This window comes from Nelumbo nucifera, chromosome 1 (assembly GCF_055504915.1).
Source record: "Nelumbo nucifera cultivar China Antique chromosome 1, China Antique-T2T, whole genome shotgun sequence".
NCBI lineage: Eukaryota > Viridiplantae > Streptophyta > Magnoliopsida > Proteales > Nelumbonaceae > Nelumbo > Nelumbo nucifera.
The window spans coordinates 177,005,406-177,149,584 of NC_142649.1; the positions used below are offsets into that span (position 1 = coordinate 177,005,406).

The window sequence follows — 144,179 nt, forward strand, 5'->3', positions numbered from 1 at the left end:
GAAAATCTGATCCATTTATTAATTGGATGAAATTCAGATATTACTACATCCCATCCGTTGGGATATGATGATATACATACATCACTTTTTAGTATTAAAATTCTTTAGAGTTAAGTAGGATTTGGGATTTAGATAAATTATTTTTTATTTATAGTATACATTTTTTGCTTTGGTTAATGTTATAAATTTATCGTATTTTTATATAGATTTCTTGATACTTCAATAGAATCAGATTTGGATTGGATATATCATATATGTAAATGAATTGAATTCGAATATATGTTTGACATATCCATTGGCATCTCAGATCAGATTCATAAATACCCCTGTCCGAATTTGATCTGATCTGTTTGCAGCTCCTCACTTTCTGCGAGCCCTTTTCATTGGACATCATCTCATAGAGCAGTGTGATCTAAGACTTTGCACAACCACCGAAATGAAAAAAAAATCCAAGGAATAAAAATAATTGCATTATACAGCGCAAACTGTATTGAAAACCAAGGCCCAGTTTCTCATTATACAGAGCAAACTTTCAATTTGTTTTGAAAACAATGGTTAGCAGACAATGAGGGAGTATTCATTAGAACCTGGAAAGAGATGAATCCAATATCCAAGGACGAGAAAACAATGAAACCTCTATGGAAACCTACTAAAACCAAGTACATTGCATTTGTAACTGTCCTGACAATTTATTTTAGTTGCACTGTCGAAGAAACCATGGATCTTCAAGATCCGACTGGGATGGTGGAAGGAAAAGGGTAGAAGCTCCAAAGAGCCACATACCATGTCCAATGGAATATGTTCATCTACCAATATACATAGGGCAAAATGCCCATCTGTCTAACAAATGATGGGCTTCTAATCTTATTCACTCAAACCCAGATTCTAATCCAACCAAAATACCTGGCCTGAAAAGGTACCCACACTTAAGCTAGATCAACAAAAGTAATATTATTCTAATAATCACTTTTACTGTCAAGTTTCCAACCCCATAAAGCAATGCTAAAATGAAAGTTCTGTTTTCCATGTCAATGAATGACCAGTTTTAATTTCCTTTGGCATTAGTAGATAGGGACTACCTCCTAAACATCCCTGAATTCTGAAGTGTTCTAGTATACTCAGCAATGACTTGCGAATTCTTCACTATTTCCCATATCTTAGAAGAGTTCCTTAACCACTCACGTTCAGAGACATTCTTTGCAAAGGGCTGACATTTCATGGACAACACCTGAAGGTGAAAGAGAAATTCTTTATCTGCCATATCCTTCATTGATGTAGACACAGTTTTCTAGAACATCATGCAATAACCTCAACTTGGCAAGTGACAAAGAGGGATACCTGGTCACGGAGTTTCCCCAACATGGAAGTATAACTTTCATATTGAGATCTCTGATGTTCATCTTGAAACTTTGATGGGATCAGAATTAAATCCATCCCGGTAGAACCCGAGTCATCAATCATATCAGGACACCCAAAAGAATGAGCTTGCTTGTTGTTCTGGTATCCATATTTCGTTCCCATGAATGATGATTGATTAAAATATCGTGAGAGTGCCTTCCTCAACCGCACAATATTAGGAGGAGAAAGGTGTTGATCTTGCACTCTGTACACAAAGGAAATATCAATTGTCAGTTGACATGGATGACTTGCTCTTCAATTTCTCAAACTTGATTACTTCGGGAGTTGATCACCCCTTCAGTCAATTCTGAGTGGAGACAGGGAAAACTATATATTAAGTCTAAAGAAAACGACACTTCTATATGACTGAAGGTTATGAATTATTTGATCAATATAAAATTTGCATTTCTAAAGTTTATGTATATAATGTGGTTTTGATATCCATGCAGATTCATCATACTCACTTTGTATGTACAAAAACAGGAAAGGCCAAATACTCTTCACCAGCCTCCTGCCAGGTCTCTTTGTTTTCCTTTTCAGGGCCCAGATTGGAGCCCTGGGAGTACGAAGATGCCAAGGAAGACGGATCTGGTATTCCATGTTTCAACAAGTCAACCTTCAAAGGCACATAAATGGGCATGAGTCAACTTGTTCATGTTAAACTGACACTCTGGATAATCAAAATAATTTCTCATATTGCAGAAAACATTTTTAATTTTTTATCCAAACTTGAATAAAACAACTCAAATGAGGCATGCTATACGTAAATAAATAGAAAATCCGATAACTCATTTGAGATTTTTTTTGGGTGCATTGCTTTTCCGGTTTAAGATTGTAGATTGTATGAAATCTATTTTGCTTCATGTCCAAACTTTATCAATAAAATAATAATCCTTGACATGCCACAAAGTAGCAACATCAGAATATCTGAATATGTTTGCTTTGATGAACTTGTAGCACATAAGTAATCATCAAGAAGGGATGTATACCGTCAACATCAGATGCCACATATTAATATCATGAACTCCCTCTGATATCACCAGCAGAACATGACAAATTGATGTGAGAAAAACACCAAGCTAGAATGATTCCTTGCAGAAATCCAAAATAGGGTAGTTCCATCAGATGTGTTAGCTGAATTCATGAAATATCAATGTGCCTACTATGTAGGATGTGTTCTTATATTTAGCAGGTTGAATCAGAAGATTCTTCTCCATTTTTGCAGTTACCTGAATACTCATGATTTCATGAGCTAGGTCAGCTGACAGGACCTCGCCACTTACTACAGAAATTGTGGATGAACCATCAGGCCTTGTCATTTCAGCTAAAACAGAAGGACTGAAAATGGGCTGCATGATGAAGAATACTGTTGTTAATGAAAACAATGATTTGTGCAAGTCAACACCAGCATCTTTACTTTTATTTTTTTGAAATACACCAAAAACCATAAAAACTGAACAATTATATGATGGGAAGAAAGGAAAGCAGAACAAAGTTCTAAAAAATGGTTTCAAGACATATATGCATGCAGGTGGAAAACAAATGTCAAAGAATTTCTAGTTATTACGAAACAAGAGGAAGAAGTTATTCAACTTTAGGAACTCAGGGGCACTCAAGTTGGAGTGATCAAATCATTAAAGTGCTCCTTTATCAGCCTAATAAGTCAATGATCAATAGGGAGAAACATTGTCATGGCCAGAAGTGTTATAACCTCCAGGGTGATAGTGATGTGGCCAGAGCTACATGTTGGAGGGAAATAACATGCATCTGGAAAGCGTGGGATTGGAAGAACCAAAATGAATACTGCACCTTGAATCTTTGATGCATTAAGCACTATGCATAAAGGTGGTGCAGGGTAACTATTAGAAAACCCATGTCAAAATATATAAAACTTCCAGATTCAGGTTACCTTAAAAAACATTCAATTGAATTACATACACATGGTAGATGATTCTTACCTGAGAGGCTGAGTGAGACCTTTTTTGTGTATGGTATATATTATATAATAGAATTTCATGTTATTTGTTAAAATAAAAAAAAAAATATATCATCATCTAGATTCTTTTTTTTTGTTAACAAAATGATGGGGCCAGCATCATCAAAGTCGACTATTGATATTTACCTACATGAAACATCCTGACCCAAAATTCACTATTTAATCTGCAAGGAATCGAATTCTCTTGATATCCATCTCATCATCATCATCATCATCATCGCTGTCCTCCTCATCTAAGCCTTTCCCCAACTATTTTTCAGGCCGGCTACATGAATCCTGTTTTGCCATTCTGTTCTGTTCAGTGACATATCCATTGTTAAATTATGAATACTTAAATCATTTCCTACTACTTCAACCCATGCCCTTTTGGATCTGCTCCTAGCCCTTCTAGCCCCTGCAACTTGCAACAGATCACTTCTTCTTACAAGTGCTGTTGTAGATGGTATTCTATGCCTGTGACCAACTCTCTTGATATCCATCTAATCTGAACAAATATGATTGGCACTAAATACTTTATTTCATTAGCATATAGTGAAAAGCATCCATGGTCCTCTTTTCCATCTAATAATGTTAGCTGACTTCACTTCAATTAGCAAGGATCCAGATGAAAATTATTAGACACTCATAAGCTTGTTAGCAATGCCATGACTAAACTGTTGGGTGCATCCATTTTCCCCTATTGAGCCACTGTAGACACATAAAGTGATTTGAATCCTCCCATCTAAGCTAGTCTGACATAACAATTTCAACTAGATAATATTTTGCAAGTACTCAATAGTGAAAGTTGACAAGGAACACTTATCAAAAAAGGGAGAAACAGACATCAGTGAACTGTAACAGCATACAATTCCAAAACAGTAATTAACCAAGCACATATTTAATCAAAAGCAGAGATCTTCCTCATGGCTATTTGCTTAGGTTATTTCACTCTTTAAGTATAAGTACCAGAAGTCAATAACAACACTCATGTATATTTGTTGATCCATATTCACCTGTTGAGCTGCATAGCTTTGATCAACAGATTAATATTAGATAATCCATGATTTGGTTCTTTGTTATTTTTTCATTTTTTAGTTTCTTTCGCTTTTCCTCCTCAACATGGCTTTTATGATTACCTTTTTATTTTAAAATATAATAACATCATTGAAAAACAATACTAGATAATTATTATATAGTCTCTTGATGTGAAGAGTCCCTTTGATGTATAATTCTCTGTAGTTCCTGTTGTATTGCATTTTCCCTTTTGTTATTTTCTTATTTAGTCATGTGAGGGCTTTTATATAAATATTTATTTTTCTCTTTAGTCCTCCAAGGACCTCTCTGTTCGAATAGAATCAGGCTTGATTCGAATTCAAAATCGATTAAAAAAAATAAACATTCGAATTCGATTTGATATCTGATGGTTTTTGAAAACACTAAATCAAATTCAAATTCGTTTAAATAATCAAATATTTGATTTCGATTAGAATTCGGATTTTTTTTAATGCCAATCTCTCCAACTTCACCAGACGAGGAAGAAGAAATCCTGTTCGAAGTTTTTTTCTCATTCTCTATTGATCCAACCTCCAAGAAACAAAAGGAAAATACAAATAAAAAAAAAGTTTTTGAATAATAACCATCTATTTGGTATTGCTTTGCTGGCGTGTTCTGCAATAGGCATAGAGAGATCACTATTCGTGTGTTCTGCAATGGAGAGATTGTCAATCTCCATATTTAGCTCTACAACATGCATAGAGAGAGAGAGAGAATGCAATTCAAAAATAAAGAATAAAAAAGATTTAAACTTGTAAAGCTGTAAGCCTGTAACAAACAAAAAAAGGCAGAGAAGAAATGCAACCATGAACCGAAGAACTGAGAAGAAATACAGGCTTGAATCGGAGAAGAAGAAAGTGAATAGTAAAGCTGAAATGATTCAAATGCAAATAGTGGGAGATAATAAATGAGACAAGCGCCTTTTGATAAAAAAGTATTAAAATAATATTTAAAAAGTGGGAGATAATTAATGCGGCATGCCTCTTATTCGAGAAATCATCATAAAAAGTATTAAAATAATACTAACAATGTGGGAGATTATTAATGAGATATGCATCTTATTCGAGAAATCAGCAATAAAAGGTATTAAAATAATACTAAAAAATGAGAGATAATTAATGAGACATGCCTATTATTCGAAAAATCATCATAGCCTCTGCAATAGCTTGTCTTCATTCAACTCTCCTGTTTTAAAATAATATTAAAAAGAAACTTTCAAAAGCCACCATTCATTGTACTTTACAAAATAATAAAATAATATGTTTACTTAATATAAATATAATTACAGTCATCATTTATTATAAGTATAATTTATATAGTTACAATTATTATAATCAAATCGAATATTTATCGAATCAAATCAAGTGTTATTCAAATTCGATTCGATAAATTAATCGGCAAAGATGTCTTATTCGAATTCAACTGGTAACAGCATTCGAATAATCCGAATTCGATTTGATTATGTTGAATCACGAATCCGAACTCGGATTTTTGAATACCATTTAGCTGGCTCTTGGGGGGTCGATTGATTCAGTTTTGGCACCCCAGAATAGTCTTCCTTTCTCTTGCACAAACTAGCTGTATGACATGGTATCAGAGCATGCTGGTCTCTGGACTTATCAATTGAAGCTAGGGTTGCTTTGATCAACCCTAAACCTGGGTTACCCTGTTCTGTGATTTCAGCAAGAGAAGACACACCAGAACTCTCTGGAAAAGCTGCTGATTGGAGGGAAACTTTACTGGCTGTGTCGCCCAGATCAAGTCTACCCACTCAGAAAGTTTCAGTGAAAGAGGACTTGTATTTGGGGAGTTCTGTTCTCCTCTCTAGGGTAGCAGTTTCTGAAAACTGCACACATCAGGTTGGTGAATCCCATCTGTTTTTCTTGGACCCCAGATTGTTGTCGCCCTAGGGCTTTCCCACTTCTTAACTGTTTTTTCTTTTGAAGTGCTAAATCAGTTCTGGGGTGATTCCATCCCTCTCCTCAGTCTGACAGTCCTGAAACACTATTGAGTTGAACTGTCAACACTAGAAATCTGTTCTGGCTTTTTCTTTAGAGGATTTCGATTCCTCTATAGGAACAAATATTTCTGTGGACTGTACTATTGAAGTTGGGTGATTTTACATATCCTCTGAATTGGTTTTCTGTTGTTTCTCTGTATTGCTTGCTGTTGCCTTGCTGCTGAAAGTTTTTTTCTTCCAAAGAAAATCACTTGTTTGGATGCTGGGATATTGGTTTCAGCATTTGCATCATTTCTGGAATCAAGTGTAGTGCTTTACAAACTTGGGAGTTTAATATCAGTACTGTTATTTGTTTCTCTGGACCCTCCATTTTCTTGGACTGAAATGGCTGAGAAGGTGGAAGTAATTCCAGTGAAGTTTGATGGAACCAACTACAGTATGTGGAAGTTCCATTTTGACTTCTTTGTTGAAGGAAAGGGTCTTGAAGGTTATTTGAATGGAACTGATAGTAAACCTGATGAAAAAGACACTAAGGCATTTATACAATGGAAACTTGATAATGGGAAATTTGTCTCCTGGATTCTGAGTTCCATTGTTCCTCATATTTCTATTCCCATGAGAAGACTGCGAACAGCCTATGAGATGTATTCGTACTTGGAGAAGGTTTATCATCACTCCAACATGTCAAGACAATATCAGATTGAGTATAAGATCTTTGCCTATTGTTAGGGGGATAGGAAGATACAAGAGTACTATGCAAGCTTCATTGATTTATGGGCAGAATATGAACTGGTAAACACTGATCCCTCTGATCCCCCAGAGTGTGTTAAGTATCTACAGAAGCATTTTGAGAACAGAAAGGTGAACCAGTTCCTGATGAGATTGAGACCTGAATATGAAATAATCAAGTATAATATCTTAAGTAGAGGTAGCCTTCCGGATTTAGACTCTGTGATTGGAGAGTTTTTGAGGGAAGAAACTAGACTAATGATGGCTGCAAACATAGAGGAGAGGCATCATGATTCAGGTGCTGAAACTGCTTTCATTGCACATGGAAGTAAGAAATCTGGTGGAAAGGATCTTTCTAAGACCCAGTGTTATGAATGTAAGGGGTTTAGACATATAACCTCATATTGCAAGAAAAAGAACGCATGCATTTACTGCAAGCAGCATGGTCATATCATTCCAGACTGCCCAGTTCGTCCCTCTAAGGGTATTGTGAAGAAGAATCAACCACGAACTTATCAAATGTTTGAAGGTCAAACAACCGATGCCTCTACTATCAAAGGTGAATCTTCTGCTTCCATGAATAAGGAAGAAATACAGCAACTGGTATCCTTTGCTATCTCATCTGCCTTTTTCTGCTATTGGCTTGCCTGGTGAGTTTTATGGTTACTGTTCATCTCCCTCTCATGTTTGGATAATTGATTCTGGTGCAACGAATCATATGACTAGAGACCACCCTGAACCATCAAACGATTTTTTCTGAGACCCATCATAAACAAATTGTTACCGCCAATGGTGAGAAACGGGATATCATTGAGAGTAATGATTTGTGTCTCAAACTCTCAGCCTCAAACTCACTTTCCCTTACCAGGACCTTCTTTGTTCCTAAACTTACTGCTAACCTTATTTCAGTTGGTTAATTGGTTGAAGATAACATTCTAACTTTTTCTTTTGATGGTTTTTTGATTCAAGACCAGTGCACTGGGAAGGTGAAAGGGAAGGGGCGTAGGTTGGGCCGCTTGTTTGCATTGGAGTTCGAGAAATCTCAATCAACATCATCCTCTGCTTACTTGAGCACTTCTTCATTGACTCCTGTTTTGTGTCAAAGAAATAATGTATGGGATTTATGGCATAAATGTTTGAGTCACCCAAACTCTAAAAAACTTAAGCTTTTGTTTGATTCTGGCTTCATTAGAACTAAAATTCCCTCTATGAAAACTTTTGATACTTCTTGTGTTACTTGTTGTTTGAGTAAGAATCATATTTTTCCATTTTCACATAGATCTGAACATGCTACTTCACCTTTTGAAATTATACATAGTGATGTATGGACTTCATCTGTTGTTTCATATTTGGGATACAAAATTTGTATTGTTCATTGATGATTGTACTAGGTACACTTGGATATATTTTCTCAAACACAAGTCAAAAGTCTTTCCTACCTTTCGGTTGTTTCATGCTATGGTTCGAGTTTGGTTTCGGTCAAGTGTAAGGATCTTATGTTCTAACTCACGGGGAGAATACAATGATGGAGAATTTCTGGTTTATTTGAAACATCATGGCATAAAAGTTCAAAGGTACTGTCCTAACAATCTCAGCAAATGGTGTGGCAGAACAAAAAAATGGCCATGTTCTCAGTGTTGTGAGAACTCTTTTGCAAGAGTCACATGCACCTCCATCATTTGGGGTGTGGAGGCTGCTAGTGTTGTTGTGCATCTAATTAATTGTATTCCCTCATCTGTTCTTACTAACATGTCTCCTCATCAGAAATGTTTGGTTGCCCTCCAGATCTTTCCTGTCTTCATGTTTTTTTATGCCTATGTTTTGTGTACCTTCCCTCCCGTGAACGTTCTAAGCTTTCAGCCCAATTTGTTATATGTGCTTTTGTGGGTAATAATCCTAACCACAAGGGATTCCTTTGCTATGATCCCTCTGCACGTCGTATTCGAATTTCTAGGAATGTGGTTTTTCTTGAACACATCTCTTTCTTTTCAAGAGTAGCCAAGTTATCTGCACCTTCTGTTTTTGTTTTGTATGACTTTGATTCACAGGATGCTCCATCTTTAACTGCTATGAAGGATCTTCCCATTCTCGTCTTCTCTCACAAGCGAGTTCATGGTCCAACGCCACCGCCTATGACCCCCCTTCCTCCCGGTCCAACTCCTTTACCTGTCCTAAACAACTTTGTAAGTGACACTCCTGTTTCAGATCCCTCTGTTGTTCCTTCTATTCCTTTGCATCGTTGTTCTCGCATCTCTAGACCACCTGATCGGTATGGTTTTCCTTCAAACCATAGTTCCTTTTTTGTTGTTTTGTCTTCTACAGATATTCCCAGTTATCTCTAGACCACTCCTGTTTCTGCCATGGATGCAGAAATTCAAGCTTTGCATGAGAATGACACTTGGGAGTTGGGACAACTCCTTCTGATGGCTCTATTATTGGGAGCAAGTGGGTCTACTCCATCAAGTTGAAATCTGATGGCTCTCTAAGCCGATACAAAGCCTAACTTGTGGCTCATGGCTATACATAGGAGTATGGCATTGACTATGAGGAGACATTTGCTCTCGTGGCCAAGATCACTACGATTTGTGTTCTTCTAGCCCTTTCTATAGCACGCTCTTGGACTATCTATCAATTGGATGTGAAAAATGCTTTTCTACATGGGCATCTCAAGGAAATAGTATATATGAAACCCACTCCAAGGTACTTAGTGATCCTTCCCTCATTTGTTGGTTAAAGAAATCTCTCTATGGGTTGAAGCAAGCTCCTCGAGCATGGTTTGAAAATTTTCGAGATATTGTTGTGAAAGCTGGGTATAGCCAATGTGCCTCTGATTACTCTCTCTTTGTTCGGAAAAGATCCCAGGGTATTACGATTCTTCTATTGTATGTGGATGACATGTTGATAGGAGATGATATAGAGGGAGTTCAGGAGCTCAAATCTGTCCTTCACAGTTCCTTTCACATGAAGGATTTGGGTCCTCTCACCTATTTCTTAGGACTTGAAGTTCAAAGAAGTCATCGGGGATATTTCATTTACCAACATAATGTTGCCTACGATCTTGTTAAGTTGGTCGGTCATATTGATGACAAACAAGTTGATACTCCCTTGGAGCTGAATGTAAAATTGTCTAAGTCAGAAGGTCCCTTACTTCTTGATGCCTCCCTATATCGACAACTTGTTATCTATCTCACTATGACTCATCCTGACATCTCACATGCGGTTCAGGTTGTAAGCCAATTTGTCTCTACTCCCCATCAACCCCATTCGACTGATGTGCATCAGATTACTCACTATGTTTGGGGCACTTTATCATAGGGCATATTCTTTTCTTCGTCCTCTCCTATCCAATTGAGGGCCTATGTTGATACATATTGGGCAGGCTGCCCCGACACACACCGTTCCACTACTGGGTGGTGTGTCTTCATGGGTGATTCTCTTATCTCATGGAAATGCAAGAAACAACAAACTGTCTCTAAGTCATCTACGGAAGCAGAGTACAGGGCAATGTCATCTGCATGCAGTGAAATTGTTTGGCTTCAATCTCTATTTAGGGCCCTGGGTCACTTCTTCTCTACTCCTATCCCTCTATATGCAGATAACACTAGTGCTATAAAGATTGCTTCTAACCCTGTCTTTCATGAAAAGACGAAGCACATTGAGGTGGATTGTCACTTTATCAAAGACTTGTATCTTCCTAGCTCTATCTCCCTTCCTCATGTTGTCTCTGATGTGCAAGTTGTTAATATCTTCACGAAGGCAATGACGAGATCCAGACATTTATTCCTTGTAGCAAACTGATGCTAATCCCTTTGCATCAATTTAAGGGGGAGTGTGAAGAGTCCCTTTGATGTATAATTCTTTGTAGTTCCTGTGTATTGTATTTTCCCTTTTGTTATTTTCTTATTTAGTCCTGTGAGGGATTTTATGTAAATAGCTATTTTTCTCTTTAGTCTTCTAAGGACCTCTCTGTAAATATCTAATGTTTTAAATATATATTTGCTGGCTCTTGGGGGGTTGATTGATTCACTTTCGGCACCCCAGAATAGTCTTCTTTTTTCTTGCACGAACTAGCTGTATGACACTTGATTCTTTTCTGCATCACATATGTGATAAAAGGAATCAGTCATGTGGTAAAATTTTCTGCCAATGTTTGAAATCTGCCTCAAGAAAGAAAAACATTAACTTTGAATGTTAAGTCAATGACAACACTAAAAGAAAATGTTGTTTGTTACCAAACATGGAACCTACTAGTGTATTATAGTTATCAGAGCATTACAGGACCAACATATCCAGTAGCAGATATATTACAGAAACTTCTGTCACAAATTAGCAGATTAAATGAAACATATGAACCATAATTAAACAGATGCATTAGTGCTATCAGAAAGTCCTTTATTGGCACAATGCCACAGAAACTGAATTCAACAATATTAAAGGGAAGGGAGGTGAAGATATCAAGAGGAAACCTGGGTATCAAGAAGTATAAGCCGTTCAGCAGAAATCCTTAGTTCAATTCCTGTAGTACAGTGCCTTGCCATTGCTCTGATTTCTTCTGACTCTGTTACAAAAGGTGGAAGCATACCTGCAAGGTGGCACGGATGAAGTAATAATTGGAGCATAATGTCATAAAAACCAACAGTGGAACAAAATACACGGGCTGCATTGGGTTTCATGTAAAATGAAGGAAAACAAATGATTTCCTTGGAAAATGATACTCAATAAGAAAAGAAATCATCTTCCTGATCCTAATTTTCCTGGTGTTTCACTTAATTTAGAAAACAAACTTGAACAGTTGAGAATTATACGAATGTTGTATGAGTCAAGAAAATCATTCTGTCTGGAAAATGGCTTACAGATAATTAGAAGGAATGTTATTTTGCTACAGTTAGTGCTTACTTTTTTTGGAGAAAGTTTTCCACTTCCATTTTATGTGTAACCAAAACCATAAAATAGAAATTTTCAGGAAATCATCCATTATCTTTCATTTTATGTGCAACTAAATGGAACCTAGAAGTAATATTGCTTGTTCATACAAGCCATCATGATCATGGAGGACTTTTTACCAACCATGGGGAGAGAAAAGGATGATCTTCTCCAACAAGAGACAGCCCATTGAGGTTGTGATTGTTTGTGTAACTGTCACAGTGGCATATTGACTGTTTACCACAGAGGAATTCAGACACTTCTCATAGATAGGTCATTTTGCAATGGTTTACACATGACACTGCATCTCTAACTATTTAAGTCTATATCTATATTCTATATGTACAATAGGCATGTGCATGCAGAGATGTACACAAATATTGTTTAGGGTGAAATGGCAAATAAAACTAAATCAAGTAGAATTTACAACCAAATGAGATCCCCAGGCAGAGCTTCCAAAAAATTTAGTCTGCAAAGAACAGCTAGATAGCATGAAGTGCAACATAATTGAGTTTGAGTAAGCTAATCAAGTGACTAACAGATTAGGAAAGTCAGACATAGATAATCCTCTACCTTGCTGCTTAGGAATAAATGTTTAAAGGGGAGAGAGCGGTGGATTAAGTGCTTCTACAGAAGCAAGAGGATTTTCAGTTATACTCCTCTTGTTGTTTTTGGGCCACATGGACTGAAAGAAATGTTTAGATATTTGGAGGAGTCTTCAGAGATGAGGAAGAAAGAGCGCTGGCCCTCTACTCGGGTCCAATAGGGGTAGGAGACTCTTTAGGGGCAGAAATAAAGGCCCTACTTCAGGGTCTCAGATTGGTAAAACAATGGGAAATGCAACAGTTAGAAGTGGAAGGTGACTCCAAACTTGTATTAGGATGGCTGCAAGCAGGAAATCTGGGCACATGGTACTTCAGGCAACTGATAAGGGAAATTTTGATTTTAGCAAGGGATTTAAGGGTGCAGTTCAAGTGGGCAAGAAGATCAGCAAATTGAATGGCTGATACTTTAGCTAAGCTAAGAGTAAATAGGGAGACTTTGTTCTGGGCCTGTTTGTAGTTTTGTTTTTATTGTAATTGGTTTGCCTAGCCACCATTTGGGTGGTGACAGATGTACCTTTTAATCTCTCTTAAATGAAAGTTACTGTTTCCTATAAAAAAATGCTTAGATTTGAAGACAAAATTGAACCAGAAGAAATGGGTTGCTAGGAAATTTCAAGGCATGTTGTATTCATGATTAGGAATCAATAAACTGTTTAGAGGAACACCTTCTTTTTTAGGCACATCTTTTTGGGTAATTGACAGTTGGGGTGTAAATTGTATCTTATATATTCCAGTGTACAGTCCACTGGTGTAGATGGGTTTGATGTATCTTTAATACAATTATTGAAGCAAATTTAAATCTGTACTTTATCATTTAAAAAAATAAAAAAAAAAGAACATTTCCAGTTATTGTATTTTGGTAGCTGAGCCAAATTAACAAGATATTGTTTGTGGAGTGGAAAGTGAACATTGCATAGTAGTATTGGGTAGACACAAAGAAACCCTGGGATTTCATAAGAGCCAAAATGAGTTCAAGGTTCATTTTTGCACCTCCTCAGTCCCGTCAGTGAGGCTATTGCGTTTGAGTCGTGACTTAACTTTTGCCATTTACCAAAAACAGAAGAAAGGGATTCTTGCTCTTTCTATCTCCCATCCCACTCAAAATGGGTTTCTTTTATCTTATTCTACACTCTTATTGCCGTGATTAGTCATGGAAGAGACTTCCAGAAACGAAATTGGAAACTGATACAAAAAAAAAGGTTCGAAATTTTAAGACTCAAATAAACCATTGATTATACGAGCCCTACCAGGAGACGTTCCATCAAACCCATAGAGCTCATTCAAGATCGTCGACTTCCCCACGCCGGGAGGACCGATCACTCCAATGACCGTGAAATCAGTGTTCTCAGTCATGAACTGCAAAACATAGAAAAGCATGCTTACAGTGTACTGTGCATAAACAACAGAACAAGTCAGTCGGGAAACGGGAAACAAGCAGAAAACATACAGGAAGAATTCGATCGATGTGGAATTCCCAGGAATCGGAAAGGAGATTAAGAGAACCGGGAGGCGGAAGACGAGAACGGAGGGCAAGTGATTCATCATCGCCTCCGGTGCCGCCACGGATGAATTTAGCGACGGTGGAGCCAGCGGGGACGGATCCGGGCTTGGCTAAGAGGATTTTTGGAGCTGCAGGAGAAGGATTAGAAGAGCCGCTCCCACTAGGTGCAGCCATTTTTGATGGCTGCTTTTCCGATGGTTTGAAGATCTTCTTTCTGATAACGTTGTTCCTTCCCTTCTTCCCTGACAAAGAAATCTCCCGCCAAATCACTGGAGCTGCCTTGGCCCTTGGGCAGTGCCAGAGAATTGAAGCAGAGGTTGGCCTGTCAAGCCTTTGTTTTAGGGCTTGTTTGGGAGGGCTGAATCTTGATTGAGGTTGTCTCGTTCGTTTGTTGATAATTCATTTACTTAGATAAATACATTTAACAAAGTAATTATTTGTTGAGAAATATATACGTGGATAAATCTATTTATCAATATTTTTTTTATTTATTAAGTAAAATTATATAATGACCATTTTATTCATAAAATACCGAACATGAGTTCCTTTCTTCTCCATAAAACCCACCAACTTAGAACTTATCTGCCCTCATTACCATAAAACAAATGCCCCCTCCATTTTTTCACCAAACATAATTAATAGGTTATTGGTGTGACTGACGCCCACCTCATGAAGCTAGAAGTCACTCCGTGAAAGCCCCCAAACAGGCACTTATGGGGCTGTAAGTAGTAACTAATTATCTCAATGCAAATTCAAATTCAAATCCTATTAAGGTTGATATAATTGGATCAAATCCTATCCAATATGTGTGTTAGTGTTTTAATCAAATTGTTTACGTTTAAATTTCTTGCAAGTAATTTTAAACATGGTGTTCAAAATCGGACCGGATCGGACGCGGAAAAACCAGGAATCGATTACTTGATCGGTTCCATTTTTCCCCCAAAACTGTTGATTTTGGTCAGCAAATCGCTGAACCGGCCAGTTAATTATTCAAACTATTTTAACTGTTTTTCAAATTTTTTTATTTTTTTAGAATGGACAGACTGTTCAGATCAAACGGTCAGACTACTCGAACCGCTAACCGGACCCCTAACGGGTTTGGCCACTAGGTCAGTTTTAAAAACCATGATTTTAAATTCATTTGGTTTATAACTTACAAGAACAAACTCAAACTCAGGCTAGGCTTATGCCATCTATCTGACCAATGAGCCCTAGTACTTCAAATCATTTACTACAATTTCTCAATTTTATTTATAAATGGGCCAAATCCATTCAAACTTTGGTGAAAATTAAGCGTAAGTCGCCAATATCCAATTTGATATTTATACGTGGCTTGAATCCCTCTAGGGGCCATTACTTTTTCTATAAACAATACAACATTACATCAATATCCAATTTGATATTTATACAACTCTTTTTTTCTTTCAAAGACGATAATAGCTAGACTCGAAGCCACATCTTCGTTGAGACAAATCATCCAGCCTACAAACTAGGCTGCCCCTCATTTGGTTGAACAGGTCTAGTTCGGAACAATAAAAAAGTAACGTAGTTTTAGTTTATTTTTTAGAAAATACAAGATAAACACCTGTAGAAAAAGGAAAAAAAAATACAGAATAATTTAATAACCCGGATCTGCTAAGTTAAAAGTGTGTTAATATGCTGACAGCATAGTGTCCAATGGCACACTAGGAACATCTCCTCCACATGTATGTTAAATTTGAGCCATGATCTACTGCAATCACAAATTTTGTATGCATACCATCTATTTACACATTAGGAATATCTTCTATATATGTATGTTAACTTCGCGGAGAGATGCTTAAAATGCACAATTAGTAGTAGACTTGGCAATTGGATTGGGTGGGTTGGGTCAAGATATTGTAGGTTCATTTCGGATCAGGATGACTTTCGGGTTGGGTCAGCAAATGCTAGACCCTAACCCTAAATGTTTGGGTTAGGGTTGACCCACAGGTCAATTCGGGTCATCCCTAAAATAACAGATAATTTATAAAATAAAGAAAAAAAGACATGAAAAGTGTCAAAATTAAAAAAAAAATTAACCTTAAAATTCCAAACACATAAAAAAAAAAGAAAAAACTTGAAGATTCAACAATTTAAAGAGTAAATACTAAATAGTAAAGATGAGAGATAAAAAGCTTTTAAGAGTACATAAATAGTCCTAATTAAACCTAACAATCGGGTTAGCAGGTTGACCCATGACCCAACCCAGGTTTTTTCTAGGTTGATTCAGTTCGGGTCATTCTCAAATTTAGGTGGTTAAATATGAGACCCTATCCCTATTTTTTCAGATTGGATTGGGTCGGATTCAAGGGTTGGATCAACTTTTTGCGAGGTGTAACAATTAGATTCGCATGCTTACAGAGTATTTGCAATGTCTGTAGGAAATCCTGTCAACGTTAAATTCATAGAAAGCAGTTGACTGCCATGCTGCACATGTTTTTAGCTAGTAACAGACTGCCATTTAAAACACCTTCTAATTTTCTTATCCAGCAACTGAACCACGATCAGTTGGTCATCTGACCAATTAAATAGGTCCCTTTTTATGATACTTTGAATTTAGGGGTAAAACTTGGGTGGGCTTGCGTTGAGATTTTGTTAAAATTTGAATGGATCCAATTTAAAAGCCTGGGCCCAACACAGTATACACCACTCCATGTGCCAAAAATTGGTGGATTTGTATACAAAACATGGATGGCAAATGCTAGCATGTGGAACACTTACCCTTCAATATGATATGAAGTAAGCTTGTGACCACACAATCCCCCTGTATTGGCATTATCACACTGGGTCCCATTGGGTCCCACGGAGTTAGAGGCTGATGTTTATTTATCCCTTGGCATATGAAACACAGTTAACTTCACAGGTTAGTAGGAGTGTAGGACTCAACATAGACAAATCTTTTAAAAATATTTGTTAATGTCAATATTGCAAATAATGGGTCCGTTTGGTTCGTAATCAGATTTAGAATTAGAATCAGAATCAAAATCCTCCGAAATTAAAATCGAAATGATCTATTCCCATAGTTTGTTTGGTTTAAATAAGAATGGGAATATAAATTAAAATCAGCAGGAATGGAATTTCATTCCCAAGGGAGAGGTAGGGAATTGCCATTTCCTCAAATTAAAGAATGTCATTCCAGTAGGAATGGGAATGGGATTCTAATTCCACGCAACAAAATAGTTGGAATTGGAATAACCCATTCCGATTCCAATTCCAGACCCCTATTCCCACGAACCAAATGGAGCCAATGAATTAAAAAGTATGATGGGTTCAACCCTGGTCATTCAGGTCCATGAGATGGGGAAAGCTCAACGCCCAACGCCCCAAACCCAATTTTGGGCCTCCATTGGCCATGGCCCGTCCAGGACAAATTTACAACCCATCTAGAATCTGGGCTTGGGCAATTAAAACCGTAGGTTGCATTTAGGTTCTGATACTCTTCATACCAACCAATGAGATGATTCCATATCAAAGGGTGGTCCATATCAGATTAAGAAGAAAACATAGCCCCGAGCCTGAAGAAGAAAAATGTAAAGGAAATGTGAAGGTTATGTCTGCAATTTGGGTTGGGGTTCAACTGAAACTTGACTGGCTGAACCTTAACTCTAGGTTTGATTTGGTCAATTCGGAGTCCTTCACTGTCTGATAACAACTGAAATAGCTGAACTGAATGACTTACTACTGTATTTTCTTGAATAAATTGTTAGAAAGGTTGTGAAATCCTTAAAATGGATGAAGCCGAAATTGTGTGGATTAATATATCCTCAAATAGTTTATTATTTAATTGTTTTATCCATTAAAAGACAACAATAATCCATTCAGTTCAACCACTTCAGCTGTTATAAGACGGCCCCCGGCGATTTAAGCCAAACCAACGGGTACAAATCTGTCAGTTGAGGTTTCCCAAGCCCAACGTGATTGACTGAACCATGACTTGCGTTGATTTTTAAGTCCTTTGGTATGACTTGGACCGGAAAAGGCTGAACCAATATTAGGGTCTGGTTAATTAGGCCACCCCAAGTCGGGTCAGAATTAGTACAATAGACTTTAATGGCGTCGATCGAGTTGAGGACCGAGGATTCACCATTGATTCTTGTGTTTGGCTAAAGTGGGTTAGTGGTTAGGGGGAAGTGATATCTTGGCCCAGTCAAATTTGGACTGGGTCAATTGGGCCCAGAAAATCTGATATAGGGTCTAGTATATACTAATTATGTTAATTACAATTGGGGAACTTAATAGTGTTTGCCCATGACTCCATGTGACTAGCGTTCCAAATAATTATTGGGCCTACTGTGCTTATGGCCCAATAAGCACAGTAGGCCCACTTCAGCATCCCTGGTCTGGCCAGGCAGATTTCCAGCCCCAACCAAGAGACAGGAAGGGAGATGGTTTGGGCTTAGGGTTAGGGTTAGGGTTATTCCTCTGGGGTACTTGATCAATCCAACTGCAAGTTTCAGCAATTTGCTTCAGAGGCGATAAACAGATTGAAGTTAGAAATTTAGAATGACCCATGTTCAAGAAGAGCTTGAAAACCCTAATTATCTCTATTTAAAACCCATGTTCAATAAGTGATCTGTTATAATTTGAAGGGGCTGGAAGAGGTGGTGCATATGACTTTGGTGAAAGTAGTAAGAAATGATTTAAGCGTTGATGGCGGAGATAACTTTGAACAGAATGGAATGATAAAACAAGATTCGTGTAACCAACCCCATATAATTGGGACAAGACTTTGATGGTAAAGATAATGATGATGATCTCAATTATCAAACAACAAAGATAATGCTGAAGAAATGCATCAAAATAAGGTGATCAAGCTCTCATTTCTCCAAACAAGATATTAATTGGGAATTGATACTTTTAAATTTTGAGACCTTGTAGTTAGTGGAGATCATGATTCAAAGTATCGATACGATATGCCCTGATATCATATCTTTTGAAAAAGATACGATCCAAAACACCTGTTTCCAGGTGTTTTGGACCCCTAATTTTTTAATAATAAAAAACATATTAAAAACTTTTCAAAAAAATAAAATGTAAAAAAAAAAATTAAAAAATAAAGTTTCAACCATTTCTAAGTACCGATATGATACTTCGAACCTTGGTGGAGACTATAATACTAAATAGAACTTCTCAACATGTCCCAACCTTCAAATTATTTGATTTCTAAGTCATGTCAGACTCGCATCACATTAAAACCATTACTTGACGCAACGAAAATGTATTTTATAAAATTTCATGTATAGCCAAACAGTCTGTATCACCTGATCACGTGGAGTTGTGTGATTACTTATTTTACATTCTTCTGCACTGGTCTTTATCCCTTCATCACATGGAGCTCACATTGATTTTATTGTTTTTTGGTTTTATTCTCTCTCTCTCACGGAATGAATGAATGAGTTCTTCCACGGAAAGCAACCTCTCTCTATATGTTGGGTCTGTTTGTGCTCTAGAATATATCATGGGCTGGAACATTAAATTATTAAATTGTTAGTCACGGGCGATTCAAACAGAAACCCTAGCAGATGGGCTGTATTTGTTGGCTATGTCTCATTTAAACCAGCCATTGTCAATCTAGTTATAAACGTTGAACCAGATCAATGGTCTGTCCAGGAAGAACCAAAAACCTAGCTAGTCACCCTGCTGGCTGCTGCCATAACTGTTCAATTGGATGAAAAAGGGTAGATGTTGGGTACTTATTTAGGGGCATGGTTTAAAAAACCGATTCAGAAATGGAACCACTTTGACCACTGGTTCCCGGGTCAAATGGTTGGATTGTCCATTTCGAACCTTGGTCAAGTGATTTTTGATTTCATAATCAGATTCAAAGTCATGACTACTTTCTGGGTCAAGCAGTTTAACCATCTAATTTGGTCTATTTTTAAAAGCCATGCTTAAGGCGGTGGAAATTCAAATATGGATAACTATTAGGTCGTGGATTAGGGCAGAATTGGATTTGCCAATTTTGTCAATCTCCTATTTTGTGACATGAAAACTATGGCCATGTTTGGTTCACTGTTCTGGGCCTCATTCTTTTAATTCTTATTCATTCTAAGCAGAAAAAATAACATTAGATTGTTTGGTTACAAAATTCTTGTCATAGGCCACATTCTTTTTAGAATGAAAAACCAGCCGTATAGTACAAAAATTGAGTAGCCTGCAACATGAAAAATAATCATGCCCCATCTTGCTCATTTTCAATCTTTGAGGAAACTTTGCCTACAAAACTATTGCAATAGATGCTTACTTTTGTGAAAGCAATTTTACGAAAGCATTTTTATAAAAGTACTTTTGCAAATGCATTTTTATAAAAACACTTTTACGAATACACTTTTATGAAAGCACTTTTATAAAAGTACTTTTACATTAAAGTCCTTTTATGAGTGCACTTTTATAAAAGTACTTTTACATGAAAGCACTTTTACGAATGCACTTTTATAAAAACACTTTTATGAAATTACTTTTATTACAAAACATCTATGCCAACTAGTAAACATTGACTGTTGGCCATCCACTAGTAAAACAGTTTTGGAGACCTAGGCTGGTGGTTTATGAATACCGGCAAAGTTTTTTTTTTTATTATTATTTGAAGAATGAAATTGAGCAACACAGGACACTTGACAGTCTTAAAAAATTCATTTTTAGAAAAAAGGTAATTGATTCATAGCAGTATTTTTTCATTCTGCTTATTTTTATTCATTATTGTCCATTTTAGAATTTCATCTTGGATAAGAATGAAAAAGAATGAGAATTGACTCAAACATGGCCTAGATAGACCATATTTTCTCTCCGGGTGGCTAAAGTCAAGGTTCAAAATATCGTTACATATCAACTTGTATCGGGCGATACGATATGTATCGTATCGGGGCCTTCCCGATATGCCCCTACAAGTGATGTATCGGGTTAGGCTATGGTTCAGAGGGTAGCTGGGACTTAAACCGGTAAGACATATAGGCCTATATCGATATTTAGAACCTTGGCTGAAGTTTTGCTCATGTGACAGTTGTTTTTGTTTTGCTCATGTGACAGTTGTTTTTGTTTTGCCATATGGCTGAACACCCCCTTAAATGATCTAATGACATTGTGTTCTTTGCTACATGTGTTTGGAATTGGAGAAAAGTTCTATTAAAATTCTCAAAGATCTCTTTTAACATATATAAATCGGATTGTTGACAACAGTATTTATGCTGGGCTCTCAATCCACTTAAGGCTGTGTTTGGTTACAGTACAAATTTATTTGTATTGACACAAAATTATGGTAGTACAAATGTTTTAGGTGTAAAATTTGATTTATTTTTGTTTCAAATTTTACTTTTATTTGGTCACAATACAAATGAAGCAAAATAAGACCTAAAGCAGAATAAATAAAATCCAAAACAAAATTAAATCAAAATTTATAACTCTCATATATTTGTATTAGTACAAATAAAACTGCACTAAAACCAAACACAGCCTAAAAATTGATTTGGGAGGGATTTCATGCAACAACTTTTGAATTTGCATAGTAGACTTCGCTTGGACAGTCTAAGCCCAAATTAGTTATATTTCAAAAAAAAAAAAAAAAAAAAAGGCTTTTCATGAGGTTGCTTTTAGTGGCTTCTTCAAAGCAGCTCAACAAAAGTGATTCAAGACTTGTTGGAGAGGGTTGAAAAACTTCACCAGAAAGCACGTCTTTTGGATGAATGACAACAAAAATGGGCTTTGCAGAATTTTCATCAAACATTGCTTATAGGCTGTTTGGATGCAGCCTACCTCACAAAACCAAAAGCTGCCACTTGAAAGCACTCCCAAACGGCCCTAATCATACAACATGTGGCAAGTTGCATATAGCCCAACATAGCAAGTAGCAAGTAGGACCACGGACCCAAGAGCTCATACTCCAAATCCAAAATAGTCCCTTATTAATTAGACAATTTACTCAAGCTCACTGTTTGGTCAAATCAATCCCTTAAATGTGACGTATTATTGGGCTGTCAATGGTTGGTTCTTGCTTGGATCGAGGTAGAACCGGTCATTATTAATTGGGACAAAATCACGCATCCAGAACTGTTCTAGATCCGATAGACATGATTATACTGAACCTATAGTTATTTATTTCAATAATAATTTAAAATTTAAAATTTAATAATATAACCCTTAATAAAAATGATAGAAAAATATTAAATTATTTATATATTAATAAATGAAACATTTTTAACTAATATTATCTATCAAATTTATCATTTCAAATATAAAATATGATGAAATTATAAAAAAATGTTTTATATATTTAATAAAATAATCAATTTTAGGTCTAAATTGGTTCAAGACAAAATTATGGAACCAGAACCGTTATAATTAATTTAGGTCCATTGGGTAAACCCAACCCATCAACAACCCCATTCATTAAGGCTCCGTTTGGAAAAAGTACAAATGCAAATATATACAACATAAATACATACAAAATAATACAAAATATAAGTTTTTGTACTCTACGTATCTGCATTTGTACTCCCTCCAAACTCAGCCTAAGTGGTTCACCCCTACCCTAATGTTGCAGCATTTGGTGAGAAACACTAATTAAGGGAGTCCAGATTTCTTACTCACTTTTTCTACCCACTCTAAATTGCAGTCATACATCTCTCAATTCATTATAGAGATGTATGGATACAATTCACAGCTGGTAGAGGGTGGATAGGAAAAGTGAGTAAGAAATCCCAACTGTAATTAAGGAATTATATAGAATATTGCTATTGGAGGTAGGCTTCCATTTTCTATTTGTTTGTGTTTAGGGCTTAATATGACAAATCATTTACTTTTTGAGGGTATTACATGATGTATCAAGATTCAAGAACAACTCTTCATTGGATGCAAAGTTTCACATGATTTTCACGAGCTTCTGATGCAAATTTTGATTTACAATAACTTGATGTACATCAAGTTTAGATTCATGAGCTTCTTCTTTTATTGTTTTTGTAATTATGATATTTGATGGTGCGCAATCCGGTTGGTCCTAGCTGTCAATGACCTTGCCTCTGAACGGAATTGCGGGGAACCTGAAACGGAGAAGATGTGGAAGCTCCGGGGGGAAACCCGGTGTGGAGGCTTCGAAGCTCAAGTTAGAATCCTTCAAAGGCAAGATGAAACCAGATAGCGCAAAGTTTGCATACCTTGTTCTTGGGGGGTCGGGAGCCTTTTATAACCACCTCGCGCACTCACTTCCAAACTTCTGTCAAATCGGGCATGATTATTTCTGAGCTCCTGCCAGTTCGGATGTCATCCCCTCTAGCTGGGCAGAACCGCCATTGCTCCCTTTGTCGGAGCCATCTCTGCGACTGGTGACGATGGTGGCAGGTGGCGGTGGCAGGAGGCCATTTGAAGTGCAGCTGTCAAGCGTCAGATCCCAAATCAGTCAGGTGCGCCGCCCTTGGATACAGACATCCTCGGTGTCAGGTATGGTACGTTTGGTCAGTCTGGCGTTTGGGAGGCGAAGTGCTGGAGTGGCGAGCGAGATGAAGTCTTGAGTTCGGATAGGGGAGCGTCCCGAACTGCCATGAGGTGGGCCAGTTCGGGTCACTACCTTGCGAGGCTCGGGCTCTTTGTAGGGAGCTCGGGCTCCTAGTAGGGAGTTTGGACTTCTAGTAGGGAATTCGGACCGCTGGTTTCTCCCTTTAATGCCCGTGCCTTGGACGCGCGGTCTGTCCCGAGCTGTTTGCTTTTGCCACGTGGAGTGATTGCGAGGTCGGCCCAAATCTTCCTTCATCAATTGCCCCCCACTCCTTGCACTAAGGGTCCTGCCCTAGCGCGGGGAGTTAGCAATGTGGCAGGTGGATTTGCCCCGTACTTTGAATTTTGGTTGACTGATGGCGCGAGGTGCGTTGTTAGGGTTCCTTGGGTTTCTTCGAGCGCCAAAAAGGCGGGAAACGTGCCGACCTGCCTGAACGCTGATAGACGTGACGGCGCGTGCTTTATTTCAAAATTTCAAAAAACGCGCCGCTTGGTAGACGTGACAGCAGGCGTCTTTTCAAATTTGAAAACGTGCCGCTGCCACCTTTATTGTGAGGAGACGTGCGCTGACGTTCTGTCAGTTTTGAAAAGACGTGCGCCGGTGCTTTGTCAGTTTCAGAAAAAACGTGCGCCAATCACTTTTCGGTCTCAGGGGACATGCGGTTAGTGCGACTGTAGGCTGTCGGATTGACTTTGATCTGAGCCGTCGCTTTTCAGTCACTGTGGGTATAAATAGCGGGGGGGGGGGGGGGGAACCCAATCGCGGTTACTTCTGTATTCCTTTCGAGCTCGCGTCCAGACTTTTTCAGTTCGCGTCCAGGCTTTTTTAGTTCGCGTCCGAGCCCTTATAGTTCGTCCGAGCTTCCGTGGTCTACTACAGCCTTTTTCCGGGTGAGTACCTTCCTGGAATCCATTTTATTCCCCGATGTCTAGCTTGGATAGCTCAGACAGTCCTTCAAGTGGGTCCGATGCAGGTTCTACGAACCGAGTTGCATCTCCTGATAGTTCTAGCGAGCCGGAGATAGGGCTCGAGGAAGAGTTCGAACCCGTGGGCCGTGGTGCCTCGGGTGGTTTGGCGTCCACCTCCCATCGGGGTCGGATGCTAGACAAGTTTGGCCCTTTGACCATGACGCCTGAGGGGCTCCAGTCCCTTATTACTTACTATAACTTGCCCGGGGAGTACGCTTATTTCATACCTTCGGGTAGCTTTCCTTGGGAATATGGTCCTGATGAGATCGTGATATTCCAGGAGCAGCTCGCCGCGGAGCCAACTGCTCTTCCATGCCCTCCTTTTTGAAGTCTTGAACCACTTCAGTGTGACGGTCGGTTAGCTTCACCCGAACTTCATTCGAAATTTGGTGGGGACAATCTCTTTATTTTGCGAAGAGAGCTTTCCTTTGGACTTGGAGGTTTTCTCTTCTATCTTAATGCTTAAGAAGCAGGCGGGTCCCCTCCCCGGGTGTAGGCGGGCATATTACCTGTCTCCTCGCCCGAGCTTTAAGCTTTTACATGAACTCCCCAACAAGGTCCCAGCATGGAAGCGGGACTATTTCAGGGTGCGAAGTGCGCTAGGGTGGCCGTTTCAGACTGGGTGGGGGATGGCCGCTCCTGACTCCGGTGTCACGCTTGACAAAGAAACGGTGAAGGGCCTCCGGCAATGGGCGCGGCTTGGGCTGAAGTGTCAACAGTATCTGATGGAGGCCTAGCTCATTGCGGCCGGCCTGAGTTCGGGTAGGTTCTTCACTTAGAGATTCTGTCTTGCTATCTCTCTTGCTTTTTACGGATGCCGAACTTCCTTTCGCAGGTGTAATGGACTCTCGAGGGACCCGTGGTGGGCACTTGTTCCAAGGCATGAAGAGGAGGAAGCGGGTTGCCAAGCGAACTCGCGCCAAGCTACCCCCGGATGCGGAGCCCGAGGTGCCGGACTATCCGTCGGAAGATCTGCCCAGGGAGCCCGAGATGGTTCCTCCAATGCAGGAGCCGGCAGGGGTCCCTTATTCTGAGACTACTTACATAGGGGCTCCTTCCTACTCCGGTGCTCCTGCTTACTCTGGGTCTACTCATACGCGAGCTGGGCCCTCAGGCTCGGGGCCCCCGGGGGATTTCAGGAGTGAGTTGTCACCGACCCATGCTCTTCAAAAGAGTAAGGAGGCCATTTTCCCCGAGGAGATCGCGGTGTGGACTGATCTCCCTCTGCATCAAGTGGCCTGTCGTGCCGTTACCCATGCCATGGTGGTAAGTGATCTCCCTTTTTTAGAGCTCTTTGGCTTTCGTTTTGTCAGTTCTTTTGATCACTCGGTTCTTTTTGGTAGGTGAACTCTTCTATTCACGCCTTGGCAGCCCAGGTGGAGAGAAGCTCGAGGCAGGCGCGAGCTGCCAAAGAGGCTCTTCGCATGGCTGAGACGACTTTGCAAGCTGCTGAAGCGGCTGCTCGTGCTGCCGAGGAGGCTGCTCGTTTTGCACGGATCAGGCAGGCGAGGTCTCAGAGAGATGCCGAGGTTATGGGAGTGGTGGTGAAGCATATAGCGGACTTAAGGCTGGATCTGCAGCATCAGGTTGAGTACCTTCAGGAGGACATCAGGGAGAGGACGCAGATCTTTTCTCAAGGTATCGAAGATGCCAAGAAGAAGGCTGTCGATGAGTATATTGCTTCACCGGGCTTCGATGATCTGATGGTGGATTCGTACAGGAGGGGTTTTAAACTAAGCCGGTGGATGATTCGGAATACGTACCCTGAGCTCGATATCAGTGCTATATCCACTTCACGCATAACTCGGGAGATGGCCAATGCTGCGGATGGTGAGCTAGATTCCGAGGGCGAGGCAGGGCCTTCGGGTATCGTTGAAGTGCCTTCCGATAATGAAGAAGTAGCTCCGGGCCTGTAAACATATATATATATATATATATATTGAAGTGTACACTCCATCAATTGAAATGAAATGGATTTTCTTTTGGTTAAGTGTTGGTTGTTCTTTCTCCCAGGTTACCGCATTCGCGCGGCCTGTTTCGGTGTTAATACTCTGAGATGCCACTGTCCCTACTAGCTCGTTTGTCTCTGCTTCGCCTTTGGCTCTTCTTTGCTTGCTTATGCCGTGCTCCCTTTGTTAACTCGGCATCCTAGCCCTTGGACTTTGGTGGCGATTTTATCCACCTGGTTAGGTGGTCTATAGGTAGTATCGCCTTAAGTTGACGATGTTCCATGCTCGGGGTACTCGCTTACCCTCTAAGGTTTCGAGCTCGTACGCCCCCCCAAGCGCTCTCTTTACTTTGTAGGGCCCTTCCCAATTTGGTCCAAGTTTGCCCACGCCGGGTTCGGGTACCATGATTTTATGGAGAACCAGGTCGCCAATGCGGAAGCTCCGATTCTTCACTCTGACGTTGTAGTACCGAGCTAATTTTTGCTGGTAGGCCGCTGTCTGGATGTGCACGAGGTCTCTTACCTCATCCAGTAGGTTGAGGTTGGTGCGTAATTTGTCTCCGTTTGTCTTATCGTCATATGCTTCTAGTCGAAGTGTAGGTATTTCGATTTCCGCTGGGATTACCACTTCGGTGCCGTAGGTGAGGTTGAAGGGGGTCTCTCCCGTGGCGGTTTTTTCCGTAGTTCGATGAGCCCATAAAACACTTGGTAACTCGTCCGCCCACAACCCTTTAGCTCGGTCCAGTCGTGCCTTCAATCCGCGGAGGATGGCTCTGTTCATTACTTCTGTTTGACCGTTTGTTTGCGGGTGTGCGACCGATGTGAAGTTCTGACGAATTCCCATATCTTGGCACCATTCTTGGAACTTGATATCCTCGAACTGCTTGCCGTTGTTGGAGATCAGTACCCGAGGTAGCCCAAAGCGACATACTATGTTCCTCCAAAAGAAGTTTTGTATGTTTCGGGCTGTGACCGTTGTCAGAGGTTCGACCTCTATCCACTTTGTGAAGTAATCTACTGCCACCACTAGAAACTCTCCCTCCTGTTGCTGGTGGGAAAGGCCCTAAGAGGTCGATGCCCCACTGCGCAAAGGGCCATGGACTAGTGAGGTACTTGAGGTCGGCAATAGGCTGATGGTGGATATTGGCGTGCTTCTAACACTTGTCGCATTTCCTGACGAGCTCGATCGCCTTTGCCTTCATCGTTGGCCAGTAGTATCTTTGTCGAAGTGTCTTTTGGGCGAGGGATCTGCCCCCCAGGTCTCCGCCGCACAGACCTTCATGGGTGTCGCGTAGCACAAGTTCGGCTTTGGTAGGTCGCAAGCAACGCAGGTAGGGGAGCGTGTAAGACCGCCGGTACAATCGTTCGTCTATTATGATGTATTTGGCTGCCTGGCGCTGCACCCTCTTGGCTGCATTGCGATCCGCAGGGAGGGATCCATCTAGCAAGAAGCTCTTAAGTGGGTCGATCCAGCTCGGCTCTGCTTCAAGGACGGGAGCGACCTCCTCTGCCCCGCCGAGAATGCTAGGCCGAGGTAAATCTTCTATGTACACGGTTCTCATGGTGTTGTGACTCGTGCTGGCTAGCTAAGACAAGGCATCGACTTCAGTGTTCTCTGACCTCGGGATTTGCCTGATGAAGTGTGACTGGAAGTTGAGCAGAGCCTCCTTTACTTTGGTCAAGTATGCGATCATAGTGAGTTTGCGTGCTTCGTATTCGCCCGTAACCTGGTTGACCACGAGCTAAGAATCACTGCCGATAACTATGTGCTTTGCTCTTACCTTTTGCGCTAGGTTCAACCCGGCTATCAGTGCTTCGTACTCTGCCTCGTTGTTGGATGCCGCGAACTCAAAGCGTAGTGCGTATTCCAACTTCGTGCCACCTGGGCCGCGTAAGACTATTCCGTTCCTGCTGCCCTGCTGATTCGAGGAGCCATCTACATGAAGGATTCAGGGTTTCTCATCCCAGTTCGCGTTTGGTCTAACTAGGAGAGATACCACACTGGTTGCTACTTCACGGGGTTCAAACTCTATTGGCTTGGGAGCTCCGGGCTCGCCCGAACTGGGGATCCCGGGCTCAACCCGCCTAGGGGCTTCGAGGCTGAAAGTGCACTTGGCGATAAAATCTGCTAAGGCTTGGGCCATAATAACAGTTCGTGGCTTGTACTGGAGGTCGTACTCGCTGAGCTTAATGGCCCACTTTGTTAGCCGACCGGAAACTTCGGGCTTAAGTAAAACTTTCCTCAGAGGTTTGTCGGTCAAGACCACGATAGTGTGAGCTTGAAAATACGGGCGGAGTTTCCGAGCTGCAATTACCAGTGCATATGCTAACTTTTCTATCTGCGGGTATCTCGCCTCTGCTCCCTGCAGAATTTTACTAACATAGTAGACGGGCCGCTGGACCCGATCTGCCTCTTTTATTAGTACCGAACTGACCACCTCGTCACTTGCCGAGAGGTACAGTTCTAAGACATCGCCTTCCTCGGGCCTGGATAAGGTTGGCACGGTAATGAGGTAGCTTTTTAGCTCGTCGAACGCGAGCTGGCAATCTCGGGTCCATTCGAACCCTTTGCCTTTGATTGCCTTAAAGAAAGGCAGACAACGGTCTACCGATTTGGACATGAAGCGGCTCAGAGCGGCTATGCGGCCGTTTAGCCTTTGAATTTCTTTCACTTTCCGAGGTGGTCTCATATCTAGAATGGCCTTTATCTTGTCCGGGTTAGCCTCAATACCGCACCAGTTGACAATGTTCCCTAGGAACTTACCCAAGGTGACACCGAAGACACATTTGTTGGGGTTTAGTTTCATGCTAAATCGACGCAGAATTTGGAAAACATAATCTAAGTCTTGTATTACCTCCTGTGAGAACTGCATTTTGACGACCATGTCGTCTACATAACACTCTACTTTCGTGCCAATTAAGGGCCGAAATAGCTTATTTACAAGTCTTTGGAAGGTCGCCCCAGCATTCTTCAGTCCGAAGGGCATGACTTTGTAACAGTACAAGCCGAATTCGGTTATGAAGCTAGGTTTTTCTTCATCGGACTAGTCCATCCTGATTTGGTTGTAACCTGAGTAGGCGTCCAAGAAGCTTAGCAGCTCATGTCTCGAGGTCGCGTCCACTAGGCGGTCAATCCTGAGGAGGGGGAAGCAGTCTTTTGGGCAAGCTCGGTTCAGGTCGGTGTAGTCGACACACATGCGCCACTTGCCGTTTGCCATTTTCACCAGCACTGGGTTGGCCACCCAGCTCGGGTAATGAACTTCCCTTATGAAGTCTGCTGCGAGGAGCTTTTCGACCTCCTCGTCGACCGCCCTCCAGCGTTTTGGGGCTAAGTTGCGTTTCTTCTGTTTAACGGGTCTGACTATAGGGTCAGTGTTAAGTTTGTGAGTTATAAGGCCAGGGTCAATACCGGGCATGTCAGCTGCGGACCATGCAAAAATATCTAAATTTTGGAGTAAGAAACTCACCAACTTGGTTCGTAGAGGTTCCTGGACGGAAGCACCGATCTATATTGTTTGAGCTGGATCTGTAGCCGAGGTTGAAATTGCGACAGTCTCCTCTGTGGGCGAAACTCGTTCCTCGCCCTACTCTGTAGGCCGCTCCAGCTCGAGGTCGTCGGCCACCTTGGTCTTTCCCTTCAGGGCGGCAACATAACACTTGTGGGACTCAAGCTGGTCGCCCTGCGCTACCCCCACACCGAAGTCTGTAGGGAACTTCATTGCCAGATAGTAGGTGGAGACCACTGCCCGCAGAATATGCGTAAATGGCCGTCCTATTATGGCATTGTATGGGGAGGGGGTCACGACCACCAGGAAATCGTGGTCGAGTCTGACCGCACAGGGCCATGTGTCAACTTCCACAGGTACTGTTATATTCCCGAGGGGCCTGACTTCCTCTCCGCTGAAGCCTACCAGAGGAGTGTTTGAGGGCTTCAGTTCGCGTCTCTGCAACTGTAGCTGGTCAAGTGCTGACTCGAAGAGGATGTCTGCCGAGCTTCCTGAATCCACAAGCACGCGCTTGACTTCAAAGTTGCTGATCCTTAGTTTTATGACAAGCGCGTCATCGTGAGGGTAGTGGACACCTCGCGCATCGTCTTCCGTGAAGAAGATCGGTTCTTCTGTCTTCGGTTTCTTTGGAGGGTTCTGTTCTTCTCGGGCTGCCTCGCGAACTAACGTCTGGGCTGCTGCCAAAGTACACCTTGCTACCACCGAACCTCCCACTATCACATGGATGGTTCCTCGAACTGGCCTCTCTTCCGGAGGCTGTTGTTGCGACGCTTCGGCTGGTTTACTGCTGGACTCGGGGACATCCTTTCCGTGCTCCCCTTGCCGACCTGCCTTATTGTTATTATTATTATCATACTGTATAAAATTTCTCAAGTATCCGCAACGGTTGAGTCCCTCTATCTCGTCCCGGAGATTATTACACTGTTCGGTACTATGACCGTGATCTTTATGAAAGCTACAATATAGATTTTTATTCCTCTCATTTGGATTCCCCTTCAGGCGAGGCGGCCACTTCACGTATGGGGCGTCTTTGATCGTCATCAAGATCTTTGTCCGCCTCGTGTTTAACGGCGTGTAATCCGTCCGAACTGCAGAGGGAGCTCGGGACGGCTGGCTCGGTTTTGCCTCTCGGGCCGGGTTTCTTCTGTCACCTAGGTTGGTGGGCTCACTTTCTCTTTTCCTTTTCTCGACCCCGACTTCGGTCCTTTGGTTGATCTCTTCCTCTATTCTCATAAACTTGTCCGCGAGTTTGAGGAATTCGGCCACGGTCGCGGGTTGGCTGGCTACCATGTGCCATTTGAACTCCTTGTGCGTTACTCCTCTCTTGGCCACGGCGAGCTGTACCGCGGGGTCTAATCGCGGTATTTGTAGGCACGCTTCATTGAACCGCTTGATGTAGCCCCGGATGGATTCTCCTTCTCTTTGGACTACCCCGAAGATGCTTTCCTCAGTTCTGGGGCACCGCTTGCTGGTAACGAAGTGTGCTGTGAAGACCTACACGAACTGGGTCCAGCTTCTTATTGACCCTGGGGGTAGGTTCCTGTACCAGGTGCGGGCCACCCCCCTGAAGGTGGTGGTGAAGGCCACGCACATGCATGATTCACTGGCCCTAGCGAGGTGCATTTGGGATTGGAAAGCATCGACGTGGTCGTTAGGGTCAAAGGACCTATCATACTTGTCCAAAGGTGGGAGCTTGAAGTCCCTGGGCATGGGGACTGCCCGGAGTTCTGATGCCAGGGGGGAAGGAACTAAGAGAATCGGGGCAGCTCTTACCTCGTCCGAGCTCGTCTCTTCCTTACCTCTGAGCTCGGGCAGGACGCGGGTGGCAGTTTGGCGATTTCGCCGGCGCCTTCGTTGAGTGGGCCTGGTACTGGCGCTGCTGGCATCTGTGTTGCCGAGCTCGATGGGCTCGGAATGCCGGTAGTCTGCTACTAGGGCACTGAATCGGTTCTCTGTGAGCGGGAACTTGGGTCTGGAGCGCCGAGGTGCTGACCTCATGGGTGAGGTTCCTGACCCACATGCGAGTTGCGAGGCGGGGGTGGTTTTCTTTTCCCTTCGGCCAGGGGATGAGGCTTGATTGTTAGGGGGGTTCTGGGGCTAGGAGGTTTCTCCCCGGTGAGGGCGTCCGCCCTGAGGGGAGGCCTTAACCGGCTTCGGGGCAGGGTGCCGAGGTGGAAGCGGTTATTGATTCAAAGGTAGTTGGGGGAACTGCTGCTGATAATGATGTTGGGAGAGGTGGTGTAGTACTTGGTGTTGTTGGAGTTGATGTTGCTAGAATTGCTGCATTTGGGCCTGCATCGCCCGCATGCATTGCATTAGGTCGTCCAACTGGTTCTGGCGGGTCGCCAGGGGGACAACAGTTGGTTCAGCAAAAGTTGTTTCGATAGGGAATGGAAGAGGGACGTCCATGGTAGGAAGGTTTACGGGCGCCATTGTTTGAGGCGCATCCAAGCTGGGGACCCCATCCACAGGAAGGGGGATGGTTAACTGTTCGATGCACACCATAGGGGCTTGGAGTCGTTCCCCGGTGGTGTTTGTCTCTGTGCCACGTCCGACGTTGCTGGAGGAAGCCATGAGCGTTGGGGTTTTTGGAAGAAGAGGGGGGTTATGAGAGTTTTAGAGGGAGGCTTTTAGAAGCGTTTCCCACAGACGGCGCCAATTGATGGTGCGCAATTCGGCTGGTCCTAGCTGTTAATGGCCTTGCCTCTGAATGGAATTGCGAGGAACCTGAAACGGAGAAGATGTGGAAGCTCCTGGTGGAAACCCGGTGTGGAGGCTCCGAAGCTCAAGTTAGAATCCTTCAAAGGCAAGATGAAACTAGATAGCGCAGAGTTTGCATACCTTGTTCTTGGGGGGTCGGGAGCCTTTTATAACCACCTCGCGCACTCACTTCCAAGCTTCTGTCAGATTGGGCATGATTATTTCTGAGCTCCTGCCAGTTCGGATGTCATCCCCTCTGGCTGGGCAGAACCACCACTACTCCCTTTGTCGGAGCCGTCTCTGCGACTGGTGACGATGGTGGTAGGTGGCGGTGGCAGGAGGCCGTTTGAAGTGTGGCTGTCAAGCGTCAGATCCCAAATCAGTCAGGTGCGCCGCCCTTGGATACGGACATCCTTGGTGTCAGGTATGGTACGTTTGGTCAGTCTGGCGTTTGGGTGGTGAAGTGCTGGAGTGGCGAGCGAGATGAAGTTTTGAGTTCGGATAGGGGAGCGTCCCAAACTGCCATGAGGTGGGCCAGTTCGGGTCACTACCTTGCGAGGTTCGGGCTCTTTGTAGGGAGCTCGGACTCCTAGTAGGGAGTTCGGACTCCTAGTAGGAAGTTCGAACCGCTGGTTTCTCCCTTTAATGCCCATGCCTTGGGCGCATGGTCTGTCCCGAGCTTTTTGCTTTTACCACGTGGAGTAATTACAAGATCGGGCCAAATCTTCCTTCATCAATATTCATCCCTGTTTGATGCAAAATTTACACTTGTGTCTCATTTTCATTTGAGAGATTAGATAAAAAAGGAGATAGATTGGAGCAGTAACGATTTAAGCACTCGTATAGTTTAACAACGGATATAGCATTAGTTAAACATGATGGAGACCTTATATAGTTAGAATAAGGCTTGAGTGATGGATGATGTTTCTCATTTGCACTCATTGGAATCTCGCATCCCCAAAACTGATGCAATTCTTCCACCTCCTTTCTCTTACCTTCCTTTTCTCTCATATAAAGTTGGGACCACATTATTATATTTCGTATTTAGTCTTCCCAAACAATCAACCTTTCTTCCACTTATAGGGATTTATTTATTTATTTATTTTTTCTGCTCCATGGGCTACACAACTGGGGTAGCGGGTAGCCCATATCCTGTATTCATAAAACCCCTCCCAAGGTAGTGACAATGGGATTTGATACCAAGCATCTCCAGTACTACAACCAACTAAAGAAGTTACGATATTAGTAAAAGTTGAAAGAGATGTGGGGACCATGTGATCATTTTACTCCCAATTTTACTTCTTCCAAAGAAACAAAACAAAGTAAAACTTGAAACAAAATTACACCATAGTTTGCACTCAACCCATTTACACTTAACGCAATACCTTAGCTGTTTGCAGCAGTGAAAATAGAATTCAATTCAAAAAAGAAGCTAGAGCAAATAAATGGAAGGGTTATTTGTTAAGAGCACCATTTTTATCATAATTCCTTTTTAGTAAGTTTTCAAAATTCATATATTGATCTGCATTGATTTGATTCAACTCAGACATTACCTAGATTCAAGTTAAAGCCAATAAATAAAAACTTATACCCAAACAAATAATTTGTACACCATAATTTTGCATCGGTGCAAATAAATTTGCACTGCAACCAAACACCGCCTAAAAGTAATACTTACCAAATGCTGAAAACACTTTTTGGTTAATTTTTGTTTCCCCCAGCTATCCAGGAGATTTAAGCTCGTTATGATTGAAGTTGAAATTGGGTTAATTACCATATTCATTATTTAATTATTTTATTCACTAAAAAATAAACAATAAACCATTCAATTCAGCCTGGCCCTTATCTATATGCATAAGTATGATGTCATGGAGCAAACCCAAAAACCAAACATCTCAATTGTCTCTTCTCAACATCTCATTAACTATCTCTGTAACTGTTTGTCAACTACTTAGCACACTCCAAAGTACAGCCAGAAGGAGAAACCAAATGACCATCCTGCTTCACTTTTATTGATATGTTTTTTTAGCGTGTGGCCCACCCATACTGGTCAAATCATGGTTTTCAAAACTGAAATGGACCGGAAAAATCAGGAATCGGTTCCATTTTACCTCAAAACTGTTATTTCGCTAAAAACTATTGATTTAGTTAGTAAATTATTGATTTGAGCAGTCAAACCGTTCAATAGTTTAGTCATTTTTAATTTTTTTACTAAAACAGACCATCCATTTAATTCAAACAGTCAAACCTTTTGACTCAGAAACCAAACCCTAACCGATTCGTCCAGTTCAATTTTAAAAACCTTGAGTCAAATTTAGCTGTCAACCCTAAAAGGCAATACTTCATAGTGCTAGAAAACTATTTGATTATTCCTTTTCTTAATGGAAAGGGCTTTTGCATATTCTAGGAAGGGCAGTTCTTCCACCACGAAAAGTTTGGTTTCTGACAAACTAACAAGGATGGATAAAGCAAAAGGGTCCATGGGCAGGCCCACAAAGCACATGTTAGTAAATTGAATCAATTGATAGTTCAAAATAACAATATTTTCCACTGTCTTAGGCCTCCCAAAGTTAAGGTTTATATGGTTTTTAATTGTTGGCACTTGGTGATAAGTCTGATGTGTTGACACTCTAGAGCTCCAAATTTGCACCGATTGCGGCACAATAGGCTCTTTGGGGATAACAAATCACACCACAAATGTCATCATCAAGAGAAGAAAAAGACTTTCTGCAGTTGGTCTTTATTCTTTGTCTTGTGCACCCTTGCCCACTTTCCAAAGTCCAACCCCTCCACCCACTTTGTCACAGCGGACATATTTGCAGAGGAGGGGAAAATGGGATTATGTGCCAAGGCTTGTGGGGACCTCTCTCAGCCCGAGATCACATTTCCTGTGACCATGGTCGTAGGGCAATCCCGAAACCTTTCATTCAATAAAATGCAAACATGTATGTTTGAAAGAAAAAACAAAACATCACAATCAATTAGTGTTTGGTTTAAAACACCGGCGTGGTCTCTTCACATTCCATTGGGGTTGAATGCAATTGTGGTTGCAGGAATCTTATTTATTTATTTATTTTTTCATTCAGCCACTAGCTGGATTAGAGAGGGTGAATTGAGGCAGTTTCCTTTGTGACCAATTAGCAAAAATTTAAGGGAAAATCTATGATTTGGAAAAGAAATGGTATCGGAAGAGTTTTGACCAATCAAAATTCATGGAATAACACTTGACTGATTATCATATTTATGATATTAGTTGATTGGTGAAAAAATTTTCAGATATCATATCTTTCCGGCTATATTATAGTTGAACCCAAAATTTAGATATGTGAAGAGGGTTTGTCATGTCAGTGAGTTGAATTGACTCTGGGGCAAGGTTCATCTGTGTCAGTGCTTTTTTTTTGTTTTATTTATTGTTTTTTTTTTTGAATCGGTTTGGAGGGGTCAGTTTAAGACCCGACTACCCTTTGAATCAGTGGCTTATCCAATACAACTCTTATAAGGGCGTATTGAAAAATCACCGGTATGATACATATCGATACTTTGAACTTTGCTCTGGAGCCGGGCTTAACTCAATATTTTTTTTTTTTGTTTTTGTTTTTTTGATTCTCAGTCCTTTAAGAGGAATTTGCATGGACTCCCACAGTAAATCTCAATAACTGTGTATTGAATGCATCTCTAAATAACAAATACGAGAGATATTCTTAATGCATGTTTAGATGTGCATATAGGTGCCAATGTAAACTCGTTTGAGAGGGCTTTCAGTGGCAGCTTTTGGATTTGCAAGGTGGGTTCTTTCTGAAAAGCCTAGGTTAGCTGTCTTATTATAGGAAGGCTTTTCCATTGAGATTCTTTTGATGGATTCTCTTAACAAAAACAACTCAAGCAAAGCTTAAAAGTTGATTATTTGGATACTATATTAATTATCTGATTCTTGTGTAAGTCATACCGGAAAGTAGAGTTTGGATTGTGCGCAAATTACAAAAGTCTGAGACTCTGAGCATGAATGACCCTATAAAGCGAAATTGGACTTATAACCCATTTGGGAAAGCTTGTGCGTTAATTAAGCTGCATTGACCGAGCCTTTTTGGAGAAGCTACCTGAGATCCTATTCTTGGTTTTCCAAAATTTTATCAATCACGGTATCTCGGTTGATCTAGTGCCATAAACTGCTGTGTAAAAACTCTTCCAAACAGCCAAACGGGCACTTAATTAAGCTGAGCTTAGTTTAGAATTTAAACTCTCAGCTCAAACATGAAACGAGTTGATCACCAATCCAATCCAAGCTTGGCAAACCTTGACTTAATAGTTTAATTCATGGTTTTTAAATTGTTGTTGACTCGTATGGTCGGATCATTTGGCTTAGAAATCGTTCAAACAATTGGTTCAGTTTCACCTTTAACTCGTTCTTTGGCAAAAAAACCATTAACTTGACCTAGACAACGATTTTAGCCTGATTTTATTTTAATTACTTTTATTTTTAAAACTAGAATGAATCGTTCATTCAAACTAAACTGTCGAACTGCTGACCAAAGATCGGTGGCCAAAAGGTTCCGGGACAATTTTTAAAACATTGGTTTAATTAGCTAATAATCAATCTCTTTCATATGTTTTAACCTATCAATTCCCACATGCTGCGACAATTAAATCAGGGTTAGTGGTGTGAGTGAGGATCTGAAAGGGAACCATGACCATGGAAGTGCACGACAATTGCAGCGCAAAAAGGTGCAGAAGATCAGGACTCTGCTGGGGAGGGGGTTGGCCAAAAATGTCTCTTTTCCAATGTACAACCAAAGTACTCCAACCTGTATAGTCAGATCATTTTTCCATATCGATTTGGAATTCTGAAGAGAATGGATAGACCCAATATAAATTTCTGATTTTCACTAAATATCATTATTCCACATTTTGTACATCAATACCTATCCGTGGACATCAATTCCGAATTGATTCCTGACCCCCGTCATCCTTCCTTCCTTTGAAATTTAGATCTACTCCTAGTCCCAACAATCATCTAACAAACCCACTGCAATCGTACATTAGAGACATCTTGTCGCGATCAGTCCGGCCGGTCAAATCCACCTCAAAACACCTATCATCCTGTAGCACTCATGATGAATATTGTCAACGAAGTCGGATACTGTGCAAACAATGTACCGAAAAACTGCCAGCCTGTTAAAAGCAAGGTGTCTACCTACAGAGATGAACATTAAGTACAATGTTGAGGAACAATAAGAAAGTACAATAAATGGCCATAATTATTTATTAACTAGGATAATCGGGTCTCATCTGATAAGCCTGGCATTCATAATTATTTATGTTAATAACAAATTAAAAATTCATTTTTGATGATGTAACTTTAACAAGAATGAATAATAAAATAGTATATTATTTATATATTAATAAATTAAGGACCTGTTCGTTTTTCAGTAAGTTATTTATTCGGGTAAATAAGGTAATGACCATTTTATCCATAAAAATCCATTATTATAAAGGACATTTTTGTTCTATTCAAGTATTGAAAACTTTCACCAAAGGTGGAAAAATAGTTATTTATCCATGTAGGAGATGGGATTAAGTGAAAACTTTCCTTGGTCCCACATAAATCTAGAAAAGGAACATGAGATTCTTAGTCAATGAGAATCAAAATCCCATTAACCAATTTTTCCCCTTTCAAAATGCAGAAAAAGAACGCCTCTAACTGTTTTCAACCAAAATTATCTATCAAATATACCCTTTTAAACATAAAATATAATAAAAATAACTAGAAAACCTTTATATTTTATTAACTCAATAATTGATTCAAAACAATGATAACCGATCCTAACCCAATTACTGGTCGAAACAAAATCACAGAACCAAAACTGATATGACCAGTTCGATCAGTTTAGTTTTATTGGGTAGAACTGACCCATTAACGCCAAGTGGCAGTTTCAACTAATGGGTCATTATTAGTGGATGTTTTTTTTATTTTCTTTATAGTGGAGAAAAATATTAAGAAGAAAAACAAACTAAAGAGAAACAACAAAACATTTATTTTTGGGTTCACAACCTTGATCTTATGCCCTTGTCGATTATACTTAAGACCAAACCAGACAGGAAAAAATTGAATTGATTAGGTGATCGATTCCATTTTACCCTATAATTATTATTTTGTCAAAAACTATTAATTTGGTCAACAAACCACTAATTCAGACGGTTGCATCTTTTAAACTATCTAACTGTTTTGATTGTTTTTATTTTATTTTATTTTTTTGTCAGAATAAACCCTCTGTTCAGTTCGAACGATCAGATCATTCAACCCGAAAACTGGACTGGCCGATTTGGTTTTTAAAAACCTTGCTCAAAACAAAACATTTTACCTGGATCCTTGAAACATATTAAATAAATGTTTCCAGGGATAAATTCACGAGGCATCCACTCGCCCTTGGTCCCGGTCCCATATGTAATAAAGTGATCTTAACTCTGTCTAGTCGTATAAACACCATCCAACTGTAAACTTGTCCAAGGATTGATGCAATAGTTGATTCTCAATTAATTTCCAGGATTATAAATTACAAGAAAATCTTTTTGCTCAAACTTATTACTTGCAGGTTGCAAAGTCAATGTTCTTAACTTGTCGAAATTTCAAAATTTTCATTAGGGGTTGGATGAAATTGTTCAAGTAAATCTGTAAATGGCTTTCAATTTTGTTCACCTTGACTGAAAACTGGAACTTTCTGAAACTATGGTGAAATTTAAAACCACAGATGTTATACTAGATAACCTAAATTTGTTATGTGAATGATGATTCTTCTTCTTCTTCTTTTTTTTTTGTCTTTTTCTTATTTTTTTTGTCCTATTTGGTATGAAGGGGATGAATTCACAATTCAAACATTGGTTCATTTGATAATAACTTGACCAATCCAAAGCAATCAGATAAGAGGCTACATGCCTATTCCTTGTTAACACCAGTATATTCACTTTGAATTGGTCCATCTCTTGATCAATGTTTATCATTAGAGTTTTGCATTTCTACTTTCTAAAAAGAAATCCTTTACTTTTATCTTTTTTTTTTTTCTTTTATTCTTTCTCTATTTTCTTCTTTTTCCATTTTCTTTACAACCATCAATATGACAAAACAGAATTCATGTAAGCAACTTCATATAAGAGCCTGAATACAAGTAAAAATTCTATTCACATAATATTCAGTCATACATTAAGAATATCTCCTATATATATGTATTGTTAAATTCATAGGTAGATATTCTCAATATACAACCAGATTTCTATGCTTTCAGAGTGTATATAAAGATTTTACTCGGAAAGAACCCCATCAACAATTATATTCTTTTTGTTTCATATAAGTCAGAGACATAACAAACAGAGTAATCATATAAACAAAAGTATTGGGATTATATTTCACATTAATAAAGCATCACCTTTTCATTCTCTTAAATTTTTATGTACATGTGGGGCACATTAACTTATTCTTTCTATCCATTTTTGGGTGCCATCACATGCTCCTTAGTTGGGCATGTAATTATTGACACACATGTCCCTAGCTAGTAGAGTTAGGGTTCTACATATTAGTGGGGTTAGTGGGTTAATAGTAGGCAAGGTTCAAATTATCAAAGTGGGTTTCACCCGTTTTTAATCTATGACATACTTTCTTTTTAATACATTTTTCATGATACAGGAGTTTTAAATATTAAATAGGAAAATCTATGATACCGGAAATATATGGTACTGGAAAAGTTTTGACCAATCAAAGCATCCCCTTGAATTTTGATTAATACTATCTCATTGGTCATCTCTTTTTATGATACCATTTGATTGACTGTGATGGATATGATAGTCTAACCCATATTAAATATAGGACCCATATTTATGAGGAGTGGCTTAGTTGGTATGATAGGTGATTCTTTCCAATAGAGATGGAGATTCGAATTCCGCTATCACCAAATCTGGGGAGGGGACTTCAAGTGTGATTTGGTACTCAAACTGCCCCTATGTAGGGGTGGTGAGTAAGAAAAATCGAAAAATTAAATCGAACTGAAAATTTTGGTTAATCAAATTAGTCAATTTAGTTTTGGTTCGCTATTTAAAAAAAACCAAAGGTATTAATTCGGTTATGGTTAACCAATATAGAAAACCGGCAATTAACCGAACCGACCGGTATACATATATTTTTATATATTTTATGTATATTATATATTATAAATTAATAAATTTACATTATATATACAAATATATATTTATAATATATTATTTTTTATTTAAAATATAATATTATATATATATTTTAGTTTTTTATTATATTTATATACATTTTTATAATATATTATAAATATAAAAGACTGAAAAACTGATCTAATCAACCGATTAATCGATCAACTTTATTTTGATTTCAATTACCAATTTTCCAAAAACTGATAATACTGGTTCAGTTTGAAAAATAGAATCGAACCATCAACCCCCGTAGCCATATAAGGGGGGTGTATCACCAAATACCAAAAAAGCCTATATTTTCTTCGTGACATGAACAACTACCGGACCTCCGGTATCTAACGAGCGAAGAAGAGATAAAAGGACGAAAACTTCATCAATTTTGAAGTTGAGGGTCCCCCCACCCCACGTCCTTGGCTCTTTACTTTGATTGAGGCTGCACTATTTCCTGCATCACCCTTCAACTAAATTAATTGGGATTCACCAATCAACTTCAACGATGGAAATTTCGGGATTACGTATCTTTTGTCTTCACATTCCATGGAGTTTTATTTTTGTAGCCAAACAGCTAAATCTGAAAAATAACGGATTCAGTTTTCCTTTTCCCTCAGTCCAAGCACACTGAAAGCTGCACTTTTCTTGATTGGACAAGATAAAAGGAGCTGACATCAACATCTTTGACATCTACCATTAGATTGGAATAATTTGACCCCCCAGTGTTTCCACCATTAATAAAATAATCAAGAGGTTCCAAGCCAAAGGCCACCAACGTCTGGTGCCGGGCTACAGATCCAAGATGTACTCCATCAAATCCCAATAAGTTTCTTTCATCATGGTTGCAGAAAGCTTTTCAGCCGAGCGGAATAGCTGAAAGGCTGAAGCTGAGACATGAGAGATGAGAATGGCTACTCTGGCAGCTCAACAAAGATGGCAAGCAGAGAGCCACCATTCTTTCGCCCTCTTACTTATTCTAAGCAAATTCAGTAAAGGCAACCCAAAAAGCCAAACGCCTTGTCACACCACCAACTTAACAATAATATTCTTGTTTCCACTTATTCCATTCTTGCTTTTTTTATCTTCTTCTCTGTAATTCTGTAACTCTGTTCACATCTGCACCGACCCATCTCTTCTTCTCAACCCATTTCTTCTCTGTTGCGTATCTCGGTGTTCCCCTGAGTTTCCATGGCGTCCCTTTCAGATATTGGAGTATCCGCATTCATTAACATAGTCGGTGCTTTTGCTTTCTTGCTGGCTTTTGCTCTTCTGAGGATTCAGCCTGTGAACGATAGAGTTTATTTCCCAAAATGGTATATGACTGGCGGCAGGAGAAGCCCGAGGCATGCTGGGAATGTGGTTGGCAGGTTTGTCAACCTCAATTTCAAGACTTACCTCACTTTCCTCAATTGGATGCCCGAGGCTCTGAAGATGAGCGAGTCGGAGCTTATTAACCACGCTGGCCTCGACTCTGCTGTTTTTCTTCGAATTTACCTTCTTGGGTATGCAAAATTTTCTGAGTTTCTTTTGTTTTTCCTTGAATTATATTCTTGGTTTTGGATTTCACTTTTATTGGTTCTCTCTGTTGGTATGGAGGTTTTCAGCTTTAAACATGGAAAATTGTAGTTAAATTTTGAAAACTCACACTCACTTCACTGGAAGACTTACTAGGACAGGCTGATTTTCAAGTTCATTTCCTAGAATATGCACAAGGATTTAATCATGTCGATTCTGTTGCAGAATTGGGCTATTTTATTCTTTTTTCATCTTCTTTTCCTGGGAAGTAATTATTCTAAGTGGCTCTGGTTTTCTTGACTTCAAACAAGCATAGAGAAATGTAGTCGATTTTGACTACCTTACCCGGCGTTTGGCAACATTTCGACAGAAACATTTCTGGTGCTTCCTGGAAGAGAAAAACAACTAATTTTTGCTCCTGGGAACACCAGAAACGTTCCCCTGGAACATTACCAAATGGCGCCTTACTCTTTCTGTATTTCCTACTGAAATAGATTGCTTTGACTTTAATCTGTAACGTGCAGAGAATTTTCCGTAGATGTTGCTTTTATTAGAGTAATACAGAAATGCCTGGTCTCTTCTTATTCTTTATTTCTTTCTTCTCCCCATTCGTTCCTTTGAGTTACACAGCAATTGCTGGTGCCCAAAGCCTCCATTAGTTGAATTTGTGATTTATGATTCTCAAAATTCAGTACTAAAAAATGATATGGAACTGTAAGGTGAATAAGATTTATTATTTGGTTCTACTAATAAATGTATTAGCACAGTCACACAACAGAGTCCTATCAATGTTATGTGGACATTCCTCTTTATATGATACTGAGAAGATTCAAAATGGGTTGCTAGAGAATGTTATATAGGTCTTTATAAAGGCCCACCAGTCATTAGGTTTCTACATTGTTCAGCCCATCTTGTCAGGGTTACATCAACTCATCAAGTTAAACACTGATGGGAATTCAGTCTTCAAAGCATTTATGGGTATATAAATATTGAAGTGAAACTATAATCAAACATTCAAACTCTTCCTGGTAACATACACAAGACTGTACTCAAAGTTTTACTTAGAATCTCTTACAGATGCCTTAGATGATCTCAGTAATCTTCCGGAAAGAGTTTCTTACTCCAAACACCATGTGGTATATAGAAATTGAAGCAAATCACCAGGTCTTCCTATCTAGACTAGACCATGCAAAAAATAGGTAGATAGAGCGGGGGGGGGGGGGGACTCAATTCTTTACAGAATCCAATAAGACTTGAATCATTGGACCTATAAACTTTTAAGAAGTTCAAACATCTGAAGTGCCATGTTAGATTAAAACAGTCAAGTAAAAATCATGATGTTTGATTTTTATAGATTTTCAGCCAGAAATCTCTAGGATATTTTTCTAGGCATCAAAAACTACTTGAAAATTTTTCCAAGAATCCTTAAAACCAAGAGATTCAAGAATGACAGTCACATAGCCAATAACATTATAACACATAGGTACTATTTTTAACAAAACGAACCGTTTTCAGTAATTATCATATTTACTACTTATAGAAAATCATGACTTACTATTTTTAGTAATTATTATGTATAGTAAAATCAGATTTAGCAATAGGAACCAGGAGAGTATAGAGTGAGATTAAGAGTTGATCAAACTAACAAGATTATTGATAGAAATCCCAAAATGCTAAACAATAAATACAAGCTGAATGAAAGATAAAAAGAGCAATAAGTAAGAACTATAGAAGAAGAAAAATAGATGATTAAGATATTTAATTTATGGATCTGAAGTTGACTAATAAATCTGAAGACACCATCATCAACATCCTTTGTTTTTTGGTAAACATCATTAACATCTTTATGAGGTAATAAATTGGATCTGCATCCTACATTATATCTATTGTTTCTTTTTTCTTTATGAATTAATGAAACCCTTGGAGCTGATTACCAATCCCAAAAAAAAAAAAAAAGAAATAGCAACTGGATGGAAGAACAAAGGGTCCTGCAACAACTTCCATAAGTAGTTGCCAGATACAAAATCTGATGTGGTGAAACTTGGAGCTGATTACCAATCCCAAAAAAAAAAAAAAAAGAAATAGCAACTGGATGGAAGAACAAAGGGTCCTGCAACAACTTCCATAAGTAGTTGCCAGATACAAAATCTGATGTGGTGAAAGAAAATGGTCCAAACTGAAAGTCCAATACAAGCAGACATTTGTCCAAGCAATAATAAAACCAATATTTTTTCAAATCTTTCATACTTAAAAGCTAAATGCAGCCAAAATTTGAATCTTCACTGAGATTTACTCAACCACCAAATTAATAGAACAGTCTACCACTTCATATAGATTATACACCAACATAAGATGAAGAGCTTCAAGAATATTATTGCCAGAGAAAGCAAGAACTCCTAGTCATTAACCAAAGAGCACGTGAAGCATTAGGTATTCTTTGCCAAGGTAAAAATGCTCAGTGCTTCATTGTTCTAAGAAACTATCTTTCCTGCTGCATCTTAGCAATACCCCAGTGCATAAAGTTCCTTACTGTGGGGCTAGATCTTCTTGACCAATACCAAATTCCTAGAACCAGATGTACATGATGGGTCACTTGAACCTGAATTGGTGGAGTCATAAGAATTCAGATCTAATGCCCAGTCAACCCCATTTCCACAACATCTTCTTCGTGCAACAGTAAGCCTAGTGGAAATATCAGTATCATCATTTTCATGGTTTATCCTCAGAAACTTTTCTTGTGACTTATTATCTGAGATAAAGGAGTTTCTGATTGTTTTTTCATGGTTCCCTTTGACATAGTGTTTTCTGGAAGCACTTCAGTTGTGTGAAGGCTCAAGTGGTATCCTAATGCAGTTTTCTCAGTATATTAGTACATATATTAAACTAACTTTTATAAAGTATCAGAAAGTAATCATAAAGGAAAAAACATAAAAGCAATGTCACTTTGTAAAATGCATTGCTATCTTTAAGGGTAAATGGGATCTAAAATGTAATTTGATATTGGGGTTATCAAAGAAGTAGGAATAAGTGGACAATTATTACTTTGGTAAATTACTTACACCTTCCCTGGGTTTTTGGTCAAATACCAAGACTTCCTTTGGGTTTACCTATCAAATTACCCCTTGCAGCTTGGGGTTAAGTTACTTATTCCACCCTTCTGTTAACATGATGTTGGTTTTAGTGAATGAAAGTACTAATGCAATGTGATGTTTAAAACTTTTCAGAAGTTCATTTTACCCTTTCAGGTGACTTCTTTATATTATATGGATGAAAATACCCGTCTTTATACTTTTTGAAGGGACGGACTTTTCTCACCAAAGGCTGTAGCATTAAGGTGGGATGGGAAAAAGTTGAAAAACAGGATCAGAAAAAAGGAAGAAACACTGAGATGATAAAATTGTATTTTGTGTTTATAAATGAGGGTATTTTTGGAAACAGCCTCTCTGTATGTACAGGGGTAAAGCTGTGTACATCTGTCCCTCCCCAGACCCAGCGTTGGTGGGAGCCTCGTGCACTGGGCTGCCCTTTAAATGAGGGTATTTTTGTTAATTTCAAAAAAATATATATTCTTGGAGGCAGAACTAATACTTTTATTGTTAAGGGAACTTTGTAAAATACCTATTTCCATCTTAATTTCACCTCTTTCATTAGAAAACCCCTGCAGTTTGTGGTCAAAGGGGTATAAGTTATTTGGTAAACCCAAGGGGTGGTATAAGTATTTAAATGCATTTTTCCATAATATAATCCGGTTAGTATCAGTTCATTTCTTTCTTAAGTTTTCCTTTTGACTCTGAAACATATCAATGCAGACCGGTGTACTTGGTTTCAAGGTTAGGAGTTGTTATTGGTTTAGTTCTGCCTATAAGAAATAATAACTTTGCCGAAGTACTCATGGTTGTTTGTACTTCTATTACTTTCTCTTTGTTCATTTCTCTCAATGTATCTAACTAATAATTGCTAATTTATCTTTTCACATTCAATGATACACCTTTGTTTACTTCAAAATTTTGGATCAGGACAATTTTATGGTTGATTCATTCATTTATTTTTCTGAAGGGGATATAGAAACTCCTACTGTTAAGTATATTATGGTGGCACTACAGATGATTATATTTTAGTTTCTATTTCATTTTGTCTGATAGGATAACATCTACTACTTTGAGTTTAACAAATTATTAGTGAAACAATTTTGTTATGACCCTAAATTTTATGTTTTTTTTTTTTTTTTTTAATTTATCTTACAGTTTGAAGATTTTCATACCTATGACAATCCTTGCAATCTTAGTTCTTATTCCAGTGAACGTGTCGGGTGGAACGCTGTTTTTTCTAAGAAAAGAATTAGTAGTGAGCGACATTGATAAGCTTTCAATATCAAATGTTCAACCTAAATCTCAGAAGTAAGTTTATGTTTCTTTTATATACTGTTATCTTTTCTTAGATAATGAGAAAAACTATGTTATGACATAGTGCTATGTATAATCTTTACCTAATGGTTAGTCTTTGGGGCATAGATGGTCTGGATACAGAGATGTGTTTTAGTAATAATTCTTGTTACTGATAAAAGAAAAAACTGTGTTTCTGCATGCGCTTGATATGCTATCATGGTAAATTATACATTTTGAAACAGAAATGCTAACACTATGCATAACAAATGAATGTTTCATCTGCTCATGCATCCCTGACAGCTAATCTGGGATATTGTTATTAATTTCAGTAGTTAATTATCCAGATTGGGACACTATATTCCATAAAATTGTTGTTATTGGATGCTATGTGCATTTATTATGCATAGCATTATTATTCCCCATTTTGAAATATATAGCTGGTGTAAGGCCCACCTTGTTTTCCAGGGAAATTGGCAATATTGTTTCATTCCATCTGTTTCAAAGCCTAGCGGAATGTGTAGGCACTTAGTTGTGTTGGTATGGATTTCCATGGATATCATTATAAAATTATAAAACCAAGAGAGGAAATGTTTTGTGTCATTTTCAGATTTTGGGCACACCTATCAATGGCATATTTGTTCACGATATGGACCTGCTACATGCTGTACAAGGAGTATGGTAGAGTAGCATTTATGCGGTTGCATTATTTGGCATCGCAACCTCGGCGTGTAGATCAATTCACTGTGAGAATCTCTTAGACTTTATTTTGGTAAATAATTGTGGAATGTTTATGCATGAACTGATGCTTAAGCAGGAATAACCACATTGGAAAAAACTATGATTTGCTTGTGTCATCAATTGTAGGCTTGAATATTGAGTCAACAGGTGATCTAACATGGCTGTTTCCTGTTAAGAATTTCTGTCTGGTCACTACTCACACATTGTAGTTATTGGCAGAGTGTTTAGGTTTATTGTTATTGCATGCTAATTGGTTTATTGTGATCATTTTCTGCTTATGCTACTTGATCTTGTTATAAGTTACTCCTCTTTTTAACAACATGATTCCGGTTAGCTATTATCTCTTTGATTAATTGAAGCCAACGTTTTAGAAGGCACACATTGAAGTGCACTAGTGAGGCACATTATAAGGCTTGATTGAACCCAGGGAAAAGGCATGCACTTGGTGAGCCTAGACATGTGCTTTGGGTCACCTTGGGCCTAAGCCTAGGCACAATCCTTTTTTTTTAATTTCCTTTTTTGGTTTTTTTTTGAACATTTTTATGTTTTTACACCTTTTTAGTGGTCTATTAACTTATAAACTACCTTTTATTGGTGCACATGCACTAGTAATGATTTATTAACTGTTAAAATAAATAACAACAATGACCTTATGAACCTGAAACCCTAGTTTCTGCGGATTGGATCACATCTAGCAATAACAATACAACTGATCTCTGATTCATAACCCTAAAACAGAATGAAATGTGATTAACCAGCCCCTTTATATATATTGACCGAAATTTCAGGTTGGGGACACTGCCCCTGGCCTCTGCATGGACTTTCCAAAGGGCCCTTTCTTCCTGATCCAGGCCTGTCATCCCTTCATCTCTGTAAAAGGCTCTTATCTTCTAGGGTTAAGAATGCAATGTGTCTAACATCACTTTAGCTACTTGAAGTAATGAAATTAGGAGAAAGACAAACATGTTGAGACCTTAACATGTTTGAATTATTGATTGCTTGAAACAATTTGGTAAGATCTACATTTGTTTGCTTTCACTTTTACTTGGAGCTTGTTTTATCTGTTTTGCTTAGCTAGCATGTTTTTTAAAACAATTAATTTCATTTAAAATTCTTATTGAATATAATATATGTATTAATATTTCTTTTTTATTTTTCCAAAAATATATGCCTTGCTTGCTCTGGGATCAGCCTTGCCTTGCACCTTGGGTGCTAGAAGACCCTTGCACTTTTCTTGCACTTCTCACTTTTAAAACACTGATTGAAGAAAAAGTCAATTATCTGACTGAGCTCTGATTATCTTGAAGTTTAAAATTCTAATCTTGTGCATGGTATTGTTCTGTTCATTCCTCAGGCACTATAAGGCCATTGCATTTTTCTTGTTCCTATTTCTTCTAAAACACTGATTGGAGCAAACAGAAAATGGTTTGATTGAGCTCTAGTCACGTTGAATCAAGTTTAAAATGCTAATTTTATGCATGGTATCAGTCTTTGAAGTATAAAATTTACAAGGTGAATGCACATAATAATCTTTGGATGCATTCAAAGTAGTTTAAAGAAAAATGTGAAGTATATGGACTATTATCATGATAATGATGATTGTTACAGAAATCAAGCAAACTGTTCAAGATAAGAGAGATCAACTGTCTGTTGTAGTTCACACTCATTTATATTCAGAAAATTGGTTTTCAAAGAAATCCTTCAAATTCCTATATATTTTTCTTACCAATAATTATCTCTTCCACTAAAGCTTCCATCCAACTCCAGGAAAATGGACCACAATAAATAATCCCTCTCTTACTTTAAGATACATTTCTGAGAAGCTATCATTAAAAGCTTGATGTTAGTTTGAGATAACAAATTATAGATCACTTCAAACTCCTACTCCTTGATGCATTAATGTATCCCAACCTTGTTTTTTTTTTTGATGAATGAAGAAATTTATTAATTCAGAAAAAACACCACTGAAGAGGCATGAGCTGTTACCTCTTCAGAAAAGTATTACATCAAGATAAAACCGAATTAACCATAAATAAAATTACAAAGCAGCCCAAAATAGCTGCTCCCTTGTAACCCCCTGCTTAGCTAACCCATCCGCTAAGGTGTTTGCTGATCTTCCCACCCATAGAGAGGTAACAGTCATATTTCTTGTAAGCCAGTTTACTCTCCTTAATAAATCTATGTGTTGCCACATGGCTGAAGCTGGGTCTTTCAACAACCCCACCACAATTTGAGAGTCTCCTTCAACTACCAAGTGCTGAGCCCCTAATTGTTCTGCAATTTGAATACCTTGTACCACTGCTAAAATCTCAGCTCTATTAGAGTCTCCTATTCCCACGGGGCCTGAGAACAAGGCTAATATGTTGCTCTCCATGTCTCTCAGCACCCCTCCTATCCCCGATGGGCCTGGGTTTCCTTGGCTGCTGCCATCAAAGTTCAGCTTTACCCATCCTTCAGGCAGAGGGGTCCACACTACAGATTCCCTGTCCTTCCTTGTATGGCTGTTAGCCACCACTACCCAGTTTCTCCAAATATCATCAAAGGAAAAGGAATGAAAGAAGTCCAAAGTTCTCAAGCAGTGAATGACCCTAGTCAAGATACAATCCTCAACAGCCTGAATGCTTCTTTCTTTTTCTTTGAAAATCCTTGCATTCCTTTCTTCCCAAATTGTCCACAATGCAGCTGCTCTAATACATCTCCACATCAATTTTCCTTTTTTTGTAGGCCACACAAAAAAGGAGGGATCGAACAGTTGGCTTAAGTCTGTGGACAGATTCTACTTACACCCAAATAAAGAGAAAATCCAACTCCAAATAGCTCTAGAAAAGGAACAAGATACAAGTAGGTGGGAGTAATCCTCACTACTAGCCCTGCAAAGTACACACCAGTTAGGGGATAAACACATGAAAAGCCTTTTCCTCTGCAAGAAACCCAAGGTATTAATCTTCCTATAAAACACCTCCTAGCAGAAAATAACAATTAGGTGGAACAGGTCCAGACCAAATCTCCTTAGTTGGAAAACCCCACTGACTCAAGGAAGAGAAAAGAGCCTTGAAAAAGGAAGCACAAGAAAAGTAACCTTTTGGATGAGGGGACCATAATCTCACATCTACACTAAGAGGGTCCAAAAAAACATTGTCAAGCAGAGACAACAGGTCTGAAGCACTATTAAGTTCATCATCCCTCAACTCTCTCTGAAAGCCAAGGTCCCAACTTAAGGACGAGGGTGAAAAAGGAGAAGGGAGAAAATGAGAGAGAGCTTTTTCCTTGTAAAGGGAAATAGAATAAAGGGACGGAAATTGGTCCTTTAAAGCAACAAAACCCACCCAAGTGTCTTCCCAGAATAAAATAGAGAGTTAGCAGAGTTGACATCATACCTGACAAGGTTGAGAAATTGAGGGAGGATACTCCGGATTGCTTTCCAAGGAGATGCCAACGTTGCTTGCCATGATACACCCTCATCCCATCCATTTTCTAGTCTGCCATGTATACTCGCTATTCACTTCGTGCCACAACCTCTCCCTTTCTCTAGGCCATCTCCACAACCATTTTCCTAAGAGGGCTTTATTCTTGAGAGTTAACCTTCCTAACCCCAGTCCACCTTCCTCTTTGCTCCTACATACTATTCCCAATTAATTAAATGATCTTTCTTTTCCTCCCTTGGCTCCCACAGAAAATTTCTCGTTAAACTCTCTAACTTCTTAGCCTCCCTATTAGGAATCCTAAAAACAAATAAGAAATAGATCGGTAGGTTTGCTAGGGTGGCTCTCAATAAAGTCACTCTACCCCTATAGAGATATAGTTCCTTTTCCAAGCAGCTAATCTTTTCTCAAACTTTTCCAAAACTAGGCTCCAAAAACTACTCTCTTTTGGGTTAGCCCCTAGAGGGAGACCTAGGTACTGCAAGTGCCACAAAGAGACAGGACAACCTAGACAATCTTCCACAGACTGAAGACTCTCCTCATCCATATTGACTCCTTCCACACAACTCTTATCCATGTTTATCTTCAAATTGGAGGCCTTCTCAAACTATTGTAACAATGCTCTAAGGTTCCTCACTCTTTGCCTATCACCCCCTTCACAAAATATTATGATATCATCAGCAAACTATAGATGGTTACTTGGACATTGTTCCTTCCTATCCTCCAACCACTCACCTCCTCTTCCCTATCTGCCTTAGAGATTAATCTACTGAAAACATCTACCACTAAGGTGAAAAGAAACGGGGAGAGTGGGTCACCTTGTCTAAGGCCTCTACAAGCTGGGAAAAAATCTCTGACCATCCCATTGACCAAGACTGAGTAATGGCAGGAACTAATACATCCCTTTACCCAGTTACACCATCTATCTCAGTTGAAAAACAACCCACTTGATGTATGGATGTTTGAGCAAACCAGAAAATAAACAAACAAGAGAGGAAGAGAAGAGAGAGCTGGCGGCAATGAGTGTTGGAGAGTAAGAGGTTCGAACATAACTACTCTCTAACACTCTAAACATCTTATTAATAAGTTAATTTTTGACAAATTACAGAGAGGCCCTTGAGTGGGCAGGAAAATACAAAAACAGATCATTATAGAGTATGGGCCCAGAATAAGGCCCACAACAGAGAGAAACATAACATAACATGAAATGACAGTCTATGGGCCATTCGGCCCATCTTCTCTACACTCCCCCTCAAGCTGAGCATAGATGTTAATCATGCCCAGCTTGCCAGTGTCATATTGAAGCCTTTCCTTGGAAATGCCCTTGGTGAGGAAATCTGTCAATTGTCCTTCAGAAGTAATGAATGGAAGACACACTTCACCGGAGGAGACTCTTTCACGAATAAAGTGTCTATCAACCTCAATATGTTTGGTTTTATCATGTTGTACCGGGTTGTGAGCAATGTTGATGGCAGCCTGATTATCACAGTACAACATCATGGGTTTGTCATGATCAATCCCAAGTTCTTCCATTAAAGACCTTAGCCACAACAAGTCCGAGACTCCATGTGCCATGGCTCTATATTCTGCTTCTGCGGAGGATCGAGCCACAACTGTTTGTTTCTTATTCCTCCAAGAGACAACATTACCAGCCACCAGACTGCAATACCCTGAAGTAGATCTTCTATCATCAATATTTCTAGCCCAATCAACATCAGTATAGGCTTCAAGTTTCAGATGACCATGTTTGGCAAATAGAATTCCTTTTCCTGGAGAGCCTTTCAGATAGCACAAAATCCGTTTTGCTGCTGCCATATGGGTATCTCTAGGAGCATGCATAAACTAGCTAATGCAACTGACAGCATACGCAATATCTGGCCTAGTCATGCACAAGTACAAAAGCTTCCCAAGAAGTCTCTGAAAGATCCCTTTGTCTTCCAACAAAGTTCCATCCGAAGCTGAAAGTTTGTGACTCATATCAATAGGAGTTGCAGCTGGTCTTGCACCCAATTTTCCAGTTTCAGACAACAAATCAAGGACATATTTCCTCTGGGAAATAAGAATCCCATTCCTGGATCTGGCAACTTCTATGCCAAGGAAGTATCTCAACTCTCCCAGATCCTTAATCTCAAATTCTGTACGGAGGAAAGACTTAAGGGCCAGAATGCCTGAGGCATCATCACCATTCACTATAATGTCATCAACATACACAATGAGATACACTGCTAGAGATCCACTTTTCTTCACAAAAAGAGTATGATCTGACTGTGTCTGAACACAGCCGAATTTAACAAGTGCAGCTCTAAATCTCTCAAACCAGGCTCTAGGAGATTGTTTGAGGCCATAAAGAGATTTCTTCAGTTTACATACCTTTCCTTGCATATCTTTCCCATACATTCCTGGAGGAAGACACATGTAGACCTCCTCATATAAGTCACCATTCAGAAATGCATTCTTTACATCTAACTGATAGAGAGGCCAATCAAAGTGAGCTTCCAGAGATAAAAGAACCCTCACAGATGTCATCTTAGCAACAGGGGCAAAAATCTCCAGATAGTCAATCCCATATGTCTGTGTGTAGCCTTTTGCAACAAGTCTGGCCTTGTACCTCTCAATAGTCCCATCTGCCCTGTATTTAATGGTAAAAACCCACTTGCATCCAATTGGATCATTCCCTTCAGGAAAATCCACCACCTCCCAAGTACCATTTTCATGTAGAGCATCCATTTCAGTCTGCATGGCATCTCTCCATTCTGGAATCCCAAGAGCTTCTGATACAGACCTAGGAATGGGGTTAGAAGCAACTGAAGAGAGGTAGACACAATGTGAAGGGGAAAGTAGGTCATAAGAAAGGTGTTTGGAAATGCAGTGTGCAGTACACTTCCACTTTCCTTTCCTAACTGCAATGGGGACATCAAGATCTGGGAAGGATGATTCCAAAGGAGCTGAAGCAATACCTGTTATCTCACCTGTGATTGGAAGTGTATGAGCCTCATCTGTTGTAAGCGAAACCACTTGCTCATTCCTGGATCTCTGCCTTTGATACACTTTGGGATTATGGGTAGGACGAGGAGGTAAAGAAATAGGAGCACTAGGACAAGAGGAATGAAGTGGCTGATCCTCCTTCGATTCATTTGGTGAGGATACAGATTTGTCAAGAGACTCAACAGGGACAAATCACCTTCCGAGACTTCAGGTCCTGAAACACACAGTGAGAAGGGAAAAATGTTACACAACAATTCAATGACTTGGTCAAGCTACTTACAGATAACAAGTTGGTATTTAACTTAGGTACATGAAGAGGGGAAGATAAAGAGTAAAGAGTCTGTAGGCTTGACAGTTCCCTTGCCAGAAATAGGGGCAAGAGAACCATCACCTAAGGTGATTTTGTCACGACCAGGAAGCAAATCACATGACAAACAAAGTGGAAAGGTTGGTCATGTGATCAGAAGCACCTGAGTCAATGATCCAAGGGGTCTTGGGATTACCTGAGGTGGATGCATGGTTAGCAGAAGCCCTTATACCTGAGTGAGCAAATGCGGTGGTGGCTGGACTTCCAGAAGGGTTGGATGATGAAGTTACACCTTCAAGCTGGCTGATCATTTTTCCAAACTTCTCATATTCAGCTTTCATGGCTGCCAATTGTGCACTGGCAGACTCAACCTTTGTATCTGTACTTGTGGCTGCATGTGCACTTCCTGTCTTTCTATCATTCTTCTTCTAGAATCGGATGGGGACAAGACTGGGATGTAATTTCTAGCACTTGTCCTTGGTGTGTTTCGGCTTCTTGCAATGTTCACACACCACCTCCTTCTTTCCTGTGCCACTGGGAGCTCCTGTAACCCCTTTGGGTTTAATTCTCATATTTGCAAAATGATCATTGGTACTAACTCCTTGAACCTGCACTTGCCTCCTACTTTCTTCACTACTGACCAAAGAATATGCTTGAGACAATGAAACATCTTCCTTGGACAAGATGTTTTGCTTTGTAATGTCATATTCAGAATTCAGCCCTGTCAAGAACTCAAAGACCATATTCCTTTCAACCAATTTCCTGTATGTTTAAGCATCCTTAGGTGTATCCCATGTCACAGCCTCTATCAAATCAATCTCTTGCCATATAGATTTTAGGGCTGAGAAGTATGCTGCAAGTGACTTCTCCCCCTGTCTTAGATTCTTCACATCACTTCTCAGTTTGTAAGCTCTGGCAACATTCAACTTCTGGGAGTAAGTTTCTGCAACACTATCCCAGATTTCTTTAGCCGAGTTCATCCACAGATAATGCTGACTAATCTGTGGCTGCATTGAGTTTACAAGCCACCCAATCACTGTGTAGTTTTTTTGCACCCATCTCTCATAAGATGGATCATCCTCTGGAGGAGCTTTCTTGCTCCCAGAAATAAAACCCCATTTTCCTTTGCTACAAATATGGATTTTCACTGATTGTGACCAAGACAAGTAGTTGGTCCCATCAAGCTTAACTGTAGTTACAGCCAGCATAGAATCGGTTGGGGTTCCCAAAATCTGTCCATATTCAACAGCATTCTTGTTTTCAAGGCTTGAGAAATCCATCATGTACAGGCTCCAATTAGGATTTTCAATAGGTTTTCCAAGGTACTGGGGTCTTGATGAGTTTAGTTTGAGCTGAATAGGCAACAACAACTAGCTCACAGAATCAGTTCAATCTTGATAACTGTGACAGTCCAGTTCGGTGGTAGTTCTTTCTTTACTGTTTCAGCCTTCAAAGGACACCCAGCAAACCTCCAATCACAAGGTATTTCAGGTTCCCAACAGCCGTTGTCCCAAAGAGAAGAAAAAAGGGGCCACAGTCCTTAAGAGACCTTTTGTCGAACACTCAGTGTGCAGTAGTTAACAGCCTACTGTTAACTAGAAGAAACCACTTCAAAGTGTTCAGTATAGGTCCAAGAAGAGGCTGGGATGAAGATGAGACTAGTACCACTTAGTTTTAGATCAGTTTCAGCAGCTTGGCAGTCCAATAATCAGCCAAATAGCACTTCCAAAACAACCCAGAAATTTTTGAGTAGAATCAGTCCAGCAACAGTGGGCCGAATGGAGGTGGGCTTTGAATGCTTTAACAGTCCTCCCAAACAATAAAAATAACCCAGCAAAGGACTGAGAAAAGACTTACAGCAAGAGAGTCTCTGGTTTGAACTATAAACCAGGCCGAACACTTGTTCTCTGAGATAACTTCGAAATTCTTTTTCTCTGATTTCAAATCAGGCCAAACAACTTGCTCTCTGATTCTTCCTGGTCACCGAACCCTTCTCCAAGTGTATAGAAACTTGGGCACCCTCCAATGACCTCCAAGAACCAGGCGGATGACTGTAAACTTTCAGCCCTAGAACCTCCTCATGTAGTTGGCTGAACTAGAATCACATGAGGGACACGCCAAGCAATGGCCCGCTCTGATACCAAGTTGAAAAACAACCCACTTGATGTATGAAACTGTTTGAGATTGGATGCAAACCAGAAAATAAACAAACAAGAGAGGAAGAGAAGAGAGAGCTGACGGCAATGAGTGTTAGAGAGTAAGAGGTTCGAACATAACTACTCTCTAACACTCTAAACATCTTATTAATAAGTTAATCTTTGACAAATTACAGAGAGGCCCTTGAGTGGGCAGGAAAATACAAAAACAAAACATTACAGAGTATGGGCCCAAAATAAGGCCCACAACAGAGAGAAACATAACATAACATGAAATGACAGTCTATGGGCCATTCAGCCCATCTTCTCTTCAATCTCCAAAGCCAAAACACCCAAGGATCCCTAGCAAAAAACTCCAATCCACAAGATCATAAGCCTTCTCTAAGTCTAGCTTACATGCAAAACCTTGGTTCCCCGACTTTCTCATGTCCTCCACACACTCATTTGCTATTAGGATCTGATCTATTATTTGCCTTCCTTGCACGAATGCACCTTGTGCTTGACTAATGATGGATGGTAGCACTATTCGGATTCTCATGGACAACACTTTGGCCAAGATTTTATAGATGCTTGTCACCAAACTAATCAGCCTATAATCCCTAGGGTGCTTTGCATCTATTTTCTTTGGGATAAGGGCTAAGAAGGTTGCATTAACTCTAGGGCTTACCTTTTTTTTTATCTATAAATTCCTGAAATACCCCAACAAGATCTTCTTTAACCACATCCCAACAATCTTGATAAAAAGCCATTGTGAAGCCATCTGGACTAGGTGCTTTGGATCTATCCATTGAAAACACTGCATGCCTGATATCTTCTCCACTGAAATCCCTTTCTAACCAATTTGCTTGTTCTTTTGTTATCCTAGTCCAATCCAAATCTTCCAATGTTGGCCTATTATTCAAAGGTTTCCTATAGATTGATTTGAAGTGATCCACAAACAACCTTGCTATCTCATCTTGATTTGTTACTTCCTCCCCATTCACCTCTAACTTGGCCACAAAATTTTTTCTTCTCCTCCTATTGGCCAGCGCATGGAAAAATTTTGTGTTCCCATCCCCTTCCTTAATCTGTTTATGTCTTGACTTTTGCCTCCATCAAATTTCTTCTCTTAAAAGGACCTCTTCCAAATCCTTCTTTAGGTTTCTTCTCAACACCCTTTCTTGCTCACTCATCATCCTCTGGGCTTCTTTGGAATCTAATTCCTCAATCCTAGACAATAACCTAATTTTTTGCTCCTCCACTCTTCCAAAATGTTCCCTGTTCCACTCCTTAATTTTGGATCTCAACCTCTTCAGCTTTTTGTGGAATCTCACTCCCTTCCATTTCACCCCTCTTAACTCTTCTCTCTACCACTCCCCAATCTGATGCACGAAGTCCGGGTGAGTCAGCCACATATTCTCAAATATCCCAACCTTGTTTTGATGCCATATATTACTATAGAGAGATTGAAGTTCTCAAGGGTTCACTCAAACGTCAAACCAAAACCACAAGTGGAGAAAACAAGAAAAAATTCTAAGGGGTACCTAGACTTGGTCAACCTCCACCTATGAAAGGCCATGTACTTTATAAGAGAGGCTTATATGTACAATTACAACATTGCTCCCCCTTTTTATAGGCACAACTTGAAAATTGAAATCTAAAGGGTAGATTATTGTATCTATAATCCTTATGCAATGATGACCTACTCCGATTTGTTATTCCTTTTTTTTTTTTTTTTGCAAAAATTGTGCAATTTATATATTGACGAGAAGTTGTATATGAATTAATCAATATGTATTCTTATTCACTTATTGCACACCTGTTTTGTACATTATCAGAAGTTTATCATACCATCTAGTTCCCTATTAATTGAAAGTTGATAATGCAATGTTGTTTTACATCTGGATATTCTGCAGGTAGTGGTCAGAAATGTGCCTCATGTTTCTGGTCACTCACTATCAGAAAGCGTGGATCATTTTTTCCAAACTAATCATCCAAACAGTTATCTTGGTCACCAGGTATTACATTTCCTGTTGTTTTGTTTGTGTATCTGCGTGTGTGTAACTTATTGAAAGGGGTACTAATACCTTACTTCAGGCTGTCTATAATGCAAACAAATTTGCCAGACTTGTAAGGAAAAGGGAAAGGCTCCAAAATTGGCTGGACTATAACCAACTTAAGTATGAACGTCATCCAGACAAGAGGCCAACTAGAAGGGTATATAATTAGAATGTTTCAAATTTATTTGGATAACCATATAGTCATAAAAGCTAGTAGATGGTGTTAAAATTTTATGTTTCTGTGGAACTTTAACAAGTAGCTTATGTACCTCTTCACATTTCAGACAGGATTTCTTGGGCTTTGGGGTGAAAGAGTGGATTCTATTGAGTTCTACAAGAAAAAGATGCAGGACCTTGATAAAAAGGTAAGTTGGCACTTATTACATTTATAGAAACTAATCATACTTGGTTCTTTTATTTTAAATATGATGTCTCTATTATTTTTTGAATGCTTTTGTATCACATAGGGCCAATGCATATTACTGTGGAAACTTGATTTAAAGATGGAATGATCTCAAGAATCCTTTTGATCAATTTTCTATTGTGTATATATGTTATCCTTGTGTTGTTCTTCAGATGGCATTAGAACGCGCGAAGATTCTCAAAGATCCAAAGGCTATCATGCCAGTGGCTTTTGTCTCATTCAACTCGAGATGGGGAGCTGCTGTATGTGCACAGACACAGCAGAGCAAGAATCCCACACTATGGCTTACTAATTGGGCTCCAGAACCCCGTGATGTGTACTGGAAGAATCTTGCTATACCATTTGTGTCTCTAAGTATCCGAAAGCTTGTAATATCAGTGTCAGTGTTTGCTTTGGTTTTCTTCTACATGATACCCATTGCATTTGTCCAGTCACTTGCAAATCTTGAGGGTCTTGAAAGGGTTGCTCCATGGCTCAGGCCAGTCATAGAATTGTAAGTAATTTCTTTCTTGTACCTTTCAAAGAAGTAATTTCTTTATTGTCTTGGTGCCTTTATATTTTATGAGAAATTGCACTACTTCCAAACCACATTATTTTCAATGAAACTGCAGAGGTTTAAAAAATGGAATTTAAACTTGAATGTTGCAATATATATTTGAAATTTAAACTTGAAAGTTGTTACAGATCTTCTATTTATCTCTCTTTATTTTTTTAATCCAAACTAAATGGGTATGTACAATAAAGAGTATGGTGGGCTAAGTAATAGAATTTGTAGTTTTATTTGGAAAATTGCTCTGGAGATTTGGTGGGTAAAGGGGTGCTCTATAGAGGAAAATGGTTTCTTAGATACATGGGTTGGAAAATGTGTGATGGTTTAGAACCATTGGTGTGTGGTTGGAAAACGTGTGATGGTTTAGAATTAAGATAAGCTTTTTATTTCTCCTTTGTAGGTGATGAGTCATTATTACTAATACAAATATGCAATATGCAAGATGTGCAAAAAGATTCACTCATGGATGTTGTGGTCCCAATGCAGTAGGATATGCACCTAATGAAAAATTTACAACGTGACTTCATGACTTTGCATTGGACAATCCAAGGCTTGGTGATGTAGGATGGAAGGAGAGAAGTCGTACTAGGGTGAATGTGGTGGGAAGAAGAGGGAGAATTAAGAATCTGAATTATGAGGGTAAGAGATCCAGATCTGAATGGAGAAGAGAAAGAGAAGAAAGATTGCATGTTTAGAAAAAAAAAGAGAAAATACACTATTATCCACAGATAACTCTGAATAAACTTTCTATTTCATTAATTCCCCTCTTCAATTTCAACTAGAATGACTCTATTTATAGACTAATCATAAGGGTTTGGATCTCCCTTTACAGATTCCAACTTCAATTAAGAAACTTACTCAAAACAAATTACCAAGACTATCAAATAGGGACTCTGACTCCAAAAATAACTGTAATAACTCATTTTAATCTTAATTAAAACTAACTTATTGTAAGGACAATAGAAATTACTAAAAATAGTAAATCCAAAAGTTACCATAAATCATAGTTTGGGTTTCTACCAAGAATAGTAAATGTGTAGAAGATGAAACTTAATCCTACCCCTAAGACACCAAAAACCTAGAAAATGAATTTTAAAGAACTCAAAAATAGAAAAATTCAAAACAACCAATGAGGAATCAGAACAAAGTGGGTTTCTTTTCCATGAAGAAAAATGGTTTCTTTCACTATTGGTTATTTCCTTTCTTCGACCCCTTCATCACTTGGTCATGATTCATCCAAAGAAAGGCTGTCTGAAGTCCTAGTATTAGTTGTGGTGCTTGTACTTGGATCATCACTAGGCTTTGAGCCATATGAGATGTAAACTTTTAAAAGCACTAACATTAAGTGAAAATTTCAATTATCCACATTCTCTTATTATTACCCTTGATTTACAAGGTATTTTACATCTAATACTTAATGTTATTGCTTACTAGTCACATGGCATGTATGATCTATGACAGATGGATTGGACATATGCGTTCAATGGGTGAAGAGAGAGAAGACCAAAAAAAATAAAAAGAAAAAAAAAGAAAAATTGTGGAGATTTTAAGTGGAAGGGAGAAGTTTGGGAGTTGAAAATAGAGGGGATGAAACTCTTCCTATAATACAAACATGGTTTGCAATTTCAATATAGATGGACATTTTTCCATGTAGAGCTGGAAAATATAAAAAGTGAAGGAAATTTTCTAAAAACATGGAATTTATTAATAAACCTTAAAGGAAACTTTAGAAGAATTATGAGAGACTTCAAGAGGTATCTTTCTCTTTGTTTCCCTTTTAGTCTTTTATCTATCTTCTCTTTATTATTTATTTTATGTCATTTACTTTGCATTTTGGGTTTTCTCCTTTTTGTCATTGTACATTTTGATTAGATTGAGAATCCCCTTCTGTAGTTTAGTTCCTTCTTTTTCTTTTGAATTATACTGACTTAGTAAGTGATTCATATCAAAATAGTAAACCAATCGTATCATCACTGAAAGCCATTTGTTCTTTTAGGAAAAGATTTTCAAAAACTATGATGGTTTAGTGAAATATCAAAAAATTTCTACTAATATTCTAGACTTTTAAACCTTAAATGTGTATTCTATCAATTAAATTGAAAATGTTGTTGACACATAAATATATCAGAGATTTTAGGAAAAAATATTATTGGATAATTTGACATTGCCCCTAGCAAAATTGGGAAATTTCAGAGAAATTTGGCCAAATGTCACTGATTTATAATTTATGCTATACATGATTTTATCTCTCCCACTTGTGGGATTGCATTGCCATCTTTTGAAAAGGAAACATCATGCTTTGGACGAGGTTAGTTCATCTGTTGAGACCCTCTTCCTTTTGGTTTCTTAGTCATATCTTTGCATAAGCAATGTAATCATTTCACTAGCTTCTTTAAATATCTGTGGAGTAATTTTTTGAACTTCTGTTCAGCTTTACAAACATTGACTGTGGATACTTGTATGCAGGAAAATCATCAAATCATTCCTTCAGGGTTTCCTTCCTGGTCTAGCCCTTAAGATCTTCATGTACATTCTACCTACAGTGCTGATGATTATGTCAAAAGTTGAAGGTCATTTATCAATATCATCACTTGAAAGAAAGGCATCAGCTAAATATTACTATTTTATGTTGGTGAATGTCTTCTTAGGAAGCATAGTGACTGGAACAGCTTTTGAGCAACTTGATTCCTTCCTTCATCAATCACCCACCCAGTAATCTTCCGTATCCTTCTGAATAGACCCTACCATTTTTTCTTTTTAATTTCTGTTAGGATAATGGGTGCTAGTATTCTGTTGATAGATGTTGTTCATGGGCTTTATTCTTTTTCTTTTATATTATTTTTTATAGTTGTTGGGCCTTGACCCATAGTGCTTTAGTTAATTGTTGTTTCAGCGGCCCTATTAGGGGCATATTTGTCCTTGTACCTTTCTTGATGGTTTTAGTATAAATATCAATGGTATGGGGCAGCCATATATTTTTGGCTCCCCTTTCCTTCTCTTTTACTTTTCCCCTCCTTTTCTTCTTCTCTTCTACTGCTTGGGACACCTTTTCTTGTTCAGTTACCTCCTTTTTATTCTTATTTTTTCAGGTTACAGCTTTCTACTTATTCCATTTCTATTATCTGTTCATAATGAACCAAAGGAGTTTTACCCTTCTCTAGTGAATTAATAGTTTTTTGTTCATGGTAACTATGAAAAAAGAATCATTACATTTTTTTTTTGTGTTCCATTTGTATCCCATATGATCAAGGACTGGTAGAGTATTGGTGCAGAGAATGCTTATGGACCCTAGTACAAAGCTATTTTAGAAAGTGCTCCTTTCACAGGGGAGGCTCATTTTCTGGGTGTGCCTCACCAACTTGTTGCTATAATTTGATGAACTAGCCTTGAATTTAATGTTTGAATTGGTTATTTGCCATGTAGTAGGTTGTACTGATGATTTTTGGAGTTTAAATAATTTATAATATGTAGAATTTAACCTTAAGGATACAACCTTTGTGTTAATGATATGGTGCTCTAACTTATTGAGCTAGTACGATTTCATTTCTTTCAGAATTTAGATTTTCATATTGTTATATATTAAGTTTTCTTTTTAAGTTTTTTTTGTTAGTGGTGCCTCAATTCAAGCACATATGTCATTGTGCGGCTTTTAGAATCCCTCTGTTTTAGTTGTGAATTGCACTTATAAAATACTAGTACAATTTTATTTGAATTTTTCTCAAACTAAAGCTGATGGAAACAAAAAAGCTTCCAAGTTAATACCAAGAATGTAGGATACAATAATTTAAGTATAAATAGGTGCCCAGAATAGTTTACTCCCACCCCCAAAAAAAACTTTTATTTTTTTAGCAGTTAAACCTTATATATATTTTAGTTTGTGGGATTTTATATATAGAACCACAAGAATGCCTATTTAGGCCTAAGAAAGAGCAAAAAGAAAAACAGAACAAATAATACAGTGCTACTGCTTTACATGAACAAAGTGAGTTGGCTATGTAGTACAACCCCTCTTTTCACAATTTAATAGTAATGTATTGATTAAAGAAGTGGTGATCTTAGGTCAATTGAATATCATATATTTTGAAACATTTGAATTCACAAGTTTCTGACAGAGCTTCAAAAATTGAATTTATTTCATTTTTAAAATTTTTTTATGGTGGAGACATCATGTAGTCCATAAGAGAGCCATCTGTCTTCCTATTACATCTTTCTTCTCCAACTGCTATCTCACAAAGATTTGGGTGGTTGATACAGTTTTGTCCTTGTTGCAGAATCCCTAGAACCATTGGTGTTTCAATACCCATGAAGGCCACCTTTTTTATTACATATATAATGGTTGATGGATGGGCTGGCATTGCAAGTGAAATTCTAAGACTGAAGTCACTTGTAATATATCACCTCAAGAACATGTTCCTGGTGAAAACAGAAAGAGACAGAGAGAAGGCAATGGACCCTGGAAGTGTGGGGCTTCCAGAGACTCTTCCGACACTCCAACTATATTTCCTTCTTGGAATTGTGTATGCCGTGGTCACTCCAATCCTTCTTCCTTTCATACTTGTCTTCTTTGGCTTTGCATACCTTGTTTACCGCCATCAGGTTACTCACTTATCACATGCTGGGGTTTTGTTTTCCCTTCATGATGTATCTTCATGGTGCTTATTGATGCAGCAGTTCCAGCAAAATACTTGCTGGACATGGTTGAAATTTTTTGAATACAATAGAGATTTGGACTTGTTACTCTGGGAAGATAAGCTAATTAATAATTTGTTGACACACTTCTATGATAATTCATCTTTTTCAAGTTATATTCTCTATTTTAATTCTTTCTTGCTTTGAGTCATTGGTGATGGAGCTCTCACTTGTTGGATCTTTCAGATTATCAATGTGTATAATCAAGAATATGAGAGTGTAGCTGCATTCTGGCCACATGTCCACAGTCGCATAATTGCAAGCTTGTTGATATCTCATCTTCTTCTAATGGGCCTCCTCAGCACAAAAAAGGCTGCTAATTCTACTCCTCTACTTGTTGTACTGCCCATATTAACTCTGTGGTTCCACAAATACTGCAAAAGTCGATTTGAACCTGCATTCAGAAAGTACCCACTGGAGGTAAGCTCCCTCCTTAGCATGCTTGACATATTTTTGTTTCATTTGCACCACATTTTGATGGGAAAAGGAAATTGTATGTGACAGGAGAATACCACATAGGCCAAAAACAAAGTTATGTAAAATGGTCATTAGGTCAGAAATGTCGTATGGAGCAGAGTGTTGGGCAGTCAAGAAACAACATGTCCAAAGAAATGAGTGTAGCAGAAATGTGAATGTTGGAATGGATGAGTGGGAAAACTAGGAGGATTAGGATCAGAAATGAGCATACTCATAGGACCTCCTCTGTTGGTTAGAAAGTTTTTCACCAATAAAGATACAAAAGAGTTGGTAGCCTAAAAGATGATAAAATGAGTGAAAGTAGACTAAAATAGTTTGGTCATGTTCTGAGAAGATCATCTATAACAACAGTGAGAAGTGAACTGCTGAAAGTTGAAAGGTCTAGAAGAGCTATGGGTAGGTCAGAAAGGACGTTGGTTGAAGTAGTCAGAAATATTGGGAGCCCATTATTTACCAATGGATATGTCACTGAACATAGTGGATTGGTGGAAAATGATTCTTGTAACCAACCCCACATCCACTACACCCGGAGGAGGTTAGTGGTGGGCTTCAGGCTATCGTTGGCTCAAGCCCTCCACATCCATTACAAACCTTGATGAAATTTTCCATTAAGATTCTTTCCCACAAAAGAACCTTGGGGTCGGATCATGGAGCGGGCCACAAACTGAAATTCAAGTCACAGCTCAACATATATCATAGCATTGTGGCTCAATATGTTTTCGATTCTTCACCATTGAAGGTCGAAAAGTTGTGGGAGCTTTGTCCATTCTCAAGTTTTAAAATTAATTGTTCCATCTTTTAATGATAAAATTTCCTATTTTACCATAACCGAGATGGTCTATGTGTGGTAAAATAAATTGCAAATTATTTTATGTTAAGAATATTGGCTTAGGCATTATCTCTTGTTTTGTATTTAATACTTCAAATGGGTATTCCATTCCTAAATTTTCATGAACTACTATGTTGTTTTTATTTAATTTTTCAGGAGGCCATGGCAAAGGATACAATGGAGCGAGCTTCAGAACCTAACCTCAATCTAAAAGCTTACTTGGCTGATGCATACCTGCACCCTATTTTCCAGTCATTCGAGGATGTAGAGTTGGTTGAAGTCAGAGTAGATAAGAACCAATCTCACATGACTACCAACCAATCTCCTAGGACCACCTCCTCAATGAGTGAACTAAGTTCTCCTTCCCCACCTCATTATGTTTACCATTATGAGAATAATGTTTACCATTATGACAATAATGTTTATCATTATGACAATTATCCCTGAATTGGCAGTATGCATACCTGCAAGGTACCAAGCCTGCATTGTCATCTGCTGGCCTGTTGTAATTTTTCTTTCATTCGTTTTATTGTAAATGGGTAGTAACCTTTGCTTCAGACACGAACTTGAAAGTGTTCTTAGGATTGAAATGCCCAGTTCTATTTGTTTGAACTGGTAATTGTAGATTATTATAATATTTTGAAAATTATACGTAAATTTGTTTATATTCTTATTTCTACAGCTTGGCTCCAGATTTCAATGGCATAAAATGGCAGTTCTTATTGTAAATCAACTTGTATGAAAAATACTGTGGTGGATACACAGAAATATTGCGGTTGCTGTTGCATGGGGCTTGATGGATCTCCTGCTGCAACCTTAAACAATGGGATGTTTGGTACAGTGACGTTGCATTGCTGCTGCGTTTTGGGTTGATTGATACAAATTTGTGAGAAATGTGTTGTCAATTAATTGATAGGTGTCATTTCATGATTAATCATTACTATTTATGGTTGAAATGTCAAAGTTGACATTTTGGGTAGAATGGTTTTGTTTTCTAAAACAAAAGCAACTGCCATATATGTTGGCAAAAATGTAACACCCCCTTCAAAAATGTTGGCCGGTTATAACTTGCAACGTGGCTTTCTTACCACTGAAATGATAATCTATTTCAATGTGCTTTGTTTGTTTATGTTGTGACTTAGTTATCATTACAACTCTATGGGCCCAATACAGTGCAATCCCAAATTAGAAAATAATTGTCTAAGCCATATATATAGTTCACTTGTAGCAGCTTTCATCGAATGATACTCAGCTTCTGCAAATAATCTAGACATGGTATATATGCTGCTTCTTTATTTTCCAGAATAATGGGGAAGAACCGAAAGTGGTGAAATACCCTGTAATCGATCGATTTGTCATGGGACATGCAACCCAATCAGAATTGCAATAGGCACATAATTTGAGGTCACTTGAGGAGGACTTGTGGATAGGGCCATAGGGGTGCAATTTGGGTGAAATTGGGTCAGTAATTTGTCAAAAATTGAACAGGCCCGACCCAAAAACCCAGACCCGGTGCAGTGTAAAGTCGACCCAGACCCAGATTAAGTACACAGGGAAGAAATTGGGGTTGAAAATAAGCAAGCATATCGACTTCCTTTAAGAATGTCCCAAGTGCATATTTCTTGTTGACATAACTACATAAGAGCTAGGAAGATGCTAGCTTGTGAATATGCTCCAAGGTCCTTGACGACAAATACAAAAAAGTTATTTCTTGTGATGATTAAATCAACATGGACCAAAACCATTGGCAGATTTTACAAACCAATTTTGTGAGGCCTGCTTTAATTTAGACCAATACAACAATTTGTGTAGCTTGCATATCGCGTGTCACCATCTCTCGACAGCAGCACGACGGTAACAAGTTTGCCAAAGACGTGCTTTGTAACATTCTGTGGAGCCGTTGGCATGTTTGTTTGTATCCTTTGGTGACAATTCATGCTTTGTAGCATTCTATGGAGCCGTTGGCATGTTTGTGTGTATCATTTGGTGACACGCTTTATAGAATTATTGTATATGATTTTATATACCCATTTGGAGCCAATTGATACATTTACTGATGGAAAAGTTCTTCAAGAGTTCATGTCTTATTTGGGTGTAGAGCTACAGTCTTTTTTATCCATTTCTCGTCGTCAATGTGGGTCTTATATTGCTGAGGAGAAATTTGTGGGATCGTCACTATTTGAAACACTTGCTATAGGCCGACTAAGTGGGTTTGAATCGACATACTAGTTGGATATTGGGTAAGGTGTGTTGGTATTGGGCTGTGGGCTTGTGATGAGATAGTTGGGTGTAGAATTTTGATGCAAATTGCCATTATGCTTAAAAAACCCCAAATCATTTTATATACCCCCGCTATTTATAGCCACTATATGCGGGTATCAATGGTTGAGATTGAAACGATTTGACGGTCCTCATGAAAACCGGCTGCGCGACCTTCAAGGGGAAATCAATTTAGTGCGTTTTTTGACGTTCGTGGAGCCTATAACTCGTGTGACATCCGTGCGTAGACCGTACGCAACCCGAGCTGCGCCTGGCAGAACCGAGCAGAAAACTGGTCCAACCTATGAGCTGGCAGACAAGAAAGTTTGGACTCCGAGCCAAATCCACCCGGCAGACTACGGACTCCCCGCGCTAGGTCAACACCCCTAGCATGGGGAGTGGGGGGCAATTGATGTTGGGTGATTTGACCCGACCTCGTAGCATGGGGGCACATGGACATGACCTGGCATAGGTGACAACTCAACGTGACAGCTTGGTCACTACTCAGAGCAGCGAGTTCGCCGAGGCCCGGCCAAACGACTTAGCGGGTGTGACAGCTCGTCGAGAAGCAAGGCCCAGCTCGCCCCAAACCTGAGGGTGGAGCACCAAGAGCTCCCCCATGCAATGGGACCTGAGCTCCTCCTAAGGGACTCCGAGCTCTCCCTTCCTAAGAAGGAAGCACCCCAACTTTTGGCTAAGTGTCCCGAGGGAGAAACACCTCGGGACAACACCATCGAGACTCCTATTCGTACTTGCTTAAGGCTCGCCTCCAATGCGGGCACCGCGGTGTACCTCGGCACCTCGGTGCAAGACAAACCTGCCCCAGGTGGTTCGGTGTATAGTAGCTCGGTAGACTGAAGGGAGATCTGCCTGACATCCGTTCGTGCCTGACATCCGTACCTGCCGGATCCGGTGCAGTGCTCGGATCCCTTGCCAGGCGGCGTTTTGCCAGCCATCTCTAAAAGGCATGGCACACTTGATGAGTCCGTACCCTGCAATAGCAGCCTGTAGCAGCAGCCTGCACCTGCCACCCCTGCCCTAGAAGTAACAGCTAGGGCAGTGGCGGTTACGTCTGATGTGACCGAGCTCCAGTATAAAAGGACCCCGACCCTCATGAAGCAAAGGTATTGAAGCTAGCACTTTCAGCACTCTTAACTCTCTGTGTCTTCTTTGAGTTTTTCTCAAAGTTCTAACTTAGCCATCGGAGTGTTCCCTCAGGGAGAGCTCCCCAGGAACCCTTCACCTTCCTCTTCCTCTCAGGTGCCGTTCGTCACAGCTAGGAGCCAACTCTCAGGCAGTTAGGAGTGCCCAGATTGTGCTGCATCACTTCTTACCAAACAAACTTTTAGCTGTTTTAGAGTTCCCTTTTTTAGAATTGACCAACTTCCCCCCTCTTAAAATCCGAAAAAAGAATTTCCCCTTAAAGTGACTTCCCTTTTTTAGATTTCTTTCACGTTATGTCAACATTCTTTCTTTGATTTAATAAATCATTATAGAACGACCTGCGGAGCAGTTCGTAGAGCGAGCCACACCTATCGAAGAGACCATCCCATCCTGGCTTCGGCAGAGGACCCAGCCCGAGTACTTCAGATCGATGCTTCTATTGAAGAACCCCTGCGGTCTTATAACTCATAGGCCCCAACATTATAACTCATAGGCTCAACACTAATCCTGTAGTTAGGCCCGTTAGACAGAAGAAATGCAACCTAGCCCAGAGTGATGGAGGGCAGTCGACGAGGAGGTCGGGAAGCTCCTTGCAGCCGATTTTATCAGGGAGGTTCATTACCCGAGTTGGGTGGCCAACCCCGTTCTGGTGAAAAAGGCCAACGATAAATGGCGCATGTGCGTCGACTACACCGACCTGAACCGAGCTTGCCCAAAGGACTGCTTCCCACTTCCCAAGATCGACCGTCTAGTGGACACGACCTCGAGGGACGAGTTGCTGAGCTTCCTGGATGCCTATTCGGGCTACAATTAGATCGGGATGGACCCAGCGGATGAAGAGAAAACTGCTTTCATAACCGAGTTCGCCTGTTACAAGGTCATGCTCTTCGGGTTGAAAAACACTGGGGCCACTTTTCAAAGACTTGTAAACAAACTGTTTGAGCCACTAATTGGAAAAAAAGTAGAGTGTTATGTAGACGATATGGTTGTCAAAACCCAATTTTCACATGAGTTAATACAAGATTTACATTCAATTTTCAAAATTTTGTGTAGATTTAATATGAAGCTAAACCCCAACAAGTGTGTCTTTGGTGTCACCTCGGGTAAATTCCTAGGGTACATCATTAACTGGCGAGGCATTGAGGCCAACCCGGACAAAATCAAAGCCATCCTAGAAATGAGACCACCCCGAAAATTAAAGGAGGTCCAGAAGCTGAACGGCTAGTTAGCCGCTCTGAGCCGCATTATGTCCAAGTCAGCAGATCGCTGCCTACCCTTCTTTAAGGCCATAAAAGGCAAAGGCTTTGAATGGACCGAAGAGTGCCAGCTCGCGTTCGACGAGCTCAAAAGGCACCTCGCCAGCATCCTAGTCTTAACCCAACCCGAAGTAGGTGATGTTTTAGAGCTATACCTCTCGGCAAGTGATGAGGCGGTCAGCTCGGTACTAATAAGAGAAGTAGATCGGGTCCAACGACCCGTCTAGTATGTTAGTAAAGTGTTGCAGGGAGCAGAGACAAGGTACCCAGAGATAGAAAAGTTAGCCTATGCACTGGTCATAGCAGCTCGAAAGCTCCACCCGTACTTCCAAGCTCACACCATCGTTGTCCTTACCTACAAACCTCTGAGGCAAGTTTTGCTCAAACCCGAGGTCTCGGGAAGGTTGACAAAGTGGGCCGTCGAGCTCAGCGAGTACGAACTCCAGTATAAACCGCGAACTGCTATCAAGGCCCAAGCCTTGGCAGATTTCGTCGCAGAATGCACCTTTAGCTCCGAAGTCCCCAGGCCGGTGGAACATGAGGCCGCCAGTATGGGAGAGCTTGGGGTTCCCGGGCTGGTTGAACTCGAGCACCGTTAAGTAGCAACCAGCGCGACATCTCTCCTAGTTAGGCCAAGTGCGAGCTGGGACGAGGAACCTTGGATCCTTCATGTCGATGGCTCGTCAAACCGGCAGGGCAGTGGGGCTGGGATCGTTCTGTATGAGCCAAGTGGTGTGAAACTGGAGTACGCACTACGCCTTGAGTTCGTGGCATCCAACAACGAAGTAGAGTATGAGGTGCTACTAGCCGGGCTGGACATGGCAAAGGAAGTGAAAGCCAAACACATTGTCGTCTGCAGCAATTCCTAGCTCGTGGTCAATCAGGTTATGGGTGAGTACGAAGCTCGCGAGCCAACCATGGTAGCATACTTAGCCAAAGTGAGAAGAGCTCTGCTCAACTTCCGGTCACACTTCATCCAGCAAGTCCCAAGGTTAGAGAATGCTGAGGTTGATGCCCTATTCCGGTTAGCTAGCACTGGTGATAACACCATGAGGACTGTGTATATAGAGAACTTGCCTCGGCCTAGCATTCTCAAGGGGGCAGAGGAGGTCGCTCCCGTTGTTCAAGCAGAGCCGAGCTGGATTGATCCACTCACGAGCTTCTTGCTACACGGGACCCTCCCCGCAGATCGTAATGCTGCCAAGAGGGTAGAGCGTCAGGCAGCCAAATACGCCATGATAGACGGACGACTGTACCGAATATCCTACACGCTCCCCTACCTGCGCTGCCTACGACCCTCTCAAGCCGAGCTTGCCCTCCGCAATACTCATGAGGGCCTGTGCGGTGGGCACTTGGGGGGCAGAGCCCTCGCTCAGAAAGCACTACGACAGGGGTAATATTGGCCAACGATGAAGGCAGATGTGACCGAGCTCGTCAAAAAATGCGACAAGTGCCAGAAGCACGCCAACATCCACCACCGAACTGCTGCCAACCTAAAGTACCTCACTAGCCTGTAGCCATTCGCACAATGGGGGATTGACATTCTCATGCCATTCCCACCAGCTACAGGACAAAGGAGGTTCTTGGTGGTAGCTGTCGACTATTTTACGAAGTGGGTCGAAGCTGGACCTCTCGCAACAATCACAGTCCGGAATGTGTAGAACTTTTTTTGGAAGAACATAGTGTGTTGTTTCGGGTTACCTCGGGTACTAATCTCCGACAATGGTAAGTAGTTTGAAGACAACAAATTCCAAAACTGGTGTCAGGACATGGGAATTCAGCAGAAATTCACCTCAGTGGCACACCCTTAGGCAAATGGTCAAACAAAAGTCACAAATAGAGCTATTCTCCGCGGACTAAAGGCATGACTAGACCGAGCTAAGGGACTATGGGCAGACGAGCTGCCCAGTGTATTGTGGGCCTATCGCACCATAGAAAAGACAGCCACAGGAGAAACCCCCTTTAACCTCACCTACGACACTGAAGTAGTCATTCCAGCCGAGATTGAAGTCCCCTCGCTAAGAGTAGAAGCGCATGATGACAGGGCGAATGAAGACGAGCTACACACCAATCTTGACTTGCTTGAAGAAGTACGGGGCCTTGCATACATCAGGACCGCAGCCCATCAACAAAGGGTAGCTCGGTACTATAACACCAGGGTAAAAAAGCAGACTCTATGCGTTAGCGACCTAGTTCTCCATAAGGTTATGGTGCCTGAACCCGGTGTTGGCAAGCTCGGTCCAAACTGGGAAGGACCCTACCGAGTAAAGCGAGTACTCGGGGAAGGAACGTACGAGCTCGAAACCCTGGAAGGGGAACAAGTACATCGGGCATGGAATATTGTCAACTTAAGGCAGTATTACCTATAAATAACTGAGTGAACCATGAGTCATTCTCAGGGCTTAAGGGCCAAAACGCCGAGTTGACAGAGACCTCGGCGCAATAAAACACAGTCGCTCCTATGCCATGGGCGAACACCGAGAGTAGGCCACGGAACTCTCAGAGCTCAAGGGCCAAAATGCCAAACTAACAGACTCCGACATAATAACCTAGCCACCCTGATGACGCGAACAAATTCTTAGGAGCTAAGACACCGAGCTAACCAAGGAGCTCGGCACCACAGTACATGATGCATCAAGGGCGCAAGCAGACCAGCAGATTCCGCGATGCTTAGCTCACCTCGGCATATGACCAGAAGACAGTTCAGGCACATGCCATACTATGCCTCACTGTCAATCACCTCGGTGCACGCCACAAGACAATTCGGGCATGTGCCTTACTATGCCCTACTATGTCAATCATCTCGCATATTCAACCATGATAGCTCGGATAAAACAACACTTGGGAAAGAAAGATCAATTTCATTAACAAGTAAGTTTTGTACAGTGAGCTTGCCAAAAAAAAAAAAAAACCACTACAAAGACGGAGCTCGTAGGCTTGGAATACAAGGACAATCACTTCGGGGGCTCTTCGTCTCCACGTGAGACCTCCTCAGGAGCTTCGAGCTGGTCAGGGGTGTCCGCTTCTTCGTCACCATCCTCCTCCTCTGAATCTGGATCCTCTGTGGCTTGACGAGCTATTTCATCCGTGATTTGCGAGGTGGTGATGGCACTTGTGTCAAGCTCGGGGTACGTGTGCCTTATGAACCACCTGCTGAGCTTGAACCCCTTGCGGTAAGCCTCCCCTAGAACGGCATCGAATTTATCAAATTGGATGTACTCCGCGACAGCCTTGACTTTCGTCTCCTCTATCGCTTGAGTGAAGATCTCAGTCTTCTCTTCGAGGTCCGCCTTCAGAAACTCCACCTCGTGCAAGAGGGCCTTCTTATTCTCCTTAAGGCCTTCCGCCTCTACCCTGAGGGCGTCCAGCTCGCCCTCAGCACGCCCTTCTCGTGTGCCAACTCTGCTTTGAGGGCCTCCACCTCGCCCCTTAGCATGTCCTTCTTGCGTGCTAGCACGTCCTTCTCGTGTGCTAGCTCGTCTCTCTCCGCCGTCAGCACCGTAATAATATCCCTCTGGCCCCTGGCGCCGCTCTCCAACTGGTGGATTTACTCGTGAGCTGCCAGTAGATCGGTATGGGCAGCGCAGGAAGACTCCTCGGTGGTCAGAGCCCGCTTCAGGTTCCTCTTAGACTAAAGAGCAAGGGCGTGCACGACGGAGTTCGCCTGACAAAGGAAGTTAGTTAGTACCGAAGAAAAGTATATATATATATATATAAAAGAAAAGGAAAGGAAAAAGAAGAGAACTTACCAGCCCGGGCCCCGAGCTGAGCTGCTACATCAGCAGCCCATTCTCGGTTGTACGAATGGGCTCGGCGGAGACTTCGGTTGCTACGTCAGCAGCCCCGGTGGCGACCTCTGGCTTAGTTGCCGCCCTCATAGCGGGCTCGACCGAAGTCTCGGGCTCCCTAGGTGGTATTTCCTCCTCCATTTCAATAATCGGAGGAGCCCAGGGAGCTCGGGCTCGGAGGTTGGAGCCGGCAGAAGCTTGGGCTCGGGAGTGGGGGCTGGAGTTGACTTGATACGGGCTCTCTTAGCAGCTTGCTTCTTCCTTCCCTTCATGTGCTTGAAGGCCGATCTCCCTTAAGTTTGTCTGCCTCCATGGGACTTGCAACAGAGCTCAGCATTAGTACTCGAGTAAAAGAAAGGAGCAGGCCAGACAACTAAGGTACTAACTACCTACCCGGACTCAAGCCGGCCTGGATGAGCATACTCTCGGTGATGAAGTCCTTGAAACTACAACCGACCTCAGCCCACGATTGGAATGTCTCCCTGGTCTTCGTGTCGAGGATGATGCCGGGGTCTTGGATAGCCGCCCTCCAATGAGTAGGGAAGGGCCACCCTGCAGGGTTCCGGACTACGAAGTAGTCCTGCTTCCAGGCCGGGATCTTGCTAGGAAGCTTATGCATCAACTTGAACCCCGGGCGAGGGGACAAGTAGTACGCCCTCCTGTGCTCGGGGAGAACGCATGAAGCGCTCTTCTTGATGGTGAGGATAGAACAAAATATGTCCAAGTTAAGGGGGAGGACATACTCGTAGCAGAGGGAGATGGTCTCGACCACGTTATGGACCGAGTTCGGGTGAAGCTGGTCTGTCGTAACGTTGAAGTGGATCAAGACCTCCACTATGAGTGGATGGAAGGGAAGGCGTAGCTCGGCTATGAGCTGGTCCTGGAAGATTACGACCTCATCAGGGCCGTGCTCCCATGGGAAGTTACCCGTAGGAATACTGTAGGTGTACTCCCTGGGCAGGTTGTACTGCTGAATGAGTTGACAGAGCCTCTCCAAGGTCATTGTGGAAGGCCCGAACCTGTCCGGCATCCGACCTCGGTGAGAGGTGGATGCCAAGTTACTCGAGGCCACCCGCGCCTCGGGGGACTGGACTCCGGTAGGGTTATCCTGAGGCGAGGTACCCACCTCGGGCACCTCGGGCTCATCTAATTGGCTATCAAAGGAAGACATAATGAAACCGAAGAACAGCTAGGGTGACTCACCGAAAAGAGATGGACCAGACTGGGAAGAACTGACCCGAGCTGGAGGCTTTGGACGCGAGCTCAAAACTACAATTGAAGATTTGTGGTGAAGAAAAATGGCCAGGACCCCCGCTATTTATAGCCACTATACGCAGGCATCAACGGTTGAGATCAAAATGATCTGACGGTCCTCATAAAAACCGGTTGTGCGACCTTCAAGGTGAAATCAGTTTAACGCGTTTTATGATGTCCGCGGAGTCTATAACTCACGTGACGTCCGTGCATAGACCGTACACGACCCGAGCTGCGCTTGGCAGAACCGAGCAGAAAATCGGTCCAACCTATGAGCTGGCAAACAAGAAAGTTTGGACTCCTAGCCAAATCCACCCGGCAGACTTTGGACTCCCCGCGCTAGGTCAACACCCCTAGAATGGGGAGTGGGGGGCAATTGATGTTGGGTGATTTGGCTCGACCTCGTAGCATGGGGACACGTGGACATGACCTGGCATAAATGACAACTCAACGTGACAGCCTGGCCACTACTCGGCGCAGCGAGCTCGCCGAAGCCCGGCCAAACGACTCAGCGGGTGTGACAGCTTGTTGAGAAGCAAGGCCCAACTCGCCCCGAACCTAAGGGTGGAGCACCCCGAGCTCCCCCATGCAAAGGGACCCGAGCTCCTCCTAAGGGACTTTGAGCTCTCCCTTCCTAAGAAGGAAGCACCCCAACTTTTGGCTAAGTGTCCTGAGGGAGAAACACCTCGGGGCAGCACCATCGAGACTCTTGTTCGTACTTGCTTAAGGCTCGCCTCCAGTGCGGGCACCTCGGTGTACCTCGGCACCTCGGTGCAAGACAAACCTGCCACAGGTGGTTCGGTGTACAGTAGCTCGGAAGACTGCAGGGAGATCTGCCTGACATCTGACATCCATACTTGCCGGATCCGGTGGCAGTGCTCGGATCCCTTGCCAGGCGGCGTTCTACCTACCGTCTCTGAAAGGCATGGCACGCTTGACGAGTCCGTACCCTGCAGTAGCAGCTTGTAGCAGCAGCCTGCACCTGCCACCCCTGCCCTGGCAGTAACGGCTAGGGCAGTAGCAGTTACGTTTGATGTGACCGAGCTCCGGTATAAAAGGACCCCGACCCTCACGAAGCAAAGGTATTGAAGCTAGCACTTTCAACACTCTTAACTTTCTATGTCTTCTTTGAGTTTTTCTCAGAGTTCTAACTTAGCCATCGGAGTGTTCCCTCAGGGAGAGCTCCCTGGGAACCCTTCACCTTCCTCTTCCTCTCAGGTGCCGTCCGTCACAGCTAGGAGCCAACTCTCAGCCAGTTAGGAGTGCCCAGATTGTGCTGCATCACTTCTTACCAAACAGACTTTTAGCTGTTTTAAAGTTCCCTTTTTTAGAATTGACCAACTTTCCCCCCTCTTAAAATCCGAAAAAAGAACGCCCCCTTAAAGTGACTTCCCTTTTTTAGAGTTCTTTCACGTTATGTCAACATTCTTTCTTTGATTTAATAAATCATTATAGATGTATTTTTATTCTTTCATTCTCTAATACCAAAAAGGAGATCGAAATCCAAAGGTTTTTGGGTCACTAAATTCACCTAAAGGGGGATAGAGAGAGGTTGAGATTTTATTCATTCTAGCAGGGACCAGGTTATCCCCACCCCATCCTTCCGAGGATCTCTATTCCCCATGATTTTTTATGATATCAATCATTTTGTTTTTTTATTGGATACTATTTTAAAAATTAATAATAAAATAGTTAGAATTTGCAATTTATTAGAAAAGATCTAAATATATTCATACATATTCAATCATATTTTTAAAATATTGATATACATACATACATACATAAATTAATGATTTCATAAATTTATCTAACAATAATAAAAATAAAGTAAAACTGATTTTATTAATAGAAATTAATAAAAATAAAGTAATTTAAATTCTGATTAAATTAAAACATTGTTGATGAAACTAATAAATATTAATGATTAATTAAAACATTCAAGATTTAAGATAAAAATTATTGATTGTAAATTTAATTGTTATTAATTTAAAATTCATTTGAATTCCATTTTAATATTATAAAAGTAAATGAAATCAATACAACAGTTGTCTAAAAATAACAAATATGATGTTGATTAGTATGTACATCTATTTCGTTTCCATGGTTGTGTCTTTTCTCTACAATTTGCAGGAAGGGCCGATTATTTGCATATATATCACTATCACCTCTCTTATTTCTTAATTTCATAAATCTCTCCAGTCATATTCATTTGCCCCACACATTCAAATTAAAGTTATGTCTACATTCTATCATTGATTTAGTAAATCGTTATAGTTGTATTTTTATTCTTTCGTTCTCTAACACCAAAAAGGAGATAGAAATCCAAAGGTTTTAGCGTCACTAAATTGACCAAAAGGAGGATGCAGGGAGAGGTTGAGATTTTATTTATTCTAATTTAATAAACCAATAAAATAGTATCCAATGATGATTCATGATTCAGTTTAATATCTCACAAGATACATGTCCTGGTCCACATATCTAAGGGCTAGCAAGGACCAGGTCATGCCCTGGTCCACATATCTAAGGGCTAGCAAGGTTTTAGGGTCACTAAATTCACCTAAAGGGGGATAGAGAGAGGTTGACATTTTATTCATTCTAGCAGGGACCAGGTTATCCCCACCCCCATCCTTGCGAGGATCTCTATTTCCCATGATTTTTTATGATATCAATCATTTTCTAATTTATTGGATACTATTTTAAAAATTAATAATAAAATAGTTAACATTTACAATTCGTTAGAAAAGATTTAAATATATTCAAACATATTTAATCAATTTTTTAAAATGTTGATATACATACATACATACATACATACATACATACATACATACATACATACATACATACATACATGAAGGGATGAGAGATCCATCATATGGATGGTCGAACCCTGCAGGAAGGTTGGGCGAAATTTCAAAAATTTATTTCTCTCCCATCTCGAATCGCATTCCCTATTTTAGAAAACTGCATTTTCAATGATCAATCTTGAACCAAATCAGACCAGATCTGGAACCAAAAGGGAGGACATGGATATACCGGATATGGAGTAGCAGTAACTCCCAATGAAGGTGTTCACGCCCCCAAGGAGAAATCCAAAAACTGCTTCCACCGAAGATGACACAGTGTGAGGTGAAACAGGATCAGTAGGACGGCTCTTCAACAAGAACCAAATTCTTCAGCAAGAATGGGGTAGAGGCTAGTGAGCACAACTTCAAATTGCCTCTTCTGCCAAGATGTAATATCAAGAATAATTCTTGATCACTCCCACAAGTGGAGATCGAACTGGGTAGGGGCGGCAAGAACATGGGAGAACTTTGTAGACTGTTGTAACGTCTGTTGTGTGTTTTGCATGTCCGCCCTGCTCTCTTATTTATAGCCTTAAAGAGACAATCTCCTAATCTAATTAGGAGTTTCCTAATCCAAATCTTTATTTGGATCTGGACTCTTTAAGTGATAAGGATAATCCCTTATCTTATAAGTAGTTTAATATCAACTTAATCCTAATCAAATTAGGAGTTTTTGATCCAAATCTTTATTTGGATCTAGACTTTTTAAGTGGATAAGACTTATCCTCTTATCCTTATTTGCTGATCCAAGCCCAAATCTGCCCCTATTTAATTAATCTAATTAACCCAGTTCGAATTGGGCTTTAGGCCCATTGAGTTTATGTGTTCACTTAACCTCTTAACTTGTTGCCAGTTGGCTCTCCATGTATGACGTGGGATCCAAACATTGATCTACACATCAGCCACATGGGTTCATTCCATCCTTTGTTACAAGGCCTGGCCGAATTCACTGTAGGAGACAGTGAACCCTGAGTCCATCACTATGGGCTCTTAATGGGCCCAACATTTACATTAAATGGTCATTGGGTCCAGCCACCTTATGAAAACCCAAGAACTGTGGGTAGATGCAAGATTAGCCCATCAGGTATTACCCTCAATGGTCTTACACTTAACCTCTCAGCCTATAATGATCAAACACTACCCGACAAGAGAGGATCTCATCCTCGGCTGCAAGGAACAGTGTTGCGCTCTCTACTCACATTGATCCCGGGAATTAAAACCTTTTGCAAACATTTTGAAACCATATATATATATATATATATATATATATATATATATATATATCTTTGTATATAAAATATATTTTGCAAAAACAAATTTCAACGGTTGAAATCAACTGTCGACAGTTTTAGGTTTCCATCAGAAAGAGTGCATCCCCGATCATTCACTTTGTCCGACAAAGGGGATGATCTTATCACTATGTTCACCCACTTAGATTAATTCTAGGACTGTCCCAACAAACCTAGGTTTTGACCCCCTCTAAGGATCTCACTGATTGACATATAAAAGACAGCCCAACCCGACACCTGGTGCAGTACCATAATCGAGTCTAGGGGTCAGGTGTAACATTCCAGTTTTGCCCATTTATCACCAAGGTCCAGGGCAATACCGGAATTTCGGTCCGGTTCAGGGCTTCAAGAAAACCCACACTGCATGTACCTCAGGTCTCACCCTGGCAGATGAGACAAGCCACCCCAACCAACTTGATGGTACATCAGTGTCAGCTTTGGCAGGATATATCTCCCCAGATCTATCCAACGGCTGTAAAGATTCTAAACTAACACGAGTCTCATAAGTGTGCAGTTTAAGGGTATTACACAGAAACACATCACAATGACATGAATCAATTATGTACTTTATTCATTTACAATAAATGTCAAAAGGTACATCAATCTGATTGGAGTTAAGGGCATAACTGTCTAACAATACATACATACATACATATAAGTGGGAATCTCCACAGGGTCCAAGTCTAATTTCATACAAGGTCTAAAGTTTGAGAAGGGAGGGTTCTCTAAGATGAGATGGCAAAAGAATTGGAAGTTTTGTCAGCAAATTACTAGGATATAAATTTATCTAACAATAATAAAAATAAAGTAAAACTGATTTTATTAATAGAAATAAATAAAATAAAATGATTTATATTCCAATTAAAATAATAAAAACATATCTTGCAATTAATAAAAATAAATTTATCCATAAATTTTACTAAAAATTAAAATCCATTTAAGATAAAAATTATTGATTGTAAATTTAATTGTTATTAATTTAAAGTTCATTTGAATTCCATTTTAAAATTATAAAAGCAAATAAAATGAATACAACAGTTGTCTAAAAATAACTAATAAAATATAATTATTAATAGAAATTAATAGCTAGTAAGAGTAAATAAAACAATTATATAAATTCTCTTTTTACAAAACTCCTTTTTCTCCTCTACAAACGGACAAGTTTGCAAATTCTCCAATTAAAGTATTAATTAGTTATACAGAGGATCTTGATGGAATCCCACCTTTGTTTTTTTTTTTTTTTTTAAAATGAATCCCACCTTTGTGAGGAAAGAAGGCTAGGCCACTTTCTTCTCGTTTGTACCTTGAAATCAAAAGCTCGAAAATTATGGATTCAACTAATGTCAACGACTCCACGAGAGAAGAAGGTCAATTCACTGGTAGGAAATGCATGGTTTTATTCTATTTTGGCCATATTTTGCATAGTTGCATTGATTGTTTTCTTTTGGGTCTTCTTTCTTTCTTTTGCACCGCTACAAATTGGAAGAGATTTTCTTTGCAATAAGTACAAAGTTTGGAACTAAGTCACTATCGATTTCTTTACAGTCTTTTTGTTTTTGGCTAACGATTTCTTTACACTCTTTACAATCAAGGCATCCTTTACAATGATGAAGCTTCAAGGCATGTGCATGAGATCGGTTAGGCTGCAATGGTTGAGCTGTTGAAGAGCTCTGTTTGGTCGCGCAAGCCTGAGTTGGCCATGCTTGAAAGCAACCTGACAGATTTGATGTGTAAATGTGATGTGAACACCACTTTCTTCCAAAATGTACTTCCCGGACAAACTTATATAACACAATATGAATGGAACGATGAGATGACCTGCAGAGTGTAGACATGAGACATCTCCCACTATCCCTGGGCTCTCTTCATCAAGAATAATTTCCTGATGATTATTATTCAGGATGTAATATAATTTTAAGAAGTGGGCATTTCAAATACAAAACACGTTTTGCTCTTTTGGATCGTAGAATAAGTAACCCATAGAGCCATTGGGGTAGCCTATAAATAGGTAACAATTGGTCTTGGATTCTAATTTGTCAGCACTAGTTCTTTTAACATGTGCTAGACAACCCAAAATTTTCAAGTGTCTCACACTTGGTTTCTTACCAGTCCAATGCTCATAGGGAGTCTTCGGAATGGATTTGGTTGGAACTCAATTCAGCACATATATCGCAGTCTTTAATGCGTAACCCCAAACGGATGTGGGTAGTTCTGAGTGTATGAGAAGTGATCAGACCACATCCAATAAAGTCCGGTTCCTCCTTTCTGACACACCGTTTAACTGTGGTGTAGCAGGAGGAGCTAGTTGTGATACTATCCCATTGTCCTTTAAGTAGTCACTGAATTCATTATAGAGATACTCGCCACCTCGATCTGATCGAAGGGTCTTAATTTCTTTCCCTAACTGTTTCTCGACTTCTTGTCTGAATTCTTTGAACTTTTCAAAAGATTCAGACTTATGTCTCATTAGGTACACGTAACGATACCGTGAGTAATCATCGGTAAAGGTTATAAAATAAACATGCTGATTATGTGTCCTAATATTCAGGGGACCACATACATCAGTATGTATAAGGTCAAGTGTGCCTGTAGACCTTTCAGGCTTTCCCGTAAATGGCCGTTTCGTCATCTTACCCTGAAGGCAAGTTCACAAGTTGGAAGATCTTCTACGGTTAGAAAATCTAAAGGACCATCCGTTACCAAACTTGTGATACGATCTATGTTAATGTGGTCAAGTCGGTAATGTCACAGGCATGTGGGATTAACTGTATCACGAGTCCTCTTCTTGGGGATTATTTCTGACGTAGTTTTGGTAATGTTTGCTTCTAGAGAAGGATGCTTAATGGAGGGATAAAAAAACTTCATAGATCTAATTTAGGTGAAACCAAAGTGGCTCCTATTGGCTTTCATAAAGCTAGATTTAGATGGGCCCTAAACAGTTAGGGTTCCGCATGGTTCCTCTTGGGGAGGAAGCTGGAGTGGGGCCCACCACGTAGGGATATCATCCAATGATCTTAAGGACACCATGACAATTATGTGCATTCAGCCATGGTGTGCGTAAGAGCCACTATCGAAACAGCATGGGCCAATTGCTTATGGCCCATGAACGTAGCACATCACACATCCATACATCACATGCATGAAATCCATAATTGATCCAATCAATTAAATAACTGTAAAACCCATATATAAAGCCCATTTAATTTCATAATATTACCAATTAATATTATCTAGGTATATGGGCGGAACTACAAAGAGCAGTTCGGCCCATATAGCATTTATGCTAAATTGGGCTAAAGCAGTTTTAATAGATTAAAACTGGATTTTACAGATGTGGGCCGAATTGCATCTTGCAATTAACCATCAATCACTCGGCCCATATAGAAAATTTTAGGGCTGAGAACAACCCCTTATCGAACCACAGATTCGGTCCAACCAGTTTGGTCCAATCTAGTTCGAATGAGTCTAGGGTTTGATGTTTAATTCAAGATTCAATTCAAGAAGATGATCTGAAATTAAACAACTGATGCATGACAATCAAGAATCAATAAGAGGGTTGTTTGTAAGATTGCTACCCTACAAAACAAATATTTGTTCGCAGTATGCAGTTTCCAAAACTGCAAATCACAGATTGCTGAACCCGAATCTGTGAAATTCTCTCCTTTGCACTTTCTGCTTCGTCTTCGAATGAAACAAAATAGAAAACCTAATTTTTCTATTATTATTACATCAGATTTGAATTTCTATACATTCCGTCTAAAAATTAAAAAAATAAAATTAATTACAAACCAAGAATGAATAGAATAAATAAGTAGGTGCGCAGATTTCTTACGCCAATAAAAGAATTAGGTCTCCACCATACGAACAATTCATAATCCAAGAAAAATATATAGAACAATTCTAAATACAAATCAGATTAATAAAGATTTAATTTCAGATCATTCACCCAAAAACTAGGAACTGATTTCCCAGAAAAACGTTAACTGCGCAAATCGGGTAGAACGCCTTCTGCCCATTTTTGCAAATCCAGATTTTGTTTAATTCGGTTCAAGATTTGAACCTGACTCTGATACCATTCTGAAGGGATGAGAGATCCATCATATGGATGGCCGAACCCTGCAGGAAGGTTGGGCGAAATTTCAAAAATTTCTCTCTCCCATTTGGGAATTGCATTCCCTATTTTAGAAAATTGCATTTTCAAGGATCAATTTTGAACCAAATCGGAAACCAAAAGGGAGGACAAAGATATACCTGATACGGAGTAGCAGTAACTCCCAATGAAGGTGTTCATGCCGAAGGAGAAATCCAAAAACTGCTTCCACTGAATATGACACAGTGTGAGGTGAAACAGGATCAGTAGGATGACTCTTCAGCAAGAATGGGGTAGAGGGCTGGTGAGCATGACTTCAAATTGCCTCTTCTGCCAAGAAGCAATATCAAGAACAATTCTTAATCACTCCCACAAGTGAAGATCGAACTGGGTAGGGGCGGCTAGAACAAGGGAGAACTCTATAGACTGTTGTAATGTTTGTTGTGTGTTTTGCATGTCTGCCATGCTCTCTTATTTATAACCTTAAAGAGACAACCTCTTAATCTGATTAGGAGTTTCCTGATGCAAATCTTTATTTGGATATTGACTATTTAAGTGATAAGGATAATCCCTTATCTTATCAATAGTTTAAGATCAGCTTAATTCTAATCAAATTAGGAGTTTCCTGATCCAAATCTTTATTTTGATCTAAACTCTTTAAGTGGATAAGACTTATCCTCTTATCCTTATTTGCTGATTCAAACCCAGATTTTCCCCTATTTAATTAATCTAATTAACCCAGTTTGAATTGGGCTTTAAGCCCATTAAGTTTATGTATTCACTTAACCTCTTAACCTGCTGCTAGTTGGCTCTCCTTGTATGACGTGGGACCTAAATATTGATCTACACATCAGCCACATGGGTTCAGCCCAGCCTTTGTTACAAGGCTTGGCCGAATTCACTGTAAGAGACAGTGAACCCTTGAGTCCATCACCATGGGCTTTTAATGGGCCCAACATTTACATTAAATGGTCATTGGGTCCAGCCACCTTATGAAAACCCAAGAACTGTGGGCAGATGCAAGATTAGCCCATCAGGTATTACCCTTAATGGTTTTACACTTAACCTCTCAGCACATAATGATCAAACACTACCCGATAAGAGAGGACCTTGTCGGACAAAGGGGCTGATCCTATCACTATGATCACCCACTCAGATGAATTCTCGGACTGTCCCAACAAACCTAGGTTTTGACCCCCTCTAAGGATCTCACTGATTGGCATATCAAAGACAGTCCAATCCGACACCTAGTGCAGTACCATAATTGAGTCTAGGGGTAAGGTGTAACATTTCAGTTTTGCCCATCTATCTCGAAGGTCTAGGGTAATACCAGAATTTCGGTCTGGTTCAGGTCTTCAAGAAACCCAACTGCATGTACCTCAGGTCTCACCCTAGCAGATGAGACAAACCACCCCAACCAACTTGGCGGTACATCAGTGACAGTTTTGGCAGGATAAATCTCCCTAGATCTATCCAACGGCTATAAAGATTCTAAAGTAACACGAGTCTCATAAGTGTCCAGTTTAAGGGTATTACACAGAAACACACAACAATGACATGAATCAATTATGTACTTTATTCATTTACAATAAATGTCAAAAGGTACATTAATTTGATTGGAGTTAAGGGCATAACTGTCTAATAGTACATACATACATATAAGTGGGAATCTCCACAAGGTCCAAGTCTAATTTCATACGGGGTCTAAATTTTTAGAAGGGATGGTTCTCTAAGAAGAGATGGCAAAAGAATTGGAAGGTTTGCCAGCAAATTACTAGGATATAAATTTATCTAACAATAATAAAAATTAAGTAAAACTGATTTTATTAATTGAAATTAATAAAATAAAATGATTTAAATTCTAATTAAAATAATAAAAACATATCTTGCAATTAATAAAAATAAATTTATCCATAAATTTTACTAAAAATTAAAATCCATTTAGAACTAAATATCGATGAAATTAATAAATATTACTAATTAATTAAAACATTCAAAGTTTAAGATAAACATTATTGATTGTAAATTTAATTGTTATTAATTTAAAGTTCATTTGAATTTTATTTTAAAATTATAAAAGCAAATAAAATCAATACAACAGTTGTCTAAAAATAACTATTAAAATATAATTATTAATAGAAATTAATAGCTAGTAAGAGTAAATAAAACAATTATATGAATTCTCTTTTTACAAAACTCCTTTTTCTCCTTTACTAACGGACAAGTTTGCAAATTCTCCAATTAAAGTATTAATTAGTTATACAGAGGATCTTGATGGAATCACACCTTTGTTTTTTTTTTTTTTTTTTTGAGGAAAGAAGGCTAGGCCACTTTCTTCTCGTTTGTACCTTGAAATCAAAATTTCGAAAATTATGGATTCAACTAATGTCAACGACTCCACGAGAGAAGAAGGTCAATTCACAGGGAGGAAATGCATGGTTTTATTCTATTTTGGCCATATTTTGCATAGCTGCATTGATTGTTTTCTTTTGGGTCTTCTTTCTTTCTTTTGCACCGCTACAAATTGGAAGAGATTTTTCAAAGTTTGCAACAAAGTCACTATCGATTTCTTTACAGTCTTTTTGTTTTTGGCTAACGCTTTCTTTACACTCTTTACAGTCAAGGCATCCTTTACGATGATGAAGCTTCAACGCATGTGCATGAGATTAGTTAGGCTGCAGTGGTTGAACTGTTGAAGAACTCTGTTTGGTCGCGCATGCCTGAAATGGCCATGCTTAAAAGCAATCTGACATGATTTGATGTGTAAACGTGATGTGAACACTACTTTCTTCTGAAATGTACTTCCCAGACAAACTTTATCTAACACGATATGATTGGAACGATGAGACCTGCAGAGTGCAGACACGAGACATCCTCCTCTGCTTTTTTTTTTTTTTTATTTATTTTTCTCTCTCTGCCGACTATAACATCCAAGTCGAACACCTTCAAACAATTTCCTCTAACTATCAAACCTCTGTATCCTCGACGACCCGGATTGATAACCCATCTTCTTGAGGAGAAATATTAGCTGGGTGTAAAGATCAAGCCTCAGTAACTGCTGCAATGGCCCAGATTGAGAACCCATCATGTCAAAGAGAAATATTGGCCACCAATCCAAAATGCTCGAGCTGTAACTGGTTTTCTCCGGAGACGGGTATCTACATCAGCAAGCACAGATCTAGACAGCTTCCTTCAAACCCATTTCTTGATGTTGTGTCCTTCATTTTCTCACACAGTCACAAAGGGGTCTCAGCTCTTATAGATTCCTCATCTGGGTTTTCCATTTCTTATTCGAAACTGCAGCAAATGGTGAAATCCATGGGTTCTGGTCTCCATGAGATTGGGGTTTCTCAAGGGGAGGTTGTTTTGATTCTATTACCTAATACCATTTATTATCCTGTTGTTTTCTTGGGTGTTTTGTCCATTGGCGCAATCGCCACCTCCATGAATCCTCTCAGTAGCCCTGCAGAAATTAAGAAACGAATAAGTGATTGCAATGTAGTTCTTGCTTTTGCCACATCTGGTAGAGTCGGGGAAATTGAGAAGATGGGTGTTCATGTTGTTGAAGTACGGGAGAATGCAGCCTCTGATTCAAGTTGGTCTGAGTTTTCCTGTTTCAATAAGCTTCTTTTGAGTGATCCCAATTCCTCACATAGAGCTATAATTAATCAAAAAGACACAGCAGCAATTCTTTATTCGTCAGGAACTTCTGGTGTTAGTAAAGGGGTTGTTTTAACACACATGAATTTTATAGCCATGGTTGAGCTTTTTGTCCGATTCGAAGCTTCACAGTATGAGAGCCTGGCTTCAGACAATGTCTATTTGGCCACAGTGCCCATGTTTCATGTTTATGGCCTTTCTCTCTTCGCCATGGGACTGTTGTCTTTGGGATCCGCAATTGTAGTAATGAGGAAATTCGATGTGGATGAAATGGTCAGAGCTATTGATAGGTATAAGATAACACATTTACCGGTTGTTTCACCAATACTAATGGCCTTGGCGAGAGTGAAGAGTTCGAGTGACTGTAGCCTGAGAAGTTTGAAACAAGTTTCATTTGGAGCCGCGCCTACAAGCAAGAAAATCATTCTGGACTTCCTCCAGAGATTCCCTCAAGTAGATCTTATCCAGGTTTGTGGGCTCACTTTATCTTTTGAATGTAGTTGGTTTATTTTAAACTGAAAGATGAACTCATTTCCATGGGGTTTAGCATTTAAGTGAAGTTTCTAGTTTTAATATTCAACCCTTGGTTCAAATATAGTAAAATCTTGGTACTTCTAGGTGCTCTGGGTTATGCATTTGTGGTAGGGAAAGTACCTTATTAGAAGAGTTTCCAATAGAAAGTGGGGCAACTTGCAGACCTCAATTAACTATCCTCATTCCCCAATGGATACCTACTGATGTAAGATGGGGTAGGGTTCCTATGAAAAATATACTTTCTTGCTGTCCACTAGGGATTGTGCAAGAAACTAGAGGAGAGAGGGAGGGAAGGGGAGGGGGGAGAGAAATTTCTGGTAACAGCCAGAATTCAATAAACTAAAACTTATTTCATCAAATCAACTCTTCTTGAACTCCAATTGTATTGACTCTATTTATAGACTCAACTTATATACTCAGCTGTACAGAGTTTAATTTGGACTAGGAAACTGACCTAAAACAACTTTTATTTGTTCTAAAACTAAGACAAATCCTTAGGTGATCCATAAGGACACAACAAGGACTCAACTCCTAAACAACTCTAATAACGCTTTCCTAGTCCTACTAAAACCAATTTAATGTAAAGACACCAGAAATTACTAAAAATAATCACAAGAATCACTATACATGGTAAATTTGGAAGTTACAATAAATAGTAATTTCAAAACAGCAGCAAAAAAAAAAAAAAAAAAACAGAACCATGTTCTTAAGATTCTGAAATTGGTGTAGAAATTGGAAAACTGATTTCATTCTCCATGGATTCTTTCCTAGCTTCTGTATCTACATTACCTACTTGATCTCTGGACTAGTCCTCCAAATTGATCTTCTTTTAACAACAAAATTGGTGTTTATCTTGTTCTTTCTTGTTTCTTCTTCAATTTACTTTATCAGTGTCCTTCAACTTTTACACTTCAAGTTATTTAGTTTGTTATTGGCTTCTACATGCTGATTTCATTAATCATGAAATTTTGTTCTTTTGTGAATTCTATCATTTTCAGGGTTATGGAATGACTGAGACAGCTGCAGTAGGAACTCGTGGCTTCAATACCGAGAAAATTAGAAAGTATACTTCAATTGGACTGTTAGCTCCAAACATGCAAGCTAAAGTGGTAAATTGGATCACTGGTTCCTGCTTGCCACCAGGTGAGACCGGTGAACTATGGTTACGTGGACCTGCTATTATGAAAGGTAAAACACAGGTCTTCACACAATCCTCTTTGCTACCACCCTCCTTTCAAATATGGGAATGCCTAATTTCATCTTCATGAGCATTTGGATTCTCAGAGGATGGATTTGGTTCTTTTTTATTTTTTCTTGGATATTACCTCCTTCATCTCATTTATTATAATCCAAACAGCAGTATTCTGTTTTAATGTTCATCACCCACTAAAGCACCTAGAAAGCCCATTACCCAATGTTGATCCCAACTATCTGGGGTCTTGGGAGGGATATACTGGATGCAGTCCTAAAATTTGGCATTTTTTTCTTTTTTACACAAAGTGGTCACTCTCAGAATTGAACCCACGTTCTCATACTTGCTAGCCTGATATTTTACTCTTACACCAAGTAATGGCCCCTCACTAAAACACCTAAATACTGAAGACTAAAATGATTACCTCATTTTGGTTGTAGTCCTGTCCGTCCACTTGATCTCTGTGGCAGTTATACATGATGATTTATCACTTTTCTGATTCTATTGAAGCATATCACTGTTCCATATGAAATTTCAGGGTACTTGAACAATGCTGAAGCAACATCATCTACAATTGATAGAGATGGTTGGCTGCATACAGGAGATATAGCCCACTTTGATCAGGATGGCTACTTGTATATATTGGATCGATTGAAAGAGATGATCAAATACAAGGGGTATCAGGTAAAGAAACACCATTCATGAGATTTCCAATTTTCCAGAGTTAATGATCAACTGAAACAAGTTATTCAACTTCTTTGTCCATTTTAATATACACATAAAGAATTTAAGTTTATAAATCTGTTGCATTACTTGACCCAAAGCAATAGTAGCATGATGTGTTGAGGTACATGATTTTCAAATCTGTTAGGCTACCCACGGGAAAAGCCTCTGCTGTAACAGGACTTTGAGAACTTGATCCATGCAGGATTCCTCTGAGCATTAATAGTACAAGTTAATTCTATTAGTAGATCAACTGAAATTCTATGTTACCAACGTTCATCTCCCAATTTCTGGAGGATCTTATATGTGAAGTCAAGTTCTAACAAGGTTTTAGAAGCAATATGGAGCTAAACCCAGTCATAATGGTGATGAGACGAGGGAGTTTAGTTATACAATATAATTCTCTCCTCTCTAGTAATGTATATGTAAACTGATCTGTATCATTTCCTTTACCATGCTACTTAATATGGTAGCAGCCAGGTAGACTTGCATGCTCCCCTGCAGTAAAATGTCTAGGTATGGTAAATTTTCTTGTTGACAAGATGTTGCTTGCAGATTGCTCCTGCTGATTTAGAGGCTGTATTATTTTCTCATCCTGAGATACTTGATGTTGCTGTAGCTGCGTAAGTATTAGTTTTTTATGAACTTGGTTGGATATATCCCTGTCAAACCATTAGCTGAAATGTTTATTTTGGCTACTTGTATAAATGGAAATTTCATATCATCTTTTGCCATGCCATGTTTCTTTCAGAGTAATAGATGAAGAAGCTGGGGAATTACCAGTTGCTTTTGTGGTAAAGAGGCCTGGAAGTGCACTTTCCCAAGCAGATGTGATCGACTATGTAGCTCAACAGGTGATTTCTGTTCAGCTTAATGAGGCTTTGTTTCATCGGGTTTTTAATTGTTCATTTTAAGCTTTAAACCGCGTAAAAGGAAACTCGATATAAGAAAGAGTCACATTTTAACCGGTTATGCATTATCAGAACCTAGGTCAATTTAGATTGATGTCTTTTGTCATGAGCTCATTCAGGGACATGTATTTTCAAGTTCAATTTGTTGCATCTTCTCTGAATGTATTTTTTTTTTCTGGAGAATCTAGTAGGTTCTATTTTAAAGCTAACTCAATATAAGAAAAGAATCATTCAACGGAGATCCCCATTGAATGTCCTAACCCCATTGATACTTGTACTGGATTTCTGTTACCCATGAATGATTTGATGTCATATGAACTCATTTTTTAAAATAGTATATTTCAATGTTGTCAGAATCAGATTGGACAAAGAATTGTTTTAGTTGAATTGGTTTCTATACTGGCTAATTTTGACATGCCTCTGTTTTCAGGTTGCACCTTACAAAAAAGTAAGGAAGGTGGTGTTCACCTCCTCCATTCCCAAATCTGCAGCGGGAAAGATCCTCCGAAGAAGGCTTAGCAACTCCATTTCTAACTTGAAATCTAGAATATAGGGGTTGAAAGTAAAATTTGAGATGGTCATTTGGAAATTAGATGCTAAGGCTTAAAGATATGCTTTATATATATATATATATCTATATATATATTCATGAATGTTATACTTTTAATAAAGAGCCCTGGGCTCCAAGTTTTATATACAAGGTATTTTTAATTCATTTTATTAATAATATATAATATTTTGATCATTTTTAGTTTGTTAATGCTACTCAAAATCCAAATTGCAATCCAAATTCAATTTGAATCTAATATAAAATTGAAGGATAAGATTTGATCCAAAGTCCGAAAGTCAAAGTTGGATCTAGGTGCATCCGATGATCCTTTTGCTGCAGCAGTTCAGGTTTTATTTTATTTATTTATTTATTTTGGGGGTGTTACATGTAGGGGTGCAACGTGGGCATTGTCAAAATTTTAATGGGCCTGAGAGGAGGCCCAAGCCTGAATAGTGTAAAATGTTAAATCGGGCAAACCCGAGTTTCACCCCTAATTACAAAAGAATTAGGGGACAAAGGTCAATCACCATCTCATCTACTGGGTGTTAGCTGGAGGGAGACCGAGCCTACCACCATCAGTTGAATGTGTGCCCATTTGAGAGGGCTTAGCGGCTTCTGGCTTTTCGAGTTTAGCCTTACAAAGACACAAGTTACATTTTGGGGGCGTTCTTTTTTTGGATTTTGAGAGAGAGAAAAGTTGGTCAATGGGATTTTAATTCTCATTGATCAAGAAATCCATGTTCATTTTTCAGATTTACGTGCAGACCAGTGAATGTTTATTTTCTTGGGTATTGCTTTATCCGGGTAAGTGATACCTATCTCCTAAGTGGGTAAATTAACTTTTCCATCTAAGGGAAAATTGCCAATAATTAGATGGGACAAAAATGCCCCTTTTAATTATGCAATTTTTATGACTAAGATAGTTATTGCATTGTTTACATGAGAAATAAAAGAATATGGATAAATGCACTTACCTGTAAGCCTTTCTTGGGAAACCCTTACCCAGGTATGTGCATTTACCCAGGTAAGTGACTTACCAAAGAGCCAATGGGCATTAGTAAAAAATCTAGGGAGACCAAATGGATTGTCAGTCAGTCGGTCATTCATTTGAAGGGCTGTTTGCTTCAGCCTCCATGAAAAGCTTAATGTGGAGTGCTTCAAAACAGCTAAACCAGCTTAGCTGAATCTTCGGCTCATCCCTTTGAAATGGCCCTGTGTATATAAAGTTGCATGTAGTATTCCGAATCGGTTGTCTAAGCAGCAGCCTTGCCCTCTCTGAACAGAAGTGCTTATTTTTTCAATTACAGAGTTGTTGCACGCAATACGTCATAACATTACGAAAAAAAATGAAAGCCAAACATTTCAATTACTGGGTTGTTAATTGATTTGGGAAACTAAATTAGGTTAAATAAAACCTAATTAAGGACCTATTATCTCAGAAGCATTTGAGCTTGGTTTTTCTTTGATTTAGAAAGCTAAATAAGATTTGGTTTGTGATTAAAGGATCTAAGCTATATAACTTGAATTAGAAAACAAAACAAAACGTTTGTAGATCTATATCTATATGGGATCTAGAAAAAGAAATCTCTTGTGTGAGGGCAAAACCCTTTTAGACTATTGCTCAGTGGATGTCTAAGATTCTGGGATAAACTTGAGAAGAAAACAACTTTGAACTTTGGTGTGATATTTACATATTCTAATTGAATTTATATGGAAAATGGTATGTTGGGAGATTGCTGGATGAAGTCAGATTTTACTCTTTTAGGAAGCTTTCTTTCTCAGTTGTTAGCCAGAAGAAAAGAAAATACTAAACTGGGTTTTTTCATCATCTCTCTTACAGTATCTCAAATGTGGCAAAGTTTCATTAATGCACTAGGGCTATAATGACTCGTATGGGGACTATAATTAGATTGCATATCCACTCTCCAACTACAAAGAACGAGATGGGGAATCCAACTTTTCCATTACTCTCCATACTTTCAATCCTCCTGCTCTATTTCTCAGTTTCATGGGCAGCCTCAGATTCAATCCATGAAAGCTTTCTCCATTGTCTTTCTCTTCAATCTGATCCTTCCCTTCCAATCTCCACTGTAGTCTACACACCCAACAGTTCTTCATATTCATCCATATTTGAATCTAACATAGGAAACATCAGATTCTTGTCAGCCAATTCCCTCAAGCCTCAGTTCATCATTACACCTCTGACTGAATCCCACGTCCAAGCAGCTGTTATTTGCTCTAGAATACATGACCTGCAGATCAGATCCCGAAGTGGGGGCCATGATTACGAGGGCCTCTCCTATGTATCTGAAATCCCATTTGTCATTGTTGACATGGCCAACCTTCGATCAATACATGTCGACATAGAGGATAACAGTGCATGGGTTCAGGCTGATGCAACCATTGGTGAAGTATATTACAAAATTGCAGAGAAGAGTAGGATCCATGGCTTCCCATCTGGGTTTTGCCCAAGTGTCGCCGCTGCTGGACACTTCAGTGGAGGTGGATACGGTACCCTGATGAGAAAGTTTGGCCTCTCTGCAGACAATATTGTAGATGCTTACTTGGTTGATGTCCGTGGCAGAATACTCAACAGAGAATCCATGGGAGAAGATCTGTTTTGGGCCATTAGAGGAGGTGGAGGAGCAAGCTATGGAATCATTCTTTCATGGAAAATCAGGCTGGTTCCTGTTCCACCAACTGTGACCGTTTTCACAGTGTCGAAAACCATAGAAGAAGGTGCAACCGAGCTTGTCAATCGGTGGCAATACATTGCAGATAAGGTTCATGAAGATCTCTTCATTAGAGTGATCCTAATTCTGGTGAATTCTGGCCAAAGCGGGAGGAAAACAGGCCAAGCTCAGTTCAATTCCTTGTTCCTTGGTGGTGTAGACAAACTTCTCCCTTTGATGAATGAGAGCTTCCCCGAGTTGGGTCTGAAGCGAAGCGACTGCATAGAAATGAGTTGGATTGAATCAACTGTCTACTTCTCTGGATCCTCAAATCTATCTCTGGAAGTATTGCTTGATAGGCGTCCTCAGAGCAAACGAATGTTCAAGGCAAAATCTGACTATGTTAAGGAACCCATTCCTGAAATTGGGATAATGGGTATATGGAAAAGGTTTCACCAAGTGGAGGATCCTGTGATGATCCTCAATCCATATGGTGGAAGAATGAGTGAAATTGCAGAGTCTGCTATTCCTTTTCCACATAGAAAAGGGAACAAATATAAAATTCAGTACTTGGTTTATTGGGAGGAAAAAGGGATCGAAGCATCCCAAAAGCATATTGGTTGGATTAGAAATCTGTACAGCTACATGACTCCTTATGTTTCTAAGTCCCCAAGGGAAGCATATCTCAATTATAGGGATCTTGATTTGGGCACCAACAATATTGGCAATACGAGCTACTTGCAAGCTAGTGTTTGGGGTCATAAGTATTTCAAGAATAACTTCCAAAGGCTAATAGATGTGAAGACCAAGGTTGATCCAAGTAATTTCTTTAGAAATGAGCAGAGCATCCCAGTCAAGGAATAGAGTATGGATCCCTCTGTTCAAATGAAGAAGAAGAATAGATTTTGTCTGAAAGTTTCTTACCCAACCTGAGCTTGTCTTCTCCTGCACTTAGTATAATAGTATTAGAATTCCAACAACTGCCTTTTGAAAACGAAAAAGAAATATCAGTGTTTATTGTTTTTTTTTTTTTTTGGGTGGGGTTTAAAAGAATGTCAAGGGAAGTTCTTAGTTTAGGCCCTACAAATGTGTAGCAGATGATATATGAATATATAAATATGGCAGTTTATAGTATACATACAACACTATTTTCTTTTTGATTTACAGGTATGTTTATAACAAAGTTTAAATTAATTCCATAAACCCATGTTGTCTTTAATAATTTATTCATAAATCATGATCATCATCATCCAAGCTTTATCCCGACCATACGGCATTGGATACATGAATCCTGTTTTGACATTCCGTTCTGTTTAATGCCATACTCATTATTGTTTAAATTATGAACACTTATCATTTCTTATTACTTTGATCCATGTCCTTGGCCTATTTTTGTTTTTTCTAACTCCTTCAACTTGCAACATTTCACTTCTTAGGGGGGTGCTGTGGATGGTCTTGACCAAAACGTATATAAGATTCATTACTTCTTACTCCTGAATCTGTATATCTGGGAACCTAATAGCATTAGCCTGCTTTCCGATCTGATCACAGGCCTGATTTGGAGCTGGGAAATCTTAATTGTCATGATGTGAGACTCAACCTTACACAACTTATGTAACCCTAACAACAACGTGACCAAGAGGGGAATTATTTTAAGACTTAAGTAACACTAATACGTTATGTATATGAGTTACAGATGGATGAGTGTCCTGTGTCTGAGAATACAGGACCCATAGATGGGTCTGGATGGACTATGGAATTACATGGTGTTTGGAAGTATGAGCGCTTTTTGGGACCGATTTTTAAGAAAAAACGTCCATGCTTCCAAGACCCGTTTTTTACAAAAAAACAATTCTGCCACGTAGGCAGTGAGCAACAACACTATGCTGTTTGGTAAGGTAATTTTCATCACCGTTTTTCATATATGTGCTGACAGGTAAGCACCACATAGGGTATACATCAGTCAACCGTTGGGGGAAATGGTTCACTGATGCATGAAACACCAAGCATCGGTGGGGTCTCGATTTTTGAAACATGCCCATTTTTTTAATAATCGGCTGAACCAAACAATGAGATACATGGGCATTTGTTGAAATGCCCATGTAAATGCAACATGACACTATATTTTTGAAAAACGGCCACGGTTCCAAACATCCCCTTAATGATCCAGAATTATCCAATTAAGAATTAGCCCATCCCAACCTGGACTAGAAATTTGGGTAGATATCTAATCTAGGTCCAGAATAAGGCCCTTAACTTAAGTCCTCCATGCCGGGCTTGGGCTGAAATCCTCAGTGAACTTTGGATTTTGTGAACCGAAGATGGAATATAGCTTTTACTATTACTCTTACCTAGTATTAAATACTGAAACCTTCAGTGAACTTGGGTTCTCGAGGCCTCTGTAAGCACCACTAATGAAAAACTGAAACCAAAACAAGATTGAGATTTGTTAACGAGTTTCATTCAATCTATTCTGAATATCATGGAGAGAGGGCAATAAGCAGTGTATTGGCTGTCGGAAGGTGGGCCAGATGGGCCGACTGTCCTTTTTTGGGCTCAGTTCCTTGGCACCTCCAAGCTCCAATACATTTGTAACATGGAAATTTGGGGTCGTCGAACCCTGATTTTGTGTAATTTTCTTCTGTTATTATTTAAAAAAAATCATGGGTCATTTTGTGCCTTTCTCCAATAATATATGTCTAGGTTAACTATTGTTGTTATTGCAGAACCCGCATAGAGTCCAAACTTCAGTAACTTGGGTCAGACTACGTCCAACCAACAAAAAAAAAGGAAAAAGTTGGGTTGGGTTGATTCAGGTTAGGGTTAGGAAACCTGACTTAACTTTATATTGAATGTGTTGTATCGTATTTTTTAAACACCTGTTTTTGAGACCTCTATTTTTTATTTTATATATATATATATATTCATTTTTGAAAAAAATAAAAAAAAATATAAAAGCACAAGGTTTTTGATACTGATACACCTCTGCCGATACACAGATGTATCGATACTTTGAACCTTGATTCAATGAAACCTGACGAGGGGTAATTTGGCCCGACGTGTTAGCACAAAGACATGTGGACCAACTTGATGATATGGATGACGATTCAGCATTCCCTGCCACCTCAGTAGGCTAGGTCAGCTCGGGTTCCTCGGGCACCTTGGCCAAGACCAAGGTTCGAGAAGCTTGTGATGGCCTGATCTGCCGAGGTGACATGTAGCCGACTTTTAGAAGGTACCTAACTGTCTTCGACCTCTCCGGAATCACACCACACGTCTGCAAGTCTTATCCTTATCCCGCCTAGATTAGACGGAATCGATAACCCTAATCAGCTCACACGAAGTCCAGCTCTAAGTGCGGAACGGACTCTTGGCAACGCGGGTCAGGGATCTCGGAGGTGTTACGTAAGATCTACGACAGTTTGCCTATATAAGGGTTTCAACCCCAACGTTACAAGGTGCACACGATTATTTGATCACTATCCTTCTATCTCACAAACCTTCAGCTCGCAAGCAATTACTAACTTAAGCATTGGATCACCCACACCGAGTAAGCCACCTCGCATCCCTCTGATCTCACTTTCTTATAGTTTGACTGACCAACCTAGCGGACTGATGTCCAAGCTGCCCTCTAGCTAAGAGCATCCAAATCGTGCATCATCAAAACCTAATATGAAAAAGATTAGGTTAAGGTTAGGGATTCAACAACTAGTGTTGGGTCAGGATTAGTGATCGATCCCACCTAATCTATCCTGACTTGCACCCCTAAATAATTGTAACAAAAACCGGATTCAGTCAATGTAAAGCCCATTAGAACAGCCATCATAGTATTGCATTGGGAATATCTTCCAATGAAATAAAGTATAGAAGTATGGAGATGTTTCCGATACAATGCTGTAAAGGCTGTTCGAACAGTATTCGAACGGGCCTTGCATTGACTCAAGCCGATCTCGTTCTAACAAGGCTTACATGAAGATGATCTATGTGCAGGATCTATGCACTGCCACGGCCCACACAGCCCACAGCCCTCATCCTGTATGTATAGAATTGCTGAATCAACAATAATTGAATTTGTGTAACATTCAATAGACGGAAGATATGTTCTTTTAGTGCCGCGTGGAAAGCAGGATCGGATTGAATGTGACCCCACTTCTAAAGCAATGGGCAAGGCATCCAATGGGCACCCATCACCTAACCCACCCACCAAGTGGATGGATGGGTGGGTTGGATCGATAAAGTGGATTGGGTCAAAAAATTGCCACTAGAGGACTAAAAAGTTGGTTATAATCCAACTTCTCAAGTACTTTGCTAAATCCCACGTTTTTATTTGACTTGAGTTCATGTAAGGTGAAAATTAAATAAAGATACATATCTTCATCTATCTCCAGACACTGAGACACATGTAATATTGTACCAGCACAAAGTAGAAGTACGATTTTGAATTTTCAGTAGGGCTATGTTTGACTAAGGGCCATTTGGTGTATGGGAATAGAGGTCTGGAATTGGAATCAGGATGGGCCAATTTTATTCTCATATATTTTGAGTGGAGTAGTATTCCTTCATTTCAGAGAATTATCATTCCCTCCCCCTTCTCTGGGAATGAAAACCCATTTCAGTTGATTTTAATTTCGATTTTGATTCCTATCTGAATCAAACAGATTATAGGAATGCATCATTTTAATTCTGATTCCAATTCCAAATGCAAATCAAACAGACCCTAAGAACCGAAAAAGGAGCCAGTTCCTCAAACGCCCAAGTTTCCCTTTTTAGCTGTTGATTTCATTAATGGAGTAGAAATTCTGAAACTATTGCAGATTTAAGTCTTTAATGTTTCTTTCTTGTTTTTTGCTCATCTGTTCATGTGGGCTAGTAACTTCGAATTATGAAAGCAGGGGAAGAAGTGGAATTCAATTCTATTTTGTTCCTGCAACCCAACATTAATGCTCCCTTTGATTGTAGTTTGAATTTCTTTTGCACTAGTGTAAATAGATAAGAGTGCAAATGGACTGGGTGTAAATCCTGGCTTACCTTTTGTTTTCAAGTCATAGTTGGAAAGAGTGTAAATACAGGTTTAAAAATACAAAAAACAATGCTTTATGTTGTACATATTTACAATTGCATTTTTTCCAAACTGAGCCAAAGCAATAAAATGATGTGGTCCCAATTTATATAAAAGAGAAATGAGGGGAATAAGTGATTCAAATTTTGCATCATTTTTCACATGCAAAATTAATGAGTGCAGCTCAGACAAAAAAATACAAATTTTGCAGCAGATAAGAGTGCAGATTAATTATAATCACAAATAAATAGATGCAAAACAGAATCAGGTGCAAAGTTCAGATTTGCGTTGCAAACAAATGCAGCGTAAGGGAAAGAATTCAACTCTCGTCAGAGGAAGGCTTTTTCAAAAGGGTCGATATTGTTGATTATACCATGTGGACATAGTTTTATAACAAAGTTTAGTTTTGGGTTTTGGTAGGAGGGAGGGACTACTGGTCCTTTTCATGGTGGATGTTAAAAAGCCACCTCAGCTCACCCAATCTTCTTATTATCATAAAAGTTGATCAAGAATTTTCCTTCTCATCCATTGTGAAAATTAAGGATGGTTTCCTCCTGAAGCAAAAGTCTTTTGGAGTCCCTTAACAATAAATGTCTCATTCTCATCAAACAATCAACAGAAAAACACAACAAAATACATAGTGATCCTAGACCCCACGTAAGCTCCTTGATGAGATGAAACGTTGGATCTTGGTCATCTGGAAACCAGCTTCTGATTAAGTAGAGATCGAGCTTCCTTATACGACCCGCATGAAGATGATGGTGATTGAACATCAACACTATAGGATTAGTGTTTTCCTCAAGTAACAATGGTTGTTGAAATTTGATCAAAAGGACTCCTTCTGACCATCATACATCAACTTCTTTTTTGGCTTAAATTTTTCCCATTAATAGAGAGGATTAATTGTGATAATAACGTAAAGTATATAGACTGAATCTACCAAGAAAATTACATTGAATTTGTAGACATGGGTTGATTTAATGGAAATATGACTTAGACCCCTCTTTCACCATCACCAGCTCTGGTCTTGCTGTAGCACTGGTACTGTGCAAAAATGGTGGTGCCGTGGCAGATGACCGATGCACAAAGAATTCAGACTTGGAAACCAGAACACCAATAATGCATGATATCTAGAAGGTCTTGTGGCTTGAAATCATCTAATTAATGCAGTCACTATCTGCACTGGACGTCTGGACCTTTCTTTTTTTTGAAGATATAATTGATCAGGACCATATATTAATGTGTACCAGATTAAATATATAGATCTAATTGTATCCTCATAAGAGAATGATGAACTAATAATGGACTTATTCTTTCTTGCCACATCCTTTGCTCCATCTCTTTTATGTTAGCTAGTTAGAATATGCAACCCTTTCATTGGTAAAGGGGTTGTTTCTAATGGGCCTTAGACAAGGAGATCCTCTTTTCAATTGCCTCGGCCAAAAAATTAGTATATATTAGACAATTATTGAAAAAAACATCCTTAAAAGGGAGAAGTCATCATCAAATCTAATTTTTGGTGGAGTATAGGACACCAACAAAAGATCCCTATATTGGCATATGTTTAAATATTCAAGATTAGGGTTACGAAATCTGATTAGATTGCGTATAACACACATGATGGTATTCAAATATGCCGATTTTATTGACTAAAATATTCATGTTATCCAAACAATCATGGAAGGGGTGGATGATGATGATGATAATGATGACAATGACGATGATAAATATTTTATGAATAAAATAAAACCGATATCTAAAATTTACCATTAAAGTGTGAATTAAAAATTATGCCAAAATATCCATTTTGATCATGACCTCTATGCCCATATTTATTTCATGAGCTAATAAGAGTGATATTCCATACCTCGGGTTGATTTGGTGTATCATAATTATTGGCTCAGTACTATCTTCCATTTCCCACAGATGATTTGGAATTGTAATCAAGATATATCATGGTATCTCTCTCTGTGGATCAGAGCTGAAGGAGCCAATACTATAGGTATACTGACTTTCCTGCAGTATGGTTTTAATTTTCTAGTGATGGAGTGGAATTCAAAACCTAATGAAAATTTGGTGTATATATATTTCCATGTTATTGCCTACTTTAGAGTTTCTTGGGGGTTTGGTCATTGGAACTGAGGAGAAAAATTCAAATTTCATTAATTTCCACTACTACCCAGACTCCATGTGGGTGTCTTACATAACATGTTAGGACCACCACCAAGCTTGAGCTGTTGACCATGCCATGAACAAAGATTATATTTTGCAGTTTACAAATTTATCACTTGCCCAGGTAAATATTTTTTAGATAATATTTAATCTGGATAAGTTAGTAATATAATGATTTTTTTTATTCATAAAAAGTCAATGTTAAAATGAGCAAATTTGTATTATTACATTTTATAATTTTTTTTCCCCAAGTGAAAAATATTTATCCACATGAGAAATGAATAAGTATTTGAGTAAATAAAGATGACTTTACGGTAAGGCCCAATACTTTATTACAAAAGAAACACTGTAAAGTTAGTCAACGAGAAAAAGATACACATTGACCGACTTTCCCCCTATTATTTATCGATAAACAAATGAGACCAAATGCAACCATCATCGCAGGATAAACCCGAGGCCCATTAATAATGAACTCAACTCATATGCCTGAAATCATTCCATTAAAAGTATGACAGAAAAATATAATGCTTAAACAACAGACAATAATATCTTTCCCTAATCCTTCATGTGCTAGTGCTACTACTGCATGAATTGTGGTTTATGGCTATCTTTTCAGCGCCTGAAAATGATTCCCCACTATCTTCCTTGAACAGGTCTATTGTGTATAGTACGATCTACATCTTTTAATGGGACCATGGACCAAATATTTACCATGCCTCAGGTTACGACAGCAGACAGACAATCGGTGCAATTGTGGAGCTCCTTTCAGCTTCCATCATCCACATGAATGCATCACAAGCTCAGATCATTTACCCCAGTTAAGCTAGCTCTTCTATCTAACTGTTTGAAAATGAGATGGCTGGCAATTTTGTAAGCATCAATTATATAAAGTAGGTATTTTCATTCAAAAGTACTTTTTAGAAAAATAAAGAGATGTTGCATTGTCATCCTCTATAAAAATAAAAAAACAAAACAATTTTTTTTTTCCTATAGCAGACCATTTGCCCAATCAAATTGCAGCTGTCCTATGCTATGTTTGGTTTCGTGAGTATTTATTGGAAAAATGCCACTAATTGCATCAGTGCCACTTAGGCCTTGACGTTAATTATATTGTGCATTAAAATCACATAAATGTTTGGATTTATATGCATGAAGCATGGGGGAAACTTCAAATTTTATTTTTTCCCGATGGCCCGACATTCATTGGAATGCAATGCTGATCTTGGCACATTGTACTTTGAGGTGGAAGATAGTTTTATAGGGTGTTGAAACGTCCAACTAAACAACAAAAAACGTTTAAAGTATCATTTTTCAATAAAAGATAGATATGAAAAACACCCCATCTATAAACGCCAAAGAACCAAAACAAATACGTAATTAATTAGTGTGAGACTTATGGAACGTTTGAATCAATCAAAGAGATTGCTTAATTTGGACGGCTCAGACCAAGCAGCAAGGGTCCATTTGTATGACGCCTAGATGACACCAATGAAGTTTGTGGTGATGTAATGGGCGTATGGAAGTGGATAAAGGAAGGATGATTAATTGCATGTCAAATCCAAATTGCTGGGTCGATTTTGTTGAATTCCTGGATGCATGGGATAGGGACTCCTCTCTTTACGGACCAACTCTTGTGTCAAAATCGTTTGATTTCCATTCTGAATTAACTGTACTTAATGGCTGTTTAACAAATGATAATGCCCCCATATCGTTGGACTAGTTCTGCACGCGGCTATATACTTGATGGCTGACAGAGGACAAACAACCCCTAACACAGTCATATTTATCAAGAGTTAGGATCTTCTGCCAATAAATTAAAACATCTTCCAACTCTCTATCAACATGATCTCACATCGAACATTTCACTATGAGGCTGGGACCCATCATGTATGAGGTGTGCGGTGTGAGATCATATTGGTATAGGGTTGGAATGTGTTTTGTTGGCAGGCGATTAGATTCATCTCTATCAAGTGCAACTAATCTGACTGAGTTTTCACAATATTCTATAATTCAAGGTTTTAAAAACCGGATCAGACATGGAACCGTTTTGGGGACTGGTTCCTGGGTTGAACAGTCCAACCGTATGGTTAGAATTAACAGCCCGTTCTGACTTAAAAATTAAAAAAAATTAATAAAAATAAAAAACAGTCAAAAACTATTTTTTGAGTCAATAGGTCGATGATTCGACTGCCTGGATCAGCGGGTCACTGACCAAACCAACGGTTTTTTTTGTCCCAGGAACGGTTTTAGGATGAAACAGAACCAATTGCCTGACCGCTTCCCAGGTCATCCAGTCAGGTCAGATTTTCAAAACCATGGTTCTATGTCACCATTCTTTTGGAGATTTCTCTTAGCATGTAACCCATATACTGCCCCGCTCACTAAGGACCCGTTTAAAGAGGGCTGAAACTTTGCTTGAGTTGCTTTGGAGAAGCCACTAAAAAGGCTTCAACAGGAAGTCATATTTTTGGCTGAAACTTTGCCATTTAGGGCTTTTTGTGATTTTGACGTCACAAAAGCTTTTCATATGAGGCTCACCTTATAAAGCCAGAAGCCATTATGTGAAAGCCCTCCCAAATGGGCCCGAACTGAATAATGTACATGAACTATGGTATTTTGTAAAAAGACACTACAAAAAACAAAAAGAAGAGTGCAAACACAGAGAAAAAAACACAAGATTTACATGGTTCAGCATCATTGGCGGAAGATTCATCAACCTAGATTTCTTGGGGTTTATTGATTTGTTTATGAGTAAAATAGCTGACAAAAATATCCCTATGCTTCCAGCTTCTCAGAACTTTCCCTTACCACTCTTGTTGGCTGTCCTATTGATGATACAAGACACCATTCATCAGATCCCTCACTGGCCAAAATCTGACATGTCCATTGGATTGGTTGGAGGCCCCTTGAATTAGGGTTTATGCCCAATCTCCTACACCATGTCAGCCCTTGTGTTGCTTTTCTCCCATAGAAAAAAGGGATTATTTTGAATATGTGGTTAAGGTTTTAAGGCTGACTATAAAATGGGACTATTTCTGTTGGTTGAGAGAGAGAGAGGATTAGTATATGGATTCAGTTCATGATGCCTCCTACTTGTTTCAATCACATATAAAGAGTGTGCAATCAAAAAATGCTACCAACACTGTCGACAATGAATGACAAAGGAGATGTCCACAATGTGTGGATGCAATGGCCTCTTTGGACAGTGTTGGTAGCAGTATCTATACGTACCATTAAAACCTACCATTTTATAGGTTCATCAAAGAGATTTAGGTGGGTTATAAACCGTCATACCACGTGAATATTTTGTTCTATCTATAGGGATGGTTGAAGAAAAGTTTCCAGATAGTTTCAAGACGTACAAAAAGAAGCTCCAGAAAAATTACCCCAAACGAGAATAACTGCTAAAAGTCGAATTAGGTTTTTCAGATACAACAAAGCACGTCGTTACAACACCCTACTAACTTGATCTGTCACCACACGTTTCACTATAAAATTGGGGCCACTATAAAAGTGGGACCCATTATGCATGAGATGTATGGTGTCAGATGATGTTGGTAGTAGGGTGTTGGAACATATTTTATTGGCAGATGATCCGACTCCCCTAAAAGTTGAAGGGTTCCACTAACAGCAGGTTAGTGGGTTCCTATCCTTTTTAAAAGTTTGGTCTTGTGGCACGTTCTATAGTGAATCAGACCCTATGAAGGGTTCCATATCCCAGAACCACAACCTTCCCACAAATTTGTTAAAGACTTGGACTTACCAAGTTAATTAAGAATTACCATCCAAACTCAAGGGATCTCTCAGTTCTCAGTGGAGCTGAAAAGGTCATAAAATTCTGCCATTGGTTCTAGATGAAGTCATCGAATAACATGTTACAAATATATATACTAATAAAAAGTCAAATGTCAACCAAATGTGCAGACCAATATAAATATTGTTCTATCAAAAGAAAATCCAACTTTGACTTTTCATGATAACGATCAAACAATACAAAAATCATCCACGTCACCTAAAATATGTATATAAAATGGAAAATTCAGGCTTTCTGGGTTTTGACTAAGACCCAGAAAAAAAATATAAATAGGCAAGACAATAACCTTACTTCCACATAATGAGCAAAAAGAAAACACAACAAATTAAACATGGGGAGTTCATCAACTTCTGCAGTGCTTTCCTTACTTTCAATCCTTCTGCTGGTTCCATGGGTAACTTCAACCTCAGTGGAGGAGAGCTTTCTTCAATGCCTTTCCCTCCATTCTGATCCCTCCTCTCCAATCTCCGCTGTGGTTTATTCCCCCAATAACTCCTCTTATCTATCAATCTACAGGTCTTCCATTCAAAATCTCAGATTCTTGCAGTCTGACACCCCAAAACCTCTGTTTATCATTACTCCTTTGAACGAATCCCACGTCCAAACAGCTGTTATCTGTGCAAAAGAGAATGGGTTGGAGATCAGAACTCGAGGCGGAGGCCATGACTACGAGGGTCGCTCATATGTGGCTGAAGTCCCATTTGTCATTGTTGACATGTCCAATCTTAAAACCATCACTGTGGATATAGAAAACAACAGTGCATGGGTTCAGGCTGGTGCGACCCTAGGCGAACTTTATTACAGAATTGCAGAGAAGAGTAATGTTCATGGCTTCCCAGGTGGGGTTTGCCACACTGTAGGCGTTTCTGGGTTCCTCAGCGGAGGTGGGTATGGTTACATGTTGAGAAAATATGGCCTTGGAGCTGATCATGTCATTGATGCACACATGGTTAATGCAAATGGCAAAATTCTCAACAGAGAAACCATGGGAGAAGATCTGTTCTGGGCCATCAGAGGAGGAGGTGCAGCAAGCTTTGGAATCATTCTATGGTGGAAAGTGAATTTGGTTCCAGTCCCACCAGTTGTTACTGTTTTCAATCCTTCCAAGACAATTGAAGAAGGAGGAACGAAGCTTGTCCACAGGTGGCAATACATTGTGGATAAGGTTGATGAAGATCTATTCATGAGAGCCAATCTGGAGCTCACAAACACCAGTTCAGGTGGTAAAACAATAAAAGTTTCATTCAGCTCCTTGTACCTTGGTACTATTGACAAACTCCTCCCTCTGATGAACAAGAGCTTCCCAGAGCTGGGTTTGCAACGAGAGGATTGTACTGAAATGAGCTGGATCGATGCCATCAAGAATATTGGGGGGTTCCCAAATAATACCATAGATGTCTTACTCAACAGGACTCTGCAGGACAAGAGAACCTACAAGGTGAAATCCGACTATGTCAAGGAACCAATTCCTGAATTTGTGTTTGAAGGAATATGGAAAAGGTTTCTTCAGATAGAGATACCTGTGATGAGGCTAACTCCGTATGGAGGAAGGATGAGTGAGATATCAGAGTCTGCAATTCCCTTCCCACACAGAAAAGGGAACATATTCAAAATCCAGTACATTGTGAACTGGAGACAAAATGGTACTCAAGAAATCAAGAGGCACATCAATTGGATAAGAAAGCTGCACAAATACATGACTCCTTATGTCTCCAAGTCGCCAAGGGAAGCATATCTCAACTACAGAGATCTTGACATTGGAACAAACAACAAGGGCAATACAAGCTACTCACAAGCTAGCATCTGGGGTCGAAAGTATTTCAAGAACAACTTCGACAGATTAGTATATGTGAAGAGCAAGGTCGACCCAGGTAATTTCTTCAGAAATGAGCAGAGCATTCCAGCAGTGACAGCATGGTAGAAGAGAAGAGGGAATTAGTGATCGATGATGCATGCCTTCACTGGTTTAATCTTCTCAAGCCTTTGATAGCTAAGTTGTTGGGTGAGCTTACAGCAGTTACAAACCAGAAATAAAAGGCTTAATGTTGCATATTCAGTATAAGTATTGGTTACTTTGAAAATATGATGTTTATTCATACAATATTGTCTCAATAAGTTGTTTCTCTCCTATTCTTTCTTAATAAATAAGATTGTGTGATTTTCTTTTCTTTTACATTTATCATTTCTGTTTCTGTTCTGTTGCTTTTTTTTTGCAATATATCTTGCAAAGGAATAATTTTTACAGTTAGACCTTTCTAATGCTTCTTCAGTAAAATTTTTTGGGGGTGGAGGGAGAGGTGTGCAGGAGATGCCTTCTGGAAATATCTGCTGCAGATAAATGCTGTGGGCCAAACACTTGGTTGCCTTTCAGACTGTTGGGCTTGTCGGAATTTGGAGCCTAAAGGAACATGTTTAGAGAGAGTATATATCAGTCCAACAATGTTTGCTAGAACTTTGGACGTTAAATCATTAGCTTAGTAAGTAGAAATAGAATTGAAGGAAGGTTGGCCACAGGTGGCGATACATCGTGGATTAGGTCCATGGAACGTAGAAATTGCGATCCCTTATCTGAAAGAATTCCCATTTTGTAAGTATTCATGATTCATCAAATCTAGCTTTGCCCAATATGTTTGGATTGGGCTGAAAATGAAAATGTTTTCCAATGAAATTAAAACAGAAAAAAGGGGGATTTTAAGCTGTGTTTTCTGTGGTTTTGATGGAAAATGGAGTGGGTATTTGGTTGGAGGAATTGTTTTTTCTTTTTTTTTTTTTTTTTTCAAAATGGTTTCCTGTCCTCACTAGTCACTAGTCACTAGTCAGTAAGATGGCTTTGTGCCCAATCTCCTACACTAAGTCAGCCCTTATGTTGGTTTTTCTCCATAGTGATAGATATTAGTCATATAAGTGATTCTTAAAACTTCCCATGGAAAAGGGATAATTTTGAATGTGGTTAGGCTTTTGAGGTGGGTTTTAAGAGAGAGGATTGGTATGTGGATTCAGTCCATGAACTTACTACCTCCTTTCGATCATCAAGAGTCAAAAGACTCAAAACTTACCACTTTTGTGGGTTCCATCAAAGAAATTAGGTGGGTTATATGAATAATTTATTCAACTTATATGGATGGTTGAATGGGAACATCTATGAAACCATAAAGACATAAGGGTTCTTTGGTAAGTCTTTTTTAAAAGATCTTTGGGAAGCTCTGACAGTGAAAAGACACTGAGAGCTTTTGTGTTAGGATCTTTTAAGCTCGAAAGTCGTTTAGTTAAGATGTATTTTTTTTTTGTGCAAAGACAAATTAAAAAAATGTGAAAAAACTCTATTTAGATCTTCTCAAAAATAATTCAAAACAGGCTTTATGTGTCTTTTCAAGACCGTAACTTTTGACATGATTAAATCTTTTTCCAATCAAACGAAAAACCAATAACATGCATCATAAATATCAAAAGAACTTTAACCAATCAAAACACCCATATGAATTTTGATGAATACCACTTAGTCGATACCAGTAAGATTTTCCGCTATCACGTCTTTCCGTTAATATAGGCAAACTCTAACCCGATTTCATATGGATGAAGAAAAGTCTCTTTATAAGTTTGAAAATAAAAAAGAAGTTCTAGAAAAATTAATTGCTAAAAGTCATTTAACCGGTTTAGTGTAGCTGGTTATTTTGTGGGTCCCCATCATCTAAAAGTCAACAAACGAAGGGATTTCTCAGTTCCCAGTAGAGCCGAAAAGGTCATAAAATGCTGCCATTTTTTCTAGATGAAGCCGTCAAATAACATGAACAAATACTAATAAAATGCCAAATGTCAACCAAATGAGCATACCGATGTAAATACGATCTCCTTCATGTGCCTAGAATAAGTGATAATGATTCAGTTTTTTAGGCATAGTTTTTAAAAACGAACCGGTGATCGAACTGGTCAAGGTAGTTATTGGTTCGAGGACAAAAAATAAAAAATTAAAAAATTGAAAAATGGTCAAAATCATTCAAACGGTTTGAATGGTTAATCGGCCGGTTCAGCGGTTTGTTGACCAAAATCAATGGTTTTGAGAAAGGTTTTGCGGGGAAAATGGACTGGTTCCTAGTTTTTCTGGTGCAGTTTTGAAAACTATATTTTCAGGGTTTTTTGACCGAAAAAGTACGGATAAGTCCTAATTCCACTGCAGAGCTATAAACATTCAAAATGTCAAAACCCCTCATTCTATACACCAATTTCCACCTGTGAATTGGCATTAATTTTGATCTGGCACCCACCCCAACTGTATTTTGGGCTTAAAAATTCTGACCCTAGGCTGAACTGTCATTCTCCTGTTTTTTGACCACTGATCAACCGTCGGAAAAATCTAATATTCTGAGACCGGGGATGTGGCAGGGATGATATTTATTCATTCCTCCCCAATCCTGACCTCAAACCCTCTCTGAATATATATTATATTATAATATTATATATTATACTATAATTTTATAAAGGTTTTAAAAAAATGGAAAAAATAGATTTACAAGTAAAAATGACTAGGGCAAGGGGGGGGGGGGAGGCAAATTTGGGGATCCTCGTTTCTTATTGGAGATGGGATTGGGATTTTTAGCCCTGATGGGATTCAGAGCAGGAATGGGATAGGGCATTTGAGTTTAGGGTCGGGGATGGGGCATGCAAAACCCAGCCCCACCATGCCCCTTTGCCATTTCTAGTTTTGAAGAAGACCCATAAAAATATGGGACAAATCTCTTGAATTACACCTAAGCTTTAGGAAATTAATTTCTACTCTTATTATTTAAAAATTGTCTTAAAATATACCTAAGTTTCTTGACAATTGACTAAATCCTCCCTTACTTACTATCCATTAATGTTGCATTACAATCTGATCACATGTGACACCTTGTGAAATATAATTATTTTTTTAAATCCCAATAGTACCTTTTGTAATCGATTTTGCTCTCCATTATTCCTCATATTTTCAAGATAAAACTTAACAGAACCAAATTTTCAACAATTGTTCTAGCTGTGCATTATCTCCATTAAATATTACACCTTCCTTTCCATGGACATGAACGCCTCTACCTGTAATAAAGGAACAAATGTCCTTTCATCAGTTCACCACTTCACCTTTTCACTTTCAGATCTCTTTAGTTTGTTTGTTCATACAAATTTACTCTCTCTCTCTCTCTAGTTTTATAGAGGACACAATGGGTTATATAAGAGATCAAATGAACAAAGAAGTTAAACATGCTTCATAAACAGCCAGAACTTTATCAATTGCTTTAATAAGCGAAAGAAGCATTAATTTATCATATTTTTTCATGAATTTTCAAAGCTTAGTCAGGAAGGAGTACAAATACAAATATGTAGAGTGTAAAACCTTACAATTTGTATTATTTTGTATCTATTGGTAATGTACATATTTGTATTTGTATTCCTTTCAAACTAAGAGTAACCAGAAAACAGAACCCACAAGCCACAATCAACACTTAACAATTGGTCAACAAAAACAAACTTAGAAACAATTAGGCCATGTTTGGTTTTGTTCTAGGCCTTATTCTTTTAATTCTTATTCATTTTAGGTAAGAAGAGGTAAGAATGAATAACATTAGAGTGTTTGGTTACAAAATTATTGCCATGAGTCCCATTTTTTTACAATAAAAATCATAGAGATGTAAATCGAGTTGTGTTGAGCCGGCATGGCTTGCAGTTAGCTTGTGCTTTGGTGGGCCATGTTGTACCAGCACGTGGGCCTTGCTTGCCTCCTTTGGGATACTTCGAAGGTTAGGCCTGGCATGGCCCATGGCACGACCCCAGGTGGGCTTGGGCTAGGCCATGAGCGGCATATTTCTTTTTTAATTCAAAAGAATGAAAATTTTAAAATAAATTAACAAAATAGACAAAAAATTGAAAAATATTAAAATTTTATTTTATATGAATTTTGATGTATACAATTGTTTATATATGAAATAGTAAAATAAAATATAAGAAATACAATACAATTGGAATGAAATAGTATAATAAAATTGAAAATAAACATGGCCTACCTAATACAGTGATGGGCCGTGGGTGGCACAATCCAATTTACAACTCTAAATCAATTTGTAGCACAAAAATTGAGGTAGCCTGCAACATGAAAAATAATGATGCCCCATCTTACTCAGTTTCTGTCTTTAAAGAAACTCTCAGGTCTAGTTCTACAAAACCACCATAGATATTTACTATCAGATTGTCATGGAAACTTACACCGACAGGCATTGACTACCAGCCATCCATCGGTAAACATCTATGCCAATGGTATTGGAGACTTGGACTGGCATGTTATGACCACTGACATGGATTTTTTTTTAAGAATGAAAATGAACAACATAAGGCACTTCTAGTTTGAAAAGATTCATTTCATTCATAGAAACATTTTCTCATTCTACCCATTGTATCCATTCTTTTACATTTTAAAATTTTATCTTGAATAAGAATGAAAAAGAATGAGAGTTGAACCAAAATGACCTTAATTTCCCAAATCCCAACTTCCTCACCAGTATTGCTGAAAACATATGCAGAGCAATCACTCTCTCTCCAGGCTGGGCCACTTTCACAAGTGCCCATGTCAGTAACTCCCTGCTTTGCTGATTCAACTTTACTCCCATCACAACCATCGGGCAATCCCTCCACCACCATTGTACTACAAACAAACACAGCCTGATCAGGAACAAACAACCTCGCTTCACCACTTCACCTTCTCACATTCAGAATTTCAGATCTCTTACAAAGCCCGTTGTGCCCTCTGTAAAACTGGAGAGAGAGTAAAATGGTATAAAGACTGCATGTAAATTGCTGATCCATCAATAAAATAATATAAACAAATGTTTTTTTTTCTTTTATTGTATTTTATACCCAAATCTTCTCGGTAGCTGCACAACATATGAAGAAGAGAAAAAACAGAGCTATGTAAAGATGGTAAAATAAGGGAACTAGAAGGCATTATACATCCATCAAATCTTGTTGGAGAGCTTTTTTTAGTCAAATATTGGAGAGTTTTTCCATCAAATCAAATCTTAATCTGAAAACGAAGACAAATCCCCTTCCCTCAACATACTCTATAGTCTTAAGTGGGAGGTTTGGTGCCTGCATTTTAAGCAGGTTTATTCAAATGTTTCATTTTGAAAATTTAAAGAAAAATGATGGATAAAATAGTCTTTTCCATGTTTAATGTCATAAAAGCTACTTTGGGGTAGTTTCTATATAGTAGGGATAGGCAAGCCGATAACCTTGCTTCGTCCACCCAGAGAGCAAAAGGAAAGAAGAACAAAACATGGGGAGTTGGTTGACTTCTGCAATACTTTGCTTACTTTCAATTCTTGTTTTGGTTTCATGGGCAACCTCAGCCTCAGTGGAGGAGAGCTTTCTCCGATGCCTTTCCCTTCGTTCTAATCCTTCCTCTCCGATCTCCGCTGTGGTTTATTCCTCCAATAACCCCTCTTATCAATCCATCTACACCTCTACTATACAAAATACTAGGTTCCTGCAGTCTGACACTCCAAAACCTCTCTTTGTTATTACTCCTTTGAACGAATCCCACGTCCAAGCAGCTGTTATCTGTGCAAAAGAGAATGGCTTGGAGATCAGAACAAGAGGCGGAGGCCATGACTATGAGGGCATCTCATACAGAGCTGAAGTCCCATTCGTCATTGTTGACATGTCCAATCTGAAAACCATCACTGTGGACATAGAAGACAACAGTGCGTGGGTTCAGGCTGGTGCGACTTTAGGTGAACTTTATTACAGAATTGCAGAGAAGAGTAACGTCCATGGCTTCCCAGGTGGGGTTTGCTCCACTGTAGGCGTTTCTGGGTTCCTCGGCGGAGGTGGGTATGGTTACATGCTGAGAAAATATGGACTTGGAGCTGATCATGTCGTTGATGCACACATGGTTGATGCAAATGGCAAAATTCTCCACAGAGAAACCATGGGAGAAGATCTGTTCTGGGCCATCAGAGGAGGAAGTGCAGCAAGCTTTGGAATCATTCTATGGTGGAAAGTGAATTTGGTTCCAGTCCCACCAGTTGTAACTCTTTTCAATCCATCCAAGACAATTGAAGAAGGAGGAACGAAGCTCCTCCACAGGTGGCAATACATTGCAGATAAGCTCCATGAAGATCTATTCATGAGAGCCAACCTGAGGCTCGCGAAAACCCGTTCAGGGGGTAAAACAATAGCAGTTACATTCAGGTCCTTGTACCTTGGTACCATAGACAAACTCCTCCCTCTGATGAACGAGAGCTTCCCAGAGTTGGGTCTGCGACGAGAGAACTGTACTGAAATGAGCTGGATCGATGCCATCAAGAATATTGGGGGCTTCCCAAACAGTACCAACGATATCTTACTGGACAGGAGTCGTCAGAGCAAGAGAAACCAGAAGGTGAAATCCGACTATGTTAAGGAACCGATTCCTGAATTTGTGTTCGAAGGAATATGGAAAAGGTTTTTTCAAATGGAGGGACCTGTAATGCAGCTAAATCCCTATGGAGGAAGGATGAGTGAGATTTCAGAGTCTGCAATTCCCTTCCCACACAGAAAAGGGAACATATACAAAATCCAGTACTCTTTGAACTGGAAAAAAAATGGGACTCAAGAAATCGATAGGCAAATCAAGTGGTTAAGGGAGCTGTATGAATACATGACTCCTTATGTCTCCAAGTCGCCAAGGGAAGCATATCTCAACTACAGAGATCTTGACATTGGAACAAACAACAAGGGCAATACAAGCTACTCACAAGCTAGCATCTGGGGTCGAAAGTATTTCAAGAACAACTTCGACAGATTAGTATATGTGAAGAGCAAGGTCGACCCAGGTAATTTCTTCAGAAATGAGCAGAGCATTCCAGCAGTGACAGCATAGTGAAACAGAAGAAGAAATAGTGATTGATGCATGTGAGCTTACAGCAGTTACAAATAAGAAATAAAGGATTTTTTTTTTGCTAGGAGAAATAAAGGGCTTAATGTTGCATATTCAGTAGAAGCATTTTTAAGTACTAACTGTGTTAAAAACCAGATGTTTGTTGCATACAATGTTGTCTCAATGAGTTGTTTCTTAATAAATCAAATTGTGATTTTTTTTTTTTTTACAGTTATGATTTCCGTTTCTGTTGTGTTACTATTTTTCAATGTTTGCAGAGGAATAATTATCACAGTTTGACCTTTCTAATGCTTCTTCATCAGAAAAATCTTTTGGGGTGGACTGTGGAGGGAGAGAGGTGTGCAGGAGATGCCTTCTGGGTTGTTTCTTCTCAGCACAGTCGTGAAAAGGCAGTCAGTCCTTAGCATTTAGACGAACTCTGCAGCTGTTGTGGAGTGGAATTATCTGCTGCCGACAAAATTTTGTGGGCCAAAACACTTTGGTTGCCTTATCTGAACAGGACACAACCCTTTTCCCGAGTTACCCAACCAGAGAGTTCCTTTGATAAAGTATTCATGATTCATCAAATCCATCTTTTCCCGTGTTTGGATTGGGGTGAAAATCAAAATGTTTGCCAATGAAATTAAGGCAGAGAAACAAGGGGATTTTAAGCTGTGTTTTCTGTGGTTTTGATGGAAAATGGTTTCCTATGTCAGTGGTTTTTAAGGGGTTTGTCTAATTGTCTTGTCGGTTTGAAAATTTCTCAAAGATATAAAAACGCTTTTTTGAATAGTAATAATGTTGACAAAGTGATCTGAAAAAAAAGAAAAAAAAAATCATAAATTGGTGACAACACTATCGATTTGACAAAATCAAATGAAACCACAAATATAAAAATCAGAACCGAGGAATCGATTTCTCCCTCAAAACATCATTGGGCTCTGTAAATGTGGAATCTTCGCCATTTTCTAACTTCTATTGATTTGCACATTAGTGATGTCAGTGGTGTGAAAACATACAAGTCATAGGTAAAATATTATAACATTTAATAAGGGAAGTCAGTGGTCAGTCCTGGTGTTCTATCCACTAAAAGTCATTAATGGGGAGACGGAGATCTACTAAATTTTTTCTTTTCTGATATAAATCAAGTCATCAAGAGAGTTGAAGTAGAGAGCCGTGTAATGCATGTGCATGCATGTGTGAGAAATATGAACCCATGGGCGTATTCTCCTGCACAGGGTTATCTATTGCCTGAGCAAGGTTCTGTAAATGACATCAGACAGATGGAAGAGAGAAAAAAAAAAGTGTAATTAATTGAGATAGAGATTAAGATGGAAGAAGGAAAAACAATGTGTAATTGTTTGAGATAGAGACTAATTTATAGGGATAGACCCGGTCCTAACTATGTTGAGTATACGTGGCCAAGTGGCCAAGTTGTTACAGCTGGAATCTTTTTTAGTAATCTCTATTAGGACATGTGAGATGCCGAGCTTTTTTAGTAATATCTCTATTAGGACATGTGAGATGCCGAGCTTTTTTAGTAATATCTTTGATATTTTCACTTATTTGGTGTTCATCTATATCCAATTCAGATATTATTTTTTGGGTTATGTCTATTTTATCTTATTATAATTTAAGTTGCGATTTAGTGAGAGTGAGCAATCTTTTATACTTTTAGATAATTTTTTATTACTTTTGTCTCTTAATGTTAATTTTTATTTGTTTATTATTATTTTTTAGGTAAAGTTATAAAAAACCCTCATCTTATAACAAATCTATAAACTACCTAACTACCTATGTGTTGGTTCTAAAAAATGCCTCCCTTATAGTTTAGAAAAAAAGTGCAGGCAAATACCTCCTTTACCTCAGCTTTTCAGTAATAAAGACATTGAAGTTACCAAAATACCCCTTATCATTGTTAAAGTATTACCATACATAATTTAAAGTTTTAACTTTATCCTTTACTAATTTATTTTACCAAACAACTTTTAAAGAGTAATTCTTCCTACTCTTCTTGGACAAAGTAAGTGTTAGCACCCAATTTTTGCTCGGTTCCTTCTTTAACCCATCTCCTACATTTCAAAGGCCCGATCTGACCCCACCAATCACTTTAAAACATGACTAAACACTAAGAAATCAAATTTTAGCCCAAATGCCCATAAATCCACCGTTAAATATACTCGATTCCCTTTTAATGGTCTTGATTATGCCACATCACCATGCTTGATCCCTGATTAAAATCCATCACGTGAAACAAAATCCTCAAACAACCAATCAAGAAAAATTTCAGCCCTAAATTCATGGATTTAGCCAATCATCCATCAGAGACCCCATTTCGATGCATATAACATTATGACGCTCCTTGAACCTAAAACTTGTGATTTGTACATGCCTAACACAATCAAACCCTTCCAACAGCCCCATAATCCCGATCTATACCTACCCACCAAAATTTATCCCAAAATTCTCTCATTTGACCTAACATCAAGCCTTGATTTTGTTTTAGCGAATCTTATTGATTAAAAGCTCACCTGTCACAAATCCCCATCATCCAAACCTTATTTGCCCAATCATACCCCACCACCATGTTCAGAGACCCAAAGAACCCGAGCACATCAAATTTCACGACTAAACACCTCCATTTGGCTGTTGAAAAAGCAAGATTCAATTTTGGGCTCTCTTATTGATTGAAAAACCATAAGCTAAGGCCATGATCTGAACTAAATCAGTCAATCTGCACCTCTGATCAAAGATCCATCACTTCCATCAGATTTGGTATGTTTGAAAATGCCTACACACCAAATTTCATTCCAAAATTCCCCCGTTTGACCCTTCATTAAACAAAGATTCTATTTCAACAAATCTTATTGATCCGAACTTGTCAGCCACAGATCTCAATCCTCCCAACCCCATTTTTCCGATCAGACCTCACCACTATGTTCAGAGACCATAAAACCCCAACGCGCCAAATTTCATTACCAAATTCATTCACTTGACCATTAAACTATAGACATACCTTTTTGACGCACCCGATTAAACTGCCACATCAATTGTCCAACCTAAGATCTTAAGTGGGTGGGGACTGATGCCAAATCCTTACTTAACCCCATTAAAACACCTGGACTAATGATTTTGAGGCTAATAGGCTTAAAAAACCTAAAATGTCAAACATGCCCCTACTTAAAATCAAGAAAAGACAAAATACCATTTAAAAGTTCCTTAAATTTATGTTTTTTGCCACTTTCAGCCCCAAATACGGGGCTGCAACGTTTGGCACGCCCCAATCCCTCATTGAACGCACAAAACCCATGAGAAACCACAAAAAATCGAGAAGATTTGTTGCACAAAGAAGGAATGGTCAACTACAAGCCCCTTTCTCTTAAAATCCTTGCCTATTTCGGTAAAAAAACTTTACTGAGCTATAAACATTGTAGCTGGACGAGTTTCAGACCCATCTCCCTCCATTTTCTCTATAAATAAAGGCTCAGCTCGAGCTTGAAGGAGATGAGAGTTTTTCAACTCCTATAACACACCCAGTTTGCTTGAAATCCCAGAATCTTTAAAGCCAAACTCAAGTCTTATCCCCTGTTCTCCAGACTCAACACTAGAAACACCCAGCCTAACTCCTGTCTTGTTCAAGTTTCATTTGAAGTCCTTTCAACTACTGGAAAGCTTGTTTCAAGGTCGTACACGAGAGGCAAGCCTTTCATTCCACCATATCTTTGCTTTTAGTTCGGTTTTAGGTTGCTTAAAGCTCTGAAATCTTGGGAAATTTGCATTCCCAACTTCCTCCAGATTGAGAAAAAGTGGTAGAGAGGCGAGGGTCTTAGGGAAACTAGTACCTAAGACCCAACAACATCACCCAAATCAATTCTGGGTGAAGTTAGGAACATTTTTGCCAGATATCAGGAGCTTTGGAAAATCTTGTTAGTGCGTGTTTCTACCGGAATTTGAACATAAATTACTCCCTTAGTGGGCTGCTATAGTTGCTTGGAGAGAGGGGTGCCTAACACCTTCCCTCTCCCGATCCTTTGAACCCAAAGCCTTTCGGTTCAGTGCCTTTCCTTGGCGGAGAACGAAGTCACTATCAAGGCCAGTAAACCATTTTTTAAACCCGAAAATGATGGCCCATTTTTCCTCTAAAAAATGGGTGGTGACTCCAACTCTTTTGAGCCGGCCATGAGCTTCTCGGAGCTCACAGCTGGCGACTCCACTAGGAACTTTTAAGGACCTTTGTAGGGAGACATTTTGGCTCAAATTCGCATTTAGTTGTCGTATGCTTTACGGCTTAGTTTGTTTTTTCTTTGGTTGACGACTGAAAATTGCACCTCAAGAAGGCTAGGCATGATAGACCTTCCCAACACAGTTCAAAACCATGTTTTAACACTCTTTGGCGTGGGTAATCTCCTCCTTGTCGAAACCATCTTTGGGCCAAATTGCGCCTGGAACTTCACCTAGAACCTCCTCATAATCCAATTTCATCGCAACCCCACTTCATCGCAAACCAACTTCATTGCAACTCAACTTCCTCGCAGCCCCACTTCATCACAACCCCTCTTTATCGCAACCCAACTTCATCGCAACCCCACTTCATCGCAATCCAGAAGCTCATTGCACCTTCAATTTAATTCAGAAACTTGCAACCAAGTCCAACTTCATCGCAACTCAATCTAACCTCATCGTAAACTAGAACTTGTTCATCGCACCTCCTTCCCGCTCATCGCACCTCCTTCCCTCTCATCGCACCTAAATCGCACATATCTACCCTTCTTGTGCTTGTTTATTGCATCACACCCTCTGTCGTACCACACTAAGTGTCTACCACGACAAGTCCCTTGTTTATTTTTTCCTTTTTTTGTTTATTTTTTGGGATTTTCTTTCCTTATTTTGTTTTTCTTGGGGTTTTGTTTTTTCTCTTTTTTTTCCTTTGGGAATCTCTCAAAATTTGTAGTTTTTACTTTCTCTATAATTGAATGTGATTAGCTTAATTTTGGATAGCAATAAATTGCATTTGTTCCTTATTTCTTTCCTTTTTTTGTTTTAAAGCATCGAGAGAACTTAACTTCTATTAGATCCCCAAATGTGGCCACCTAGAAACTTGTAGGATTGCTTGAAAACTTAAACTTGTGGTTGCATTTTCCTATTGTTTTTTTTTTGTTTTATTGCTTTCCTATTCAATTTTTTTGCATGCTTGAACACTTACAGTCACACACACTATCATGTAAATAAAATTAGAATCCCATTTCACCTATTAGAAGAAGGGTAGTAGGTGTGTGCTCCTAGATTTTAGTCCTTAAAGGCTCCACCAAAACCTTCAAACTAGCCACAAACCAAAGAAGCCCATTTTGTCAATGGGTGGAGGTTTGAAAGCTAACAACCTTATTGGAACCTTAAAGTCTAGAACTCCCCAACAATTTCATGCATTGCACCTAGAGTGCCCATACATAGGAGCCTTAGGTGGAAATAGGATAGAAGGACCTTAGCATAATTAGGACCAAGACACTAAGAGTGTTGCACTATGTGGTTGCCATCCTTGGAAGTAAGATCAAAATTAATCCTAAATCCCTTAAAAGGAAAAGTGTAATCTAAAAAACATCGAAGTACCCTTTAAGCTATCAATATTACACCCAAGATCAAAGTTTAAAAACTCAATCAAATCTCAGATCAAGATCAAAATCCATTAAGTTCTCCAAATCTAAAGATCCATTTGAAATACTTAAAAAAAAGCCTATATTGCCACTCATGGTTGTTGTTCTCAAGGTTAAGTAGATGCATACCCTTATGAGATTAGCTCTTGGGAAATAGCATCAAAAGGCCAATTTTTGACATCTTATGTGCTTCATCATGTGCCCATCTCAAGGCTAGGTAGATGCATAACTCTATGACCTCAAATCTTGAGGAATAACATCAAAATGCCATTTTACCTTCTACTATTATTCATTCTACGCCCATTTCAAGGCTAAGTAAATGCATATATCTAAGAGTTTAATTCTTAAGAAGTAGCATCAAAAGACCATTTCGACCTTCCTTATCTCCTGGAGTATTTAGTAGGTATGCATATAGCAAGAGTTTAACCCTCTCTTGACCAATATCGAAAGGTACTTCATCTCTCAGTTGGTGCACTTTGGCTTTGCCCTGCGACTTTCGAATTCTAGGATGTCTAGTATCTATGTGTATGGTAAAGGGCCTAACATCCCTTTGATCAGTACCAAAAGATGTTCTGCATAACCTTTGTCTAGAGGCATCTAGTAAGTACAAATATGACTAAAGGACTAATCATCCTTTAATCAGTATTAAACGATACCTCATTTGTGTTCATGTTCTTTTAATTAAAATTAAGAGTGTTACAATAATGGCTTACTAACCCTCTTCTTTTTTTCGATAGAAAATGGATCAAGCCTTTTTCGAATATCCAGGATGTTGTGCACCCCTTAAAGATCAGATTCTTGCAAAAGCAAATGACATTAGAGCCATTGGAGGGGCACCCCTTTCAAAAAAGTTTGGGGATTTAATAAAATTTTACAATGGTCGTCCCTCCACTGGGGGTAAAGTTTGGGGATTGAAAATTTTATTTTTATTTTATTTAATTAGTAACTTACTAAATTATTTTTACTATGGTAATTAATTTTTATTATTTTTAAATGGAATATAATTTATATGATGTTTTGTTCAATGTTTTCAACCTGTCATTGAATTAGATAGTTAAACCATTCAGTCATCACTTGACCCTATTTCTAATTCTAGGTTTCCTAAACTTGGGAAGTTCAACCATTGGCCCTTTTGACCCAATCATTGAGTCACGTGTTACAATATACAATGTATTGAAAACTTTTGGGGGATTTAACTTTATGCTTGGGTATCCAATTGGGGATGATCCTTTTTTATTTTGGATATTTTTGTGATCTTTGTAGCCCCATTATACAAAAAAAAACTCAATTATTGGATTCAAATTTCAATTTTTAGATCTTAAATTTATAAAAAATATAAAACAAATAAACCTTATATTCTATGCATATAGATGGATAATGTGTCACAGTTTGACTAATCCAACTTGGACAATTGAACGATTAACTTGTGACCTACAGGCAAAAACTATTTAGGCTCTAAGTTAGTTTTTAAAACATCAATTTTATTTGTTGGGTGAAGTTAATAATATTTATTTTGAAATGCAAACCACTTGGTTAATTAACTTAAAAATTAACTTTCTTTTAAATAGAAGTAGATTATTTAGCCCATAATATATCATTGAATATCTCCATTTCAATACAATTAATCTTTATTAATAATTACAATTTAATGTAGATATATCTTTATTTTTGCTACCATATTGTAGATATATCTAATGTATATAAAATTATGGTTAAATTGAAATGGATATAGATATAGATAAGCTTAATGAATTTTAGGCAATTTGATGGAATAATAGAGAGGAGAGAGAATTAGTAGCATGATTTATTGAAGGAGAGAGTTAATGGAATTATTAATAGGAGAGGTAATTAAAAGAGTTGATGGTGAGTTAATGATGAGTGTTAAAAGTGTTAAAGATGATTGGTCACTTGAGTTATTTTATTCAATTTTAAAATTAAAAAAGATTGAAAAAAACTAGAAAAAGATAAGTGCCTTCGAAAAGAAACCCGAAAGGTGGAAAGTACTACCTTGGCACATTTTGTTTTAGGGAAAATTCCCAATTAGACCCTGTACATTGGGCCAAGTGCCACTTTGGTTCGCAAACTTTAAAATGCGACAATTTAGTACCCAAACTTTCAAAACATGAGAATCCAATACCTGTTGTTAATTAGCTATTAACTAGTTGTTAAGTGGCATTTGAAAAAGACACAAATGCCCTTTGAGTGTCATATAGTTTTCTTTATCAAGCATCCAAACATTGACAAAAAATTAATAGTCTCAAATCCTTGCCTCTTCTATTCAAGAAAGTTGGGGTCACTAGAATGCCCACTCAAACGTGACCCCAACTTTCTTGAATGGAAAAGGCAAAGATTTGGGACTGTTAATTTTTTGTCAACGTTTAAATGGTTGATAAAGAAAATTAAATAACACTTGAAGGGCTTTCAAATGCCACTTAATGGCTGGTTAACAGTTAGTTAACAGAAGTTACTAGATTGTCACGTTTTAAAAGTTTGGGTATTGAATTATTGCATTTTAAAGTTCGAGGACCAAAGTGGTGCTTGACCCAAAGTATGGGGTACTAATTGGGAATTTTCCCTTTGTTTTAATACATAGATATAGATATCCTCACCTCAAGTTGGATCATTAGAAGATAGGATGCCTAACTTGGATGATAGATTAATGAACTTGTCAATATTGAGATGTTTCTAGGCTGAGAAGCACTTGGGAGATGAAAAGTTTCAATCTCTCATTGTTGTATGCATTCACTAATGAAATCGTAGTTGATAAATGGTTGGACAGTTTCGCTTGGAAATGGTCCAAAGCAACTGGTTCTGTTTCACCCTTAGCTCATTCCTTGGCCAAAATTGTTGACTTGGTCAATGACCTATTTACTCGGGTGGTTTAACCATTAACCCATTTGACCTAGACAATAGTTTTTAGCCCTTTTATTTTAATTATTTTTTTTAATTTTAAATTGGAATAGGTTGTCCATTCAAACTAGTTGGTCAAACCATTGACCTAGAAACCGGTGGCCAAAGCAGTTCCGATTTTGGGTTAGTTTTTAAAATATTGGTTTCGTCCTTTCATGAAATGCAGGATTAACAGTGATATGAATGCAACCTTACTATCACATTGCAACTACATCAACGATGCGAGATTAATAACAATATTTGTAAGGACTCATTTTAACCATAATGACTTAGCTATTGTGGTAGCCATGGCCCTATATTCTACTTTGATAGTGGATCTAGAAATTGTGTGTTACTTTTTGTAGACTTGTTCATAGGTCAAGTAGCCCGATGGACTGGCCTGACCCGGTTCGTTATAAGTCGGGCTTGGACATTATTTTAGGACCACGGTCTCAGGCTCGAGCCTAAAACATTGGGCTCGACCTTTTCTCGGGTCGGGCTCGGGCTTTCTCAAAAAAGCCCAGCCCAAGCTCGACTTGATAATATATATTATATAATAAAAAATATATTTTATTTAATAATATATAATATTTTTTCTTTGTTTATATATACATATACATACACACAATATTTTTCTTTGTTTATCTTCTCTTTTTTTTTACAAGTAATAGTGAGATCTTTTATTAATTTTGAGTTTTGAGGGCTTTTAATATAAATAAGACACTTTTTATATTGAATAAAAAAGAAAATAGATCTATTTTCAAATTTTTGGCTGGCCTCGGGTTTGGGCCTAGGCTTCGGGCTCAAGATCTAGGCCCGATGGTGGGCTGGGCTCAGGCTCGGGGCCTGAATGTATTTAGTTGATGCATAGGCAAAGCCTGGCCTGGCCCATGAACATCTCTACTTCTTTGTTTTCCCTAAAATGGGAAAGTTGTCCAACATTATAACACAAAAGATAAAGTCATTCGAAGCTGTCAATGAAATGCCATGTTGTGGTGTTGCATTTAAGAACTAGACAACACGTAGGGCAGCATCAAAGTGTTCTGGTGTGGCTCATGCATGAATTGACTAAGACAATGTACAACAAAGTTGAGTTCAGGCCTTGTTACTGTGAGATAAACAAGGTGTCCTGCCGATCCCCTTTAACGTGTCTTGGATTGGAAAGGGGTGTGGACTAGAAGTATCCACAAAATGTCATTGCTACTCCTCCATTGGGGAAGAGATTGGCTTGCAATCAATCATTCAAGTTTCAGCTAAAATGTCGAAGATGTGTTTATGCTGATTTAGAAAAATGTCGGAGGAGTGTGTTACTTCAATTTCTAGAAAAATGTCAATGGGCCAGTCTTTGATGTGAAAATAATTATTTAGGTAATGTTTGAGAGAAGCAATCTTGGCGGAGTCATTTCCTATGACGATGAGATCATCAATATAAATAAGGAGTAGTTGGCTAATGACTGCTTGAAGCCAAAGGATGAAGGTATAGTGGCAAACTTTTCAAACCATATGCAAGAGGCTTGTTTAAGGCCATATAGGGATTTTGAGTAATTTATAATGATGAGGATCACCCATCTTAGAAAACCAAGAGGAATTTACATATAGACATCTTCATATAGATCTTTGTGAAGAGAAGTATTATTTATGTCAAGTTGATGTAAATCCCTATGTTTTATTGCAATTACAATCGAGAGACATCTCATAGTGACGAGTTTAGCCATTAGTGCAAAGGTATTACGATAGTTTAAACCTTCAACTTTTGTATAGCTCTTTGCAATTAGATGCTTTATATCGTTCAACTGAGCCATGGGTTTTGAGTTTTATTTTATACACCCATTTAAAACAAATGGCTCATTTTCTAGGAGGGAGATCAACATATAGTCCATATCTTATTCTGTTCGAGTGCATGTATCTCATCAGCCATGGAACACCTCCAATTTGGATCACGAACCACCCTTTGAAAAGGAGGTGGGCTCAACAAGGGTGAAAGCGGCATGAAGGTAAAATTGTATAGTGGTGGGATGAGCCAAAGAGGATGGAAAAGCTGATAGGCATATTCTCAAAGAACATTTGGGGGTTGTTGCAAGCAACAAGAAGGACGAGAAGGTCCACTCAAAACCATAGGGATGGGCTTAGATTGTGGGTTGGCGTGGATTGAGTGGTGTTGCCCACTTGAGGTATGGGTTCAATAACGGGATTGAGTGGCTAAATCAATGGTTCAATATGAGATATGCTAGCTAGTATCACTATCAAGTGCAGGAAGTGGAATTATAGTGGCTTGTGAACTGCTTTGGGCAATATATTGAAAATGTAACTTGTAATTTTCATAGAAAAAAACACATCACAAGAGACAAAAATTTGTCCCATGTCCAAGTCATACAATCTAATGAAGGGTAATTTGGCACGGCCTTGTAAGTATAGGTCACATAGATGCGATTTTCTAATAGGATGACAACTTGGCAAGGAGAGCCTAGTCAGCAGTTTGGGAGCCCGCGTGTTCAGGCACCTTGGCATCTAAGCCAGTTTGATGCCCAAGAACCGAAGTGACACGTAATCAACTCCAGAAGCTTCTCAGCGGACTCCGAACCTCCTGGGACCACGCTGCGAAATGGCAGGCCTTATTCTCTCCCCTCTCGGATTGGACAGTAACGATAGACTTCATTGATGAGTATGTTACTCCCTGTCTAAAGTGGAAACAGATCTCATCTTCTTAGGCCGAGGATCCCTGAGTCGTTTCGTGAAAGGGCATCAACCCCTCTAGGACCTAGGTACACGCGATTTAGTGCGTTCTAGCTCTCCTTATACTTAAACTCTCAGCTCGCATATACTATTACTGACTTAAGCATCAGAGCGACCCCATCGGGTTCTCTGATACCTTCTTCTCCTTGCAGTTTGAGCGACCTACTCACCTATAGGCGTCCAAGTTGCCTTACAGCTAGGAGCATCCAGATTGTGCACCATCAATTGGCGCCGTCTATAGGAAATGATTAAAAGGTCATCCCCATCCTAGTCTCAATTTCACTTCAATCTCAGTCTTAATGGCATCCTCTAGCTACACCGGAAAGAGTGACATGAACGTCACTGGGGGGCAAGAGCAGCAAATGGTCACTCCCTAGGGTCCCTCGGTGACCATTGGCCAGTTCACCATCCCCTTGATAGTCTCGGGGTTCCATCACTGTTCGTGCCGCACACTTCCCAACAGGTGAATGTCCTGCTCCCCCATGTGAACACCATGTTTTTGGAGCTCTCTATGATTCCCCCTAGGGTCAGGCATTCCCAGTTTAATGACCTCGTCCAGAGCATCCAGACAATGCAAATTCAGATGCATTAGATTCACCAGTATTACTTCTATCAGCAGTACCAGTAGCAGTTCCCACCGCTGCATCCGAACTAGCTAACAAATCAACATGAAGGATAGACTCAGAACCAGAACCAACATCGGGCCCATCAGGGTGTTCGCTAGTCTCCTCCCCGCGGTGAGAGAACTTTATAGGTGTCGGTCCCTCCCTCGGGATGAACCCCACCATGGGGTAGAGTAGATGAACACCTTACTCCCCCAGCCTCACAAAGGGGGAACTCGAAGGATAGAGGCCTGAACCCATCCAGCCCAAGAGGCATAGCCGGCAGCTTCCGCATCAGGACAATGTAGATCACCAGCTTGGGGCCTGAGGTGCAGGCTCAAGAGGAGACCCCTCGGTACCCTATGACAGCCAACATTGGTCACGCGGTGAAGAAGAAGCGACAAAAAGGATCCCCGATCCACCTCGCCCCATCATTCGGAGCAAGATCGAGATACTTGACAACACTAAGGCTGGCAGTACGAATGCAACACCAGCAAAGAAGCAGTAGTGGTGATGTCGCAAGACTCGCCATTCCTTAGCAAGGAGTAGCCCTGCCAGCGAAGCCCAACCACCTGGTAGATCAAAGCCAAGAAAGAGAAGAGGTAAGATCGGTGGCTACGAGAACGGTGCCTACTCTGTTGAGCCAGCCATCCCCTCTATCACTTGAGCTCCTAGCGGCCCCAATGCCGAAAGATTTCAAGGTACCACCACTGGACAAGTATGATGGGTCTTTCGACCCCAATGATCACGTAGACGATTTCCAGTCCCAGATGCATCTTGCTGGTGCCGACGAAGCTTGCGTGTGCGTGTCTTTCTCCATCACATTTAGAGGCGTAATTCGAACTTGGTATAGGAATGTCGCACCGGGTTCTATCAGAAGCTGGGCGCAGTTTGCAGACATGTTTACGTCCCACTTCATTACCAGTAAGAAGTGCCCGAAGTCATAGAAGAGCCTTCTGAACGTGGTGTAGAGGGAAGGAGAATCAATTTGAATCTACATTAAGCGCTTCAATGTGACATGCTTGTAGATACTAGACCTTGACCTAGCGGTACGCCTCACCGCAGCTCAAAAGGAATTACCCACAAGGAATTCAAATGGCATGTCGTATCAAACAAGCGGGAGAACATCACCGAGTTCCTCAGGCTGGCTGATCAGTTCATTAGCATAGAAGAGGAAATTAACCAGAAGACAGACAACTAGTAGGGTGAAAAGAGAAAGAGAGAAGAAGAAGGAACAAGCAACAATAAGTAGAAGAGGAAAAAGAGCAAGTCCCCGTGGCATAGAAGCAAGTCACCACGCTCGAGGAGCAAGTCCCCCTCCCGAAGTTACAGGTCAGGTCGGCGTTCCAAGACCTTGCCAGTGGAGAGAACCCACTATACTCCCCTTAACGTGAAGCGATGAGAGATCTTGATGGCCATTAAAGACTCCTCCATCGTCAAATGGCCACCCAGGATATGGGGAGACCCAACGACTAGGAACCAGAATGTTTATTGCCACTTTCATCGGGACCATGGTCACAACACGGAGAACTGCAGAAACCTCCGCGACGAGATCGAGAAGCTCATTCATCGCGGGAATTTGAAGAACTACATTTTGCGCTACGAGATAGGACAGGGGGACCGATAGGGAGATCGGAAGAAAGATGCCCCGAAAACCAGTAGGTAGAACGAGTAGCCACCTTGCTCGCTACCAGAAGAAAGACCGATCCGCGGGGTGATCAATAAGATCATCGGGGGATCCATTGTTGCGGGGTGCACAGCAGTAGCAAGGAAGACTTCGACCCGAGAACTGGAACACGAGGCAAGAGAACCCACCAAAGTGACATCGGATGAAAGAAACCATTTATTTCATCGAGGACGATGCACATGGGATTTAGTACCCTCATGACGACGCCCTTGTCATTAAGTTGATCATCAACTACTTTGATGTGAAGCGGATCTTGGTGGACTCAGGTAGTTCAGCCGATATCCTCTTCAAAGGAACTTTTGACAAACTGCAACTACAACCGAGCGATTTGAAACTGGCGGATACTCCTTTAATAGGGTTCAACGGAGAAGAAGTCAGGCCTGTTGGTCAGGTCACAGTACCTGTGGAGGCGGGCACATGGCTGAACATTGTACGGTTTGAACATACATTCCTGGTGGTCGTGACTCCGTCCCCTACAATGCGATTATTGGTTGGCCTATCACACATGTTTTACGCACAAAAACATCAGCTTACTATCTCGCGATGAAGTTTCTGACATATTACGGAGTAGGCATCAGCGACTAGTTTGAATCCGGCAAGTGCTACGTGGCTGCCCTCAGGGGAAAGGCAAAATTGATGGAAGATGTCGAACTGGAGCTACCAATAGACTACACCGCGGAGCGAGCTACCCCAATGGAAGAGATAGTCCACATACCGGTTTCCAAGACCGATCCAACCAAGACTCTCTAGATCGGTGCCCTGATAAGCGAACCGCTCTGAACACTACTAGTAAGTTTCTTACTCAATAATTTGGATGTTTTCGCCTAGTCTGCAGCGGAAATGCCTAGAATTGACTGTAGTGTGATAACTCATAAACTTAATGTGGACCCTTTAGTCAAGCCAGTTAGACAAAGAAAATGTAACCTCGCCCCAGAGTGGAGGGTAGTCAATGAGAAGGTCGAGAAGCTCCTTGCCGCAAACTTCGCCAGGGAGGTCCATTACCCGAGCTAGGTCACCAACTCCTTGCTTGTGAAGAATGCCAATGGCAAGTAGTGCATGTGCATCGACTACACCGACCTGAATAGAACCTACCCAAAGGATTGCTTCCCCTTACCTATAATAAACTGCCTGGTAGACGCAACCTCAGGGCATGAGTTGCTGAGTTTGATGGACGCTTACTCTAGATACAACCAAATTAGGATGGACACAATTGACTAGGATAAAACTGCTTTTGTAACTGAACTCAGGCTGTACTTTTATAAAGTCATGCCCTTTGGTTTGAAAAACACTAGAGAAACTTTCTAATGACTTGTAAGCAAAATTTTTGAGCCTTTGATTGACAATAAAGTGGAATGCTATGTTGATGACATGGTCATGAAGACCCAATTTTCTAGATCTTTAATCAATGATTTAGATGCTATTTTTCAAATCTTAAGGAAATACAATATGAAGTTAAACCCAAATAAGTGTGTCTTCGGGGTCATGTTGGGCAAGTTCCTTAGTTACATAGTGAACCGACATGGCATCGAAGCTAACCTGGATAAAATCAAGGCTATCTTATATATGCGACCACCCCAGAAAGTTGAGGTACAACGGCTGCCCTAAACCAGTTTGTCTAAATTGACAGGCCGGTGCCTACCATTTTCTAAGGCAATTAAAAAGAATGAAACTTTCGAATGAACTGAAGAGTGTTAGCTCGCGTTTGATGAGCTGAACAGGTACCTAAGTGCCGCCCCAGTTTAAACCCGACCTGAGTAAGGAGATGAGTTGAAGTTGTACCTCTCCGCGAGTGACGAGGTGGTTAGCTCGATACTGATTAGAGAAGTAGATTGGGTCCAACGACCAGTCTACTACATAAGTAAAGTGTTGTAGGATGCGGAAACCAGATATCTCGACATCGAGGCACATATCATCGTCGTCCTTACTGATAAACCTCTGAGGCACATCCTACTTAACTCCAAGGTATCAAGGAGATTGACGAAGTGGTCCATCGAGCTTAGCGAGTACAACATCCGGTTTGAGCCACAACCAGTGATGGTGACTACGAAGTGGGTGACTACGAAGCACGTGACTCAACTATGGCGGCCTACTTATTCAAAGTCAGGGAAATCCTACCGAGTTTCAGCTCTTGTTTCATCAGGAAAATATCAAGGTTTGAGAACGTTGATGCCGATGACTTGTCACGACTAGCAAGTACCAGCGACAACACCATACAAACTATGTACATAGAGGAGCTGCCTCGGCCCAGCATTCTCAAGGGGTAGAAGAGGTCGCTCCCATGTTGCAAGCAAGACCCGCTCGTAGGTTATCTGCTCCACGGGACCCTACCTGCAGAACGCAATGCAGCTCGGAGGGTAGAGCGTCAATCAGCTCAGTATGTCCATATAAACGAACTTCTATACAGGAGATCCTTCATGCTTCCCTACCTACGTTGTCTACGACCCTCAGAATTTGAGTTCATACTTTGTGATGTCCATGAAGAATTATGCAAAGGACACTTGAGGGGCAGAGCGCTCGCCTAAGCTATTATTGGCCCATTATGAAGGTAGATGCACTCAAGCTTGTCAAGAAATGCGATAGATTTCAGAGGCATGCCAACATTCTCCATCAACCTGTTGCCAATCTGAAGTATTTGACTAGCCCATGGCCCTTCGCGTAGTGAGGAATTGACATCCTTGGTCCATTTCTGCCAACAACCAGGCAGAGGAAGTTCTTGGTCGTGGCAGTGGACTACTTTACGAAGTGGGTGGAAGCCGAACCGTTGGTAAGCATCATAACATAGAATGTGCAAAATTTCTTTTGGAAAAACATTGTGTGCCGTTTTGGACTACCTAAAGTCTTGATCTTGGATAACGAGAAGCAATTCGAGGACATCAAATTCCAGAACTGGTGAGCCGAGATGGGGATCCAACAAAATTTCACTTCGGTGGCACATCCACAAGCAAACGAATAGGTCGAAGTGACGAACAGGTCTATCCTCTGTGGACTGAAAGCTCGCCTTGTGTGAGCTAAAGGGTTATGGGTGAACAAGTTGCCTAGTGTCCTTTGGACCTACCAGACTACCATCAAGACCACGACTGGTGAGACACCCTTCAACCTCACATATGGGATGAAAGTTGTGATTTCGGCTGAGGTTGAAGTATCGACAACCGGTGAGACATCCTTCAAACAACGACGAGCTCAGAACTAACTTGGACCTCGTTGAGGAGGTACGCAATCTGACCCACATTCGAACTGCGGCTTACTAGCAGCAAGTAGCTCGGTATTATAATGCCCGAGTCAGGAAGCGACTATTCCGTGTTGGTGACTTGGTCCTCCATAAGGTAATGGTACCTAAGCTTGGCGTGGGTAAGCTCGATCCAATTGGGAAGGTCCATACTAGCTGAGACGGGTGTTCGGAGAAGGAACCTATGAGCTTAAGACCATGGAAGGAAAATAGGTACATCGAGCTTGGAACATTGACAACCTAAGGAGATACTATCGAGTATTTACAAGGGGGTCCAAGAAAAGAGGCATTAGTCAACTCGGGGCTCCTCATCCCCAACAGAGGTGTCGGCAAGCAGATCGGTCTCCATATGGTCCTCGACGGCACCACCTCCCTCTCCCTCTTCCGCTATCTCATCGCCAAGAAGGTCGTTGTCGCTCTCTTCCTCGGAGTCCGGGTCCTTATCAGGTTCAACGACCATCTCCTTGGTTATCTTAGATGTTGTAATGGCACTGAGGTCGAGGAGGGGGAATTATGCTGGGTCAACCATCTGCTGAGTTTAAAACCCTTGCGATAGCCTGTTGTCACAGCCTCGACCAACTGCTCACGATTTTCCGTCGAGGACTTGTACTCCTCGACGGCCTTGACCTTGGCCTCGTTCATCGCCTAGAGCATAATTTCGATCCGCTCCTTCACCAATGCCTCGAGGTTCTCATTCTCTCTCTTAAGAGTCGCTTCGCACTCCTCTAGCTCCTTCTTCTCCGCCATCAGTAGAGTCAATAGTTCCTTCTTAGCTAGTGCATCATTTTTCAACTGGTTGATCTCGTTGCAAGCTAAGTTAAGCTTGGAGTGGGCACTTCAGGAGGACTCCTCAGCCTCGAGAGCTCATTTCAGGTTCACCTCAGACTAGTAGGCCAGGGCATAGATCGAAGAGTTCACCTGCCAAAAGAAGAAACAAAATATGAGTATGGAGAAAAATCTAAGTGTTATTTAGCTCGAAGATTGAATACGTACCACCATGTAGTGTGTAGGTGCTCTGGCCCCGAACTGAGTGACCGATAAGTCAGCCCAGTGAGCAACCTCCTCGGCATATACCGTATCCTTGCTTTTGAGGAGACCAAACTTTGGAGTCAAAATGCTCCGAGTAGAGGTGCCGCTACTCAATGGATTGGTCGTCTACACGTGCTGGGGCTCGAAAGATGTGGTCTCCTTGGGCACGCGGGACTGGGTAGCCTTGCCTTGGTCCTCCTCGACCAAGTCGATAACATGTGGCTGCTTGGTGACTAGTGGGTGCTTGGGGATGGTGGCTTCGATGTTGGAGGTGGTGGTCTCGGTGTGGAGGCGAGCCTTCTTGGAGGCCCTCTTCTTCTTCTTCCCCTTCTACATGCTCCTGAAGCAGGGATGTTAGCCATGGTAGCTACAAAAGGCAGTGAACAAAGTAAGTACAAGATCAATATGAAGCAAGGCAAGGAAATAAGTATAGTAGTTGTGATGGTGACCTACCAGGAGGACTTAGCTCGGCTTGTACGAGCTTCTCCTCGGTCACGAAGTTCTCGAACTTTAGTCTGAGCTTCAGCCAAGATCGGACCTCCTCCCATGTCTGGATCCAATCTGACGCCGGGGTCCTAGATGATGGTCCTCCAGTGAGTCCGGAACGGCCACCCCTCAGTGTTATGGACTACGAAATATCATCTCTTCGAGGCTGGGACTTTGTTTGGGAGCTCGTGCAACAATTTGTACCTAGGGCGAGGAGACATGTAATAGCTTCGCCTGTGCTCGGGTAGAACACAGGCTAAGTTTTTCTTGATGGAGAGGATTGAAGAAAAAGTGTTGAGGTCTAGAGGTCGGTTATAATCGTGGAAAAAGGAGATGGTACCTATGATGTTGTAGATAGAGTTCGGATGTAGCTGGTCTATGGCGATATCGAAAAACTTAACGAGCTCAACTATAAAGGGGTGGAGTGAAAGGCGCAGCCTGGCTACGAGCTACTCCTCGAAGACCACGATCTCGTCATGATTGTGATCCCAAGGAAAGTTGCCTAAGGGAATACTGTACACTAAGTTATTAGGGATCCTATACCGAGCTACTAAGGACAAGAGCCTGTCTGCTGTCATTGTAAACGGACCGAAGTTGTCCAACAAGTGACCCCAGTGCGAGGTGGAGGCCGACTTGCCAGAGGTCTCTCGCTCTTGCCGAGGTGAGTCCGCCTCGGACGGGATGGAGTTCATGACGAACCCACCTCGGCCCACCTTGGCAGGACGAGGCTCCGCGGTCTGTGTCGAGGTGCCCACCTCGGCCCTAGCGGACTCACCGTTTCCATCTAAAAGACTATCTAAGCTAAGACTAGACATGCTAAAGGAATGGACATTAGAATCGAAAACAAAGGAAGACGAACTCACCAAGGAAGACTGAAGAAAGCAAGACAACCTCGGGCATGGAGATAGCTTACACCGAGCTGGGAAACTTGAACACGACCTCAAATGGGCCCTTCGGCCCCTATTTATAGCCATTATAATCGAGGATCAACGGTCGAGATCTATTAGATCCAATGGCTCCTAAGGAAACCAGCTACACGCTACCCGAGGTTGAAATCAATTGAGCGTGTGTTTTGACATCCGCGGAGTTTATAATCGACTTGACATTCGCGCGCACCTAATACGCGATCTAGGTCATTTCCTGGTTGAGCCAAATGGTTAAAATGGTCCAACCAAAGGTTCGCCCTCCGTACCACCTAGACATTGTGCCAAATCCACCTAGGCTCGTCATGAACTCCTCGTGCCGGGTCATGACCCCTGGCACGAGGAGTGGGGGGCAATTGATGAGGGGTAATTTGGCACGACCTAGTAAGTAAAGGTCACGTGGACGTGATCTGTCAGCAGGATGACAACTCGGCAAGGGGAGCCTAACCCGAGGTTGAAATCAATTGAGCGTGTGTTTTGACATCCGCGGAGTTTATAATCGACTTGACATTCGCGCGCACCTAATACGCGATCTAGGTCATTTCCTGGTTGAGCCAAATGGTTAAAATGGTCCAACCAAAGGTTCGCCCTCCGTACCACCTAGACATTGTGCCAAATCCACCTAGGCTCGTCATGAACTCCTCGTGCCGGGTCATGACCCCTGGCACGAGGAGTGGGGGGCAATTGATGAGGGGTAATTTGGCACGACCTAGTAAGTAAAGGTCACGTGGACGTGATCTGTCAGCAGGATGACAACTCGGCAAGGGGAGCCTAGTCAGTAGTTTGGGAGCCCAGGTGTTCGGGCACCTTGGCACCTAAGCCAGTTCAATGCCCAAGAACCAAAGTGACATGTAATTGACTCTAGAAGCTTCTTAGCAGACTCCGAACCTCCTGAGACCACGCCGCAAAATGGTAGGCCTTATCCTCTCCCCACCCGGATCGGATGGTAACGGTAGACTTCATTGGCTGGTATGTTACTCCCCGTCTAAAGAGGAAATGAATCTCATCTACTCAGGCCGAGGATCCCAGAGTCGTTTCGTGAGACCCACGACAGTTCAACTATATAAGGGCATCAACCCCTCTGGGGCCCAGGTACACACGATTTAGTGCATTCTAGCTCTCATTATCCTTAAACTCTCAGCTCGCATATACTATTACTGACTTAAGCATCAGAGCGACCTTGCTGGGTTAGCCACCCCGGGTTCTTTTATACCTCCTTCTCCTTGCAGTTCAAGCGACCTACTCAGCTATAGACGTCCGATTTGCCTTACAGGTAAGAGCATCCAGATCGTGCACCATCACAATCTATACCATTTTTGGCTATAAGGGTAGACAATAAATACACGACAAATAATACTACTAGCAAATTTATCATGAAGGGCATGCATGTGCATAACATGAGCTCAAATCAGCCCCCCACAAAACTGCGCTCCACAACATCCCACAGCACATCCCCGTCATGTGTTGGAAACATCTTCTAATAATGGCATCTTCTTTTCTGGTACTATCATCGGAAGATATTTTTAATACACGGCGGGGATGTACCGTTGAATGTTGTGGGGCGCAGTCTTGTGGGGGCTGGGCATAACATAGGCAGCTAAAAACTTGCATATGAGAATAATCTCCCCAAAAAAGGAAACTGATAGAGATGCATAGAATTGAAAGGGTCATGCCACCTTCATCATATGACTAATATCTAAACACGTCTGTTGTTGTTGAGTGCTTTGTTCAGAGAAAAGGTAGTGTGGATATTTGGTTGGAGGAATTGCTTTTTCAAAATGGTTTCTTGTCCTCGCTAATCAGTAAGATGGCGTTGTACTCAGTCTCCTACAGGCGTTGGGTTTTCTCCATATAACATAATAGTGATAGATATTAGTCGTATATATATATATATATATATATATGAGTGTTTCTTAAAACTTCCCATAGAAAAAGGATTATATTGAATATGTGGTTAGGGTTTTGAAGCTGACTATAAAATGGGAGTATTTGTGTTAGTTTTGGGTTTTCTAGACCCAGATAATTGCACACCAATATAGAAAAATATATATTGGGTTTTAAGAGAGAGGATTGGCATATATGTGGATTCAGTCCATGAAGTAAATAGAGTGCCTCCTTGTCTTAATCACCAAGAGTCAAAACCTACCATTTTGTGCGTTGTATCAACGAAATTAGGTGGGCTATAAATTGTCATATATATGTTCAAATATTTTGTTATACTTATAGGGATGGTTGATGATGCTGCTCAATTCGAGGTGGTGTACAAACTGAGGAGAGCAACTAGATAATCCTTACTGACTGGGTGGTGTCAAGCTTATAAGGATAGTGCGCGTTATGTAACTTGTGATCAAGAGAAGAAGTCAGAGACCCGAGGAGTTGTCCTCAGGTAGACACTCTGACGCTCAAGTCAGCGAGAGGGTGGTGGATGGTCGGGCCGAGCAATGAGGTTGTTGGTCCGAGCAGATAACAATGTGAGTGGTAGAGGTCTGAATCCCTTACCTTGAGCATGGAGCACCTTTTTATAGTCGGGGTTTCGTCTCTTGGTCGGATTAGGCTTCAGGGGAGATCGGGATGGAGCTCTCTACCGAGGTTACCGGGGTAGAGTCTTACTACTCGGCGGAGTTGTCTTCCCACCCCCTTATCTGCGGTTAAACTTATCCGTGGGGTGTGTAGCTGACATGACTGGAGGGATGAAACGGGGGGCCACAATAATAACATAGTTCGATCGAACTGGGCCAACGTGGCCGAGCTATGCCTACGTGACTGGGTGATACTGAGTGGCCACGTGTCTCTCAGGCCAGTTCAGCCATGACCCCAATAGTTGAAGAAAAGCTTCTTGATCAGTTTTAAAAACAGAAGAAGCTAGCTCCAAAATAATTAACCCAATGAGAATCACTGCTAATTAAAAGTCATCTAACCGGTTTAGTGCTGTTGCTGGTTCTTTTGTGGGTCCCCATCCTCTAAAAGCTTGGCCTCGTGCCTTGTGGAACATTCTATAGTGAACCAGACCGATCAAGGGCTCTGGGCGAAGTTAATTAAGAATTACCCCATCCAAACTCAAACCAATGGATTTCTCAATTCTCAGTAGAGCCGTAAAGGTCATAAAATGCCGTCATTTGTTCTAGGTGAAGTCGTGAAATAACATGATAAAAATACTAATAAAAAGTCAAATGTCAACCAAATGAGCAGACCAATATAGAAAATCCAACTTTGACTTTTTATGTTCTCCTTCTGGTGCTTTGCATCAGAGATAACGATCAAAGGTTTTGATGAAGACCCAGAAAGAAATTATAAATAGGCAAATCAATAATCTTACTTCCCACACAAAAATATGGAGGGGAGTTCATTGACTTCTGCAATACTTTCCTTACTTTCAATCCTTGTGTTGGTTCAATGGGCAACCTCCTCAGCCTCAGTGGAGGAGAGCTTTCTTCAATGCCTTTCCCTTCGTTCTAATCCTTCCTCTCCAATCTCCGCTGTGGTTTATTCCTCCAGCAACTCCTCTTATCAATCCATCTATACCTCTACTTTACAAAATCTCAGGTTCCTGCAGTCTGACACTCCAAAACCTGTGTTTATTATTACTCCTTTGAACGAATCCCACGTCCAAGCAGCTGTTATCTGTGCAAAAGAGAATGGGTTGGAGATCAGAATACGGGGCGGAGGCCATGACTACGAGGGCCTCTCATACAGGGCTGAAGTCCCATTCGTCATTGTTGACATGTCCAATCTTAAAACCATCACTGTGGATATAGAAAACAACAGTGCATGGGTTCAGGCTGGTGCGACCTTAGGCGAACTTTACTACAGAATTGCAGAGAAGAGTAATGTCCATGGCTTCCCAGGTGGGGTTTGTTCCACTGTAGGCGTTTCCGGGTTCTTGGGCGGAGGTGGGTATGGTTTCATGTTGAGAAAATATGGCCTTGGAGCTGATCATGTCATTGATGCACACATGGTTGATGCAAATGGCAAAATTCTCAACAGAGAAACCATGGGAGAAGATCTGTTCTGGGCTATCAGAGGAGGAGGTGCAGCAAGCTTTGGAATCATTCTATGGTGGAAAGTGAATTTGGTTCCAGTTCCACCAGTTGTTACTGTTTTCAATCCTTCCAGGACAATTGAAGAAGGAGGGACGAAGCTCGTCCACAGGTGGCAATACATCGCCGATAAGGTTGATGAAGATCTATTCATAAGAGCAAATCTTGCGCTCACAAACACCAGTTCAGGAGGTAAAACAATAAAAGTTACATTCAGATCTTTGTACCTTGGTACTATTGACAAACTCCTCCCTCTGATGAACAAGAGCTTCCCAGAGCTGGGTTTGCAACGAGAGGATTGTACTGAAATGAGCTGGATCGATGCCATCAAGAATATTGGGGGGTTCCCAAATAGTACCATAGATGTCTTACTCAACAGGACTCTGCAGGACAAGAGAACCTACAAGGTGAAATCCGACTATGTCAAGGAACCAATTCCTGAATTTGTGTTCGAAGGATTGTGGAAAAGGTTTCTTCAGATGGAGATTCCTGTGATGAATCTAAATCCCTATGGAGGAAGGATGAGTGAGATATCAGAGTCTGCAATTCCCTTCCCACACAGAAAAGGGAACATATACAAAATTCAGTACACTGTGAACTGGAGACAAAATGGGACTCAAGAAATCAAGAGGCACATCAATTGGATCAGAGAGTTGTATAAATACATGACTCCTTATGTCTCCAAGTTCCCAAGGGAAGCATATCTCAACTACATAGATCTTGACATTGGAACAAACAACAAAGGCAATACAAGCTACTTACAGGCTAGTATTTGGGGTCACAAGTATTTCAAGAACAACTTCGACAGATTAGTATATGTGAAGAGCAAGGTCGACCCAGGGAATTTCTTCAGAAATGAGCAAAGCATTCCAGCAGTGACAGCTTGGTAAAAGAGAAAAGGGAATTAGTGATGCATGTTTTCACTGGTCCAATCTTTTCTACTCTTTTATAGCTAAGGAATTGGGTGAGGCCGGTTACAAGGCTACAAACAAGAAATAAAAGGCTTAATGTTGCATATTCAGTGCGCAAATTAACCTTATTACTTATTATTTGTTTTGAACATATGATATTGTATTCAATGTTATCTTAATAAGTTGTTTCTCTCCTATTCTTTCTTAATAAATGAAAGTGTATAATTTTTTCTGTTATTATTTTTTAATGTCTTGCAAAGGAAATAATTTTCACAGTTTAGACCTTTCTAGTGCTTCTTCACTAGTAAAATCTTTTGGGGGTGGAGTAGGGATGGCAATTTTGCAGGAATTTTAGGGTCTCCATTTATCAAAACCCTATAGAGTTTGGGATGGGTTTGGATTAAAATCCTGTAAGGTTTTGGGTGGCCGGGTTTGGGTTTTGACCTTAGGGTACCCGGTACCTGAACCCAATTATACCTAATGTGCAGGTATAATTGGCCGGGTTGAGAGAGGATACAAAACCTTGCCCTTGTATCCCATTATAGGCATCTTTAGTACTTGCATAGCATACTCTTTCCTTTTAAGAGGGGTATCACATTTTACTAAACCTTGCACTTGTATCCCATTATAGGCATCTTTAGTATTTTCAAAGCATTCTCTTTCCTTTAAAGAGGGGTATCACATTTTACTTATATGATGTAAAATTGGGTGCAAGGTTCCAAGTATGGAAAAATGCAAAGAATATTGAAGATGCAATTAAAAGAAATGTATTTGGATTTTGGATATGCTTTGTATATATGGATGCAATGGAAAATTTAAGATATTCATGGATACTCTATGGAAATTGAAATATGTAACATTGATATACTCCATTATTAGCCTATTGTATTCCATAGAGAGAGAATCCTACTCTTATCCAAATTTCATTATCTGTTTTATATTCAAATTCTTTTTAGTTGGTTACTTGCTAGAAAAATATAATTTAAATCGTAATAAATAAAATTAATAAAAATTACTAAAGTTTATAAACAATATTAAAATTAGGAAGTTTTTAACTATCAACTATTAAAATTAATAATGGCCCAATTTGAAATTTCATAAAACGCCTACTTAGGGATGATCATTAGTAACTTAACCCAACCTATCTATACCTACAAATTTCCAATCTCAAGCAATTATTTTCTTCTGAGATACACCAAGCCCACACTTAATGCAAACAGTAGAGCTATAAACAGATTGGATTCAGGTCATCAGGTCTAGCTATATCTACATTTGATTATGAAATCTCTTGATCCACATCTGCATCCAATTATTTTGTTAGATTTTGGATTGGATTCAGATTTAATTCACAACCATCTAATTGTGTTTAAAATGACCAAAAAAATAAAAAAAAAGTTTAAAGTACACATGTATAATACATGTATATTAATATAACATATTAATTTTATCAATTTAAACTTTATATAATTGTACATAATATCTATATGTTTATACATAAAATACTAATTTTTATTGGATGTGGTTAAATCTTCATATGATCCGATTATTAATTAGATGCAAGTTATAACATCCAAATCCATGATAACCGGATTCGGAATGGAATCGGGTATCACACTTTCAGGGTGCATTGACAACCCTAGTAGGCAAGGCCTAAGCTAGAAACCCCTAAGATCTTGTATTTTTATTTTTTTGGTTCTTTGGGCCGGGTTGGGCCAAACAACCATAAAAACCATTAATACACTATCAAAATATAGCCCGTGATCTTTTATTTTATTTTATTTTTTATTCATTAGGATACACAATGTGGTAACCCATCCCCCATAGGTCCCTTAGCTTTAATATCAATAACTCTTATCTAAATATAGTTAAAAACTGAAAAATAATACATGCACGGGTTGTAATTGGTTTGGTTCAATTCAATTACGAATGTCACATTGCTTTTAGAGGTGCAACTTGGATGGGTTAGGTCAAGTTGAGGATCTATTGAAGTCCAACCCAAAGTCTTAAACCTTAAGCTCAAGCTCAAGCTTAGATTAAGGTGCTGTTTGGCAAGTATTTTTTGGAAGATCTGATAGGCAAAAGACGTAGTGGGGTTTTACATAAAGATCTTGACAGTTTACATACTAGTTGGTTGGAGGTACGCCTTTCGCACAAAGATGAGACAAAAAAGGCGAGAAGCTTCATTCCTAGCTTCCCGAATTAAGCTTGAATTTAGTTTCTCGTGTCTTTTCAGGGTGGAGTCTTTTCGCAGTTAGATTTTCCCCCAACTAAATGGGAAAAGATGAAAATGCGGGCTGTCGGGCTTCTAAATGGCTGAAAGCTCACACAAAAAGACATGCCAAACAGGGCCTAATTTAATTATGACTACAATTTATATATATTTGGTAAATATTAAGTAATATTTACAAAAAAAAGTATAATATTTAATCATTAATAAAGTAAAATAAATAAAATAGAACACTAACGGATAATATAGAAAAAATTATTTCAAGCAATTATCAATAGTTTATTATTTTTATAATTAATCCAAAGTACTCAATTACTAAATTATTTTTGTAACAAATTATTACTAAAATAGAGATTGATTATTTTAAATAATATTGCATTGCTTATAGTAGTTATCAAATTTTGACACGTCCAATGCACATAATTTGTCAAAGGCAAAGTGAAACAACAAAATTCAGTCTTTGGCTTTCAGGGTTTTGAGGAGGACCCAGAAATATATATATATATATATATAAGTAGACAAACCAATAACCTTACTTCCACACAAAGAGCAAAAAGAAAGCACAACAAAACATGGGGAGTTCATAAACTTCAGCCTCACTGCAAGAGAGCTTTCTTCAATGTCTTTCCATCCATTTCGATTCCTCCTCTCCAATCTCCACTGTGGTATATTCCCCCAATAACTCCACTTATCTATCAATCTATACGTCTTCTATTCAAAATCTCATATTCCTGCAGTATGACACCCCAAAACCTCTGTTTATCATTACTCCTTTGAACGAATCCCACGTCCAAATAGCTGTTTATCTGTGCAAAAGATAATGGCTTAGAGGTCAGAACACGAGGCGGAGGCCATGACTACGAGGGTTTGTGAGATTGCAGAATTTCCAAAAGCTTAGACTTAGTTTGGTAGGAGTATAAATACAAATATGTAGAGTGCAAATTCTTTTAGTTTGTATGTATTTGTATTGTATATATTTATATTTATACTCTTTCCAAATTGAGCCTTAATGTCTAATTTTGCTCCTCCATGGCAGTGCTTGCATTTGTTTTATTCTTTAAAGAATTAAAGTCTGTTCTTCGTCAGGTTGGGCCAATAGTTTTTGCTTATGTAAATAGAAAATGTAACCAACCTGTCAAATTCCCCAATTTGTTAAAACTTATGATTAGTTTAATGCCTTGTTTGATACTAGGCCTATTTGGCTTGTTCAATTTTAGACTTTATAACTCTCAAGGAATCATTCAACTTAAAAGCTTAAGTTATTAGTTGAGATTTCAAAAGTCCTTTTTTTTTTCTTTTTTTGTTTTATAATATGCCCTTCACACAAAAGCCTATAAGCCTATTAGACTTGAATTATATATGAATAAGTACAATTTAAACTGTTAGATGAAATCCCTGAATTGGTATAAAATCTCTTCTAACAAGATAACGACCACACAACTCAAACATGATAGCCATCCTCCACAGTACAACGCCATGAAACATGTTTGAAATGTGTGGTTATCAATCATGTTAGAAGCAATTAGTGAATGCTTCTACCACCATGTTGGTAGCAGATCTGGACATAGAATAAAGTGGTCAGAGTGAATCTCACTCATGGCAAGCAGACTAGTGCAGATGCAGTTTAGTAGAAGGGATGCCAAATGCAAGCCTCCAATTGGCTTCTTGTCAAGAAAAAGCAATTGGACAGGTTTATTTAACACCCATTCCCTCTTTGTAATCCCAATTCCATGATAAGTCTTTATCTTTGATCAATGCTGCAATTTTAATGCAACCTTTCCACCCTAACTAATTTATCTACCATGTCTCAGTTTAAATGCATCATCAAAACTGAACCACCTACCCATCCGCTTCCTTCTTGAAGAAGTTACACACCACTGGACCTGAGCCCTCAGGCTGGAGTTCAGATCTGTGCCCCACAATGTCCCATAAGTATATTCTCGCCGTGTATTGGGAATATCTCTTGATGATGACATCATCGATTGTAGTAATATCATTGGGAAATGTTCCTAATACATGACAGGGATATGCTGCGAGATGGACGCCTCGTTCTAGGGCACAGATGTGAACTTTTCAGGCTGAACCCATTCAAATTTATACGCAGAACATTCATATCAGGTGTTTTGAACCTACATAATTTTTTTGTCCTTTTGAATTTTTCAGAAAAATAATTAAGGGTCAGTCTTAGGCAGCTCTATACCTTTAAAATGGGTTAAACCCCAAAAGCCCATTATTTGAGGTATCAAAATTTTGAACCTAGAACAGCAAAATATGCATCGAGCACCATCTTATATAGCCATGGTACAGGTGAAACTTGGGTGGGCTTGGATTGAGCATTTGTTATATTTTGAAAGGGCCCAGCTCAAGATTTCAAACCTAATGCAATGGAAAATCTTCAAATCAGGTACCTGAGTTCGCACACTCCTGGGTGAAAATAAAACTAGTTTAATATATTAAATTAAATGTTAACAAGTAAATATAAATTAATTCCTTCTTTAGCATCAACTACCTAAAAAATGAATCATGGTCATAGATCTAGAGATGGTCGTTGATCCCAAAACTTAATATCAACAGAGCTCCTCAAGGAGTTATAAGCCCAAAAGGCAGACCAAAAAAGGTGAAAAATTTTGGTCATTCTGAAATCAAGAGCAATGTAGCATTGTGCTTCCTCTACCTACTTGGCTAGGCCCTGGGGTATAAACTCTCCTGATTAATAGAATGGGTTCTAATTCTTCTTCGATGAGCTGCATCTCAGGCATGGTCATCTTTACTGCTTAACAAATTCTGGGCCCAGGCCCATTTAACTATAGACCCACCCATGAATTTTTGATAAATAATACTTGATTCGCTATCAAGTTTATGATTTCAGTTGATTGGTCAGATTTTTTTCGGATATTATATCATTTTGATAACATAGTCGAACCCTTTGTTTATTTTCTTTTGATGAGCAATGAAACCAGAAATGTTATCTGGAAGCTGTCCAAAAATGGGGTCAAAATTGATTGTGCATATGGTCATGCGATGCCATGAAAACTTCAAGGAGAAGAGCTTTTTCACTTTCAGATATCATATTTACATTGATATGTATATGTATACCCTCAAAAAGTTTTAGTAGGCCTTTTAATTTTTAATCTTTTTGACTAAATTATCTCTAATTTTCCTTCAATTTTTTGCTCCATTTTATTGTAGAGGCAAAATTGTAAGGAGGTATTTGGTTTAATTTGATTGTGTATATTCATCATGCATGTAAATTACCTTTAAATTTCTGAACTATTTTTGTACAAAGTTTCTTATTTTCTGGACTATTGTTGAGAGGAGATCCCAACTCTGCTGTACAAAACCCATACAAGTTGAAATTTCTGATTAGGGGTGCAACTTGGTTAAGGTTAGCCTCAAACCAACCCAAAAAACAGTTGGATTGGGTTTATTTGGGTCAGGGTTAGTGTTGAAAAATATAAGGATAAAAGACTTAAACCTCCCTTAATGATTTTTCCAAAATACTGAAACTTCAACTCTCTTTTCAGAATGCATTGGCCGATTAAAACCATCCCTATCAGGCCCCTTTGCTTTTGAGGAAGCTACTTATCCCGGAAAGTGTTTTTCGGGAAATATTTAATTGGGTAAGTGCATTTATCCATGTTCTTTTATTTTCCATCCAAATGTTGACAACCTTCCCCCAAGTGGAAAAATTGATTACCCCCTACTCCCCTAGGAGATGGGGGGGGGGGGGTGAAAATAATTTTTCCTTTTGTGGATCTCACATAAATCTGAAAAAATAAAATGGGTATCTTATTTAATAGGAACCAAAATACCACTGACCAAAAAACAAATGGGCCCTAAGTGCTATATCTAACAGAATTACCGAAGAAGACAGGGGAATCTCTTGCCATAAAATGTCACTAATTTGTTTAATCGTTTCATGTAACCAAACAATGCATCAACTCAAAAATACTAACCACACACAAAACACATTAATTTTTTACAGGATGTTTCAGCTTTATTTGTACAGTTTCATGCCCCTCGTCTTAATGGAAAACAATAGAAAGTTCAAAATTTTGACCACAGTTCGGTTTGAAAAGAATACAAATACAAATATGTATAATATAAATACATACCAAATAATATAAAATATAATGCTTTATACTCTACAAATTTGTATTTCTACTCCTTCCAAACTGAGC

General features: G+C 39.7%; 3 protein-coding genes and 4 pseudogenes across 9 annotated transcripts; 6 read left to right on the top strand and 1 right to left on the bottom strand.

Moving 5' to 3' along the window:
* Positions 1-555: 555 nt before the first annotated feature.
* LOC104600411 (uncharacterized) lies at positions 556-14,519 on the bottom strand. 3 transcript variants are annotated; one of them, XM_010263335.3, is made up of 8 exons: positions 14,091-14,519; positions 13,891-13,999; positions 11,582-11,697; positions 2,628-2,747; positions 2,388-2,477; positions 1,863-2,014; positions 1,339-1,603; positions 556-1,228 (listed from the first exon to the last, which is right to left on the bottom strand). In XM_010263335.3, the coding sequence occupies exons 1-8, from the start codon at positions 14,316-14,318 to the stop codon at positions 1,076-1,078; spliced, it is 1,233 nt and encodes a 410-aa protein (XP_010261637.1). In that variant the 5' UTR covers positions 14,319-14,519; the 3' UTR covers positions 556-1,075. The 3 variants fall into 3 exon arrangements, with proteins under 3 accessions (XP_010261637.1, XP_010261638.1, XP_010261639.1); XM_010263336.3 differs by lacking the exon at positions 2,388-2,477 and having other exon boundaries at positions 14,091-14,464; XM_010263337.3 differs by lacking the exons at positions 2,388-2,477; positions 2,628-2,747 and having other exon boundaries at positions 14,091-14,464.
* Positions 14,520-41,740: 27,221 nt separating this feature from the next.
* On the top strand, positions 41,741-66,165 carry LOC104600410 (hyperosmolality-gated Ca2+ permeable channel 1.8-like). The gene is made up of 11 exons (XM_010263334.3): positions 41,741-42,472; positions 46,730-46,882; positions 47,478-47,613; positions 58,374-58,475; positions 58,555-58,674; positions 58,802-58,882; positions 59,094-59,434; positions 61,958-62,203; positions 63,763-64,087; positions 64,367-64,600; positions 65,643-66,165. The coding sequence occupies exons 1-11, from the start codon at positions 42,159-42,161 to the stop codon at positions 65,931-65,933; spliced, it is 2,343 nt and encodes a 780-aa protein (XP_010261636.2). The 5' UTR covers positions 41,741-42,158; the 3' UTR covers positions 65,934-66,165.
* Positions 66,166-85,675: 19,510 nt separating this feature from the next.
* LOC104600409 (AMP-dependent synthetase and ligase family protein) lies at positions 85,676-91,197 on the top strand. The gene is made up of 7 exons (XM_088895394.1): positions 85,676-85,844; positions 86,052-87,560; positions 88,625-88,814; positions 89,357-89,502; positions 90,097-90,164; positions 90,293-90,395; positions 90,883-91,197. The coding sequence occupies exons 2-7, from the start codon at positions 86,496-86,498 to the stop codon at positions 91,003-91,005; spliced, it is 1,695 nt and encodes a 564-aa protein (XP_088751520.1). The 5' UTR covers positions 85,676-85,844; positions 86,052-86,495; the 3' UTR covers positions 91,006-91,197.
* A 1,633-nt stretch (positions 91,198-92,830) lies between these two features.
* On the top strand, positions 92,831-94,877 carry LOC104600408 (tetrahydroberberine oxidase pseudogene; annotated as a pseudogene). Its single transcript, XR_016080714.1, has one exon. The product of XR_016080714.1 is annotated as a tetrahydroberberine oxidase pseudogene (transcript).
* A 10,128-nt stretch (positions 94,878-105,005) lies between these two features.
* On the top strand, positions 105,006-106,892 carry LOC104600407 (tetrahydroberberine oxidase pseudogene; annotated as a pseudogene). Its single transcript, XR_016080711.1, has one exon. The product of XR_016080711.1 is annotated as a tetrahydroberberine oxidase pseudogene (transcript).
* Positions 106,893-111,084: 4,192 nt separating this feature from the next.
* LOC109114894 (tetrahydroberberine oxidase pseudogene) lies at positions 111,085-113,835 on the top strand (annotated as a pseudogene). Its single transcript, XR_016080712.1, has one exon. The product of XR_016080712.1 is annotated as a tetrahydroberberine oxidase pseudogene (transcript).
* Positions 113,836-136,123: 22,288 nt separating this feature from the next.
* Positions 136,124-138,008, top strand: LOC104600405 (tetrahydroberberine oxidase pseudogene; annotated as a pseudogene). The gene has a single exon (XR_016080713.1). The product of XR_016080713.1 is annotated as a tetrahydroberberine oxidase pseudogene (transcript).
* Positions 138,009-144,179: the final 6,171 nt, after the last annotated feature.

What these genes read in the sequence shown, in the direction of transcription:
- LOC104600411 (XM_010263335.3), bottom strand. Translation starts at nt 14,318, where the DNA reads ATGGCTGCACCTAGTGGGAGCGGCTCTTCTAATCCTTCTCCTGCAGCT. An exon ending in GTTTGATGGAACGTCTCCTG is followed by an intron (nt 11,698 to 13,890) that starts GTAGGGCTCGTA and finishes GCCACCTTGCAG; the next exon opens with GTATGCTTCCACCTTTTGTA. An exon ending in ATGAAATCATGAGTATTCAG is followed by an intron (nt 2,478 to 2,627) that starts GTAACTGCAAAA and finishes GAATCATTCTAG; the next exon opens with CTTGGTGTTTTTCTCACATC.
- LOC104600410 (XM_010263334.3), top strand. Translation starts at nt 42,159, where the DNA reads ATGGCGTCCCTTTCAGATATTGGAGTATCCGCATTCATTAACATAGTC. An exon ending in GTTCAACCTAAATCTCAGAA is followed by an intron (nt 46,883 to 47,477) that starts GTAAGTTTATGT and finishes TGTCATTTTCAG; the next exon opens with ATTTTGGGCACACCTATCAA. An exon ending in ACCTTGTTTACCGCCATCAG is followed by an intron (nt 64,088 to 64,366) that starts GTTACTCACTTA and finishes TGGATCTTTCAG; the next exon opens with ATTATCAATGTGTATAATCA.
- LOC104600409 (XM_088895394.1), top strand. Translation starts at nt 86,496, where the DNA reads ATGGCCCAGATTGAGAACCCATCATGTCAAAGAGAAATATTGGCCACC. An exon ending in CTCAAGTAGATCTTATCCAG is followed by an intron (nt 87,561 to 88,624) that starts GTTTGTGGGCTC and finishes TATCATTTTCAG; the next exon opens with GGTTATGGAATGACTGAGAC. An exon ending in TCGACTATGTAGCTCAACAG is followed by an intron (nt 90,396 to 90,882) that starts GTGATTTCTGTT and finishes CTCTGTTTTCAG; the next exon opens with GTTGCACCTTACAAAAAAGT.